Consider the following 111,680-nt stretch of genomic DNA (forward strand, 5'->3'; position numbering starts at 1 on the left):
TTTCATCGTTTTTTTTAAAACCAAGAATATGTTGTGTCAAAAATTTCAACATTGAGATCTACAGTATAATATATTAGGATATAAGTCTATTTTTCGCTATATACTTCTCAAAGTACTTGTGCATGCACATAGCATTTACTTCAAGTTATGTCTTTATGGAGTAAACAATTATTCATACATGTTTATTGTTGTATTGTATTAGTGCTTTACAGTGACCAGCACTGAAGGTCTGACAGCAACATGTGCTGCAGCCTTAGGATTACCTAACCTAATTTCAAGGACTTAGACTTAGTGACTTATAGCTGAAAAGGTGTAACAGAAAAGGGGCCAAAGTAAGGAAAAAAACACCTCCTTTAAAAGCACATTTTTGACCCATTGACAGCCACATTCTCAGGGACCACTGACCGAATTGCCAAATTTTGTCATACTAACCATCCTATGCACAGAACTATTGAGTAATCATATATCTATATAAACTAAGAAGCTCAACTATGTTATTTTATTAACTGCAGAAATGTTATCAAACAGCAAAGGCTAAACTTTGGTAAAAACCAGCCCAAACAAGCAGCATAATCCCAATTAACTCTTCACAAAGATGTCTTACACTCCAAAGAACTATTCTATACAGTTTACTTACAATGTGATCCATTTCTCAGCCGGTTTCTTCTGTGATTTGTTCCATTTTGCTGGGGCACATGTGTATATGTAGTTGTGTCCACCACGCCACGTCTGGGATAAAGCAGCCAATTGTCAACTCTACCTGTCACTATCGCAATTTCTTTATTATGAAATAATACTTAGAAAAGTCTATGCATAATATGCTTTGATCTTTGGAGGATAATGAGGTCTTTAAAATCCACTAAGTGACCTGCTATATAGCAGGTTCTTAAAATGGTTAGACCTCAAACATCACTTTCAATCATTGATTTGCAATACTCCCCCAAGCATATTCAGGCTGATAGCCTACAGTGGGTGACCAGTCACCCAGACCAACATGTGGTTAACCACTCTATTCATTTTATAGGTATACCTACAAGAATTTGATTATGGGAGGTACAATCTAACATTGTACATATGTTTGTTACAGTGAATGGAGAAGTCCAGAAATATTCTGTTTAGTGCCCATCTGTTTCTAGATTGTTTTAAGGTTGCTTTCGTCTTCTATTAAACTATAGATGGCCTTTTACTAAAACCTAAATGAGGTGAGCTTCCTTGTAGAAATATTATTTTGCATTACATGTAATGTGGGTGTGGTCCATATTAGAAACTGTGCCTATTCTTTGTGCTACTGTTGCACCACTGAAGGCACAATTTGTGACAACTCGTTCCCATCGTATAAATTCGCTTCTTCAACACATGTGTTCTTTACACTGCTGTGACACCATAGGCACTGGCTACCGCTGACCTGGCTTGACATTATTGATCACTGCCGTTTCCCAGCCTAGTCTAACTTGTGAAAGGAAGTGGTGGAGCTTCAATTTTTTCAACACTGAATTTGATGAAAGCACGTTTAGTCTTCCATGATTATTTTAGCATTGTGTGACGATTTCAGTATGACATATAACCAAATCTCACAATGACTCCATCTATATGCCTATATAAAACACATACATTTTCTAAGTTGGTTAGAGACTTAGTACAAGGATCTTCATGGTTTTTAAAAACTGGGCAATACCTACACTTTTCAATTAAAAGAATGATTTAACTCATTCATTATAAGAAAAGGTAACGCTTTGTGCTATTACATAATGAACATGCACTATAGTCGCAAAAGGACTGGTTTTCTCAGAAATAGGGCCTGCATGAGCATGTCTGCTTCAGTACTAGTGCATCGTACAATGAAATGCATGAGCAAGTTATAGGAAGGTGAAATTTCAATTGACAGTGCATTATTATGTTATTCCACCATATGACGGCAGTGGTCGTTAATAGATTAAGTATTTACTACTCTACTTAAAATCAGACAAGTTTACTGATTTTAGTATAGTTACAGTATGCCTAGAAGATTTTTTGTTGTCAGATTTAACAGTGAAGTGGTGTTTGTACGTACAAACATGTCTGCATGATGCTTTATCTTCTATTAGCCTTACACAACCACAAAACCATAAAAGTGTTTCCAAGTATTATATCATAATAATTATAGTCATAGCTTTTAGAACTAACATATGTTATGCATCAATTAATGCTTAATCACCTATGACATTTTTGGCTGTTGGTATATATGTTTCGTGGCTTAAGAATAGTTATCAAGTTCACATACATAGAAACTTGCATTAAAATTGAGCTGAATACAATGGCTTTCTTACTAATGCAAAACATATGTATTAAAGTATATCTAATCCAAAGCAGCCAAGCTGTAAAAAAAGAGTGCGGTCCTGAGAAAGGCTATGGTGAAAAAAGATGTGAAATCCAAGGTGGCGGCTAAGAAATGGCTGTGATGGTAGGTTAATGGTAAAAATTTAAATAACGACAATTCAGGTGAATTTTGTGCCAAGACCAAGCGGCACCAAATTCACCTGAATTGTTGGTATTAAAATTTTTATCACTAACCTACCATCACAGCCATTTCTTGGCCACCACCTTGGATTTCACATCTTTTTTCACCATAGCCTTTCTCAGGGCCGCACTCTTTTTTTACAGCTTCGTTGTTTTGGATTAGATTTTATTTGTATACCCAAATGCTGGCCTATGGCCGGCTTTAGGGCTTTTTAATCTATCATTTTTTTTCTTTACTACAGGAAGAAGAAAAGATGAAGCAGGATGATTTCTTTGTAGCTGACCTCTCTGCAAGGTGATCCTTCTAGCTGATCTCTCTACCGAATGACTTGTTTGTAGCTGAACTCTCTACAGGATGATTTGTTTGTAGCTGAACTCTCTACAAGGTAACTTCTTCTAGCTGATCTTTCTACAGGGTGATTTGTTTGTAGCTGAATTCTTTACAGGACGATTTGTTTGCAGCTGAACTGCTGAAATCTCTACAATGTACGTAACTTCTTCTAGCTGAACTCTCTACGGGTGGTTTGTTTCTAGCTGATCTCTCTACAGGGTGACTTGTTTCTAGCTGAACTCTCTACAGGGTGATTTGTTTCTAGCTAAACTCTCTACAAGGTAACTTCTTCTAGCTGATCTTTCTACAGGGTAATTTGTTTGTAGCTGAATTCTCTACAGGGCGATTTGTTTGCAGCTGAACTCTCTACATGGTAGTTTCTTTGTAGCTGAACTCTCTACAATGTAACTTCTTCTAGTTGAACTCTCTACAGGATGACTTGTTTCTAGCTGATCTCTGTACAGGGTGACTTGTTCCTAGCTGAACTCTCTACAGGTGATTTGTTTGCAGCTGAACTCTCTTACATGGTGGTTTCTTTGTAGCTGAACTCTCTACAAGGTGACTTCTTCTAGCTGATCTATCTACAGGATGACTTGTTTCTAACTGAACTCTCTACAGTGTGATCTGTTCATAGCGGAACTTTCTACTGGGTGATTTGTTTGCAGCTGAACTCTTTGCATGATTGTTTCTTTGTAACTGAACTCTCTACAAGGTAACTTCTTCTAGCTGATCTATCTACAGGATGACTTGTTTCTAACTGAACTCTCTACAGTGTGATCTGTTCATAGCGGAACTTTCTACTGGGTGATTTGTTTGCAGCTAAACTCTTTGCATGATTGTTTCTTTGTAACTGAACTCTCTACAAGGTGACTTCTTCTAGCTGATCTCTCTACAGGATGACTTGTTTCTAACTGAACTCTCTACAGTGTGATCTGTTCATAGCGGAACTTTCTACTGGGTGATTTGTTTGCAGCTAAACTCTTTGCATGATTGTTTCTTTGTAACTGAACTCTCTACAAGGTAACTTCTTCTAGCTGATCTGACTACAGGGTGACTTGTTTGTAGCTGAATTCCCTACAGAATAACTTGCAATGTAATATAACTGAGTAAATTATAAATGCAGCTGAATGCTTTATTAGGGTGACTGTTCTATTAGAGTATCTCGATCTCGCATTTGCTACGCGTAGTTGCCTTTCGAATCATAACTCAGTGATTTGTAACCCGATTCTTCTGTACTACTGCAAGGACTTTCTATGATGATTATTCCAGCTACATACTGATTTTCAGCTCGTTGCTCTAAGCGGTTTGCCTGGTAGACACGAAAACTAATAGTTTTTTTATTCATAAAAATCGATCGCGTAATTTTGACACAGGTTGGCTTATGTGTCATATCTCCATGGTCTTTATCCCAATTCCTTTCAAACCACAAAAAGGCACTCCTACGATGGTTGCTCCATCTACATATCAATTTTCAACTGATTCCTCCAAGGGGTTTACCCTGTAGGCGTGACAGACCTTCGACCTTATTTTACGCAAATAATCGGTCATAACTACGTGAATGTTCATCAGATTCCTACCAATGTTGGTACGGAGATCCGCCTTAATGAGCTCTTTACGTGTGCCAAATTTCAGCCCAATCTGAGCACGAATTCGTGTTTTATGGCGACTTTTGCGAAGTGTGCGAAATGAAGAAGATGAAGAAGAAAAAAACGAAGAAATTAAAACGAAATTTTGTTCACTCGTATCTCGGAAATGGCTCGAACGATTTTCTTCAAATTTGGTATGTAGACTCCCCTAACTGGGCGACACGTCTCTAGCAAATTTGTTTCTAATCGGATAAGGGATCACAGAGCTACATAGGTGTGAAAATTGCGTTTTCTTTCTTCCTGTTAATGTACTCAAGGTGTGGCGCGCCGACTTCTTGGGCCGCACGACACACTACCGTGTGTCTTGATACATATGTACTTATGATCCCTAATATACAGTACTATACTGTACTGCATGATATGGATACTAGTGTGGCTTGCATATTGTGCACAATGAGCACTAGTCTTATTCATTACTCACTTTTTCTTCTACTGTTAGTTGTATTTCTGTATGTATTTTGGATCATTTCCACAATATTAATCACTAGAAAATGGCATCTGGAGTTTCTAATGTAGAAAAGGATGCTAGTTAACAATGAGCTGGAAGATCTGATCAACATTACAGTGTTAGAAATTTCTTATAGTACATCATGAAGAGTGGTTTAGGTATGTCATTTTGCTACCAGGCTGTAACTGACTGTGCTCCTTCACAGTAATCTAGTATCACTGCTGTATTGAAATCTAGACACTACCGCACTCATTGATTTTTTGCTACAAACTTTCATACTCTTAACAGCCCCATATCAAAGCTATGTTTCCCCAAATCATCTTTCGTAAGAAATACAACACTATGTATATTTAACACGTTTTTTTCCTTGCAAAATCACCGATGTTCTTGTTAAGTAACTTTCAGCTAAAGCTGGGAGATAGTTTAGATAAAGAGAATGTTGAGATAGCTAAATGACTTATTGTAATTGAGATAACAATTTTACTTATCGAGATAACAGTATATCCCCATAATCTATTGTATATCAACAACAGTGATGGAAAGCTTGTGGAAAAGTGTCTAATTAGTGAGGCAGTGAGAAAATTACTAAGTTAATTGAGCAATACATGACATCAAGTCAACAAATACGTATGTAAATTTCATACTAAGCAGTGCCATGATATTACTCCATTGTCAAGATAATAATAATATATTATTATATCGATTATCGAGATAAAATGGTTGTCACTTATTGAGATATAGGTTTTACTGTTATTGCACAGCCCTACTTTCAGCTGAAGAGGGAGATAGCTAAATTAATTGCTACATATGTACTATACAGCCAATACAATTCAGAAAATGATATTTTTAAAAGCCTACGTATATAACAATAAAGGTAGTGACATTCACACAAACACTGTCAATAAAATGATAATGAATGTGCTAATCGGTGAATTCTCTTATGACTGCAAGAATTCCACCTTAGCCATATCACTTGAACGTCACATGTAGAATTATTTGTTCAAATAGCACAATTTAAATTCTAACTTTTCAGAAGGTTGGAAACCTTGCTGATATCCCTACACACCTTAGCCAATGTTTTGATTAGCAGTAGCTAGTGTGTAAGATCATCATCAGATGGATACAGGATCATGTACCTGTACAATATGATATCCCACTTCACTATTTAGCTCAAAAGCAGATCATGTGGTTGTGAAGTAGTATACCTCACATTGTTATATTGTTTAGCAAAAGTAAGATATTTATTTTCTAAAAGTTTTAATTAACAAATGTATTAAATTTAGCATGTACATAGTTTATTGTGTGTAGCTTCATATGTATGTACGTACGTAGGTAGATGGCCAGTAAAACTGTTGGAAGTCATGTGTACATTCAAGTGCTAAAGCTACATAAATTGTCAGAGAACTTTCTGAAATGTAACCCTGAAAACCATAATATATCACCAGTGCAAAGAAGTGCAGGAATGTGAATGCTATTTTTAAAGCCAGTTCTAATTTACAAAGCACACTGAGAAAGGAAACACTGGCCACATATACATGGTTTCTAAAGCAACAAAATGTTGTAAACCTTTCAACAGACTAGAAGTGTTCAACCACATCTCATGCAGATGACACTACCTGATGACAACATTTGTCATGGACAACTTGTCTATATGGAAGTACGTAGCTGGAAACCCATCAATGATGTAAACACCATTAGTAGTTCCAACACACAGCCCCTAGTTAAATTGCTAAAATTATGGAGTAGCATGACTACATCATTTATGATGGAACAATTTTTCAATTATGTTTAATGAAGCCTAAACCCTCTGGATACCTATTAAAATTAATCATTATTTCCCCTAAGCATTGTAATGGGATGGAAAGTACAGAATTGTCATATAATGCATGAACACGTTAAATTGACAAGCAGCCAAAACAAGAGCTCCAAATACAGTAAAGTCCATTTACAATGTGTAGTACCATGTAACCATGCATCATATGCCATGCAGCCATGTTGTGTTTGCCATGCAGTCATGTCACATCTGACAATATGTCATGCATGTGTCATAAACTACTCGTGGCAGCACTGCAATACTGGTCGCGTGTGTTCCTAAGATCAGAGCCATGTAAGCCATCCACGAGTAATTCAGCACAAAATTTAAATGGGTGAACTACTCTGTCAAAAACGGAGTAGCTGGAGTGGCCACCATCCAAAATTTTGAAGGAGGAATTTTCACTTCTTCAGGATCTTTTGTGCAGTTATAATATTCAAATAATGCCATTTTGATTGAGCTGCAAATTTTGAGGAGGAAAATATTCATGGAAAACTGCCAATTTGCTAAAATTGCAAAAAATCTCCCTCAGAAAAAAAAAACTTGCTATACAATATTTTATTTGAGCACTCTTTAATCCAGTACAGCCCTCATGGCTACAGCACCTCATGGCAGTCAGGGCTATTATTGAGAAGACTTCTGACATCGTGTCAGGTTGTGGCAAGTGTATAGCTATTTTATGCCTAGATAATTTTATTGGCCAAGACATTGCTGCTACCAGTCCTATTGTAAACTAGTGCCAGTTTTAAGCTGACTTGCATTGTGAAAATTTAGCACTAATGGTTTAACCATACATACATAAGTAGTTAACACTATTCTTCACTAGAGAAGTGCATCACAGAAACAATCACAATGTGTCGTGCATGGGGGAATGGCCCACACATAGCCACCCACGCTTGGCTTTAGTATGCTACATACATTGTATGTACTTTTTAAGTATTTAAGAGCAAAGCATCAATGGTATTTGTTTGCTGTTGTGTAGATGCACACATTTAGGTAACATTCCGAACATACTTCATAAATACATAATTGCATTTGACCATTAACATGATAATACATATCCCACAATTCTTCTATACTGCGTATCAAACAGTTCTATATCATGCTACCCACTATCTATAGACCCTAATTATTGTATTCAAATACATACATATATGGGAATCTTTAAATTGCTCATGTTTGCATCCTTTGTGAGTTCTCACTAAGGAATTATTGGTGGAAATTGTTACGCTGTACTTCCTTTGAAAACTACTGTTGCTAGGATAATTGATGATTATTTAATTACCCATTATGTAATTGTAATCCTGTGCCAAAAACAGCCCAGCTGTAAAAAAAGGCTAGGCCAAGAATGCACAAGTACATGTTCATGGAGTAACTACAACCAAAAGACATGATATCAAAATCTGGCCAAGAAAGCATTTACAGTATAGGTACTTTTATGCATTCATTTTCTGTATGCTTCACATTATCACATCCAGCTAGCTGTACATGTGTGCTTGCAATATAAACAATACTACTGAGATGATAAAAGATATTACACTGCATTGTTGCCAAAATTAATTTAACTAAAAATTTACAATTGGTTTCTACTTGGCCATCTTTTTATTTTAATACTGATACAGTGCAAAAAGATGGCCAAGTAGAAACCAATTGTAAATTTTTAGTTAAATTAATTTTGGTAACAATGCAGTGTAATATATTTTATCTGGAGTTGAACCAACTAGCTGACCAGCTCGAACTACATTACTCTCATGCAATCTTTGGACGATCACATCTACATGTAGCTACGTACATTTTACAGATGTTATTGAAAATACATGATACGAGTAGTTTCTCAGCCTAACTATAGCACAGAACTACACGTATAGTACCTCCAATTACCTTACAGTACAGCAAAGCATTCGTATCGTTTTGTACAGAAATGATTGTGGGTTCTACATACAGTATCACGTGTGCTGACAGTTCGCATTTATCACGTGTAAGGCAGGTGCCTTCTTTGATTCTAAACCAGCACATTTATATCACAATTCAATCTTTATAAAATAATCATTAGCGTTCCTTGGCTTGTTTCTCTTGGCTTCTTTTACTGGGCGAAGGGCTGGCAGTGACAAACCAGATGACTCATTCCGCGGCAAGAAGCTGTACACTCACACATTACATCAGGGGCGGATCCAGAGTTTCGAAAGAGGGGGGGCACCTTTCTGAAAAACAGTTGAAGACCAAAAAAAACTTGCTGAAAACCAGTTGAAGACCAAAAAAAAAAAAAAAGGTCACAACAACAATAGCTAGTTATCCTTACCAACTATATCACGTCTGTTATGTAAAATAAAATCCTATTTGTAGCTTCATAGGTAAGCTACACTGCCTCATGAACATTGTGACTGCTTTATTAGAGTAATTGACTGCTCTATTAGAGTATCTCGATCTTGAATGCAATTTCTTGAAGGGGGGGGGGGGGGGGCATTTGCCCCAAATGCCCCATCCTGGATCCGCCACTGTACATGGTAGCCATCTGGATGAGATGTTGAGTAGAAATCACTCCTCTTCAACTACCCACTTGTCCTGTCGAGATACTGAGCAAACTGTCAGTCTCACCCACATCGCGCCATTCTCGAATGGGTTTCGTTACTTTCACATCGTTTGATTCCCTACGTAAAATTACGTAACAACACTGCGCTATAGGCGCTTTTATAAAATAATAATTATTAAGCACACTGACACGCTTTATCAAACCTCGATTCTGGGGAGAGGTGACAGCAGCCAGTGGCCTGTGATGACGTGCTACTAAGGATAACAGAAGTGAGTTATGTATGCATGAGTATGTATCACATCACCACCAAGATCACCACTGTTTGCCTGGTTGTAATGTTTTATGCTACAATGCTATGAACAGAATTCTTAACATAGACATGGTGATAATTCCTTTAGTCCAGATATATTTCAACTTGCCTTGGTCAATTATAGTAGAGGGGCAAAGGCTTAGATTGTCCCATGCAGTTGCAGTGGTGTTGATGGTTTTGCAGTGTTGGTAGTTGAACTAGACCTACAGAATCGTCCCCCCCTTCCCCTTAGAATTGCCTGTGAGCATAACTACGTAGCTAATGGATAATACTATAATACAATTTCTGAAACAATATTAACTGTAAATTTACAACAGGAAAATTTTTACAAAAGTAAAATTTGACAAATTGGTTAATTTGTCCAATAAGCACCTCAAAAGTCAGTGTTTAGACCTGTTATTTTTTGCTTTTCGTCAAAGCGTTGTGAATTCTTCAAATTTTTCTTTCGTCAGTACTTCCTGTTGTATCTGTAAAACTTTGTTAAATATCTGCATACCTAATCATCTGTGCAGCACTGTCTGCCTTTCATTTGTGACAGTTAGCTATAGTGTGTGGGTCATGCCATTCTACAGGTGTATGTTATATATTACTCCACCATTACTGAAGCTCAAAGCAGCCACTGAAATCAATTTATTGTCATGCACAGTGCTGTATAGGTTGAGTAGCTGTATTGCTTGATTAAACACCTTAAATTAATTTTTAATATTTCATTGAATTAGTTAATACAGAAATATTGGCATTAAATTACGTTTGCAATCTTTGCTGATAGTACAGTCTCATGCAAGGTTTTGTACCCTGCCCCATGTTGTGCGTGCAGATAACCTTTGTTATTTTATACAATTAGGCACGAGCAGCTGTTACTTCATAACATAAACACAATGGGTTGCTTATGTTGGGACTGGTGGGATACAGGGAATTTGGGGATTCACCCATTCACCATAGGGACCTGCAATATATTAATACAGACTGTCCCAATATTAAGTAAACTCAAGAGGGTTATCATTTCTGCCATTTGTTATCCAGCTTGTGCAAGTTCAACTCTTGCTCGTGATTAGATATAATTGAACACTCCAGTCTAACAGTTAAATTTCAAGTACATTTACTGCAAAATGGTGTTACACTGCACACAATCAGTAGAGTCTGAGTTAAAAGACAAACCAAGTGAATCGCCTCAGTTGGTAGGCATCAAATCATCCTCCATAATCAGTAGCAAACAAATTAAGGTACAGCAACATGCATGTGTGTGCCTTCAAAATACCAGCTATACTGTTACAGTATGTACTAAATTGGAATTGTTTACAAGAACTTTGTCCTGTACACTGTCATCGTAAGGCATACCCACAGAATGTGGACCATGTCAGCGTGTCCAAGTGTGAAGTAATTTATTTAGTTGGTCTGCACTATATTGAACAGCGACAATTCAGCACGTGCACTATTCTCTTTCCCTACATCAGGACCCTTTCCCCCTTCACTAAAGGCTTGAAACATGCTATTACTATGTAAAGTTGCTCCTGTACAACTGTAACTACTGTATTTATTAGACTGAAATGTTGTTTAAAAATCCATTGCTTTCGTATCATGTACAGCACAGCGTGTTTTGCACTGCTAGGGACATTAAGTACGTATAGGCTTCAGATGAAGTGATCCAATTCATGTATGGTAACCCAGGGGTTTAAATCAAAGGTAAAGTGCAGTTGTGATTCTGTGTACAGTGAATATGTATGGGGTTTGTTGGAGAGTCAACTACGGAAAGGTTATGAATAATACTTAATGGTGAAATCATACTTAGAACAAGTAATGTCCCCTCTGTTGGAGAAGCGACAAGTTCCTGGTGATAACAATCTGACTGAGTGTACAAATGATAATTATGAAGTTGTAGATAATGACACTCTTGAACTGTCTAAACTTACATGACCATTATTGTTAGTGTCTCTATTGATTATGCATTCCCCCTCCCCCCACTGGATGCATCAATAATTACAGACTGTCCAGTATAATAAATAAATAAAGACATAATGGTTTGGTTCCAAATTCAGAAAAGAAGACCAAATGGTGTGTTTCCTAGTACATATAAAACAGTGAAATTGTCAGACCACATAGGACATTTGAAATAAAAGCTTCAGGGTGTTTTAGCAGGTCAAGCATTACTACGAATAAGCCACATTCCATTCATATATTATTAGGGCTACCATCTGAATGTAATAGAGGTAACATACATGTTCTGTTACAGAAAGAAGTTACGGTAATATTGAATCTACTATAAAGATGTGATAACAAAGGGTTAGTTATTTGTAAATAAAAAGATGTGATATTTAAACAACGATAATATGATCAGTTACAGCATGTACATAAAACTTGGAACAAAAAGTTATTGAGTGATGTACCACAGTGTAGCATCACACTATTGCAAATGCTGCAGCTCTTCAGCAAAAAAGTCACCCTTGATGATAGAGTTCTATGTACAATATGAGGAGATACTGGCCAATTTCACCTGCTGTGCGAGTAGTCATGACTGATCCACAATTAGATGATGACATCATTGCTACCTGCATTAACAAAAACAAACAAAACAATTATTATTATTATTATTATTTAATAACTATTGTATTTCATTTTACAGAGTATGTCTAAAAAAAACTTTGCAAAATGACATTTGTATTAGGAGAACGGCAGAATTCTACATGGAAAGTCACTACTGTCATTAAAATGAAGAAGTGAACACATACATAGCTACAGAAAGAAACTCAGTCATTACTGATGACATTATTGATGTGCGTAACATGCGTATGTGGGTAAAACCCAGTGGGTTTTTCCCTGAATCATCTTGGTGCTGGATGGTTCAAAATTTTTATGTTTTGATTTCTTGTTGCTAGCCCTCACTCTCCATTGTTGTATTTAGTCTTTCATTATATTCTATTCACTTATGAATGTAAGTTTTCAGGTAGTCGTGCTCCTGGACTTACATATGGTTATTGTCTTGTATCTATGGTTACTAAGTATGTTGTTGGTTATTTGGTAACAATGATAGATAGCTTACTACAGTTGCTAGTGGTGCAAAACCCAGATGTTATAGATTACAATGGGCAAACAGGGTGTGGGTTATTTGGAGTATGGTGGAGGGGGTTAGACTGTGACTTCAGAATAACCTGTTTAATTGTAGTGCTAGGCTTATAAAACAAAACACTAGGGGTATCACGTATCACTTACTAAGTCAATCTCAATCTGTGATTGTGGTCAAACTCACAGTCAACAGTCAAGACTACAAAATATCACTACAGTGGGAGATGGGAAGAAGTGTTAAAACTCAGAGTTACCTATAAATAAATATTAAAACTTACGAAATAGAAAAACTTAAAATGTTTCAAAGCTCTGTAACAATTTCACTGTGATTTCAATGATGTATCTTTCACAGTTGTAGATCAGGGGGGTAAGACAAGATCACGGGCACTACAAAGCACTAACAAAAATATTTTATTAAACCATAGTCATACTACCTGTTGAAAGTAATAGATCATACAACAACGATTGTATTGTAATCATTGATGCCTACTGTTACTGTTGACATGAAAGTCATGAGACAAAGTGGCAGTAAAGAGGGATTTCTAGGGGTCTGGGCATACTCCCCAAGAATTTTGAAACATAAGTGTGTCATGATTGAACCTGGAAATGATTTTAGAGAATGAGTGAGATCTGGAAATAATTAGCAAGCTGAAGGGACAAAATAACTATGTATATAATTATGTGCATGAAAGCATTGATTTGATGAATGTGTTGATTTTCAGTTTATATAGTAAACTGTAAGAAAGAAATTAAAACTAGTAAGGTAATTTTTAATCAGAGTGGTAGACCATGAAATAGAAAATTTTTGAAAATGGCTATCTCAAGATGTATCTTTAGACTTTTAGTCAAATCCCTGTGGTAAATTGTAAGAGTTAAGAGGTACAATACGTAAGTATACTTTCCTGTAGTAAACCTGGCTATTTTGTCTAAATTTTAGAACTAGCCCAATCACCATTTGCAACTAGCCAACAGTCATTTACAACTAGCTTTTTGGCCACAACTAGCCCCCCTTTTTAGCCCTTGCCATAACAGCAGCATCTTTCCAATCATGAATCACACCATTGTAAGCAACAAACTAAATAGAGCAAAATATGTATCAAGCCCCTTCCTCTACTTTTTGTACAGGGTCTATTCAGTTCACATGAAATACTTTAAGTACTTGTGCAACATTATTACACATTCACGTGGTCTTGTCCTACTGCCCTGGTTATATAGATAGGATGTATTAAGAAATTTTAAAGCACAGGACTGGTGTGTTTGGTAAATGGATATAATAAACCTAAATAGTTTCAACACTTAAAGTAACAATGAAGGTGTACGGATTTATATCTAGCTGGCTCACATGGCCCAGACAGCAGCTTTCTTGGTTTACTATAGCTAGTTATACTAACTTTTAAAAATGCTAAATGGCCACATTGGATGTGGCCAGGGATGAAAACCTAACAATTAAGCCTAAAACAGCAGACAAAATTTCAGGAAGATGCATTCAAGTCAGGTCAAAAGCTGTAAGCCAAAGGCTAAGGTAAATTTTGTCTTTGACGCAGATCATCCAATAGTGAGTGCTTGTGTGACACCCCAGTGAAACAAATGTACACTAGGTCCCTATTAAAAGATGGTCACCAGTAGGTTGAAATATCCCTGAAGTAAATTATCACCATGCTTGTGCTAAGAATTCTGTTCATAGCATTTTTAAAACAGTACACTCAAGGATAATGGAAGGTAACAGAGGTGATGTGATACATAATGCATACATACCTCTGTTATCCTGGCAGACCAATTAGTTGTACATCATCTTCAGTCATCACAAGACTGGCTGCTGTCACCTATTGAGTTTGACATGTCTCAGTGCTTTATCAATGTGCCTATAATGTAGTGTTGTTACATAATGGTATGTAGAGGTGCATCAAACAATGTGAAAGTAACAAAAACTGTTTCAGAAATTGTAAGATTATGTGAGTTTCAGACCCTTGGGAAAGAGGCTACAGTATTATCCATTAGCTACAGTTATGCTATTCCTCTAGTAAAGAATACTTCAACTACGAACACTGCTGCAAAACCATCAACACCACTGCAACTGCATGGGACAATCTGAGCCTCTGCCCTTACTTTGACCAAGGCAGGTTGAAGTATATCTGGAGTGAAGGAAATTGTTACCATGTCTGTGTTAAGAGTTCTGTTCATAGCATTAATAGCGGCATTGCAGCATAAAACATTACAACCAGGCATATTAAAGTGATCTTGGTGGTGATGTGATACATACTGCTGCATACATTATTTATAATTACCTCTGTTATTCTGGCAGACCCCTTAGTCACAGAACACTAGCTGGCTGCTGTTACCTCTCCCCATTAGATTCTATATATCTGGTTTGATAAAGCGTGTCCTCGCGTGTCTCAGTCAGTGCTTAATAATTATTTTATTAAAGCGCCTCTAACGCAATGTTGTTACGTAATTTTATGTGGGGCATCAAACGATGTGAAAGTAACGAAACCCATTTTGGAATACTGATTGATCTCGTGACTGTCCACCAGTATATTTACGTGATGATCCGTTCACCTCATACAAACCAGTATAGTAGTATACTGTATTTTTGTAGCTGTGTAGCTTTTCATTGTAGCTATGTGAATCCACTGTATAGTAATTATATCCTAGCTAAAGGGGGCCATGCTGCATGGGTGCCCTGTGAAATTTGGGGGGAAAGTTGCAAGTAGCCAGCTAGTTTTACTTTAAAATTTGCATCAATTTTAAATTTTAAGGCATTTTCAAGCCTTTAAATTGCAAAAGTTCTGCAGCTCCTGGGGGTTGCACCCCCAGACCCCCCTTGAACTTCTAATTGCTAGCTATAACTAAATGAACCATACAGCAAGTTTCATGCTGTGTCCCCTGTATGTCAGGTCTACAATTAGAAAGTCTGAATAACAACAGATAGGCTTGAACATATTTATATAACTAACTAGCAGTGAAATATCATTAAAATTGCATATCTGAGTGTCTAATTTTCAAAAATTTCCTGTGGGGCATGCCCCCAGACCCCCTAGAATGCTCATGCTTCACACTTCGCAGAGTATGCTTCGCACACTGTGCAACAGCTCCTCTCTCATTGGCATGTATATAGTAGCAATTTCAACATTATAGTCAATGACCTGACCAACTCAATTTTCCCTCCTCCGGCCCTGTAACAGCTTCAGTATGAGATTAGCTAGTTAAATCAGTAGCAAAAGCTTCAAGTTCAGTGTTTAGAAGCACTACTAAAAGTGACTTGCTAAGAGAAAACTCATTCAAAACCGTTCAAATTTCCCTCAAGGACTCACGTGATATTTTGCGCGATGTTCATGTGAAAATAAGAACCGGGGATAGTGTGAGGGATAGTGACAAAGTTGAGGCTACCATCTTAATGTTTCTTCCTGAAGCAGTGGATTGGTGATATAACTATAGTCTGTGTGCGTAACAAGTGGAGGCGAATCGGCTGCGAGTTGCTGTTGAATGGCGAGACTAGCTGAATGTATGCCTCGGAATGGACTCGACATGAAGGCGCTGAATTCATCACATTATTATTCTCCCAGTGAATTTCCGAGTAAGTTTGTGTATAAGTCATTGTAAACGGATATATAACTACCGTCATAATTTTAGACAGGAATCCCCCATGGGCCACGCCATAGTAGCTTCCTGGGATTACATGTATATGCTTTTGTAGGCCAGATCCTTGTAGCTGGCTTGTTCTAGCAGCTGTGTGGGTCAGACTGCGAACAAGTTGAGCTGAACCCTAGTGAGAAAACAGCTAAAAATGAAAGATTTTTTCTCAACATTTCAACCAACCAGATGGTTGGTGATGACAACAAAGTTGTCAAGAGCAGACAAATGCTTCCATCAACAGTTCAGGAATGGCAATAAGACTATATACTTTTATGGCTTCCCCTAATGTATGATGAAATCTTTGGCTATAAATAATGTGTCAGGCATTTGAATGATTAGCAAGTAAGTCAATACTACAAAACTAATAAGTTAATATTTTTGAGGGCTCAACTCAATGCGTACATACAGTATACCATAATTACTATGCATCAATCGATTGATGTGATGATAATATGTGCAGATCTGAGACAACCATGGACCCTACTATATAGTAACTGGGCAGATATATATATATAGAGTTATGTATACTCTGATATAATTGTTGAGTGTTGCAGTTTACCAATGGTCAAAGCTAAATTAACCATTTTAGATAGCTGTTGTGATGTTGAAGGTGTTAGGCAAACTCCAGTTAGGGGCAGGCAATAAGATTATTTTTCAAAACAGGAGAGGAACATGCTTAGGCCTGCAAGGTACAGGCTTAGTCAGTAGATGCACCATATTATATATAATGCACATATCAACATATTTCCCTACTAACCCCCCCCTTCGGGCATATATAGGGCTATAGTGGGCACAACCGAATGTTAAATGCCCCATGGTAGGACAAACCTATTGTGTTAAATCCCCACCATTGGCTCCAGTTGTGGGGGATTTGACAGCGTAGAAAAAATACTTGGGTGCTTAATGAATGATTGTCAAATGCCCCATAGTGAAGCAGCAGTTTCATGTCAATTCGCCTTGTAAAGCACCACTTACATCCAAGGGGAGTGGAAGGGTAACACATTGGTAGGTGCATAATGGGTTTGCATCATAAACCTTGTGTTGAAATTTAGTCTGTCTTGCTTTTTTCAGCTAATGTGCTTATCCGCAAATAATCAGGACTGGAAAAACTACAAATTGTCTTCTACTTTTATCAATCAACTATCCAATCACTGCTAAAATTTCCTTTGCTGTTGTAACTTGTTTACCATTATGCTATAACCATGAGTCCCTCCTAGTTTATATGTCTCCTAGCAACAAATATTGTTATGTCAACAATGTAGGTGAGAACCACAAAAGAAGTCAAGTAATATATTCCAAAATTGGTCATCAATTGCTGCAGTATGCTGAATACATCTTGGGAATGACTATGTTGGATGCTCACTTTAACAATAATCATAGCGTTTGTTAACATGTTAGTCTGACTATGATTACACGTTTTTAGTTAGCTGTGCCTTACCATACTGTATCCCTTTCTGTATATGCAGGGTGGATACTGATGTTGTGACTGTTTACGGGTGAGTTTATGGTCAATGGACAAATCACGCAAATGGTGAAGAAAAAATAATATGTGGTACCAAGACCCCACTACTATATTATGAACTCTTGATGGTACTTCATAGCCAAACACTAGTGTATCTGGCTTCTTGTGCTATTGTAGTTATTTTTTTTATTTTTTTTATGGGATTATCATAATGTAAATGTTTACTATTACAATATATCATGCTATCATTAAAGAGTTTCTATAATTGTGGGTGGTTGCATGAGGGTCTACGAAGTGCTGTGACTGAAAGGTGATACGCTGGTGCTGCATGGCTTTTTAAGTCAACACTGAAGTTTCACAGGCACTGAAGGGCTGGGGCGGAATTAGAGACGTGCACGGGTAATGTAGCAGTAAATTACTTCAACTGTATCACTACAGCGGGTATGAAACAGCTGGCTATAGCTAGCTATGTACAGCCCTGCATGGGCCGGAGTCAGGTCACGCCGACGAGTCAGTGGAGGCATACCGTGGCGAAATTAAAACAAATCAGTGACCAATTAAACCAAGAGTTGACAGCACAGTGTCTATCAAATCGGCCAGCTCGCTATGGCTAATGACCTTACCCACTTCCACACTGTTTGGGTTTGGGAAATGAGGCGGGCACCCACACCTCGATGTCATGGCGGCAAGTTTGAATCTTCAAAGAGCACAAAGCGATCTCATAAACTAACAAACAACTTTTAGCGAAAAACTAAATGTACAGATACATTGTGTAGCCCCTAATAGCCACAGCCTTTTTACAATACGACTTCATGGTTGAAAGAAAATCGCTTCAATGGGATGCGATGACGAAGAAAATGAAAAAAAGAACGATGCACATTTGAATAAATAATTAATAATTTAATTAACGCATGGTAAATGGGTGGGCAATGGAAGAAACTATTCCAACAATTTGCCTGACTTTTCATGTGGTAGTTACTCATTATACAAAGGTTACATGCCCCTGGTTTCGAGGTGGAATCTTTTAGTAAGCCTGAGATTTCGCCATGCGGATTTTAAAAGATTGCGTAATAAATCCCTCATGTAAATGACTCACAGTAGTGGTCGCATGTTTATTAATTTATTAAAATTTTGTGGGTGCGCACTTTTGTGCTTCTTGGCCTCACGACTCGCTACCGTGAGTCTTGATGATCACTACCGTGAGTCTTGATAGTGGTCGCGTGTTTATTAATTTATTAAAATTTTGTGGGCTTTTGTGGGTGCGCGCTTTTGTGCTTCTTGGCCTCGCGACTCACTACCGTGAGTCTTGATTTTAAAAGATTGCGTAATAGATCCCTCATGTAAATGACTCACAGTAGCGGTTGCGTGTTTATTAATTTATTAAAATTTTGTGGGCGCGCGCTTTTGTGCTTCTTGGCCTCGCGACTCACTACCGTGAGTCTTGACTTGATCACAGTAGAGGTCGCGTGTTTATTAATTAATTTTGTGGGCGCGCGCTTTGTGCTTCTTGGCCTCGCGACTCACTACCATAAGTCTTGATTAAGTCCTTGGATAGCAACTAACTTTTATTGGTGAAGCATGTTCCTCTTGAAAGTCTTTATTGTTGTCGTTTTCAGCTACATGGCTCAGTCTAGAACAGCTGATCATAATCAAGCAGTCATGGTGGTCTGGTAGTTAATAAAACACAGAGAATTGCTTTAATACTGAATGATACATTAAACATTACAGTTATTACAGAAAATCCATTAAATAGAATGATACTAAAATTAACATTTCAACAGCTAGTTTTCTAGTGAATGCAAGGATTTCACCTTAGCCATGTCACTAAAACATCAGCTGCAGAATTATTTGTTCATACAGAACAATTCAGATCTAGACTCTCATGAAATTAGCCAACCATCTTCAATACTGATCTACCTACAAATAATGGCTAACAGTTTGGATGACACCCACTCCAGACAGCAAAGCAAACATTGTGTAAGATTATCAGCACATGGTTACAGGATGATGTATCATGTACAATACTTCACTATTGAGTGAAATAGAAACTCAAGGTAGAAGTTGGCTTAAAAGTTGTAACTTCAACTCCAGAACTTGTTTAAATGTATACCCTTAGGCTACCTGGAATCAATTTATTTCAGAGTAGCTACCGCAATATTTTTAGTGTTTTACAATGTAATACAGCACAGCTACATATTCTTTTTAAAATTGTCAGTTTTTAAGTATTATAATTATTTTATGTATGATATACACTTGCATGCTTGTATATTCATAATTGTATCCTTGTCTTGTGGTACATTTTATTTATTAAACAAATTATGTATAACTTTAATGATATAGACAATTAATTCTTTGTATCTGTTCAGTTCACTAACAAATGGTATATTTGTATTAGTTAAAGCACTGCTGTGAGTGCTATATGAAAAATTTATCACATAAAAGAGTGGGCTAGAAACAAATATAAAATCCAAGTGCTATATTATGTCCTGAGACCACTATTTTAGTACTATATTTTCCATAATAATTATAGCATGAGCAACTGAAGTAACTGATTTAAAGAACTTCCAAGTTTGAGCTGAAACTCAAGTGAAACATGCACAAAGCTATTTAGGACTCACCAATCAGCCGTCAGTGAAACAATTGACTTCACTCTGGACATACCTCTGAAGTGCTTTTTCCTCTGGCTCGTGTTTTCTTCTCCAGTTAGTCATCCTTGCAATCTTGATTATAGGCTTAGGTGCTGCATAACTAATCGTCTTCTGCCCACGCACACTGCTATAACTACCTCGATATAGCACTGTGGTCACCAGTATACGTAGCACTGCCATCATATATATAGCACTGTGGTTGCAGAAACTGTATGGCAAATTTTAAAGTATCATACAGTACTACCAGCTCATACAGTATGATAGTACTGTATGGTAGGGATCCCCCCATAAGTGATGCAAATTGTCCCCATAGAACTATCATAGAAATATCTTATGTGATGAAAAGCATTTTTACGGAAGAGTCTTAGTGTAAACCTTTGTAATATGTGTCTCATGTATGTGTCATACATGAGATATCCAACCTTACATGTCTTATTTGATGTACATGAAGTATGTCCATGTACATGATGCCTCATCCTTGTATTTGTATCATCTACTTAGCCTTTACACAACCACAAACCATAGAAGAGTTTCTTAATGTATATATTCATACCCTATATGGAACTTCAGTAGCATAGTGTTGTGCGTCATTACATGTTTAATTACCTTTGACTATTGTTGACTGTTTGGAATGTTATGCTTGAAATAGTAGTCTTAGTAATTGCTTATACATTGATTACGCTCATATCATGTACTAAAACCCTTCAGTTAAAAGTCACTGCTATGTTTGTGAATAATGTATAAAAACTACCCTCGGCCCATCTTTGTACTGTTATGAAGGGGAGACAACCAGCATTTGAAGTTAACCAATGCTACAGTAAGACTGCATGGTGTTCATATTTAGCTGCCAAACATTTTGGTAATGTCAGTACTATAGCTGTTGGAACCTTTAACATACGTATCGTATGTAACATACGTAGCGTATGTAACATACGTAGGGAATGTAACATACGCAGGCCTGCCAACCTAGGAAACAGAAAAACCTTGAGACTTGGTCTTGACATCCAGAATGAACTACTGCATCTGCACATTATTATAGGCAGACACAGCAGTCCCCATGTCCATACAATGGGCAGATAGGCCACCTTTACCATGCAACACCTTTACACATGCCCATCTTTATATTAGTGTTGGGCGATACATCGATATTATATCGTATCGTTAGATTTTTTTTGCTGATATCGAAAAGTATCGATATACTGATTTTTCAGAATTTGATATTTTGATACGATACATCACGTGATCTGAATTAATGTATTTCAGCTTATTTAATACTTAATCGTAGCTTTCCAATGCCTTCAGCAATTTTCTAATCACTATTACTCTTGTGTACACGGGTGGGAAATCCCCATTGTGTATAGCCATACTTACCTAGTATCTACTATCAAATTATGTGAGAAAACTAGCAATTTTTTACATGCAAATTAATGTTACAATATCGTATCGAAAAGTATCAATATCGGTTAATTTTAGTCAATATCGTATCGTTCTGAAAATCCTGGTATCACCCATCACTACTTTATATGGGCATCAATATAGCATTTAAAACATGTTTTGCATCACTAATCTATGCATGGAATATCTAGACCTGCAGTAAATGTGTGCATGAGTCTTATTTCACCAGCTAGCTAAATGTACTTACTCGGAAATCACTGTGTTGAAAGTGAAACAGTTACTCTTTTATTCAGTGCTGTGAAGTTGTAACACGTGACTGGACTATGGAACATTCTTGATATAAGCCACTAGGTGCTTATAATATCACGTGATGACTTAGCGGAGATGTGTAAATTTCATCCTAGAGGCTGAAAGCAAATAAAATACTCCAGACAAAAAGTACATACCATTTGTATAGGCTACAAACCCAGCTGGGAAAGCAGGTGCTTTGTGTGACGTGCCTACCAAGTGCTTCAGGGTTGGTATTCTGATCAGAGTTCTGATCGCTTAAAGTCAACTCCAGATCTTGCTCCAAATACTCTCCAATGCATTGGTATTAAATAGAAGGGTGAAGACGAATCCTTGCCACAATGCCCGCCTTTATAATCACGTGATCTTGCCTCTATTAGTTGTACCAGAATTACGTACCCGGGGAAATCCCCTGAGTACTGGAAAAGGCTAGGAAAGGGCATTCTGAGAGTCAGTTTGACTCTGGCCTGAGCTTGAAAGTGAAAAAAATCGTGAGTTTACGGTGATGATCCGTGAGAATCGGTACGCCTAACTAAAAATCCGTGAGTTTAGAGCTACTGTTTGTGAGACCTTGAGCTTGGTAGTGAAATCGTGAGTCTCACGGTAAATCCGTGAGGGTTGGTAGGCCTGCATACGTAATGCATGTAACATACGTAGCGTATGTAACACAGGTAGGGTATGTAACACGTGTAGCGTATGTAACATGTGTTTCGTACAGTCGATTGCAGAATTGTTGAAATTTCTCTTCCCGTGCCGTAAACATTCCGTGGGCTAGAAACTATTTGTAGTGACGCCGGATCAGCCGGATTGAGGAAAAAGATTAGTGTGGTTCAATTGCTGTTGAATCCGTGGCAAGGACAATAAAATTTACTGACAAGGAGGCTTACGGAAACACTCACGGTACGGCATACTTTTTTCAAGAATTCTGCAATCGACTGTATGTAACATGAATAGCGTAGGGCATACCTACTTTCCGGGACGGGATGGGACGGAACAATTCCGGAAAATGCTACATTACTACTTTACGGGACGGGATGTAAAATATAACGCTCTATTGGACTATCCTTTGAACTGACAGATTGAGCGACCTTCGTGTACCAATAGTTGGGCCACCACTACACCACATCTACCGGGAATGTAGCCTCGGTAGCTCCTTCGCTAAAATATAACTCAGCACGAGGCCACGTGAAATAAAGAAGCACGTACTGTGCACCTGCTCACACCTGCAGGTGCTAGCTAAGAGAGCACATGGCACACAGCTGAAATGAATGATTATGATTTAATACAGATGAAAGGTCATCAGTTAAACCTGATCGAATAACTTTATGGAACCTGCCATCCATTTCCTTTAAACCTAACCTGCAAACATAAATACTACTGTTGTCACAGACTGACTATAATTATAGGTTTCATTGTATTTAGAAATACTGTTTGTTGTAGACGCATGCGTGTTCATTCATGTATTGAGTACGTTGGCTTTAATAAGAATTCGAGTTAGTGTATCGGTCAATAGTCCCTCCGGATCCCCGCCATATTGGACATTCAACTGCTCCTTTGACTCGTCGTTCACGACATTTTGGTGCTGTGACCAGGATCCGCTCCCTTACGCTACTTTGTAACCAGAAATTCAGACGTCGTGGTACCGTGGCATTCATATACGGTACCCCGTAAGGCAAGCGGACCCTTTTAAGAGAACCATTGTTGTTGCGTTTCTTTCGTAGTGAACGTACCAACAGGATGGAGGGATTGACCAAGCTGCAAGGCTCGCGCAAAGCCTTTCGATCCCATCTAACGCGCATCTACGGGAAGGTAGACGCATTGGACTTGACACAACCACTCACCGAAGCCATCGCCACTGATGTTACAACGTATATTGAACAAATGAACAGGAAAGCAGAAACTTTACGACAGTTAGATGCAAAGATTTCGTCCGCGATTGAAGACGTCAGCGAATTGGAACAGGATACGTTCGAAGCTGAAGGGATACAGGATACAATAATCGAGAAGACAGTTCGATTGAAGCGATACCTGGAGCAGCAACCTAGTACTACAGTAGACACTGGAACAGTTCATAGCGTATCCCACACTTCATCGGCCAGTCGCCTTCCAAAGTTAGTTTTACCTACATTTGCTGGCGAACCGCTTAAGTGGCAGAGCTTCTGGGACTCCTTTGAGGCAGCAGTCCATCTCAACAACAGCCTCACTGGTGTGGAGAAATTCAATTATCTTCGGGCCCAATTAGAGGGTGAAGCAGCCAGGACAGTGAGTGGATTCACTCTGACCAACACCAACTATGAACAATCTGTTACGTTGCTCAAGGCAAGATTTGGTCAACCACAACGAATTGTGAATGCACATATGCAAGCCCTACTTGATGTACAATCCCCCTCCAACACGGCTGCTAGTCTTCGACAGCTACATGACACGATTGAAATCCACATCAGGGGTTTAGAGTCGTTGGGAAAGGAAAGAGCATCATTTGGAGATCTTCTAGTCCCAATTGTGTTTGGAAAGTTACCTCCACCCATCAAACGAAATCTGACTCGGGAACACCCTTCACAGGAATGGAATATTGATAAACTCCGCCAAGCCATCGAGAAGGAGATCATTATCCTTGAGTCTGGACTTGACGTTCAAGGGGAAAGGAGTCAATCTACCTTAACAGGATCATTTCACACTAGTACACACAAGAAACAGCCAAACTCACTTCCAGATGACAGAAGAGCAGTAAGTACTAAGCCATCATGTGTGTACTGTAAGGGCCCACATTCACCTTTACACTGTAATACAGTAACTGATGTACATGCAAGAGTAGACACTGTGAGGGAGGAGAAACTATGTTTTAATTGTTTGGGACACCATAAGGCTGCACAATGTAATTCTAAGAATCAATGTAAAGTTTGTCATAAGAAACACCATACCAGCCTATGTGGAATGGATGGTGGCCCCAGATCAGTACCCGCAAACCAACATCACCAGACTGTTGCATCCCAGCCTTTGCAAGGCACACTACGTACGACCGCTCAAACCTTTGTGCCCAACCAACCATCTGATTCAACTAATTCCAATCCCACCCAACAGATTAGTACCAACTTAGCTACAACCACACACTCCTTACTTAGTAGTAATCAGAGCTCAGTGTGTCTATTGAAAACAGCCATAGCATTGGTGAAGGGTGGTACCAACAAAGCTTCCGCTAATATTTTGTTTGATGAAGGGGCACAAAGATCATTCATAACACAAGCTTTAGCTGACCAACTACGAACAATCCCCTGTTACAAGGAGGATCTGTGCATCTCGTCATTCGGTGGAGAGACCACCGCCAATACTGCAGTTGACGTCGTCAAAATTCAGCTTGAAACCAACTTAGGCGACATAAACATTTTGGCACTAGTTGTCCCAAAGATTGCTACACCCCTACAGTACTTTGCTAGCACAAATCTACATGAGCTTACCTATCTACACGGACTACGACTAGCTCATCCAGTTGGCAATGAAGAAAGGTTTGATATCTCCCTACTGATAGGTGCTGACTATTACTGGGATATAGTGGAGGATCGCATCATAAGAGGCAGGGGACCCACAGCCATGCAGTCAAAACTAGGGTATTTACTCTCCGGACCATTACCACTACCTGTACAGTCCAATGTCACTGGTGTTCTCCATGCTTGTACCACCCAAGTGCTAGACTTGTCTGACATAGATGAATCAGTCCCAGTTCCCCGTCCCAATTCTTCCCTGCAATTTGCAAGCCAACCTTCAGCAGTATTCATGAAAGCCTATCAACGTGATTGCATTTCACGGGACAAGGATGGTTCGTATATTGTTGGTTTTCCCTGGAAACTAGACCATCCCATTCTCCCAACTAATCTAACCATCTGTGAACGTCAAGCAAGAACATTGGCAAGGAAGTTAGGACGTCAACCAGAGCTGCTCAAACTGTATAGCAATATTATTGCTGAACAGGAAGAACGGAACTTTATTGAACAAATTTCCCCATCAGTCATCCAGAACACCAGAGGAGTACACTACCTACCACACCACCCAGTGCAGAAGAATTCTCCAACAACCCCTGTGAGAATCGTCTACAATTGCAGTTTTCGACCATCACAATACCATGCAAGCCTCAATGACTGCTTAATGGCTGGTAGCCCACCTTCAATTGACCTGAGTAGCATATTGCTACGTTTCCGTTTACACCACTATGCCCTATCAACGGACATCGAGAAGGCTTTTCTTCATGTAAGACTTAAAGAAAATGACAGAGACTTTACTCGATTTCTTTGGTTATCTGACCCAAGTAACCCAGACAGCCCTCTCATCACATACCGATTCAAGGTGGTACTTTTCGGCTCAACCAGCTCCCCATTCATGTTGAATGCAACCTTAGATCACCATCTCAATTCTCATACTTCAGAAGTATCAACCAATATGAAAGAAAATCTTTATGTTGACAATATTATTTCTGGTTGCCAATCAGAGGAAGCCATTATCCAGTATTATACAACAGCGAGAACCATCATGAGTGAAGCTAACTTTAATCTACGCTCATGGGCATCAAACAGTCGACAGTTACAGATAACAGCCCAGGCAGATCATACACTTGACTTGAACACCACAGTTAATCTTCTAGGATTGCAGTGGAACACTTGCACAGATGTACTTAGCTTTCCACAGCGGGAGATTAAACCCAATGATACAACTCCTGTCACAAAACGAAGTGTATTACAAGGAGCATCACGTCAATATGATCCCCTTGGATGGCTAGTTCCCGTTACCATCCGTGCAAAGTTGTTTATACAAGAACTATGGAGGAAACAAGTTGCTTGGGATGACCCTCTAGAACAAGAACTTCAGAACGATTGGTGTCAGATAGCAGCAGATGTAGACAATGCAGCCTGCATAGTATTGAACCGCAAGTACTTTTCCTTGTCATCAAGTCAGTCTATTTACTTGCACGTGTTTGCTGATGCAAGCACAAAAGCATATGGAGCGGTGGCATATCTTCAGAACACAGAGAATGTTGCTTTTGTGATGGCAAGGTCACGTGTTGCACCACTTAAGGACCACACCCTACCCAAACTGGAGCTAATGGCAGCAGTCACAGCAGCACAGCTTGGAACGTTCATTCTATCTGCACTGCAACGACACTTATCAGAGATAACCGTTCGACTTTGGAGTGATAGCCAAATTGTCCTCCATTGGATATTCAGCACCAAAACACTCAAGCAGTTTGTAGCCAACCGAGTCAGGGAAATCTGTGACATGTTTCCTACCTCAGTGTGGAGGTATTGTCCCACAAATGATAATGCTGCAGACCTTTTAACCAGAGGAATTACTGCAACCCAACTGACGTCCTCACAGCTTTGGCTCAAGGGCCCAACCTGGTTACCATCTGAATGTGATTGGCCCTCATGGTCACCCACTTCTGTCCATCATATCCACACCACTGAAGAAGTTGAACCAACTACCTCTAACACAGAACAAACAACTATTCCCCAACCGGGATTACACCAGATTATAGACATAACCAGGTACAGCAAGTTAGCACATCTCTACAGAACTACAGCTTATGTCTTACGGTTCATCAACAACACCCGGAAGGCATCTCAGAAAGAGAATGGAGTCATCACAGTTACTGAACTCAACACTGCACAGAAGCTGTGGATTAAGTCTGCACAAGAACAGGTATTTGCAAATGAACTTGTGGATCTCAAGTCGAAATCAACAAAGCGACTACCCTTAGTCCGACAACTTCGTCTCCAACTGAACAAAGATGGCCTAATTTTCTGTGGCGGGAGGATACATAATGCTCCTCTATCCCATTTGACGAAGTTTCCACTTCTGCTACCGAAGAAACATTATTTCACACAACTCATTATTCGTGATATCCATGAAAAGCATTGTCATGCTGGAACAAATAGCACAGTGACATACCTGCGTGAAATGTACTGGATTCCAGCAGCCAGACAGTGTGTGAGATATATACTGAAGCAGTGCGTTGTGTGTAACAGGGTTTCCGGAACCCATTACAGAGCACCTGACCCACCACCACTTCCAAAGCACCGAGTCCAGATGATGAACCCCTTCAGTGTAACGGGTGTGGATTTTACTGGTGCACTGTACATTCGAACAACAAATGGAGAAGACAAGGTTTATATATGCTTGTTCACATGCGCCAACACTCGGGCTGTACATCTGGAGGTGGTGAGTGATCTGTCAGAAGAGACGTTCTTACAAGCATTTCGTCGATTCGCTAGTAGAAAGTCATTGCCTCAACTCATGGTGTCTGATAACGCCTCAACATTTATGGCAGCTGCTGAAGAACTGAAGCACTTGTTCAAGTCAGATAAGGTACATGAAGGTTTAGCAAGGCAGGGGGTAGAGTGGAAATTCATTCCTTGTCGAGCTCCATGGTATGGTGGGTATTGGGAGCGTCTCATTGGATTAACTAAGAGCTCACTGAAGAAGACGCTTGGCCGTGCACATGTTACTCTAACCAGCTTACAGACATTGGTAGTAGAAATAGAGGCACACCTGAACAACCGTCCATTAACGTACGTCAGCTCGGAACTGAATGACTTGGAACCCTTGACACCCTCACATCTTCTTTACGGGAGGTTGATAATCACCACGCCTCATCCAACAGTAGAACGAGAGGAAATTGACGACGAAGACTATACCATCAATCCTTCCTCACATTCCAGTCTTAGTAAGAAGGCCAAGACTCAAGCGCTCATCATTGAACATTTCTGGAATCGTTGGAAAAGAGAATATCTCACATCACTACGAGAAACTCACACTGCCAATGGAGCGAATAAGGAGATTGTGAAGGTTGGTGATGTAGTAATTGTACATGACGATTGCCCGAGAGCCAAGTGGCGATTAGCTGTAGTCAAGGAATTACAGAGAGGACATGACGGATTTGTGAGATCAGTTAGCATTCAAACAACCACTGGCGTAACCACTAGACCAATCACGAAGCTTTATCCACTGGAGGTTAACGCAGAAACTACAGTAGAGAATAATACTGATGATGACCATCCGTCTAATGATGATAATAACCCCCATGATTCATCCTCGTCTCCTACTGAAGAACCCCAGACGCCTGTACGACCTCAGAGAAGGGCTGCAGCTAGAGCTAAGGACAAGATGACTGAATGGAGCAAAATATTGCGGCGCCGGGAGGATGTCACAGACTGACTATAATTATAGGTTTCATTGTATTTAGAAATACTGTTTGTTGTAGACGCATGCGTGTTCATTCATGTATTGAGTACGTTGGCTTTAATAAGAATTCGAGTTAGTGTATCGGTCAATAGTCCCTCCGGATCCCCGCCATATTGGACATTCAACTGCTCCTTTGACTCGTCGTTCACGACAACTGTATAGGCAACAATGTTATATCCAAAGTGAATGCTTATTCTGGCTGCGGTGTAGGCTTTGCTTTTCATTGTTAAGATCTGCAGTGATGTGTTTGGGGGGTCATCGCTCTTCAGTTGGTCGTCCATCAACCACTAATATTGATCTGGCCTACTCCGAGGGTCACTTGGAGTCTGGCAGCCTTGTTTGATTGCTGGTATTTCCAGCTGTCCAGCACTTTAACACCTAGTGCTGGGGGTGGTGGCAAGGGCAGTCCATCTAGCCTGGGAAAAATATATATATAAATTAAAAAAAAACTTCTCATAGAAATCTGTGTATCATTATCTCATCAGATTTAGACTGGAGACCCCACCACCAACACATAATATCAAAGGCTTATCGGATTTTATGATTATTACGATGTTCTGTTTCAACTAACATAAACCAAGAAACATCTATATATCACTAGTCAGATCCCAATTAATGTTTTGTTCAACACTATATGGAAACCATATTTATTAAAAGATATCAAACAACTAGAACAGCTTCAGGGTTGCACAACAAAGTACGTATTGGATGACTATACCAGCAACTATAAATCTCGATCAAAATTTTGCCTTTAATGTATGTTTTGGACATCTCTGACATAAAGTTTAAAAAACCTTAAAACCCCTACAAATGCATTTAATATCACTGACTATAATATTATTAAATTCACTTCAGGAAACACACGATCAGGATCTAGCTATAAACTGCAACACATAAGAAATACTAATGTTTCCAGCAGCAACTTCTATTTCAACAGACTCCCTCGTATATGGAATGTTTTACCAATAATAAATTACAATCTTAGCCTACCTACTATATCAAGTACAAACTTACAAACTTTCTATGGAATCATTTTGAACTAAATTTTGATCCTGACAATGCATGCACTTTTTCTTGTTTGTCCCTGTTGTAATTGTAATAAGTCCCCCAAACCTCCCAAATTTGATCATCTGTAACCATTGCGCTTTAAATGAGTTTATATAATATGATATAAGAAACTATAACTAATCTTAATAACTACTTACTCCTGGCCACTGGCACTGGATGCCAGTGGACCTTCAGCATACACTAGATTTTAAGGATTACTAATGTTTATACTGTATGTATCTTGTTTTATGTATGCTGTAAAGCAAATAATAAATAAAATCCCTATGCCTTATTGCTGGCACAAGGTACACGACATATGCATACGGTACAGCAGCAACAATTCTTCAACTGAAGGAGTTTGGAGTGACCTTAGCAGGTACACCACCATTCATATGTGAGAGACACATAAGGAAGTATGTGTTGTGTAAATCTGATCCGGTGTTATTCATTTATAGCTATACTGAGCTTCACCAGCTCAGTATGACTGATAGTGCATGCACATATGTATGTAGCTAAAGAATTAAGGTGTCCCTCACAAAAATTGTATAGCTACTCTGGACACCTCACATCTATTACACAGGACTTGGTAAAGGATTCCACAATCTTGATTGCTGGTGATAAAACATTGGGATTGGGATGATAATTTAAAAGCTATCGTATAGCTAAAAATACAATTAGCTCCTCTATCACTCTGTATCGGTATTTGGTTACCAATTCAACCCTCTGAGATTGAATTTGATGCAATCTTACACAAGTTTATGGCCTGGTATGAGTACACATTAAAGATCCATACATTATACTAATGTACTTTGATTGAATGACTATTGACTGTCTTATTATGTTATTGTTATGTATAGTGTATTTTATTATAGGTAGCTACAGCCTAGTGGATTATATATACTACTATGTCATTTGAATTGTCTCCATGCAGGTAAATTACAACAGAAGTTTCCTTGGCTGTCGAGTGGCAAACTCCTCAACTACTTCATCAGCCTCAAGTGGAATTTGATGATGATACTGCATCATTGCTAGCCCATTTAGTCTTTCTTGTGTCATAGTACTCCTTAAAGAAGTTTTGATTAATCGGAGCATACTGATGGATCTTTCACATTCACAACTAGTGACTGGAACAGTGGCAGCAAATGTCAACAACGTATAAATGTTAGGATACAAATCCTTGTCATGCTGTTTTAATGCCTTCTCAGGGGTGTTTAAGGCTTCTGCATCAGCTTTACATGTTTCTGATGACCAGTAGTTTCTCCATAACTCTAATTCCGTGGAAAAGCCCCTAGATAGAGGTAAATCATCCTCATAAAACTTTATTAAATCATCGAAATCTATATTCTTGGTCTTTGTAAGGTTTTTAATTAGTTCTGATGGTAAAAGTTGAGCAAACTGTAAGAGAAATTGAGATGAACACTCTGTAAACCGAACATTTAGTTCACTGATCAGGTGATCTAGCATACGAATTGTTGTGCGCTTATAATACTCACTGGGACTATCGGATGGAAGGTTTTGCCTGTTTTGCTGTCTGTTAGTAACTCTTGGTACCGATTCTTCAATTCCAACACTCTGACATAATACTGTAACTTCATTGTATATTTGCAAATGAAATCTCTCCACATCACACCTCTGCTTAACCAAAGTAGATTTCACATTCTGAATATCTCTGTGAGCCCAAATTGCATTGACATAGCAACCTTGAAGTTTCAAGGACAGCCCTTTGATGTATGACAGCACATTCTGTGTAGCCACCAAAGCTATGACAAATAAAAATCTGAACACTGTAAAAAACAGTGACTGGGCATCTGATCTGGTTTCAGCATTCCATTCTACTGGAGAACTGTTGGCTATTTCCTCCAAGCAGCATACTATTGGCATAAATAAATCCATAAAACTTTCAAAAGCCTCATGTCGCTCAATCCAGTGAGTACGACACATCTCCTTTATCTTCCTACGCTTTTCATTGGCAAACAGATTGTCAATCCACTTCTCCAAAGCCAACTGCCTTTTTGGAGAATTGCTAAAAAATCGTGATACTTTATCAGCTGACTGCATCATATTGCTGATTTCTCTGATAGTGCAAGATTTGACCACACAGAGATTTAGTCTGTGTGAAGCACAGTGAGTGTACAATGCTTTAGGGTGTTTTGCGGTTATACAAGCAGCTGCACCTTTAGATTTCCCAGCCATAGCTCCAGCTCCATCGTATGCTTGACCACGAAGAAATGGCAATTGCAATTGCCATTTTTCTAGTTGTGAAAGTATGTCATTGGCAATTGCTTGTCCAGTAACCCCTGAGACACATTTATGAAATCCCATAAACACTTCTGTTGGAGATCCTTCATCAACATAGCGGATGCTAATTGATAGCTGCTCATCATTGGCCACATCTGTAGCTTCATCTGCTAGGACAGAAAAATAACATGCGTGACGAATCTTCTCTAAAATTTTGTTACGAATTAGGTCACCACAAATTGAAACGAGATCATTTTGAATAGTTTTACTGGTGTATATAGCATTGCCAGCAGCAGATTCAAGATGATTTGAATGAACTTTATCACCAGCCTGTACACGAAACTTGAGCAAACCAAGAAAATTACCATGATTGTTGTTTGGATTTTCTTCAACAGAAGGTCTATCATCGCGGTGACCATGAAAAGCAAGGCCTTGCCTTCCACAAAAAATTACTGTCTCTGCTATTGATCGGAGCTTCAGTCTGTTCTCAGCTGCTGTCTTGCTGTTTGCGGTGTTTAGTTGGAAATCTATTCTTGCATCAATGTTTTCCATACTTCTAACAAACATATTTGCATCTTGTACTGCATTTTGATGAGTTTTGTTTCCTTTAGAATTTCCAAGGCCATGAAAATGCTTTCCCAATAGCTCCGTGGCTTTTTAAAATTAGTGAAGGGCCTGGTTACAAAAACACCAAGTTCCTTCACAGTTGGCTCGGTCTTACCAAATAGAACACAATACTTACAGTATCCTCCACTTTGTGACTCAGAATATACCAAGCCAGGATTTTTCTCTAGCCATCTGTGTTGGAAATGTCGATGAATCTTGTTAATCACATGAGTGGGAAATTTGTGGTTGATAGAAGGAACATAATGCCAGAAAATATTTTTGTTGATCTGCGAGATTGATTCGAGATTATAATTGTGCAATCTTTCCAAAATTCCCACTACTTATTGCATCCTGAATAGCTAATTGAGCCTGGTCATTAGTTAGCAATCTCTGACTGAGTGGACCATAATAGATGACTGGTGGTGTCAACTGCAACGTCATCATTGCTACTAGTGTTATGCCCCTCTATGTCATTTTCCGACTCTGTCTGAATTGCTCTCCTCACTCAGTACAATGGCCTGATCATCTTGCTGTGAAGATTCCTCTTCAGAATCCAACACAATCACATCATCAGCAGAAATTGTTCTGTTATCAGTCTCGAGCTCGTCATCAACACTACCAGTGCTGTGACAATACAAAGTACATAACTATACTGTAAGTTTTAAATTACCTAGCTAGCTACATTGCACTACTAGTTACAATTAGCTATATAGTCTGGTAGTTGAGGATTTTGACCGGGGAAAAAATGGTATAAAAGCAAACTTGGTATCATTTGAAATGTATTGGTTTGTAGTACGACATATTCAAAATCCCAAAAAAATCCCTCTCGGGGAAAATTTTTTATGATGATTCAACTTTTGGTATGTTATCATAGCAAAATTGAGCTGGCCAGTTAACTAATATACAGCAGCCCTAATGCATTTTGACTAAGGTTTTCTTTCCTGAAGCTATTAAAATTTTAATATCACCTGATTTATAGTTGGTTTTGATATACCAGTAATAGTAGTGTACATAAAATTCTGTTTAACAGTTGAAAATTTGTTCATCAGTATCATCATTTTCTTCAACCTCTTCTGAATTCTCACAATTTTCTCCTCGATAGTCCCCACAAGCTGTTACACACTTCAAACCATTTTTTCGACAAGAACATGTGTTGGTTCCACAAGGGTTTTTGGATGACAACTTACATTTGCACCGTACAAACTTCAGTAAACTGTCTGGTGCAGCATCTAAATTTGTCATAATTGGTCTTAGCACATCACGGTCAAGCCTCCAACCCCACTGTTGGGGATCTAAATCATCATGTTCATTTAAAAGTCTCTTCCATAGCATTATCTGTAAATAAACTCTTAAACTATGATAAAAGGCAGCCCTTTCTGTAGGTGGAAGTTTTTGTGGGTCTAGAGATGTACTATTTGATGCCACCATATCCATATATTTGTAGTATCGTAAGTTCCTCAAGGACTCTTCTTTTTTACCACATAAATAAAATAACGAATACATGACTGCCAGCTTTACCAACCTCTTCTGCTGTTATTCGAGACTCTGAAATATTGATGATATATGTTGTAACCCTTCAAATTCTTTGTTAAACTTTTTGAGTAAGAACGTTTTGCCTTGTCCAAATGTGGCAGATGTGGTATCACAACCACTCCATGCGTGAATGAAGAGTATATGTGATGCAAGCAATTCACCATCATTATCGATAATGTCTTGTATTTTCTACACCATCTTCTTTGCTTCTGATTTAAAATACACAGCACTCATGTTCATTTTCCAGTGATGAATTAAAAGGACTAATATATCAGTGTCATCTGACACTACAGTGACTTCCTTCCCTTGTAAAGCAAAGTCAAGTGCACATTTAACTATCATGGTGTCAGCATCACCAGTACTATTGTGAACAATGTGAGAACCTTGTCGTAAGTAGTAGCTCAGCAGCTGAATAAACTGATTTTTGTTTTTTATTATTTGAAAGAAATACTTGCTGGTTATTGTGAGCCATCATTAACTCATTTAGATGAATATCTGCACAAGTTTTTCTAATTCTTCTTTGGTGTTCTTGATCTTTAATTGATGGGCTGTATCCATAGCCATCAAACACAATGCAACTTGGGCCATACCTTTCTTGGACATACCATACATACTGTTCTATAACTCCCCTGTATGTAGCCTTCTTTACCCACTAATTCTGTGAAGAAGAGCTTCACCATCAATCACTTGTAAAGTTTGGTTACTACAGCCAGTAGACTGCACATTGAGGGTAAGAAACTGTGCTAATTGTGATTTTACAGGTTTTCACATGTAACAGTCTTTGAACAAAGATGTAGGTATAGCTGTAAGTTCGTAATCGAAGAATGGCTTAATATCCTCTTCTCTATGCAAAAGAGTACTGAGTTGTGTAAACAAAATGCATGGATTGAAATGTATCTTTTGCTTGTCAATTTGAATAGCAGGATATAGATCGTTTAAACTCTGTATGTGATCGTTCCTCTTGATTGATGCATCTGGGATTCTGAGACCATCCAACTTCTCTTGAATTTTTGCTTCAATCTCCTCTACTTTGTGACAATTTATATGATCATCATCAGCAGCTATTAATCCTGACGACAAGGATCGTAGTCTTTCTTCAGTGAGGTCAAATGGCTCATGCTGATCAAACCATTGCTGAATGCTATTCAGGTCATGAAAATCACGACTACTTCTGGAAGTTCCCAAGTCAATGTGTTAGTCACTTGTGTGATGATTCAAACCAGTGAGAGTGGTCATGGAACTATGAATTGCAGCACACTTGTGCATACTGTAAACCCATTGAAGACGAACGGTTTCTGTCAGTCCCCTGCCACTTGTTAGTCCTCCCCGACTTGCAACTCAATAACTGGCTTAAAAGTGAGTGATACTAAACTTTTTTGTCAGAACCTTTGTAATAGACTATTGGTATACCCCAGCTCATGTACTTTAATTTTTTGTCTTCTGACAACCCTTGATGGTGAGGGAAACAATTGATCTTGATTTGGAGTAGAAACAGCAATGATACCCATGCCATGAAAAGTTCCCTGTCTGTCTAATGTTGCTAGATTGTGATCCACATTGTCTGCAACCCACTGGGTAAAGGCACCAGGTAAATACTCAGCTAGCAAATTGTCTGAATTTTCACCCTGGATTACTGACTGTTTATACCTTGCTACTTCATCATAGGTGATAGAAAATCCTAATCTTGACAATTGTGTTATAAGCCACTTAGACCCAAAAACATGATCAATTTCAACACCTAATCCAAATAGAATAGGCATAATTACTGACCGTGGTCGTGCTTCCTGCACAATACACTGACCAATACTAGCCTGCTTCAATTCTGATGAAATGATGGTTCTCAAGAAAGTTTGTAAGAGTTGTGGAACCTGAGTTCTGCTGCAATTGATATTGTTGATTTCATCACTACTCGGATATGATGCAATATCATATTCAGCTTCTCTAATCTGTGCTTGTATAAGTTGTGCTGCTGTTTTAACTATACGTTCAGATTCATCCTCTAAAGTATCTTTCCTCTCCAAGTACCATTTTTCATTGACAATAAACTTGGCCATGTTTCTAAAACAAACAACATTGTGACGTCCTTCAGCCTCAGCAAAAAATATACAGTAAAATCCTTATAATAATCCATAAGCTTCAGTTTCAATCTCTTGATTGTGTAGACTTCTGAACTTGATGCTAATTCTTCCAATTTCTCATGCAGCTCAGAAAGAGTGTACAATTCTGTGCCACCTTCTAGTTGTAACCATTGACACAATTGTTCAAATGATTGTAGCATTTCTTGGTCTTGTGGTCTACCTTGATCTCTTTTAGAATTAGATTTACCCATCTGTTTACTTAACATAAATCTTGAATAACAGTTGTTGTGATATACAGCCTCTGCAGCAACTAAATCAAAACATCCATGAAGGCGCTCTTGAACTTCCAATCCCCATGAGTCACCTCGTCTTTGGCAACATTCAAGGAGTCTATTTTTAATAGGGAGTGTAGTAATCTTGTGTACTTTTGACCTTGTAGGTGGCGAGTATCAAAATTAGCTTTACTTCCACAAAGCACACATTCCTTTTTCCAGTTAAACGGTAGCAAACCAGACCTCAATTTTTTAGCACTGGGAGCATTTTCATGTTCAACACTGCTGTAAATTCTTGTAAAATCTCTATGACAACTTTTATGTACCAAAACACTTCTGCTTTGAGCTGAATTTATATATATAATTAAGTATTCTTTAAGCTCATATTCCCCATGCTCTTCACTATACTTTATCAGAGTAATGTACCTTTTCTTGCTACAGTTACTGGTTTTCACCTTCAAAACCTAATTAACAGATGACACAACAGTCTTCCTGGAACTTATTTGTGGTGCAGTTTTCTACCATTTTTAACCTAAAATAGTGATATATGTCTATAAGCTAGATAGTAAAATTATATTGCTTCACAAAACAAACTCACCATATCTATGTAGCCACTTTCAAGGAGCTTCGAACTGCACTAACAATATCTAGCAAACATTTCCAAACAAAGCCCACCAAAACGAATGGTAACCATGCCAACACAATACAAACCTATTGAAATACTATTTGTTGACAAATGTCCAGCTGTTCAAATGTCAGCTGTTTCCCATCTGTATCAAAATCTTGCTTCTCAAGTACATTAAGAGCTTAATTAGCCTAAAATTGGATTTAAGTAATGGTTAGACTTCAGACCACAGGGGTCTAAGTAATTTAGTAACCCGATGGCCCTGTGTTGTGGCGCCTGAGCGAAGCGAAGGCGCTACTACAGGGCCTGAGGGTTACTAAATTACTTAGACCCCTGTGGTCTGAAGTCTAAGTTATTTAGACCCTTTATGTAGTTGTTGTACCTTAACATTGTTGACAGCTGCTTGTAACAGAGAAATGTAGTGTTCATTAGTAGAAACAAGCCATTACTCCACCCCGTTTAAAATTAATTTTCAGGTGGCGTTGCCAACGCTACTAGAGCAGGTGCGCGTAATAAACATGAAAAGGGTCTAAGTAAACATGAAAGGGTCTAAGTAAACATGAAAGGGTCTAAGTAAACATGAAAAGGGTCTAAGTAACTTAGACACCTCCAAAATCCACTAAATTCACCACAAAAAGGGTCTAAATACAGTTAGTTATAGCAAAATTTTAAAAGGCTGTAAAAATTTTTCCCCGAAGTGGATTTTTTGGGACTTTGGATATGTTGTTCTCCATTAAATTTTATACACAGGAGCAAAAAGGTGCTTTTATACCATTTTTTTGGGTTGTGTGCCTTTTTGAGCTTCAACTACTAGACTAATATGATACGTGATGATACGTTAAAATTAGTTTTGCGGATCATCTAGCAATTCATAGATGCCTTAAAAATATAATTAGCGGCGAAGCAACACAGTTGCTCAGCTGGCGTGCAGCTGCGTGTCGGCCTCATTGCGCTGTAACTAACCTTGTACACGTCAGGGGCGGATCCAGAGTTTCGAAAGAGGGGGGGCACCTTTCTGAAAAACAGTTGAAGACCAAACAAACTTGCTGAAAACCAGTTGAAGACCAAAAAAAAAAAAAAAAAAGGTCACAACAATAATAGCTAGTTATCCTTACCAACTATATCACGTCTGTTATGTAAAATAAAATCCTATTTGTAGCTTCATAGGTAAGCTACACTGCCTCATGAACATTGTGACTGCTTTATTAGAGTAATTGACTGCTCTATTAGAGTATCTCGATCTTGAAGGGGGGGCATTTGCCCCAAATGCCCCATCCTGGATCCGCCACTGCACGTGGACGTTGTATTTTAAAACAACGTTGCAAATTGGCTTTCTTTGTCACTGGCAATGTCTCAGAAATCCGTCCACAAATGTTGCTAGCCTCGTCACTACTCCTGTAACGCTTTGCAGCCATATCGCACGTGAGTAATAGCCAACGCTTAATTAATTATCATTGTGCGCTTATTATTAAGCGCCTATAAAAATATATATCCTGAAGGGAGGGTCTCCAGACCCCAAAGACCCCCCTGGATCCGCCCCTGCCTGTGGTCTAGGTGTCAATGCATTATAATTCTTTGGAATAATCTGCAGAAATTCTGCACTACTACAAATCAAACAAATCAAAGAACACCTTCAGAAATGACTAGCAGCACTCCACTGGAACACAAATAACACAAGATAGCTAACAGGATGATAACACACACGCACACACACACACACACACACACACACACACACACACACACACACACACACAAAGCCAGACCGCTTTTTTGGACGGGAAAAAATTTCCATCCAACCGCTACGCGAGACTAACACAGTAAGGTATTAAGCAAATACTAAACAGAAAATACCGTGCATTAAATAGAGTAAATGCCTACCAGAAGATTACCAATTGGCATGGATTAATTTCACATTTCACTATACTTACTTTATTTCCTTTCTAGCTGGGCTTCCACCCGCCCCGTCTTCACCGACGCTATCATCTAGTTTTCGCTTCTATAAATAAATTAAGAATGAAAAGCGGCCACAGCGTGTACTTCACATACAACATACCACTGACCCACTCATAGTATTGTATTGATGACCCTGACTACAACAAGCCGCAACTATACCGAGTACAAGACATTATGCACCTATCAATGTTTTGCCCCACTACTATGAACACGGGCAGAAGTGGGGGCTAGGCGGGGATTAGTCGGGGAATCAACCTCAAACCGTGCCCCAGGTGGTGGGGTATTTGATGCTACGAGGGCACGTAGCGGGTGTTTCAGGGTCTTTTACTGGAGGGATTCGACATCAAAAGTAGCCCCAGGTAGTGGGGATAAGAATTTTTAAATGTTCAAATCCCCACCTATCCCCCACCTATCCCCCACCTCTGCCCATGTTCATAGTAGTGGGGCAAAACATTGATATGCGCATTAATCAAATTAAAACCACATATATTTTTGATTGCCTATCGCACCCGTTACGTAAAAGAATCGAATATCGCTATGCAACGAGAAGCACATCGCGAAATTAAGATTTTTATCACGTGCACTCCAGAGTGGCTGTGGTAAAAGCCCCGCTATCACCTAACACAGTGACCCCAATATTTCACACTACTTCCAGGGAAAGGTGTAACCATATGCATTATCCTAAAATTTCAAAACATTTACTTGCCATGTATGGGTGTTTGATCTTTTCACTGAAGCCTTGTAAGTGTTGGTATTACGAGACATATGGGCATTATGAGTCACTATGTTCATAAGGTCATCACTTCATGTTGAATTTGAGTAAATGTTGCAGAAATGTTTGTAGCAACTCTAAAGATTGTCAAAACACCTTGTCATAACTGTGACATATGTTACACTTGAACTGTTACAATTCAGTGTCATAACTGTGACACATGCTACAACTGTTACAAATGTCACGATTGTTACACATGTCATGACTGTTACAAATGTCATAAATGTTACGCATGTCACAACTGATACACATGTCTCAACTGTGACACATGTCACAACTGATATAAATGTCACAAATGATACACATGTCACTCAAGCAATCACTATTTCCATCACTACGAATCCAAATCTATGCATAATTGTGGCCATTGTGACCACATGTCACAGTTGAGACATGTGTAACATGCTATGTATGTACCATGTGTAGGATATGTAACATGTGTAGCGTATGTAGCGTAAGGAACATGGGTAGCGTATGTAACATGTGCAGGGTATGATACCTACGCTACGTATGTACCATGTGTAGCGTATGTAACACGTTTAGCATATGTAACATCTGTAGTGTATGTAACATGAGTCGCATATGTAACTTAGGTAGGGTATGTAACATGTGTAGGGTATGTTACATACGCTACGTAAGTAACATGTGTAGCGTAAGTAACATACGTAGCTTATGTAACATGTTTAGCGCATGTAACATGTGTAGCGTATGTAGCGTAAGGAACATGTGTAGCATGTGTAACATGTGTAGCGCATGTAACATTTGTAGCGTATGTAAGATGTGTAACGTATATAAAATGTGTAGGGTATGTAGCATTTGTAGCGTATGTACATATGTAGTATATGTAACATAGGTAGAGTACGTAACATGTGTAGGGTATGATACCTATGCTACATATATGTAACATGTGTAGAGTATGTAAAATGTAGCGTATTTAACATACATAGCGTTAGTAACGTATGTAATGTAACATACGTAGCATATGTAACATACATGGCGTATGTAATATGTGTAACGTTTGTAACATGTGTAGCGTATGTAACATAGGTAGAGTATGTAACATGTGTAGAGTATGTTACATACGCTACATGTTTAGCATATGTAGTTAGTAGCATATGTACATACGTGGCGTATGTAACATACGTGGTGTATCTAACATACGTACGGCGTATCTAAAATACGTGGCTTATCTAACATACGTGGCGTATGTAACATGCGTAGCGTTTGTAACATACGTAGGGTATGTTACATACGCTACGTATGTAACATGTTTAGCGTATGTAACATGTGTAGTGTATGTAACATGTGTAGCTTATGTAACATGTGTAGCGTATGTAACATGTGTAGCTCATGTAACACGTGTAGCATACGTAACATGTGTAGCGTATGTAACATGTGTAGCTTATGTAACATAGCATATGTAACATGTGTAGCTCATGTAACATGTGTAGCTTATGTAACATGTGTAGCATATGTAACATGTGTAGCGTATGTAACATGTGTAGGGACGCTACGTATGTAATATGTGTAGCGTATGTAACATCCGTAGCATTTGTAACATACGTAGTATATGTACCATACGTAGGGTATGTAACATGTGTAGCGTATGTATCTTACATAGCGTTAGTAGCGTATGTACCACACGTAGCGTATGTAACATGTGTAGTGTATGTAACATGTTACATGTGTAGGGTATGTAACATGTGTAGTGTATGTACCATGTGTAGCGTATGTAACACACATAGTTGTGACTAAGGATGACTCGAATCTTGAGGGATTTGAGGGAATTGAGGGCGGCGATGGAGGAAATCAACTTTATGTTTTTGAAATAATGCATCCAATGTGCGATGACATGATTGGATTGATTAATAAGTTGAAAGTCCTTCCAGACACAGCTGCAATGAACAAGGTATTAGACAATTTAAGCATCTTAAAGGTAGTAGTAAACAGAGATACAAAGAAAATATTACTTTACCCTTTGTAGTGTGTACAACCGAGACATAGAATATTCCGAATTCATGAAGCATAATTCATGTGAACATCAATGATATTATATTTTGGACTATTACAATTACAACACACTCATTATTTTGACCCTAATATGGCCCACAGATGACTCACTATTAGTGTACACCGAAACCATATTTACCGACACAGGTAGTCTATGGTCGTTAATTAACTTAGATTTAACTCCATAGATGTTGGGCAATGGATCCATTCTCAGTGTCGTGAATATTAGAGTAACGTGAAACGTCACGTGCTGATTTTTTGATTTTGAAAGTTTTGAGATGGAGTCTAAGGAGTCACCAATGGTATGCTTACCTTATGGATTGTTAATGTAATAGTTTACTATAAAAAATACATTGAGTTTGCTATGCATACTTGTAACAAATGTTTCCTGACAAGTTGGCAAAAATGGCAAAGTGTAAAAATGGCGCCTAGGAGTCTTTTTTACATTTGTTACGTGTAGGTACTTAGATTTGGTTTTTTAAGATGACTGCCTAAATTTTGTATTTCAGTTGAAAGAAATCTTCACCAAAGTAGATGCGGTAAGTGTCAAATGTTTGTGTGTGTAGTTAAGTGTACTATATGCTGCAACTAGTTGGAAGAGAAGATGATGATAAAGTTCGATGAAGTAATTTCCTTGATATACTGTGTAGTTAAGTGTACTGTATGTTGCAACTAGTTAGAGAAGATGATGAAGTTCAATCAAGTAAATTACTGGCATGTGTTCAGTTACTATGAATTTATGATTAAAGGCTTTTAAAGCCTGGCAAAAATTCAAATATGCTCTGTTTGCTTTAAACTGATCACATTATGCAAACTACAGCTTCACTACTTATATACTAGCATTTGTAATAAGTGATTGTGGGTTTCATTTTATTTTCTTCTACCCATCTAAATTTGATAATTAGTATTTTAGTAACTGAACACATACGCTACGCATGTTATATACGCTACCCATGTTACATACGCTACACATGTTACATATGCTACACATGTTACAACATACACTACACATGTTACATTGTTACATATACTACGTATGTTACACGTTACATACCCTACCTATGTTACATATACTACACATGTTACATACGCTACGAATGTTACATACGCTACTAATGCTATGAATGTTACATACGCTACACATGTTACATAAGCTATGCGTGTTACATACGCTACGCATGTTACAGACACTACCCACGTTACATATGCTACACATGTTACATAAGCTATGCATGTTACATACGCTACGCATGTTACAGACACTACCCATGTTACATACGCTACACATATTACATACGCCACGTATCAAGTGCCATACACTTTGCCATTGCAATTATGCTCAGGCTTTCTTTGGCATTCTAGCTGGTTGTTTAGTGAAGCAGCAAGACCAAGACCAAATTGGTCTGGTTTTATGCAACATGTTTTCTTTGAAAGTGATTGTCCAGCTACAAAAGCTGAAGTGTTATTCTTGCCAATTATAGATCTAAATCCATCAGATGAAACTTGCATATATTCGACCTTAGTTTATGTTCAAAGCCAAGCTGAACAATTAAGTATTCCGATTGCTTGCATAACATTTGATCAACCACTGTGGCTCAAAGCAGTAGAAATTATTACTGAGAGATCATTAAACATATAGTATGTATAGATTAGGTGGGTTTCACACCATGATGAGTATTTTGGGAAGTATTGGTTCCATGATGAAAGGGTCAGGATTGGAGGAAGCATTAGAACAAGTCTATGGTACAAATGCAATTGCACATATGATGTCAGGAAAGGCAGTTTCAAGGGCATTACGTGGGCACTTTTTAGTAGAATCTGCATTGGTAAACAAGTTAATTATGGCCATCATACCTAATAGGAGAGTGGAATCAGAACTAAAGGAGGAAACAATAGATACATCAGATGATACTAATGTATGTACAGACAGTGAAGTTTCTTGTAATAATATGAATGAAAGTGAAACCTTACCTTTTACACCAGGAAGGGAACAATACTACTGATCTAGATGTAGTCATGAGTACTGACAGGTATAATAATATCCAACTCAGTGTTGCTGAAGTAGAGAAGATTAACAGTTTGTTCGAAGGAGTAAGCAACAGAACAGTACCTATTTCTTTTGTTTACACTTCTAAGGAGTATAATGAAGCTAAAGAAGTTATTGCACAGGTACAAAGAATTGCTTGCTGAGAAATCTCCAACCGCACGGCTGTGGTTACAATATCTTGAGTATATAGAGACTCTGAAGATATTCATAAGAGCAGAGAGAATAAGAGATTGGAATTTACATCTGATAGCAATCGGAAAGATGTTTAATCTGTTTGCTGCCACAGGACATATCAACTATGCCAAAAGTTCCCAGCTCTATCTGCAGCTAATGATGCAGTTGCCATCTGAACATCCTTGGCTGTACCAATGCTTTATTGAAAAAGGTTACCACACCATCCGCAGAATAGAAGTAGTAGATTTTGGGCAGGTTTATGGACTGATCTGACAATAGAACAAGTCATGATGAAATCCATTAAGAGTCGGGGTGACACATGTTACATATGCTACACATGTTACATACGCTACGCATGTTACATACGCTACGCATGTAACATATGCTACACATGTTACATAAGCTAAGCATGTTACATATGCTACCCATGTTACATACCCTACGTATGTTACATATGTTACATACCCTACGTATGTTACATATGTTACACTGTGGAAATAGGCTTTTGAGGATACACTCTAGTGCATCTAGATCTGTTCGACTCACTTCATTTATCAAAGAAAATTTCATTTCCACCGCTTCCCTAAGATCTCAAAGCCTCTAATTTAGCTGCGTCCTCAGATTCCTGGCTTAGTATAGTCTCTAATTGCAACACAAAATCAATGCGAGGTTGCACACAAGCGAAATCTTTGAAATCCAGAAAATTCTCGAGAACTTTAAACCGATTACCTTCTGCTGGTGCCACAGATATGGTTGTTCCAACAGTGACTGGATCCGGTGCTAAAAAATTGCCTGCTGCTTGTTAGTTTTTTGGTTTATAAATGAAAGTACAGTAATCACTATGTTGGTAAATGACTCTAGGTTCCTCGTCTTTGCAACTGCAGATAAAGTCTACTGTCCTTTGCTAGAGAATGTGGTGAAATCCTGTTAAATTTTGCTCTCCACCGAAAGAGCCAATGATATCAACTCAGTTCCCTTGGCAGAAAGTAGGAACAGACTTATTTACCTGGAATTTTAGCCAAGAAACTCATAGTATTCCAAACGTTGCCAAATTGTCATCAGAAACCTCCGAAGACATAATGAAATCTATTTTTGCCAGACACAGCATTCCACAAGAAGTGTAATACAACAGTGAACCTCAACAAAATTTTTTCACAAACTTACAGTTTCAAACATACTACTAGTCCTATAGATACCCATGCAGCCAGCAATGGTGAAGCAGAACTAGCTGCCCAAATTTTAAAGAAGTGTGATGATCCTTACCTAGCAGTGTTAATGTACAGATCAATGCCTCTATTGAATGGATTTAGACCAGCAGAACTTTTAGTGGGCCATAAACTGCAATCTATACATTGTCATGGCAGTGTTCCCAAAAAATCTCAAACTCTCTGTTCCTGCAGCAAAAAGCCAACTATGATTTCTGCCATCATTCAAGAAGTTCAGTTAAGCTACTTCTGGGGTATGACATAGAAGATGGTTACATTTCAGCAGAGGGCTAAGTATAATGCAACAAGTAGCTCCTAGATCACACCAAGTGAACACCCCATGGCCTACTACAGCAGAATACATTTGTTGCTGACTCCTGACAATACTGAGAATAAACATGCAATATCAAACTGGTTCAGAAGTAACAGTTTATAGGAGTGGAAGAGTTTCCAAGAAGCCATTGTGTTACAGACACTGAAAAAGGAAGGTGTAGTAGTGGTTGCCTAGTAGGCACATGTCAGACTTAAAATATTTTTATTGTGTCATGTGATTGTAGTTATTGTATTCAGTAATTGCTAATAATACATACAACATATGCAAGGTTAAATACTAATACTTGATGAGTATTCCTTAAGGATTTGGTACTTGCAATTGGATAGTAAAATTGGTATTCGAGTACTCATAAAGATTACGTGACCTAGTGTATTTGTCATCAGGGAGTGACACAAAGAAGGCTGTAGAGTTTGATTGGCATAATTTTTGTCAGGAACACTAACATCAGTACTTTAATATACAGTGTGTGTATCATTGTTGTTACTTGAAACGCTGTAAACTGTTAAAGGTTGGTCAAATTGGTATGACTACATGCAACTAGTATTCATGAGTACTCAATCGTTAACTCTAGAGAGTACTCGAATACTAAAAAACCATGATTGTTTCAGCCCTAGTCCTGAGACCTTTTTGTGCACTTTTGGATATAAGCATGAAACTTGCCACACATAGTTTGTATGTATCATAAAGATTATTTTTTGATAGGGAGCCACTTCAGATTTGACCTTTGGTGACCTCTACACTCAATTTATAATGGCTATAAGATTGTCATGATGTTTTCAAGTCACCTATGCATGATTCAGAATCCACAAACTTGGTGCCAAATTAATGCACTTGAAAGTACACTAATATTCAATAGTTTGCACTATTCCAAAGTTTTTGAAGCAAAGGGTAGCTTTAATTTCACTCCTCCTCCCCTCCACCACCACCATGCACATCATGTTGTATAGTACTTGAATTGTACAGATGCTTAATTAAATTTTTAATGTTTTAGTTGCAAAAGGAAACATTTAAATTTGTACATCAAGTTTGTAGCTAAAAACTGAAACACCACTTATTTAACAGAGGAGTAATTTTAAATTTATTACTTAAAAAGTATCAAACTTCAACTTTTAAGGGGAGTATTACATGGCAGGACACTTGATGAAAGGTTGAAGTAGCAGTGTATATAGGTCAAGAAGAATTAAGAGGTTCAACTTCACCTCACACTCCTATAGCTATTTTCCTTGTTTAGAAGAATTTTAATAAAATCATTTAATATGGGTTTTGTATGTTCTATTAGATGAATTGACTGCTCTATTAGAGCATTTCAGTTTCTATCTAAATCTCACTCCTAAGACACAATTTTTATTCTCTCAGCAATTCTTAGAAGAAAACTTTTCTCTTTTTTAACTTTCATTCCTATCTGCTTAAAATGCAATTGCATATGTATCTGGGAGGGGAGCTACTTCAGCATCCCCTCACAGAACATTCATTAGTTACTGGTGCACTTTTGTTGTGTCGCTGTTACTTTGCTGTTTGCAGATGCTATAGTTATAACAAACTAGCATTAATACCTGCCCTACTTGCAGGATTGTCTCCTATAACATTCATAGAGTGAGTATAGTGGTCTCTGTACATGTTCATTTATCAGTTAATTGCTAGGCTTTCATTACGATCACCTCCTTGGGATAAATGTATGGGGATAAAGCTAATGATCAGGTGATCTTTTTGGGTGCTGCATAGTGCTCATTAAGTCAGTTTTGTGGACATAATAGCCTCATGCCTATAATTTCAGTGACTGGAACCTCAGCTCAGCATCTTACTTGCAACTATAGTATCAAAAGCCCCTTGTGAATTCTATAGAGTTTTAGGTACATGTTTTGACTTCCTGTATTCAAAGGCCTACTTGGCACAGGTCCCTAGTGAGATACAACATCTGGGACCCTAAAAACACTTACACAACTGTGAAAGGTCTAAATTAAATGCAATCTGTTAACCATAAATTTAAGCAATAACTTTTGGACAACTGAGAGAATGATGTTCACGCACATGCTGTAATTATTGCTGCATGCTGAAGTCATCTATTATTGTAGCATGAAATGTAGCTACAATGTGCTACAGCATCTCACAGTACTAGCTGCAGTAGATACAGAACAGGCCAATACAATTGCTGCCATGATGACAAACAAGAATCATGTTATCTACTATAATCGATGCTTCACAATGCAGTCATTGGTGACTTGGTGTTACCAAATATGGTTCTTTTGTTTCTAGTATAATTAGCCTCTAGCCATTTTAACAACTTTTGATGACTTGTAGGCTCACGCCAATTATGCTGGTATAATTTTGAGCATACATAATAGGCTAGCAGAAAGCATCACACATTATGACTTTCAAGAATTTAAATGCACAATGCATGTGAGTGCCAAAATAATGCAAAACTCTACACATTTCAGCATGTATATAGTGTTATGATGATTATTTACACTTTGCAGGAATAAGATTGAGATACTCTAATAGAGCAGTCACTTACTATGATTCAGTTGTCAAGAAATTCTAATCATCACTTACCTCTAATTTTAATTACTCATTATCATGGATTAGAACCAAAAGTACAGGGGTCATGCAGAAGTACAATGATTATCTGTAATAGCTAGAGAGCTACTGTATGTTAGTGTTGTTAACTAGCTATAACTAAGACTTTTAAGAGAAAATATTATTAAAAGATTTTCATATTTTAAACTAAAACAATAAGCACAACTAAATCTATATATAACTAAAAGGAATTAAGAAAGATTACTATAACTAAAACAATTATTGATCATAACTAAAACTCCTTACTAAAAACAACACTACTGTATGTACAATTCTAACCGATCCACTATAACACCTTCATTGTCAAAATCTTCATTGGTACACATCGTCACTTCCACATCATCTATAGTAGCCATATCCAACTCCCTATAGAACCATGGTAGGTTGGGGTTATCACAACAAGTGTTACCAGTAGGACAGTCTACACCATCCCACAAAGGATCAGATAGATAATAGGCATCAAGATCAGGGACCTCATTAGCAGTACCAGCCTCACAATAATAGTTTAAGCCAACAAAAGAACTTGGCCCAATTCCAGGGTTGGCAGTACATGGACAATTTCATTGGATTAGTGTCACTGCATCCAATGACATTATGGTCATGTGATAGTCCATCAATCTCATTGTTTGTAGTTTAATCTATTTGACCTGTCTGATAGCCTCTAGCCATTCCACAAACTTTCTGGTAACTCATTTCTTTAGAGGAGAATAGTACAGGATAACATCCAACATTGTTACATGTCATGTACAGAAACTGATGTCATCTTGTGATCTCTTGTTCCATCCAGTTGGACATTCATCTCCTCTGGTAATGTTAACACTAGCAATTCTAGTCCATCCACCAATATTACCACACACTACTTGTTGCTCCATATCACAGTATACAGTAACTATCCACGATGTAAAGGATTAATAAACCAATAATATCCTGACCTGTTGTGAGTTTGTGGGTTGAGGTCATAGATCTCCTTACAAGACTCTCCAGCATAGAAAGGATGACTATTTTGATAAGCATTACACTGTTCAGGAACTTGCTAGCACAGCACACTATTAACTACAAAATTCCTAACTTTTATTCCAATTGACTCCCTATAAGCTGTGGAATACCCTTCCCCCTATCAGCATTGATTTACACCTTAACTAACACAGTCAAGCCCGTGATTTGCAAACACCTCTAAAATCATTTCACTGAACATTTTAACCTCATGTACTTATCACGATTTCCTTTGTCCTTGCTATCATTGCTGTAACATTGCTCCAGCCCCTAAATTTTAATATAATTTTTTTCCTTAGTTGGCTGCTAGCACAGGTTACAAGCAGGCCTTCAGTACAATATGTAGTAATCTATTATACTAACTTTTGAATGTATTCTATTTGTGTTGTACTGTAAAGTTTCTATTACCATAAGGTGGCAGCTAAATACCTGATATCCCAAGCTAATCTTAAGAAGCCCAGTGTTGGTTTTGTTCCAATCCCAGCTAATGTTTGGGATTGTTAACTAGAACAGTATGAATTGTTGCTGCCGTGCACCTATCATTGTCATGTCCCCAGCTCCTGGGAGCAATACAGAGGATCTAGTGATGGTTATCAAAACTCCACCATATGTCCCCACCTCCTAAAGAGAAGTTTCTTACGTACCAATAAAACTAATTTTTTGCTAGGCTGAAAACACATGATTTATCGGCACTAGCAAACCTTCAGTTAGAGAACTGTATAGTGTCAGGTTAAAAAAGCACCAAAACAGTAACATTTTACAACATGACGAAAACTGTTATAGCTCAAAAAATATAAAATGTTAAATAGAAATTTGTTCCAGATTGCCAAAAAAGAATACCAGAATGAATTGATGGCAGACTGCAGTGATAAAATAGAAAGGGAATGCTGTCTTGTACAAGAGAACACAAAAGAACAAAAATCACTAAATTTAACAGTAATTTAGTTGTATAATAATTGGGTATGTACCACATGGTGGTAGTTCACTGATCTATCCCTAACTATCATACCTATTTAAGGTCAAAAGTAAACCGACTTTCTGTACATATTTCAACCTTGCATTGTGTGGACAGTAACAGTGGCATGTTTTACCATTGAAATCACTGTAACTTTAAGCTACGTATGGACTTACTGCAAAAACTTAATTCTTTAGGGCACGAGCTTCAATTTGACACCAAGTTTTTGGATTATGCAAATAGAGACAAAACTATCAGTTTTTGAACAGTAAATTGCCTGCAAAGGTCACCTAAGGTCAAATCTGAGGTGGCTCTCTATTGAAAAAATAATAGTTACACACAAATATTTTGGACTGAGTTTCATGCTTTTATCCAAAAGTGCACAAAAGGCCTTTAGGACCCCTGACTAATACAGTGGTCACATTTACATGTGTGACACTTGATCTCTGGTAGCAGCTATGAGGTCTCCCCATGCAGTGCTGTAGTCCTGTTAACTTTACAGATACTAAAGTAAATGTTTAGTGGCAAAGGAAACTTTTAAACACATAATCAAGTTGTGAGCATAATAGTCCCATACTTTCAGTGGCTGGTGATTGCAACAAAGACCCTTGTGAGCTCTACAGCGTTTTAGGTACATGTTTCTGACATCCTGTATATTCACAGGCCTATATATAGCCTTGTCACAGGCTCCTATAGCATCTCAGTATGAAGTGGACCTTGAACACTTACACAACTGTGAAAGATCTATATTATATATTGTAATCAATACTTTACAATGCAGTCATTGTTATTTAATGTGGTTCTTTTGTTTCTAGTATAATTAGCCTCTTAGCCACTTCAACAATCTTTTGTTGATTTTGTAGGTGCTTGTGCCAATTATGCTGGCATAATATAGAGTATGCATATCAGGCAGCAAAAAGCATCAAACAGACTTTCAAGAATTTAAATGCATCAATCCAAGTGCCAAAATACTGCAAAGTATTAACACACTGCACATTTCTACTAAGAAACATGTAATGCTATTATATTTAATGCTTCTTGGCTGATTATATTCACACTTCGCAGTAATAAGATTTAGATACTCTTATAGAGCAGTCTCTTACTCTAATACAGAAGTCAAGAAATGTTAAATTCATAAAACAAGCTCTCAAGCATAATTTGAAAAACGAAGCAAAATGTTGAGTGCAGTGGAACCTCTCTTAACAAACTCCCCTAATTAAGGACACAATAGAAAAAACCTCCATAATAAGGACAAAAATTTTGGTCCCAACAGGTCTGGTTAATACATTTTTTACCTCTGAAAGAGGAAAACCTCTACATTACAGCAAAAAGTGGCCAAAATTCTGGGTCCCAAAATGTCCGTAATAGAGAGGTTCCACTGTATAATAGGCTTGGGCACTGCTCAAAAGAATAATAATTCAAAATATATAATTGGCTGTCTAGTTACTTCACAGTGACACAACTAAACCTTTATAACTCATGAGTTAGAACCAAGAGTGCAGGGGTCATGCAGAAGTACATTGATTATCAGTATTCTAGAGAGTTATTGTATGTACAATTCTAACTGGTCCACTAAGACACCTTCATTGTCAAAATCTTCATCAGCACAAATCCTCACTTCCACATCATCCATAGTAGCCATATCCAACTCCCTATAGAACCATGGTAGGTTGGGGTTATCACAACAAGTGTTACCAGTAGGACAGTCTACACCATCCCACAAAGGATCAGATAGATAATAGGCATCAAGATCAGGGACCTCATTAGCAGTACCAGCCTCACAATAATAGTTTGAGCCTAAAGAATTTGACCTTCTTCCAGGGTTGGAAGCACATGGACAATTAGAGCGAAAATAGTTTGCTGGATTTGCATCACCATAACCTGCGACATATGACCATATGTGCTGACGAGGGCTTCCATGAGTTATGGATAATCCATCAATCTCGTTGTTTGTAGTTAAAAATGCATCTATCTGGCCTTTCTGGTAACCTCTAGTCATTCCACAAACTTTCTTGTAACTTATTTCTTTAGAGGAGAATAGTATGGGATAACATCCAGCATTGTCACTTGGTGATCTACAGAAACTGATGCCATCTTGTGATCTCTTGTTCCATCCAGTTGGACATTCATCTCCTCTGGTAATGTTAACACTAGCAATTCTAGTCCATCCACCAATATTACCACACACTACTCGTTGCTCCATATCACAGTATACATCACGTAAAGGATTAATAAGCCAATAATATCCTGACCTGTTGTGAGTTGGTGGATTGAGGTCATATATCTCCTTACAAGAAGCACCAGAAAGTAAAAGATCACTAAACTGATAAGTATCACATTGTTCAGTAGCTGTTGCTAACTTGTTAGTGCAATACAATAATATCACTAGTGTTAACATCCTACTCAATTACAGGAAGAGTCTTTGTTAATATACCTACACATACAGTTACACTTTGTTATGGCTATACTATATCATGTCTTGTATATGAACTTGTCCCAGTCATATGTAACCAGGAGGGGATTTGTATACACTATTTGTCCCTGATCATGATAACACATATTAAGTTATAACACGCTTACGAGGGATATGACTAAAATATACGCACGACTCACGAGAGCACACAGCGCTCGAGTGAGAACTGTTGATTTCAGTTCCATCTGCGATACAAGTTCCGTGTTATGTGTAAAGTGAAGCTCAAACCTTTCTTAGCTTTATCACAGTATTGTCTCAGTGACTTCTTATGAATGGTTGCATGTGGCCAATCCATAAAGTTGCTGGTAGCTGTTTACTTTTTAAAAACCGCCACGGCACGGACGGACTATGTTCAAACAGAACTGAAATTGATTTGATTTATGATTTAAACTCCAAACAGTCAGCAATAGCTGTTCTTCCCTGCCAGAGGTATACATACATACATGTTTACAATCCGCAATACACAAACAATTAAACATAGGCTACACTTACAATAGAGAACAACTACAACACAAACAAAAAACATTTACAATTTCCGTTTGAAATCAACAGTAGCTATATTTAGTCATATCCCGAGTAATCGTGTTATAACTGTTATATTCTACACCCCAGTAAATGAAGCGATTATGGATAGCAATTTATAGTGAAACACCTGTTGGAGATCCAAATCAGTAGAAATTCTTAATGGTTCAACTCTTAGCGGTGCCACGCCCACCTAGTTGCGAGTTATCCACGAAGGAGACAAAAGTACATCGAAAATCTTTCCAGTAGCTGAGGAGAATAATTGATTGAAGTTACACCATACGTATATGGTAAGCGTAGCCACAAAGCGCAGCGCGGCGCTTTTGATCTACGCTACAGGTGTGGTATATATGGCCATATCCTCAATGTCTACTGATGGTTATGTAGAAGAACTTCCTTATGGCTAATTATGATTTTTTGTCAGTTTGTAATTACATTCATAGCTATATATATTATTATTATGTGACAGTACAGCAATACATACAAATATGGTTGAATAATGTTCATGTAGTTGATGTGATGTGTATCATCTTCCAGACGGTCTATCATCTTCCTGTGTGGTAACAAGAACGTAAAATTTATGCAAATATATACAAATAACAAAGGAGGTTGGAAATGTACATGTGAGCTTGTCTTGAAAAGCCTACTGAACATCTTTGGGTGCTGAAATACCTCCCAATTGACGAAATACAACACATACATGGCAAAGCCCATTAAGCCCCACTAAATACATGTAGGATAGCTTTTTAAAAACTTCGGCTACCTATAAATCATGTGAGATCTCACACCAGGCCACAGATATTGTAATTGTCTTGTTGATGAGCAAGAAAGACAAACAAAAGAGTCCCACTCATGCATAAACAGTTATCTATATCATAGTGTATCTTTTCAATCCCAGCACCTCAATACCACAGTGATTCTTCCAATAACTGATTAAACAGAATACAGTATGATATAGGATCATGAACTTTTCCAGCCAAACATCTAAAACCAGCCTCACAATACCTTAATGGTGCCTTGGCAGTGTTGGTTAGCTGAAATGCTTCCACAAAGTTGCTACAAAAACTTTGACTGCCTGATGCCTTCAGACAAGCATAACTCGATAACGGGCTTGATTTTTTCACTGTTCAATGTCGCTTCAGCCTGATAGGTGCCTTTTGGCATACTGCAGCATGCTGCATGGACTTACCTGTGTCCTCCTTTGTGTTTTGCTGACAGCACAAGGTGTTGATTTGTGGTAGTATCACATGATGGTTTCCCTAAATTTGATGGGAATCATCCCAAGTTTTCCATTGAGACTGGATTGAATGCAGAGGTCTTTCTCCTAGTAACGCTGCGTAATGGGCTGAACATAACTGAAAACAAGGCTTAATGGCCACTTCGCTATTTCAGTAATTGATAGTTGGGGTGCATGTTCAGACGAAAACAACAAGTCTGGTGCCATTCTAATGTGGTATATGCGGATAAAACCAGTCATAATAATGTTACAAAAAAAAGTAAACAAACAAGTATAAGGAAAAATTGATTGATTGGGGATCATAGAAATAAAAAAGTAGGGAAACTTTAGATGTACGCGACCTTAGGATTTAAGTAGGAATTTAATGTCCACTAGTATATCTTCAGACGACCTCCCTTGTTTCACTACTTTTTATTTCTATGATCCTTAATATTTCCTTATATTTGTGTAATTAGTTATAGTATGTATGTCTTGTCAGGTTGTTGGTACAAGTTTCCAGCAGACTTTTGGTGGTTGTTCCTGCCATTTTAAAATAAATAAAATGTAGTGGCACGTGCCCTAGTTGGGGATCTAAAAAGATGAAGCCAAGAAAAGAAAGCCTTCAAATAAACAACAGCAACAATTGGCTGTCATGGAGAAGGTTAGATCCACCCCACAAACGCCTTCGCTGTAAAAAAAGTCGTGTCCAAGAAACTACAAGTACCTGTAACCCAATGTAAAAACAGCTCAGTTGTAGAGAAAGACTTCAAGAAAGTAAAAATAACTGGTAACTTAAAGAGCTGATATATGGAGTGGCCAAGAATCAATTTTAATCCAACTACCTATATACTAAAGTTTTTAAATCCATGCAAGAACACCTTGGCTGTAAAACAAGTGCACCCATGAAAGTAACTGGCAATTGAAATAACTGATATCTGAAGCAGCCAAGAGTGAATGTTGATATATAACTAATTGGAATTAACAACATTGAACCTTTATATTTCAGTTGCGTTCTACATTCACTCTGCTGCATCCTAAATTGATTTCTTTTAACTCTAATTGGCTGGTAATTTGGCCGCCTTTTTTAATATGAAAGATAGAGGTTCAATGTTAAACTTTTTGTTAATTCCAATTAGTTGTATATCAACATTCATTCTTGGCCGCTTCAGATATCAGTTACCTCAATTACCAATTACTTTCATGGGTGCACTTGTTTTACAACCAAGGTGTTCTTTCATGGATTAAAAAACTTTAGTATCATACAGTACGATAGTTACTGTATAGTAGGGACGATGAAGGTGTGGGCGTGGTCCACGAAGAAAAATCTACCAAAAACCATCTTCAGAAATCCTTCATGGCCACTTCACAGTATTGGTCAGGTATAAACAAGCCCAAATGTGTCCTCAGAATGATCCGAAACGTTTCCGACGAGGTGCTACGAATTTTTTTTTTTTTAATTTACTTTAGCGAATTTTCTACTGCCTCACTGCCTGCCTACCTGCCTGCCTGATGCGTTCAGTAAAGCGTAGAGGAAAACTGGCTACGGCTACAGCCTGGCTTCTTTGGCAGAAATGCTTTGAATTTTATGGCGAAAAAACCTTTCACAATATCAAATACCTACGATGTATGCGCTACTGTCTTATCTTTGATCCTTCTTTATCGTGGCCATCGCTCATGGGTACAGCTTCCATCAAAGCACACACACCACAGCGCCCCAACATATTGGAATAAACGTGTAGCATAATTGTAATGAGTATGTGATTTTAATGTTGGGGATACACCTCGGGATATCCTGCTGCCTGTTCAACATCATTGAGAAACTACACGCATAAGGATTAGAGTGTTTGCTTTGGCTCGAAGGTGGTTTCTTTTCCGAGTTTAAAAACCGGGTGTATATAGCACCTCTCTACAGACTTTATGGGTAGCTTTCCCAGAGCACTTTTCAGGCATACAACTGAAAAACACTGTAGTAGGCCTCATAGGCTCGCGTATTTTGTCGTCTAGAAAGTGGGCGTGACCTGTACACACGCGAACTAAAAGTAAGAGCAGCCTTGAGGCTTTGTTGAGAGAATTAGTGGAAAATAATACTGTAGACACACTATAAAACAGTTGAAAAGATACTTCTGTGGGTAATGGGTTGTTTAAAGCGGTTTGTTAAAAATACACATCCTAGGAATGTTTAGCTGCGTATTCCGGGATTTGCAGGTTATTCATGAATTACTAAATACAGTTACTCAATAAAGTTTACAAAAAAAGTACACAAACAAGTGCAAGAAAAAATCAGGAATTTTCCATATGAGTAGGGACTGCAGTAATGAGTAGGGACTGCAGCAATAAAAAGCACTGAAACAAGCCGCTGAGACAAAACACAACTGAATGATTGCATTTTAATCCCTACTTTAGCCTGCTATGATGTATGGCTAAAGTAGGGATTAAAATGCAATCATTCAGTTGTGTTTTGTCTCAGCGGCTTGTTTCAGTGCTTTTTATTGCTGCAGTCCCTACTCATTACTACAGTCCCTACTCATTACTGCAGTCCCTACTCATATGGAAAATTCCTGATTTTTTCTTACACTTGTATAAGTAGTTGGATTAAGATTGATTCTTGGCTGCTCCAGATATCAGCTCTTTAAGTTATCAGTTATTTTCACTTTCATGAAGTCTTTCTCTACAGCTGAGCTGTTTTTACATTGGGTTACAGGTACTTGTAGTTTCTTGAATGCACCTTTTTTTATAGCAAAGGTGTTTTTGGGGTGGATATCACTTGTGATAGTCCCACTGGGGGAACAACAAATTGTTAAAACGGTAATTTTCAGATGACTGATATTTGGAAATTAGCAATTAAAATGCATAATATTATCTTGGAGAGTCAAACATGCACCCGTCATCTTATTTGACAGTGTTATAAAAAGGCATACACATTACTGACTGTTCACACGGTAAATTCGGAAGTATGAATTTACAGTGTAGAATAGACAGACTGTTCTATTAGAGTATAGATCTATCTTTACTGTGGCATTCATTTACTATTTACAAAATTTTACAATATCTCATATCTGTGGTAAATGCTTCAGACACCTTATAATCATGCTCATAATTAAGCTCACACAATTAGCAAATGCCTAATTAGTTCACGTGTTGTGCTTATAGTATTAATGTTTTCCTAGTACCCAGATTTTTCGGTGTGGTGTATTGTACGTATTAACGACACCGTCGGTATCTGGTCATAGCAGTTCACGTACTAGCAGTTGGATGTAGTCATAGTAAGTCACTTGGGACCAGGCAAAAATGCTTGCTTGTTGTTTGACTGGTCTCTTGTGTTGTCAGATATCTAAGCAAGTTGTGTACTTTCTAATCCTGATTTTCCTGTTGTATAACTAAGAAATATATTTACCATGTCATACATTCTGTTTGGTGGCCACTTGTTGTTTGACAGGTCTCCTCATGTTCATGTTACGTACTTAGGCACCAAACATTTACGTTACCTCTGGTACACCAGATTCACTTAGCCTTGAATATAATATTTTGTATGTTTAATTTTTAATTCAGCGCCTGCTTGTTCTTTTACAGGGCTCACTTAATCTTGTGTCATCATGCAGACATCTAAGAAATCATCACTTTTGGTGTTAAACTATTTGATGTGATGTTTATTAACTTTGTGTTATGTATTGTAATAACATTGTTATATGTTTACCCTAAGGCAAGAAATTTTCATGGATTTCGTAGCCATCTTATCCACAACTAGAATCGCCTCATTTGTTTTGTTTGTAGCTGTCACGGCAGTTTCACGTTTCCACAAAGCACTAATTAAGGTGGAGCTTGTGTAGTGGCTTTCATTATGTACGTACTGTACGGCAACAAACTTTTTGTCTGGAATGTGGTTCGTGGTTTGTGACTTTGTGTACATGAGTTTTGGTCATTCCACCCAACTTGCAAAAGATTTCTTGCATGGTGCATGGCACTAAACGAGTATTGACTAACGATTTATATACCTTCTGTACGTTCTTCATGCTTTCACACCTTGTTTATAAGACATCTGCTGATTATAAATGCTCACATGAGGCATGGCACTACATAGACTCTAAAAGATTTCTGCTTAAAATGCCTTCCCTGGGAACTTACAGCTCTGCACGCTTTCACAACTTGTTTGTCAGACATTAGGCCTTGTGTCCACATCGTGTCTTTAAAAGTTATTGTAGGGATTAGAGGTTTGAACGGAGAAAATACGCGTAGAAGTAGATAATGTCAGTGCTAGATGGCCGGTGCAAACATGGGTAAGTTGACTGGTGCAAACACAGGTACGTTGACTGGTATAACGTGACAATAAGTGTAACACAATGTAGAGAAATAAAGTGAATATGTCTAAATACGGTAATATTTTTATTGTAGCGAGGTCGCAAGAAAACTACGACAACGACTAAAGATTTTTTTTATGATGTAACACAATACAAATCCATTGAGAGATGTTGCACAATCCAGCGCTAATATTGCAAAACCATCTCTACACGTAAATAGCTCACAGTAGTGGCCGCGCGCCTCACTATTGCCTCACTACTGTAAGTCTTGATATGCTAGCAGTGGCCTTTAGCTATAGCATGTACAAGTTGAGCTGGATCCTGAAAAACAGCTAAAAATGAAAATATGATTTTTTTTTCTCTCAAGAGAATTAACGCTTCAGCCAACCAGGAGATTAGTGGTGACAGTAAAAGTGTTAACAACAGGCTTGGCTCCATCACTAGTTCAGGAAAGGGTTGTAGTGGATGCTACACTTTTATGGCTTCCGCATAGGAAACGTATACGGTGAAAATTTTGACTAACCTTAACTACTGCATCAGGAATTTGAACGAAAAGATTTTGAAATGTGTTTAGCAGGTCAAGCAGCACTACAAATGGGCCAAATTTCAAGAACATGTTTAATTGCATCTTTGAGTTATTAAATGTTTTTGAGGATCCAGCTCAACATGTACATAATATAGCAAGACTCAATAAACCAAATACGTGTTCCAGTCCACCAGTCCAGTGAATAGTAATACCTGGTCAATGGACAAGGACTATAAATTGAGGAGTAAAAAGTCTATGTAAGAACCTAGTGTAGGGGATTTTGCAAAATGGGATTGCAAAAATCAATAAATCAAATACCTTTGTAGTTGTAGATTATACTACAATGACTATTGAAATGATACCCACTTCAACTATGTAACACTATCCGAGTCACAAATTCTGGACCATCATAACATGAAGGTGCTGATATTTACAGGAGACATTGCCAAATGCACAGACATTATGAGCGTATTAAATACAATAAAATATCACAATGTATTAGAAATTTGACTCGTAACCAGCTTATTGCGAACATCAATGTTAGTTTTACAATAGATAACTGCTTAGTATTTGTACCTGTTTAACAAATCTCTACACCCGCTTTGTGTATTTAAATATTGCTCTAGAATCTTTATCCACTCACAGTGATAAGATCTCGAGTAGAAGGGTAGGTAAATTTGATTGGACAACTACTGAAAATTATGGCTAGAAATTGTTGCCACTAATATAGTCCACACATATCCTGCTGAATAGGTGCTTTAATACCTTTAATGCTGCTGCTTCCCTCCTCAATTCCTGAATGACAGTAGCTAATGCTTCAGGATTTACTCCAGCTTCGCACAGCTGCACACAAATCCTCAGCGAGTTGTCATCTAGCCCAGTCTTCAGAAGCCGAGATATTTCTCTTACAGCTACGTATACACAAGAGTGTCATCTTCAAGCAACAATACAAGCAAATTAGTACTTTTCATTGCTTCTCTAGTCTCTGACAACTGTCCGTCTTGGGCGGCTTTTTTGGCAGCAGGTTTTCCTGACATTTTCTAAATAATGCACATCAAATTATTCTGTTTAAAGCACATGTACAAGCGGGAATTTTAAATTAATGGACACTGGCAGTGATAGACACCTTATTATTACACGATACCTGCGGGTGAGTATATATGGATATTTTTGACGTGCACGTTTGCTCTAGGTATCTGACAACATAGCGATGATGATGCGAGTTTGTGTTCTACCACGGGGGAGAACAGATGGTGCTGTAACACGCGACACAACAGCAAGTGGCTGGTTCCTGGATCGCCACATGCAGGTAACATGGAGCAAACTATAGTAGGATACTATTACGTATGATGTTTAGGAGTTGCTAATGATGATATATGACGAATTGTCTAGAAAGAGTAAAGTAAAACCATCAGCTTCTGATAAAGTATCTTCACCGCTGTTTAAAAGAGGTACCTTATAGATACTTACGAAGGTCTGAGAGTAGCCATTTTACTTTAAAATGATGTAGTGTAATTGCAAGCTGTTGTGTGTGCTCGTGTCTCATAGCATGTGAAGGCCCAATTTATTATCAATGTTGCATCCCGTACGCGTATTTTGTCCCATACGCGTATGGGCATTTTCCCTGTCCCATACGCGTATGGGCATCCCGTACGCGTACAGTCAATTGCAGAATTCTTGAAAAAAGTATGCCGTACCGTGAGTGCTTCCGTAAGGCTCCCTGTGAGTAAATTTTATTGTCCTTGCCACGGATTCAACAGCAACTGAACCACACTAATCTTTTCCTCAATCCGGGTGATCCGGCGTCACTACAAATAGTTTTCCAGCCCACGGAATGTTTACGGCACGGGAAGAGGAATTTCAACAATTCTGCAATCGACTGTATAGGGCCCCGTATGCGTACGGAACGATATAATTTAATTCTGAGGCGCTTAGCGTTGCTTGCATAGATTCAACTGGGTTTACAAATACGTAGCTTTTGCAGTTCAGTTTCATTAAATATACCTTTGTTTTGGCTGTACTACCTACTGGCATATACTATGTAGAAATTACATAGCTAGCACACTGCTGTCGCGCTTATTTGTAGCTAGCTAGCTAGCTATTTGTTTGCCTCATAGTACTTCGCGCACGTTTCTTCTCCATGCTATAAGCTGCTATGTGCTGCATGTATCATATATCTGGCCTTCACCATTCAAATCATGTGGAGCATGCATATGTTGATTAAATCGGATGAACTTCTTGAGTAGTCTAGCAACCTTTTGGGCTAGCTAGTCACGAGTCCCTTGAACAAATCAGGCATCATTCTGCCTGTCCAGTAAAATATTAACTTATTTATTTATTTGCAATGTACAAACTCAATTTGAGTATTAATTCTATAATCTATAATTACTAATTGTTCTTAATGGAGTAGCGATGGGCATGTCAGTCTGCCTGTCCAGTATAATAGATAAATAGCAAATTATTTATATAGCACACCATAAATATCTAGCTATTCTATTATGTGACTGGACATATACCAGTGGTCAAATGCATGCTGGGTAGAAATTAATGTGAATTATTGTGTAAGCAGAACTATGGTAAGTTAGTATAAATAGCTACATGCACTTCGTGCATATATAGCACAACATGCAGTACCGGGTAAATCATTAAAATCGATTGAAAGCTGCAATTCCATGAATCAATATAATTATTATTAGCTATAACAAGCCAGGTCATAAATTAATGCATATAAATTAGACATGGACTAAGACTACATACTTATAACATAATAGTGCTGTCAGACCTTCAGTGCAGCTGGTCACTGTAAAGCTTTACAAACAAAAGCAAACAGCACAGCTAACATAATACCCATGCACTAACACAGAGTTCAGTCCAAGAGATTCGTTTCAACTAGTTAACGCAAGCGTAAGTGAGACTGAAGTTTACACATCCACTTAACGGTATATAAAACTACTAAAAATCGACTGATTTTCTGACATAGGATCACATAATCATAATATCCACTCTGCACTAAGCAGTAGCAGTGCTAGCTCTACACCATGCATGTTCGCTGGGGGCCAAACACAATTTTATAAATTATAATATGCCATACATTAATATTTAACCATGATTACATAAAGTCAATTACATAGGTTGCACCAGTAGAACAGCATGGTCCAATAAAGTTAACTATAGGTATATCCTCTGGATTCAACTTAATGCTAATGTGCCTGTTGACACAATTCAGGTGGTACCACGATTCACATGTTCCACAGCCAATCTACGTATATATTCAGCTGATAGTCAATGAAACAAAGAGCAAACAACACTTACCCAATCCTGTGCTTTAGTAGCAGTGAATGAGCAGGTCCTGCAATGCTCTTCTATGGGTTCTGCAAACAAATAGATTGCTAACAACACTCATAAGTACCTTACAACTGCTTGTTTACCTGAATTGTTAAGTATTTCTTTTGCCATCTCTATTCTTAAATCGTGAACTGTTCCAGCATGGATGTTCATTGGTAAATGTCTTAAATATTGTTCAGCAAACTATTTTAGAAATTCTTTATGTTGTGTTGCAGAATATACTTAAGGCCATACCTTCATAACATAAACTCCACAAGACGAATTGTCTTCCTGTATACTGTGTGGAGGCGTAACGACTTCCCATACATACTTCTTTGGCCAATATCCACCACAATATTGATAGGTGCTGTAAGAGCTGCAAGAGAATTATATGCAAATAGCCAGGGATTATATGCAAATAGCCAGGGAGTTCAAAGAATGTGTTCCTGTTGATATGCAAATTAATGTGTATACATACTTAACTAACTATGTGTGCAAAATATTAACTGTACTAACTTCCAGTTTTTTCTTATCCTTTGTATTAGTCTATGATCTCTTTCTTCATACTTCTTTGGGTCAATGTAGAGAACCTTTCCATTCTTTGGTTCGACAATCTAAAGAAATAGTAGCTATAAAGATATAAATGTACAAATATGTCTGACCACCAATATCCAGTGCATCTTTTGGTAGCAGTAAGGTCCAATGAGGGCATTGTAATGAGACAAATCAACCTGCAGAAATATATGTATACAGGTGTCTGTAAGTCCTCGTAAAGTACCAACTCATACATTGCTTAAAACTTTCTTCTTAAGGATATACGTCCCATTACAAATGTCATTCACTGCAGACACGTCCATGATAAATATTTCTTCTTCCTTTGTTTGGAAGTGAGCATGCACATAATGCATACATTCATATGCACTAGACTTTTCTATGTATTATCTCTAACCTTTTTGTTGGCACGGATCATGTATAGTAGATAAGATGCTATCACCTATATACAACATATATACATATATGCTTGCTTGCATAAAGTTTACAAGCACGTATTTCATCAGTAACCCATCCATTGGTGTCAATCAGTGACAGAATCCCCTCGTCGTAAACTTTGTAACTACCAAACTTCGCTTCAAAAAGCATCTGGGTTTTGTTTCTGATTCTCATTAATCGGCCTGCATGATAGCAATATTATGCAGACAGATGATATACCGGGCACAAAACCTTCGGTTTGATAATCATTTTCATCAACTTCTTCATCTGATGAATTAGGACAATACTGATGAACTACCCCTCCTGCAAAATAAAGATGAAAATGAATGAATGAAAAGTGTAGATAGAGAAAAGTAGTTACAGCCTACAAAATATCCTTACGGGATTTGTGCAAGTGGAAATAGTCAATAAGTACATTAGCCATTGTAGGCTCTTCTTGATTCAATAAGTCGGCTGTTTGTTTGTTTGTCTCTACATCATCCTTCAAATCATACATTTTGTTGGTAAACTTTTGCACAATTGTGATTGGAACTGGTTCCTTGTGAGCATAGCAAAGATCCTTCAAACATTTCTGGTCTTCATAGTTATCCACAACATAGCTGTGCAGAAATGCAGCTGGTAAGTTGGTTTTGAGACTGTTAGATATGTATTCATGGGCAGGCCCACATGGCTTAAACAAAAACGATGGATGGTTCTGTATAATAGTTTTCATCTTCTTGCTAAGTTTCACGATTTTGTCAAACTGAAAGCTGTTCCCTGGTGGAATATCTTCATTGCTGAAAATTTCATGACCCCCTAAAATGTATAATCCATGCAGATTAACACACACCTACATGATTGAATTTATTTCTTACTTTCAAGCTTAGGGCTGGTTTCTTCTACTGACATACTACTGGCTTCTTCTTCTTCTACTCCCTGGACCCCAGAACTACCTGTTGTACCAATTCATCTTATACCAATGATCTACCCGTGCATGTACATTTACTTAGACATATCCATGACAAATATGCTATGCATGGGGAGCATTAAAGATATTTTGTGTGCATGTCCATGCAGATGTTTCAATGCATCTCACTTCAACATAGTACATGCAGTGTACCCTCTACCATTTGGAACCAAGAGTTTGACCAATATGTGACCTGGGCTGACAAAATCAGTCTCTTATAGCCTGTCAAAATTTGACCTACTTTTAAATGCTTGAAGCTACATTACTTTGTCCATGATTATAGCTAGCATCCACATAAACGTTTAACCACTTATGTAAAAATTGCTTACAATTTTAATGAAGTTTACAGAATTATTCTAGGTCAAATACAGTGATGGAGATAGACAAGATTCAGTAAACATGTGTATTTTCGGGATATACACTGATTTTGTCAGACTGGGTCACATATTAATTTTTATGTGGACCAGAACTCATGGGGCTAATATTTTTTGTCCTTATTACAAAGTTATTTTTAGAGACAGGTTCTATTGTAACTATATGTAGCTGTAATATCATGTCTGGCATGATAGTTATTGTATGCATATGTGCTCACATCCATCCCGAGCATTGCTGTATGATGGCTCTAGGTCAACCTGTTCCCTCTTCACTGGAAAGCTATCACTGCCAATTTGTTTTGTCTTCACTGAGGTGCTTCCTGTACGATTCTCATTAGCTTGTTCACCGGTCTCAGTGTTCAATGGGCAACTATCATCAATGCTAGAATCATCTGCTGTCAAAGTGGAATATAATTATATTATACTACACAAAAATAACTACTATTCATACCGATGACTGAATTCTTGCATCTTGTCCCTTTGTGGCAATATGTTGTGCATTTTACTTTGCTTTTGAAACATACACATTTGCCATTTACACAACCAGATTTGCAATTGCAGTGTGAAACATCAGTTTTCCTTCGATTGAATTTTTTTGCAGCCGATCGCAGTGCTATTGTGGGATCATCTTCCCACCCAGTGGTTTGTACTGTTGCATGAAAGCACTTCTGAAGCTGGTCAGTTCGACATCTTCCTTTCAAAAGTCCATACTCGGTTCTTATTTTGTAAGACCCATGTTGTTTTGCAACCACAACTCCTGGTATTCTTCTCAAATCACCTACACCTCTGTCATGTCGTGGAATCCTTACAGTCACACCATCCCCAATTTTAAATTTTACAGCCTTGATTCTTTTGCTGTTATCATAAAGTTTCTTCATTTTAGCAGCTGAATTTGCAATGTTTTTCTTTGCAAACTGTCTAACTTCATGGTGCCTGTCTTCATTTTCTGCATTAATAACAAACAAAGCAGCTGCAATGGCAATTTTAAATCATTCCCCTTATACCTGCTGGAATGATAGGTGTCTGCTGTCTGAACTCTGTGTCACCAACACAGGTTCTGGCCTTGGCCACTTCAGGTTGCGTAGCCTTGGTCACCGGATCAGAGTAAGAATCTGTGTTACCTAGCTCTGTCAAATCATCAGTTTCTGTGGGAGGATCCATAATAATGGTCTCTTCTTCTGCCAAACACATTCCTTTCACGGGTTCAGAAGATGGATCTAGACCAAACACCACTTGGTATGGTGATGTTTTAATGGTCGCATGTGGTTGCTTGTTGATTGTAACTGGAAAAACAAAATTATATACAATAATTGGCATCAATAGCACCTGTTTTAAATAAAACTTACATTGAACTCTGGGAAGAAACTGAACCCATTCTGTTGTCTTCATGTCAGCCATGAGTGAAGTGAGCATGTGTTTCACCACTCCGTTAGCTTTTTCAACACACCCATTTGATTGGGGGTGCCTTGGTCTACCTCGAATTAAAATTGTCTCTTGACTCCACTCATGAACAATCGTCTCAAAAAGCTATAAAGGAATGCATAAAATACAGCATACACCTAGACAGTTGTCTTTCCAACCTCATTGTTGAATTCTCGACCATGATCAGATTGGAGTATCTTAGGTACCCCAAGGTATGCGAAAACATATCGTTGCAAGCACAAAACAGTTTCTGCAGCACACTTCCTAGATTGTGCCCATAGAATGGAAAACTTGCTAAAGTGATCTTTGTAATGACCAATCCATCTGTTGTTGCTGTCTGGAATGCTTGACATGTCAATCAAATCAATCTACAATATGAAGTATATATATATATAATACACTTATTATGTTATTCCTGCATAAATGGAATATAAAAGCAATATTATTTACCTGTCCACGAACATGGAATCTCTTTGAAATGATGGGTTTCAAAGGAGCTTTTGTTAATTGAGGCTTCTTACAAGAGCAAGTGAGGCACAGTCTGCAATATTCCTCTACACAAGTTCGTGTTATCCCTTCGTAGTTTGACGAAATCTTCAGGCGAAAGAATGAAAATTATTGTGTGGCAGTGCTTATACCGCTTACACATACAGTGAAAATGTGCATTTTTAATAATGCAATAATGACAATAGCAGCTAGGGAGTGTACATAGTTAATGCATTAATGCTAGCTGATTTATTAATAACACTCATATAATTATATTATACTATTATGCATACCACTGTAAAAAGATTTAGCCACTCACACATTGAAAGGGTCTGATATATTTTGCGTTAAAAACTTATTTCTCCAATTGCAACAGGGTATAATATTGAGACAGACTGTCAAGTACCCATGCATACTCCATAGTTAATGCCACCGACATGCGCGGTGTTGAAGGAGCGCGCGGCCGCGTTAAACTCACTATGCTCTTGCTCTTTGTAGGAACGATCACAGCATTATTTAATCCAATCTGCGGAAAATCTTTCAGTTCAAACTGCTTCTCCTTGACGTACTGCCTAAATCTTGGTTTAATTTCGTAATCGTCCTTGGAATCACCACCATCTTCCGAGCCATCTTCAGCTCCGTGACCAGAGTGGTCTAATGTACGAACGAAAGAGGAACATTGAACTACAGCCTATACTACACAGCCGCTTAGCTACCTTCAAGCAAGGTGGCCTTGATTAAATCGAATTTCTCACGGTTAAACAAAGAATTAGAACGTTTCGCGGCCTGGCTAGCTAGGAACTCGTTAAATTCTCTCCGAACCCTTTCCACGGAAATTTTATCATCCATCACGGCATTCAAGCGGGACTCGATACTCTCAGGTGATACTCTCAGGTCATAAACTATACTGCTAGCAAACACTATAGGATTGCATGCATCAGCACTTGTGGCGGCAAATAAGCTCAGTAAAGCGAGCAGCAAAGAGATCAAAAGAGAGGTGTTAAAATTATAGAGAGAGCATGTATCAGGCACTGATACAGAAATATATATTATCAAGAGTTCATAATATTATGAAGGGAGGTGGCTGGTCCAAGTTCAAGCTGAGAGAATAGAAGTGTAGAATCTACATAAAATATATAATCAACCCAGACTGCTTTTAATTCTGTATATAATATAACCTGTAACTTTAGTTTTGTAATTTAATTTTTTTCCTTGCCATGCCCACTGCTGTCCACTGTTGGTCAGACATGTGGTCGCATGTTGTCCGAGGACACATTCTCTTGTACACAATATAATATAATTTGTTTGTAATCAGTCATTCGTGTTTTCTCAACAATTATTAATGATGGTTTCTTCTTCTATACATAATATATACATGGACAAAATGAAAGTGAGTTTTAGTAGGACTCGAGCATGATCAATGTATCAGATAATGAGGGTGGTGATAGCTACTGACCATATCCATGGCTGGTGTACGACTTACAGTCTAGATAAACACATGATGAGTCACAGTGTACTCTTAGTACACTGTAGGCTAGCATACTGCACAGCATGCCCTGCTAGGAATAAAAGGGCATTCTTCCCAATTTTTGAATATCTACCTTCCTGAGATTAAAACTATAGAAGAAAATCTTTTAAGTCTAGGATTTGTTGAACTATTCTTACTACCGACTGCCTATGCTATATAGACTCACTTCTCCTCTACATGCTGTCAATGGTATGAAACTAGTATGTAAATGCATAGCCACAGTATTTTATTATTTTTTGGCAGGAAGTAAAGGCATGCCTATGCAATTCACAGGCCAAGCAAGGTGGGTGCCTAGCCACCCCATCCACTCCCTGGATCAGCCCCGGCCCTATGCATGTGTGGCAAAGGCCACATGGGTGAGTGGTTGCTAGGAGCATGTTCAATTGTTGACTGGATAGCCACTTCACTTCCTGCTTGGATGGCTCCTTGAGGTATTGTTGCTCAGCAGTTGCTATCGGTGATGCTACATATTACTTAATTGCCCCATGTAATGAAGTAATTTTCTCTTGTTATAATGTTGTTTATGACCCACACTGTTAAAAAGGATGTTCCCAGTACACCTTTCGGGGTGTCCCCCACATGTTCCAGAATAGCTAGCTATATACATTAGCTATACACTCCTGCATTTGTTGCACCTTTGCAATTTTAACTCTTCTAAGTGCTGATAGTTCAAATCAGGATTCAGGATACCAGCTGCTTTATCTATAAGTTAGTTTTGCATTAAGAATAAATATTATATTAAACTTGATATCATGCTATAGCTAGCTTTACTGTTTTATTCACATACAATAGACTGTGTACTACACCTTCATGCAAGTTCCAGTAAAACTATAAAAGTCATTTTTCTCTCCACGCCATGTCAACCCATTGAAGCTGTCGATAGCGAATTAAGCGCCTCTAAAATCATTTATCGTCTAGCCAATTCATTCAGTTACAGCTAGATAACAGTGATTTTGTAGTGCAACAAAGCTATTTGGACAAGATCTAGGCGTGCATAGTAAGATGGAACCTATTTCAAAACATTGTCCCATACGCGTATGGGCATCCCATACGCGTACAGGCACCCCGTACGAGTATACGCGTATGGGATATCCCATACGCGTATGGGCAAAATACGCATGAGGGACACAACATCAACTTTACCAGTTAGGCACTGGAGGGCAAACACAAGTGGGACTTCAGGTGCCCACACCTCCACCTGTGATACATGGTACTGCCTCCTCTGGGTTACTAGTCCTGCCCTAGTCTCACGTGGCCAGACCCTGCTTTCCGTGTGATTGATAATTAACAGATTTGCAAACACTCTCAAAATGTGTGGAAGTCATATTTCAAGGATAAAATTTTTCACTGTTACCCCCAAAACCACAAAATCAGTGAAAAAAAATTTCCCTTCAAAATATTTAGGCTATACAGTAGCAAAGTTGTTCTGACACCCTGAACTTGTTAGGGTGATAATGAAACACCTGGTTAACTTTTATCACACCACATCAAGTTGCAAGCTGGTGGCTTACTGTCAACAGAGAAAGGAATTTGCCAACAACCCACAACATGACTGGCATGATAAAAGTTTAACTAGGTGTTTCGTTACCACCCTGAAAAAAGCAAGCACTGTGCATAGAGACTAGTTCTGCCCCAGGAGGATTTGCCTACTCCTTGCACCTGAGTAGCGCACAGGTGTCCTAATGCTGCTTCACTGGGTAGGCACCATGCCATTGCAGCCAAAAGCTTTGCTTTGTTGTGTGTGTCGAGGCAGCATAGCCAAGTGGTTAGAACATTGGCCTGGTAATTGAAAAGTTCCCAGTTTGATGCTTGGTAATGCCAAATTGGTGTTGTTGTTGTTGTTTCCTTGAGCAAGAAACTTTACTCACATTGCTCCAGTCTACCCAGCTGTTTAAATGGGGACCTGGTGGCCTGGTGTCAACTGGGGAAGTAGGCCACCCAGCTGTAACATCAATGGGTACTTGGTATTAACTGGGGAAGCAAATGCCAACTGTCCATATCTTACACAGCAGGTGAAGGTTTAGGAGGGACTTCGGGTATGCACAACCTCCTGCGGGTTACTAATCCTGCTCCTGGAGGATTTGACTGGACTGACTTCCTAGCACTTGAGTAGCGCACAGGTGTCCCAATGCTGGTTCACTGGGTAGGCGTGATCGTGCTAGCACACCTGCTGAAGGCTTTGCTTTACGTGAGTGCGTGTGTGTGGTTTAGTGCGTGCGTGTGTATGGGACAAAGAATATCTAATGTATGCAGTTTTGCCGGCACTGAATCTGGATGTGATTCTAGCAGATACAATTTACAGTGGTCCACTTATCCGGATTCTCGGTTAACCGAACTACGGAAATAACTGCTCTATTAGAGTAGTGAGTGTTTTATTAGGGTAGTTCAATAATTCTGATATTTTTACCAATGTTCTTTATGCTATTTTAAGGTTATCTATACACAGTTTCAAAGATATGGACTTTCCTTCAGACTTATGGACCACCCATGGTCCCAAGGGGTTCGGATAACTGAGGTTCCACTGTACCATATAGTGGGATATTTTCAGTGTAAAAATTTTTTGCAGATCGCACAATTTCGAGGGTGGGACTAGGATCTTTTATATATTTATCATACTGAATTAGAGCCATTGATCAACTGCAAATATTTTTTTCGTGGATAGTAGCCCCTCCGGGAAAAAAACCCACTATATGGTATTGCATTCTAATTCCCTTGTTAGGTATGCATCAACTGTTTTGATTGTTAGAGTGCTTTGTGTTTCTAACTACTTGTTAGTAACTGAGTACGCTAACTGAGTACACTATGTAGAGCTGAGCGATAGTGGCAATCAATCGGTTATCGTGATAGCTATTAACAATTGTATTTTGATAGTATACTATCATGCCCATATCTGTGCTTGGTCCAAAATATGGATAACAAAAGAAAACATGATAGTGTAAAAATTCAGAAAACTGTAAAAGACTGGTAGCTTGAATGTGGACAACAAAGATAACAACTGCTATACTGACACATAACAATTTTTAGTGGAGTGTTAGAAAAGCAGATGTGTAGTGTGTATGTAATTGGAGTATTCATGTGTTGTATAAGTGAAGTTGAATAACTGCTAGTAACTATCGTGATATATCAGATCGTGATAGTGATAGTTGTACTATTGTTCAACTCTAACACTATGTACACTTTAATTATGTTCTGTTTTGCTTTACAGGCAGTGGGTTTAGAGCTGCTGTTTATTTCGACCGCCATGGTTACTTTCAGCATCTGGTTATTCCACCTGAAACTAAAGTAAGTTATAGTGGAACAGTTTAGGAGGAACCAATAGATATTATGACAGAAGCATATGGTGCACTATAAGACCATGAAATTTATACCTGCCAAATTTGTGACCCAGTCTGGGAAAACTGGTCTTATCGCCCATGTCAGCAGATTCGATTTTTCACCCAGAACACAAAGCTACATGAATAAACTATCTAATTCCACAATCAAAATCAGTTAGACTTGAGTGGTCTGGTTTTGCTGGCTGCTTTTACCAAGCCCAGTGGCGATCCATACATGCAGTGTGGGGTCTTAATGGAGCTCTGGTCAGCCTGGGGATGGCTGTATGTGGCTGTACAGCTCTGTGGTGTTGAATAAGAACCTTTGCTGTGAATTTCCTTTCATTTGAGCCAATTTTGATACCTCATTGGCCCAAAACTTGGCCTAATTCATCCCTACACCTTCCTTTTCAATTTTTGAACACCATCTTGCCCGCCTCCCACCCCTTTTGGAGTTTCAACCATTGGCGAGCTACAATACACTAAATACTTAAAACCGGCGTTTCTTGATACTTTTAAATAGGTGATAAGACCGGTTTTCCCAGACTGGGTCACATTTACTGCAATTCAAGCTATGGCACTTACCAGTGTATGTACACTGTATCGTTGTGTTGTTGAAGTGTACAACTGTACCAATTTATGAAACTTTGTTATGCTACATACATGCTAAGTGCTTCTTGTAGCATGGCATGTAATGATAACCAACCATGGCTTTGGTAAGTCCCTGCTGTTCATACACAATTGGCAGACTACGTGCAGTGGGTGAAGCTATGGTTTTATGGTAGGAAGTTTATGTGGCTTTTTAGAATCACAAGGTGAAAACTGGAGGCCTATAAGCTGATATTATAACTCTGATGCTAATGACATTGCTGGCTGGTGGCTCTGAGTTACTTATAGTAACTTACCTAAAACTTGTAGTGTTTGTTATAAGTTAGTTATATTGGCTCAGTACCATACCATATAGGTTTTGCAGTAAATTTGTGGTGACTGCTTCATGAAATTGTTCATGGGATTTTGTGACAAAAATCTTTTTTTACACGTTTCTGCTAAAGTGTTGTCCCTTGAAAATTTCCAGCTATGCTGTGTAGTTTGCCAAACATTTACCCAATACAACAATGAAAAGAAATCCAAGTGAATTCATGAAACTACAAATGTAGTACTGGCAAGATATAATCATTCAAAAGTCTGGCCTTGTAGCATCTGTGTAAAATAGTTCCTATGATAATGATGCCACTATTGTAAATCACAGTATGTAACCACATGTGCTATCTATACTGGAACTTCTCCTAAAGCACTCTCAAATTAAGGACACTAGTTCTGTAATAAGGACTCAGTGGAGATGAATGTTCTATTAGAGTATATACAGTATTGGAGTATTTTCGATGGGAAAATATTTGGTGAAATTAAATTTGACGGTTCCTCTTGCTCGCAGGGGCCCACACTGATAACACATGGACTTGCATTCACGATAGTCATGGCAGCTTGAGTGATAGCTTTGAATATTATAACTGCATCCAAGGCTGAGGTTATTATGAGTACAAATGTAGGTAGTGTAGCTATCTGGAATTGGGAGAGTCACTTGGTAGGAGAACACCTTGAAGTGCAGAGAAATGTCTGGCTGTTGGTGGGACCATGGTAGCTAGTATATCTTCCAAGATCTTTGTCAGAATAAGCTGCATAGGTTCACTGGTCTTCCCTTCATGTTTTCAATTTCTTTGGCAGATTTAAAATTGATGATTTCAGTGAAATTTGCAACCACCAAATATATAATTCCCTATCGAATTTTATGCTTATTCGATGTTTTACGTAAATATGAATGTTCTATTAGCTATTAGTGTTTTTCTGAATTACACCTTTTTGTTTATATTTGTACACAAATGTCATCTTGTCTCTTGCCATTCATAGTGTGTTTGTTTCCTTTCTTAGGGTATGATATCAGAAAATATGATAGATCTGGTCTGTGGCTGTATGTGTGTTGCATGTTCGGTACTAGCTGAGTTATAGATGTGTTATGGATTGTATGTGTGTGCCTTCACTGCTTGTCTGTGAATCTTTATCCTCTCCGCAATCCTCCATGGGAGGTATCCACCAACTCAGTCAAGGGATGCTGAATAACCTATTAACAAGCTTTTAGACAGGCAAGATATCCCCAGGAAGGTAGACAAGCCGATTGTGGGGACCTGTCCTGCATCAAAGCATGGATTTGTAGTATTACATGTGTATATACAGACAGAGTTCTGCCCACACTGGTTGGTAGTGGTTCAAGTGACCAGTACCTCTAAAAACCGACCAGTACAATTCTTACATTACCACTGATGCACATGCAATATACTCTAATATAACACAAACATTCTAATACAACACACAGCATATCAGTTCATGTTGACTTTAGGCCACCACTCAGGAATTCCTGGGCAGAACCCTGTGTATGCACAATGTAAGCCTTGTTGGTGTGTTTCCTGGTCCACCACAGTGTGTGTGTGTGTGTAGTGCAGACATGGGGCCAAGTACATGAGTACTTATACTTAAGTACACTTAAGTACAGATTTGAAAGTACTTGTACTTTACTTGAATACTTTCTTAATTTTCCCAATGTACTTGTACTTATACTCAAGTACTTTGCTAAGTACTTGTATGTACTTGAGTACTTAAAGTACTTGTAAGTACTGCAAACATTGTACATAGTTTGTACACATTGGGTGTACAATGAGAATATCAAAATTGTATGAAGGTGCAGTTTACAACTTCTTGCGATTCTTCTACTGCCTTCCCCAACCTTACTGTATCATGTTGCCACGATTAACGATGTCGCCAATGCTGTTGTTCAAGTCAGTGCGTTTTAAGAGTTAAAGAGAGAGAATGGTTGACAAAAACCAACCCCCCTAGGCACACTTACATACTACAATACAATGAATACAGCATATATTTTACTAGTGCTGAGCGATAGTAAAAATTTTACTATCACGATGGTTACTCACTAAATATCGCGATAGTGAATACTATCCCGATAGTTTATGAAATATTTCGCTCTTAACAAAGTCTCAGTTGCATAGCTATGATTTGTAATCATATAGAAAGTTATTTTGCATGCACAGGACATTTGTTAATTAACTACGTGGGAGGCCGATGAATATGTACTTTTGGTAAAGCTTTTACAGGCCACTCCTTTGTAAGAAAGCTGGTAATACCTACTGTAAAACAGTATAGAAGGGTTGTTAATACCATTTTAATGCAGATCTGAGCTTATCATAACTATCACGATAGTGATATCCTACTATCGCAATAACGATAGTGATTTACTATCGCGATATATCACACTATCGATACTATTGCTCAGCCCTATATTTTACTACAGCAAAATGTACTTGTATTTTACTTAAGTACTTCCAGCATGTACTTGTACTTTACTTAAGTACTCTCTTGATTGCTGCTGGAGTACTTGTACTTGTACTTGGAAAATTCAAAAGTACTTGTACTTTACTTAAGTACTTTTAAATGTACTTGGCCCCATGTCTGGTGTAGTGTACATGTTTAGTGAGTGTATGCATAGTGTGCATATTGCAAACTTACCACACACACACACACACACACACACACACACACACACACACACACACACACACACACACACACACACACACACACACACACACACACACACACACACACACACACACACACACACACCTACTGTATGTATGCACTCATATTTACAGTTGTCATTACTGTTCCCACAGGCAAGACAAAACATAACGATACTGGTCATTCCTTCAAACTACACCCTGAGGCAGTGTATACTGTTGTAGATGATTTAGAGCTGCCAAGTAACAAGGGGGTAGCTAAGGTGAGTAACTGTTGCTTGTAAATTCTTAGGGCCATACAGTAATGATGCTAGTGTTAATTTGTTTCTTACAAATATTGAGTTTCATAAATGTTTCAAAACGTTATCTCTCCCCAGCTTGTTACAGGTAAAGGTAAGACGAAGGACATTACATCATACTTCACTCTCCCTCCACCTGCTGTCGATGAAGACAAGGAGAATGTGTTGCCAACTCTTCCTGTTATCAACTGTAAACAGAAGAATCCTCTTCAGACTAGGAGAAAGTGAGCAGCATTGATTGTAAATGTGCTAAGATACATTGCCATGTGGGACCTGTTGTGAAGGACAAGATGCTGCTCCCAGTAGGTGTAGCCCAGCATGTTTTTTTTTGTGTCTGATAGAGGCGACCTGTCGATCTCACTTACAGTGTTCTAATGCTTTACCAGAGATCTCAAGACAATTTATTGCCGTTCCATTTTCTTCTGCTAATGTACAAAAGTGTCCCTGAATCCAGTTTTTGTGTGGATGTTGTTTTATGCATGTACATATGTGTATGCCCTTGTTTATGTGATCCTTGTTTGCATAGTTCAGCTGGCCCAGTCTTACATACCATTATTTGACCTCCTTCCATTATTATCAGCTGCTATCATTGGTGTAAATGTGGGACACAAGACCAGCTAATTTTGTTGTTTTTTCTTCTCCTTTTTCTGAGCTTTGGCACAGCAGCAGCACAGTCCCACCAAGTGCATGACCTTTTGGGTGTTGCTACTATACCAGTTGTCCTCTTTACATTAACATACTTAAATCTTCTGTACACTGGTGTGATAATTAATTTTTGGATCAAAGCTTTTTAAACCAGATACGTGCCTACAGCTGGCTGTGGGTGCACGCCTGGCTTCCTGAAATTGTTTTCCTTTAAATATGTGTGTTGTGTTACCTACTAAGTAAGTAAACTGTTGCTTTTTGCAGTTAGTTTATTTCATGCCAATGTGAAATACGAGTGAAGCGAGTTCTGAGGTTTGACTATAAAATAGTTGAGAAGACACTCCTGTACATAATTAAAGTAGTAAGTTTGTTCGAGTTACTGTATACTTCCTTAGCAGTGCATAGAGACATAATTAGGGAATTTTAAATTATTCATGAGTTACAAAATACATTGAATTGTAGCAAGGGATAGTATTAACCTCATGGGCGGTGACTGGTTTTTAGAAGCAGCACATCAACTTTTTCTTTGGTCCTCAGTGGTAAAATTTGCTGATGGTACAATGCAGTGCTTTAAAGAGTTTTTAAAACACTGTTTTAAAGCATTGTCACATGCAACCTTAGACATGTCCTCAGTGACTGAGTCATCCATTGTAATTACAGTCTTTGTACTATACACATCTCTCTGCTTTACCAGACAAGCTGTAAAGCCACAGCCGCAAGTCACACCATCACATCAACTAAGAATAGACACTCTACTGAGCAGAAATGAAACTCACACTCACATCATTACAACAACTCCCTCGGACAATCTCAAGACTGATATTCTAGCAGACAGTCCTACATCAGTGGCTTCAGAGAGTGACGTCAAGAGCTGTTGTGGACAAGTATCGTACAGTGATGACATTAGTGATGATGTAATTGATTGCTTGTTTGATGATATTGATTATCTTGACAAGTTCTTTGAGCCAGAGCCGTTACCATTAGCAACAGAGAGTCATCACTGCAGTGTTCCTGTTAAAGTGAACTCAGACCAGACGGAGACTGATATTGCACCAATTGTTGTATCACATGATGATGATGATGATGTCATTGATTTGTCATCTATTAGTAGTAGCTCTGGTAAGTGTGATTACACTACCGTAGCTTTCTGAAACTTCGGTACCATACAACAGGAAATTTTGATGAAAGAAGTTGACAAATCAGTTAAATTCATCAAATTTTAATTCATTGAATGTTCCATCTCCTTAAAATTTTTAGTTCAATAATTTCTTGATTAAATTTTTAATTTATCAATACACTGAGAAGTGTGGATTTGTCAATTTTTCCTTTTGTTAAAATTCCTGCCATGCAGTAAATGAACCTTTAACACTGAAAGTGACTGTTCTATTGGAGTATTTTGTTACTGGTGTACGTCCTATTAGAGTAGTTAAACAGACTCCATTTCTCAAAGCATCACTTTGAACTAGTGCACAGGTGTTTAGAGTTCCCACTGTATGAGCAGTAGATCCAGTACAGTGGAGCCTGTATAATATCAACACTTTAAAACCAATTAATAGTGCCCTAGTTATATCAATGTGTCTTGACTTTCCAGGTAGTTTATGTACTAAGGGATACTTTAAGACTTTACCTAAATGTTTATGTAAGTGTCCTCAAGCGTCCACATTAACAGGTCCCAGTGTAAAATAAACTTGTTGTTAATGTGGACACTTGAGGACACATACATAATCCACACACTTAGTTAAGGTCCCAAAGTCAGGACACCTTGATAATCAGGACATCATTCCAAGGTGTCCATTTTACATTGGTTCAATGTATTGGATCTACTGTTCTATTATAACGTATACACACTTCCCTGATAATACGGCCATTTGTACGTTCTCATACAGACAGCACCATATCTGGTGATGATGTAGTAATCAAGGAGAAGAAGGGGAAATCCTATGAACTCAGTAGGAGGACGATATTTAAGGACACCTGGTAAGTGTGTGTAATAGTGTTGCACTTGTACATGGAAAGAATGAAATAAAATATCTCTATTTGTAATCTCTGTACATGTGGTTCTAATAAAACAGTCAAACTAATATATTTATAAACAGTTTAGAGATTTTCTTTAGGCTTAATCTTACAAGGGTAAATTTGAAAACTGTTTTGGGAGCATTCCAGATCCTTTGCTGTATTCTACACTGTGTAGTTGATTCCTGGATTGGTGTTGTCTTCCTGTGCCTATGACAGTGAGCATGAAAATTTTGACTGTTTGTACCCTATGTATGTGGTAGGCAATGCAATGTAGCTGTATGGCATCGTTTGATCTCCTGTATGATGTCACTCTTCCAGTACTGTCAAGGAGCTAACTACCAAACAGATCGGCCGGTGGATGGTGTTCCGTAAGAACTTCATCAGAGACATCATGGCAGGAAAAGTAAGGGAAAATCCCTAGGGTATTGGTTTTGTATATTGTGCTTACGTTTAGTGGCATTGATTATTCTCATTCTAAAATGTTGATTACGTAGCTTTACACATATATAAGGTCTTACAATTTAAAACGGCATGATTTCGTAGTAACCTGAGGCTCAATGTTCACCTGGTACAACTGTGTTGTCTCACAGCCTATCCATTACCATCTGTATTTGTTGTTGCTACAGATTCCATGTGAGAGACACAACAGATACAAAGAAGGGAATAATGCCAGGAGTAAGTGTGGAGTGCACTGGACCCTGCTAATGTGGACACTTGAGGACACCTACATAATCCAGACACTTAGTTATGGTCTCAAAGTATCCCTTAGTACATAAACTGACCTGGAAAATCAGGACACCTTGATAATCAGTACGCTAGTAGTCGGTACCAAGGTGTCCATGTTATCCACTTAGTGTATTGAGTGTTTTTGTATGGTTAGGAATTATCAGGAATGAGTCGTTCATGATAACTGCCTTCAGTCGGGAACAGCTAGACTATATCATTGACCACCTAAAGAAATTGTTTGAGCTTGATGGACTACTGGTAAGCCTCTTGTTTGAATGTAAGGACATTAATCCCTGCTGTACTGACCTGTATTAATAACTCTTTATGTGCCTTAAGGCACTGCTGTTGACACCAATATTAAGTATTAAGGTCTTTACACTATTTAGAGACCCGAGGATGATGTGGGTGAGGCTACCCACAAACTTAAATTACTGAAGCCGCAGATTGAGGTAGTTAATTGTGGGGTAGCCAAGCCCACATCATCTGAGGGGCTCTTAATAGCATATAAGTACTTTAGTAGAAAATTTCCCCCAGGTGAAGAAAGTGCAAACTGGCTGCTAGTTTCAACATTCACCCTTCAAGTTTATTGTGTTAGTGCCATGCTATGACATTAGTGTATCAGTACTACCATACAGCGTGTGGCTTGTCTTAACACAGACAATCTACAACATTGGGTACATCATCATAGTAGGGTTCAGTAGTTTGGGTGACTGGGTTAATATTCTCAAGTTTTTTTTGTTTCTACTTTAATGTCTGAGGTTACTAAATGCTGTTACTAAATAGTTAGTAACCTGTGATCAAGCCCATGGTTGTTTACTACGTTCATCAAACAAAAATCATCAAAGCCAAAATGAAATGCCCTTACTGTTCTGTGCAAGACAGGTGCCCTCAGTTGGGGGTGTTGTCACTATCTCATTCTCATATCACACTCTCAAAAAAGGCTATATGACACTTCATGATGTGTTACTTTTTATAAAATCGTTGTATGGTATTCAAACATAGTTCTGTAGTTTACTATAATCTTATTAGCTAAAAGTGTTGATGTGTTGTTTATTGTCCTCCACAGAACTATGACTATGTTATGAGTGTACTACTAATTGAAGTGTGTATCCACATCATCATGGATCTTCATCAGGTGGACTATCACACTGTAAGCCTTTAATATAACACTTGTACCCCCTCCCTCCACCACCACCATATACTTTGGAAGTCAGGACACTGACCCTAGCTAGAGGCCGTAGAGGGTACAAGTGCATACCTGTAAAATAGAACATCACTATTGAAGACATTCTAATGAGATACATTATATGGTATAGTCATCTTAACCCCAACCCCACCCGTCAATGCATCATTGGCATATACAAGCTGACCTGTCAACTTTAGAAATTTTGGCATGTTAATTATGCAAATGTGATGTGAATATCACAAAATTTAATTTTGTAAATTTACTTTTTCAATAAATCTTTAGTATATTTGCCTCCTCATTCTACAGCCCTTCTGCTGCGCAGTACACATCTTAAAGGTGCAAACTTTTAGCTAGCTAACTCCCAGACACTCCCCATTGGACATGATCAGTAATTCGTTGCAAATGAAATGTTTTCACATTCAAACTATTTAACCCATTTATGGCCAAATTCTCCAGGACCCCTGGCCAAATTGCATCATGCTAACCGTCCAGTACACAGAACTACTTAGTAACTATATATCTAAATACTCGCTATAAACTAAGGAGGCCGACTATGCTGTTTTTGTGTACATAACAGTAACCGCAGTGAAGTTATCGAACAACAAAGTCTAAACTTTGGTAAAAACCAATCCAAACAAACAATGGAATCCCAACTAGCTATTTACTACACTCCAAAGAACTATTCTATACAGTTTATTTACAGTGTGATCCATTCCACAGCTGGTTTCTTTGTGATTTGTCCCATTTCTGCTGTTGTGCATGTGTATTCGCACTCGTGTCCACCATGCGACATTTGGGATAAAGCAGTTGACTGTCAACTTTACCTGTCTCCATCGATGTATAACACTTTCTTTGTTATCAGCTACTAGGTTTTAAGTTGAAGAACGATTTAATTCGCCTATAACTAGGGTAAACTTTACGCTATTGTATAACAAACGTGCACTAGTCCAGGAAGGATCCGGTTATCCCAGAAACGGGACCTCTATGGATATGTCCGTTTCAGTACTAGCGCATCTTGCTATGAAATGCGTTTTACACAAGTTATAGCGAGGCTAAGTTTATTCTATGAGTAAGTTATGATGTCATGGCGGCAGTGACCATTAATGGGTTAACCTTCAAACTATTTTTCTGCCATGCAATTATACAGATAATGGTAGATGTTCACAGGGCATGTAGTCATGAAAGTTCACACCTTGTATAATATAAATATCCTGTTTGTAATACCATGCTGGCACTTCTGGGCGCCTAGACAGATTCTAATATTATTATTGTATACACTACAGGCTGAGAAGACTCTGATGACATTATCATTTTGACAAGTGTATAGCTACTCATCACAATCCGTCATCATCACAATTAACATTTAATTTCCATGTAATTATGAACATTTCACATACAATAAGTTTTTTATTCTGTATACCATACTATCATGTGACTACATACTATCATGTGACTACATACAATAATAACTTTTACACCTCTAAATATTTACTGAAAATGTTTACTGGTATACAATTAATCTATAGTTATGTGAGCTGTGTGTGCCATGTCAGTACAGTCCACCATACTACACTATATGATGAGTATAAACTTCATGTGGTATTAATGGTGTATTGATATTATCAGTCAATGAAAATTTATTACCGTTTACTGTGACAATCTACTTCATGTCTTAAGATACTGCCACGTGCTGGTGAAGGTGGTTATGTAATAATATGGTGACCTGCCACACTGAGTCCTTGGATTCTTCAGTATAATATACTGAATAGAGTTTACTGTTGCTGATGTAGTTCAATAGTTGGATGTCATTATAACCACCCTAACTGATAGGTGGGTAGAATACTACACAATGTATATATGTCACCAGCAGCAGCATGGATATGCAGTCGCAATTGAAATTTTCTCCCAAAGTGTATGTGAATGGGTCACTAAACCAGTTGACATCATTTCTGTATTTCTTGCACTCTATTTATAGATCTGACATCTTCACAATAGGGATGGATACCTTTATTAGTAGACCACTAGAGGCTATGAGCTGTTGAGCATCATCTGCACACAGGTCATGCTATGCCAGACTAAATTTAATGGTAAAAGCTTCACGTAATATTCTGATGATTGATTAGTAATCACATGCAATTTTCACTGTTATTAGTACAAACATTCCCTAATTGCACAAAAATGTGTGTCAGTGATTACCTACTAATTAATCACATACCAGTTGTGATAAAACGTAATGGATACTTCACTTTTCAGACAATAATTGGTAGCTGGGGCGCAAAGTGCCATTTCTTTTGATGCGATATGTGTGGGTTCACCAGTCATAATAATTTTATTTTACAAAAAAAGTTAACAAACAAGTACACAAAAATAATTGGTATTTTCAACTAGAGTAGGGACCATAGCACATAGATAAAAAGTACTGAAACAACCTGGAGTAGTGTACGATATTAAATCAATAAGAAGTGTTATATCCCTACTGTGCTCTTCTTTTTGTGTATTTGTAGCTATTAGGGTGACTTGTTGCACCACTAAGGGTGTCATTTATAGCTGCAGTGAGATCTACTGAAGTGATTTACAAAGCTGAATGCTCTACAGGGTGATTTGTTTGTAGCTGAATTGACTCTACATGGTGACTTGACTGAAAAAGAAGAATTAGAAAAGACTAAGAAGAAAGTATACAATGATAATATGATGAACTTTGAAGGCAAGTACACATCTGTGATGGCTGGGCGGATTAGACTCAAATTTGGAATGGGAGGTACCCTACCCTGAACTCCCTTACTCTTAATGCAATCTGTACAAAAATTGTACTGTAAACGTGCTATGCTCCTTACTGCTCTTCAAATTTGTAAAGCATAACAGAGCTGCAATTCTCTAAAGTGTTGCCATCAAAGTTTGTCTTATTTTCATTTTAGGCAGATTTGACTCAAATTTGAAATAGGAGGTGAAGAAGTTTCCATGCACAGCAAAATTAATTAATTTCCATGTACAGGCATTATCAAGCTACAGATATATGACATAGCGTTTTCTTGGTTCCTTTAAAACACACATTTGTCTGCCACACGTACACAATAGCTGTATTTGGCCATGTGACATTTTATCGTGTGTTCTGATATCAGCAATTTAACATGAATATGAAAGACAAGTCGGATGCTTTAACTAAAATATAGGATTTATATTTTTATGTGTTTTCTTTGTACTCCTCTGTACTGCAAGTGGCTTCTGCAGTTTAATAGCTATGATAGAGTTCCACATGAGATCTCATTAAAATATGTAAATCAGTACCACATTTACTCAGTTAAACACTTCAGTACTAATTACTTTAGTTCAAAGCAATAGAACTATTCAAACTTGACCACTATTCGTACCCGAAAATGATGCAAAATCAAGTGTGGAACTGCTTAAGTATGGCTACTATTTCAGATGCAGCATTTAAACGGTATTTATGGTAGGAATACATATAATTATGTACGTACGTACTTAAACCATGTACATAATTTGTTTATCGTAATATATTATCATTGTATACACCTTATTATATGGTTTATGCAACTATCAATCCAAAGCTGTACTGCAATCTATTTTTTTTTTAATTGTATCACTTTTGAGGTACTGCCAAGTGTTAGTATATGTGGTCAGGTAATCATTGGTGATGAAGTCAGATTTGTACCATACAGCATCCCTATGGTGTTGGCCATAATGTGACACTGAGTAGTGTTTACTGTTACTAATTTGATTCAACAATTTCACCTTACAGTTGTTTACACCAAGCCTCGATCCCTTTAGGAGAACCACTTTCACTGACAGATGAGTATTATAATAGTTAATCTCACCAGCAGGACGAACATTCAGACACAATTGATATCTTCTTTCATATGTGTAAAATGGTTCACTAAACCAGTTAACATTATTCTTGTATTTCTTGCTATACTCAGTCATTTTCACAATAACTGGTACAATTTCATTACCCGATGACAACTTTGATGACTCTGAATATAGTTTATTATTCCACTTGTTGAGACTTTGTGTTACATCATGACTTTGTGTTTCATCATATGAATAATACCCAAACAATGAGTAAATCCATTTTAGAATGGAACTTTCCTGCTGAACTACCTCCTTATGAACTACATGTGACTGTTCTTTAGCAAGTAGTGTTGTGTCCCCTTTTCCAGAGTATATGCCAATCTTTTGATCACCATTTCTTGGTTGATTGTTGTACATAGATAGTACTTGTGTAATGTTATCAAGTTCTGTTTTAATAGTTGTGATGCTATTCTTGTCACACAATTCTGCTGGAGTGTTGCTTGCACACATCAGCCAAGCCACCAACACTATTAAAACCGACACAAAACATAACCAGAGTATTTTCTTGTAATAATCAGCATTAGATGATTGCCTTCTCAGTTTCTCTGCAGCTAACTTGTTTTCATATTCTAGAAACGTTTTGCTCATTTCTTTTCTAATGTTTTCAATTTTATTATCAATGGCATGTTGTAGCTGCAGTTTTATAATTGAAAGATTTAAATTCATTGTGTTCATCGCATTCTCTTTAGGTTCATTTGAGGTAGCCAGGTCTTTTTCCATCTGTGAAAATTTCTCATTTTGTTCTTTGCTAATATCTGATACCCTGGCACCCCAAACTGCTTGAGTGTTATTTACTTCATTCAACAGATACATGGATAATGACAAGTGCTCTTCCATCTTTGATTTGTTGTGTCTGGTCTGATATTTACGAATTATCCTGTCCTGACAGCCTACCACGTGATACTCACACTGAATTAACTCCATTGGACATATTTTCCTGTGTTCTTTTAACTCATTTCTTGGGACACTACCACATCTACACTTGTTGGGACATGGTATCGGGAACTTGGGACACATTTTCTTGTGCTCACTCTCAATAAACAAATATTGTCCTGTCGTATGGCAATATAAACATTCAGCTTCACGACGCAGACATTTCGTACTGACATGAGCTGTGAGACAACGTCGCTCTAAAGTGATCCCACAATTATTAGGACAAGAAACTGTTTCCAATTTGCAACCATCACTGTTACCTAGGTGATTGATGATGTCATTCACTTCACCCTGCCATTCACATCCTTTCCCCTTGTTAGTACAGAACATGTGAAGGCTCCTCACTGCTCGGTCAGCTTGTTTGTTAGCAAAGGCAGAAAACTGTTCACTACGACACATGGGACAAACACGAACAGCCATGGCTTGTTGTGCACCCTTAAGACATGATTTACAAAATGTGTGACCACAACACTTACTAAGATAAGGTTCTCTACTAGCACAGTGACATATCCTACACACTAGACTATCAGCTGGAGTGTCTAAGAACTGATAAATGTATCCACCCACCTGAGATGCCATTCTAGTCATTAGTGGGTGTGGTCTTTGTTTTGTTGCCGAAACTAATCACGATGAGTGGCCTGACAGTTTGAATATCTCTCTTGTCTCTTTTGTATGTCGATACGTAGCGAGGTAGAATCAAGGTAGACTCGCGTACGTCTCCGAGCAGGCGCTTTAGTCTCGCGTGGCCAGACCCACTCTTCGCGCGGCGCTTATCGATTGATAATTATAAGCGCCTAGCTACGAGAGAGTGTGGTCTATGGTCGTATGTAAGGAAATTTTGACGTCAAAAAAATTTGACGAATCGGTTTAATTCGTCAAATTTAAATTCGTCAAATGTTTATAAGCGCCCTTAAAAGTACAGGTTTTGCCTACGATTTCTTCATTTTTGTCAACATTTTATTCGTCAAATCTGCTGAAGTCTGAATTCGTCAAATTGTAATTTCCTTGCGTACGGTACATTATTAGCAAAAAAAAATATTAATCGATAAGCGCCGCGCGAAGAGTGGGTCTGGCCACGCGAGACTACAGGCGCTTATAATTTCCAATCGATAAGCGCTGTGCGGAGAAATACCCATAATAATGGATGAATTTCATAATAACAAAAGTTGTCCCTAGCAACCTGAATTTTGCAATATTTGTAGGGGTAAATGTCTATAGTAACATCTCCAAATTTTAAAAGTATAGCATTAATAGGTCATGAGATATAACATTTTAAAGTTTATCGTTTTCCCATACATTGTCTATGAGAGGGGGCAACAGTTGCCCCTTCTGGGCAATCACATGGATAATGTGTGGGAAAACAACAATTCAATCAATGTCATTTCTCAATTTAGCTAACATTATTTGTAGGTGTGAATCTCACAATTCATCTCTCCAAATTTTAAAATGATGATAGAGTATATAAATCATAAGATATGACACTTTGAAATTTGTGGTTTTCCCATACATTATCCATGTGATTGCCCAGAAGGGGCAACTGTTACCCCCTCCCATAGATAATGTATGGGAAAACTGCTAATTTTAAAATGTCATATATCATGACCTAAATATGCTATGCTTTTAAAAATTGGAGATGTTACTTTTGACATTCACACCTATAAAATAATGTAAAATTCAGGTTGCTAGGGACAACAGTTTAAAATTCCTTATTATGAAATTCATCTATTCACCCAGTTCGCATGTTATTATCCAGATACGTAACTGGAAGTTATTACTGTTATTATCAGATTCTATCTGGTTCACATGGGAAGCGTAATTTATCTGAATTACAAATACTACTGTAAATAGTCGTGCTACATTAAATAGTATGGATTACTGGTATAGAGTAGCTAGTTGCTGGACTAGCAGACGCCCAAAAGTTGCTGGGGAGTGATGATACTGTCTGGTTATAGTAGCTGTTGTGCTTGTGTGGATGTTTTGGGGGGAAGGGTGGGGATTAAACTGAGAGGTGGATTAGTGTGGGCCTACACTTGGGATTGCAAGGATGCCCTGAACAGCTTTGAATTATTATTGAGGTCTTTCAGAGATGAATAGCCCTAGTGATAAATTTAGCCCTCACGCCCTGTGATAGGCCAGACCACTTTTCCACTTTGTATAACTTTATTGTACTACCCACTGGCATGCTAGGGATAGAGTGACCCTGCAACTGCAGCCAAGCTGAAGGTCAAAAATACACTGTCACAGATCAATTATTGGTAACCACAGGTCACAATAAAACGTCATTCGCTCAAGACTTCAACTGCACTCACAGTTTCACACTGTGCCGAAAACCCCCATACTAAAACTGTAAATAGGCTAATTTTCCCTACCAGGGTTGGGTAAAGTGAAGATTTGTAAAACCTGTGTATTATATGGGTATGACAGGATCTACATATATACACTAATTGTGAAGGTGTCTTGATTTTTAGGGTCACTGTATGATACTTTTAGACCATTAAGACAGTCCAGTGTTGTAGGCCGGGTGTCCTATTCCAAGTGGGGTCAATTAACACTACAAAATTCTCCCTATTATTTACCTCAGGAGTCACCAACTAAAAATCCTGGATCAATACCTGTAAATTACCTAGGCAATTATTTCTCTGACTTCATATGATAAAAAATCCTTACTAGTTATATAATTGTGAGAATCAATTGATGTGTGTGAAATGGTAGTCCGGGACCACTCTAGTGAGTATGGAGAGTGTTTTTCTCAAGCATGTTATGTGAACACTTGGTATCAAAGTTATTGTGTTGGCTGTATTATTGGACCAACTATTGGCGTGGCCAGCACAATAGCTGATACCCAGTGTTCACAGTTATATATATGTTTAGACCTCTCTCTAAAGACAAAGAATATTAGACTCTTTGGTATAGTCAGTTGGTGTCATAGGCAAACACTGTACATTGGTGAATCTGCAAAATGTGCCATTAAAGTCTTTAAATGTTATCTTACCTGTAACTTGCAGTGTTGAAGCTGATCATGACAAAATTCAATTAAGGGTTTCGATTTTTGTCCTTAACAGTGGTCAAAACTGTTGACCTAGAGTTTGATCAAGGTCCCAGATCAACCGCCTGTGTGCCACCACCTTGTATACTGATGGTCAGGTACCACGATACAAAAATGAACCAAAAGGCAATGAATTAAAGCACCAGCTGACAAACTTATCAAAGTTACAATACAACATAGCTAGCTCATTTCATAGATTTGGAAGGAACAAATTGACTGATACTTTGCTATGCTAATACTTACATACATTTTATTTGATGAACTTTGATCTTTCCCAGGGCAGGTACAGCCACTCAATAAATCTATAATACTTGAATCTATCCTACCTCCTGGCAGATAATCAGCAAGTCTCAAAAAAAATTAATTGTCTACCCATCTGTTGGCAGTAGGACTAGTCCACTTGACTTGATGCAATGTATTTAATATGTGATGCTTGAGACTATTTATTGTATAAAACATTGATGAAGAGGTTCCATAAGGTTTGATAGATATTTGAGTTTTACTGTCAGTGTTTGTACCATAAACTTTTGTGACGGAAAAGAGCACCATTGTATAGAACTGAGCATTCCAAAATACCAACATGCATTAGTTACCAACATACTGCTAACAGTCTTGTTTATTAAACAACCACATCCATGGTGGATATATTCCTACAGAGAGGTAGAAGAATCAATTTCTATAGAATGTACATTGTGACGCTAAGGACCTTATGCAATTACATCACCAGTTATGTGGGCTCGTCCTACACTGCCTAATTATTGACTGGTTGTGCCTGCCCTGGAAATGATTAAATAATGCTACTAGTAATTCACCCACCAATACTTAGTAATGTTATTTGCATGTAGTATAGTACTGCACTTTGGTGCTATTTGAGGGTGCAATACTAATCATTGGAATAAATAAAATAAATTGACCACTTGAAATTAGGAAACCTGCATAAAAAACTCACTTAGCAGCCACCTCTTTAATATAGTGGCCATTTTTTTTTTAGAAGGTCCTAAATAGACCTCATTAATAAGACCACCTCATTATATATTGAGGCCAAACTTTTGGTGGCTTATTTATGAAACTACACTGTATTCCCTGGTAACACCAAGTCCCAATTAGTATATTGCTGTTTCCCCTTTTTAACAGCACACAATTCCCAACAGCACCTGAGCATCTATGTTCCACTCTGAAAGCATGTACCTCTGATGTACATAGAGTTGTAAGCACACTTTTGTACTTGCAAGCTACCTAACAGCTTTGTACTGTTAAACAGTTGAATATGTATCCAAATTAAGCCTGTAATTGATTTTTTAATGGTAACACAACTGTAGCGTGTGTGTATATGTGTGTGAAATAGAGCTAATCAAAAGGCTACACATGATAGCTAGCCGCAGTACTGTTATAGTTTCCTTTTAACAATAAACTTAATCTGATACACTGTATAATAGGAAATTGATGATAAATGTGTGAAATAACTGGTGATCTTAAGAGCATTTCCAAGTATATAGTTGAGAGTGGCAATTAATTTCCAAGATGGGTGTGGTACATGATCTGTTATTATAGTAACTGTAGTCTGGACATGTGGACCATTAATGGTGGTAAAACTTCATGTACAATGCATATTTTGCACTTAGCTATAGCGTGCAGTGAATATTGTAGAAGTTATGTGCAATTATGTACACTGTACTCTGATGATAATTATGCCCACATACATTTTATTGTTACACATAGATGTCTTTTAAAAGTCAAGACAAGTGCCACATTTCACCATCAAGGCTTAAATCAACGAACACTTGTTAAGGTGAGTATAGAGCCATGCATTTGTACACTGGCAATGGTGGTATATTATGTATAAGGAGATTCAGACAAACGTGTGACACAATAATTGTTGGCTGGACAGTCACTGAAGAAATTTGTGAACATTAAGTAAATATAATTTGCACTTTATTGAAACTCTCAATAGCAAATACTAAGACTGCTTATTGCTTTCATGATGTCTACATTAATTTTACTGATTTGATATTATTGTGAATAATACATTCTAAACAATGGCTATTCTTGTGACAAATAAGTTATTATCAATGTTTCGTACATTCATATCGCAATGTGCACAGTTATTGATTCTTGAAATGTGACTATACATAGGTATATACCCAGTTTGAGGGTACTGTACTTGCTTATGTTTTCATAATGTGTAAACTGTAGTAGCGCAGGAAATCCTGAGTATGTGGTGTAATCAATATGGCTGTACTTTGATTTTTGAACATTGGTTAGAGCAAGAATCCACATCAGAGAGGCTTTTGGTTAGAGTTTTGTGTTCGAATAATCATGTATGCACTATGTATGTGTTCAAATAATCATACATGCATTACATATTACAATACCCACTTACTTATACAATGAACAATTTGCTTTATATGTGGCCTCCTCCTTTAATAAGAGTCAAGGAGCTATAGCCTCATATACGTAGAGTGAAATATATTGTGTTGATACATACATTCTGTACCTGTTGTTTGTTATAAAGTGATTTTATGTTTTATAGGAAAGGCTGCTATAAAAGAAAATATGTTGGAGTGAATAAGTGAGTCCCATGCATGTATTTCAATTCACACTACTATGGTATGGAGGGAAACTTTGGTAGAGGTATGATTTGTAAAGGGGCATTGGCATTGCTAACAGTTTGCCAAATTTTTATTCTGCCAACTGTGATATTTTGCTTCATTCGCCAAATTTCCCCTGGTGTGCCATGTCTGGCGTATGCTATATTCAAGACTACATATGCAGCAATTACAGTAGCTACCCATTCTCTAATATTGAATATGGTAGTACTCGTGCTTTGTCTGGACTCCAAGGTTCAAGGATACCATGTGTGTACTACTTAGCTCAGCGATCAATGGCACTGGCTTGATAGCCTAGTGGTCCTTGGCCCTGGTGATGCAGAGTGGACTGCTTGGTTAGATGAGCAGTAGGGTATACACACTTAAAATTAACCTTGGTTACATGCTAGTAAGCAAGCCACAAAAAGCAGCTGTTTTCATTGTGAGCAAAATAAATTGGATGGGGAAAATGAAAATGTTATGGTCATTTGCTGATTTTATCTAATTTTTGCTGGCGCAAAAGTTTCCCTCCATACAGTAGTTTCACATTTTGAGGAGGGTCATGCTTATGTATGTTAAGTTGGTTACATGGTAAAAACTGCAGCAGAAATTAATTTTAATTCCTAATCACTTAATTTATGGGTACTATACCATGACATTGCAGATACTATATGAAAGGAAATTTTGACGTAAGAAAAAATTTGTCGAATTCAGACTTTAGTAGATTTGACAAATAAAATGTTGATGAAAATCAAGAAATTGAAGGCAAAACCTGTACTTTTAAAGGCGCTTATAAACAATTGACGAATTTAAATTTGACGAATTAAACTGATTCATCAAATTCATCAAATTTTTTTGACATCAAAATTTCCTTGCATAAGGTAGGCTTTTCCTTCTCCACATGCCCTCCAGGTAAGTAATACATATTGCTTCTCTGAAGACTTCCCTGCAAGTGCACGGACATGCAGTTATAATATACACTAGTTTTTTATATTCAATAGCTCTCCTAGTTTCTTCAGTATGATTATGTGCTTGTTTATCTTATGTGCAATTGGATGACTTTCATGTGCTAGCTGCTCTCCTACTTTAATCAGTAGTCTTGCATGGCTCGACCACTCTTTTTTCTGTGTCATTGGATAGGGAGAAAATAGGGTTCAAATCCCATGCACATTTATCTTGACTCTACCTCGATAATTGGGTGGTGTTAACCAAACAAACGTGATGCATTTTCAAATAGTAGCTATTTGCATCCATAAATTACAAACATGTATTTACAAACCATTGATGTCTAAAGCTGCCTTGGAGTCTACCATAGATCAAATCAACTATTAGTCATTCAGGACCTTGTGACATGTCAAGATGAGCATGGTGTTCCAGACCTTTTTTCTCCCTACCCAATGACAAAGAGAAAACAGCTGTCTGGCCACACAAGACTATTCAATCAGCCCTGTACCTATACACCTATTAATGTATTGCCTCACCATCCCCCTGAGGATATATGGGGCTATTATTGGGGATTTGACTCACGTTAAAGTCATAGTTTGGCAAACCTAACATGTCAAATCCCCGCCATAAGCCCCAGTTACAACACAGGGATTTGATGTCATACATATTGTAGCAGCAAAAAACATTTGAGTGCTTAAATGGTTTAATAAACAGTTGTATAATTCCTCATGGTGGGGTAACAATTATGTGTCAGTATCCCTGTAAAGCCCCACCTATGAGAGTAGGTGGGGCGATATATTGACTGGTGCATTATACATTATACAGAATTTTGCATTACGTCATGTTGTGGTGGTACAATTGTTAGGTAGATTGGAGCAGAATTCGGCTTTATCAACAGTCACGCCTGTACACAAGTAAGTCCTGTCTTGTTTTAAGATATCTGGTGACCTTTAATTTCGTTCAGCTGGGCACTATTTTTCTTAGACTGCATGACCTTTTTAAATAATTTAAAACAGTCAAATATCTGCCAGTCATCTCCCTTATACTAATGTTTCTATAGCACATATCTGTGTACATCCTTTTACAAAAATGTGAGTGGCCATAATTACATGGCTAGATATGTATCTAGGCAACAGTTGCCAGACATTATCATGAAGGGACTGCAACTTCTAGCTGTATAGATTTTTAATGTGTGTATAAAGCCATTTAGTAAGGTATAGTTACATGGAAAATTTGGCAAGCAATTAATATTGACAGTTTCTCTTATATCATCAAATTTAAAATCTGCCAAATAGCTGGTGTATTAAACCCAATTTCAGGAGTGACGTTAGCATACATTTCTGTCAGTGGCAGAATGCATTGTTCTTGGAAGTACTTGAAGAAAAATAGAGAATATTATGGGTTGCCATCTAAATTTTGGATTACTGAACAATTTACCGCTAGCAAATTGAATCAAACCTAAGGAAAATTAAGTTTGACACCAGCTATGTGGAGAAATTCAAGGGCCAGGGGAAACCTGTATCTATTCTGACAAAGATGGAGTTAATATTGCAAGATATGCTACTGAGGATGGTCCCATACTGCAGCCAGTAGTGTAATATGTTAGGATTTTTGTGCCAACAGTATTTTCAAGGTGCTTCACAAATTCTTCTACTGATGCATCCCATAATATATCTACTGTATCTTTGTAGTCATGGTAACAGTGTGATTGTAGTCATGGTAACGGTTGGATGTAGATATCACTTGAGTTGCCATGAATATCACTTGAGCTGCCATGACTATCACTTGAGCTTTCGCACCACAGAAATTCCTATGGTATACAGTAGCTAGTGTATGCAGTTAGTGCAAACACCTGCGAACAAGAGGTTCCATGAATTCAAAATTCATAGGCATATTGGTCAATTTTCCAAAATACATAACCCGTCAAATTTCTGCCATTACAGTATAATACAGTATAGTAATTAATCAATGTACTCTGTATGAATATACTTTCACATCTGCTATAATATGTGTACTTATGCTCTTGCTCCATGTGTAGGTATGTGCCTGTGATGAAGCTTAACTTATTTCATAGTGAAAGAAGTATCTCTTGCATGGAAGAGACAATGCATCCAACATTATAATAGTTTGTATGGCAATGTACTTACTGTTAAGTGTGGTTTTCACATAATGATGGCACTCTCATTGTTTAAAAAGTCTGGATATAGGAAGTGTTGTGGTAAATGATACCGAGAGCTAATACAAGTAGGGGAGTAGAGTTCTGTACTTATATAGTACGGACCTTACAGACGATCAGCATGCGTAATTCTGAAACAACATTATATAGCCTGTTTAGATGTGGAACTGCTGGGTTATATACATCCACAATAGAGCAATCCACACAATCTTATAAAGAGACCTGTCACTATCAATATCTGTTTTGGCTTCTTTTAAACATGCCTAGATTGTATGTTGCTAGGGATCAAGGGGTCTGGGATTTTACATTCCACACAGTTTTAGCTACATGTTTCTGACTTCCTCCTCTATTTACTGACTTAGCCTTCTCACAGATCCATACAGAAAGAAATTTCAAGAAGACAGAGCAAGTGGTCTTGAAATTTCAACATATATATATTATGAATTATTGCTCATACTAGGCATATGTAGTCGTATGTATTGTTAGGTTATATTACAGTTCTGTATTGTAGTTCCAAGATCTGTTCAGTATACAGTGGAACCTTTCTTATCTGGGCTAGCTATCATCTAGATCTGTATCTCAGAAATGTCTGCAACCAAGAATAAAATGCTATTATGCTAAAGTGACTATTTTAAATGCAAGTAATGTTAAGTTACTTAAGTACTATGCAGTTTAGTGGGTAGAGGGGAAGTCACTACATAGCATTCGTGGTCACTCTGGTCCCTAGGCTGCACTAGTGGTAGTTATTATTAGTAGAATAAACAAGCCACCAAACAAGTAAACAGCAACTCTCTCCTTGTACGTTAATCTAACCCAAACTTCATCATAGTCAATACACTACAAGCCACATTTAAGCTGGGCTGTCCAGACAAAGGAGGTTCCCAGGTAATAGAAAGTAGGATCCACGTACTGTACACCATATTACACTTACATATATAGTTATGTAGGACATACAGTCACTTATACTATTCCAACTCAATGAAATATATGCTTGCTGGTGAGCAGCTTCGATCCCCATATACAATTATATGAAGCTCACAATCAAAACAAGAGAGTTAATCCCATACCGTATATACTATACACATAGCTAAGTACAGGCATATATAATGTGAGACTCTGAGGTTATAGTATGTGCTATGACTAAAATATTGAAGGTGAGAAACTGGCATGCACTATAGCTACATACAATCATAATCGCTGCAAAGCAATATTAGAGTTTATGATATCATGCTTGTAATAACAATAATAAAATCTAATTGTGCATTCACCTGTACATGTATGACATTATATTATTGCAGCCTTTCACAATAAATAATACACTGACTGAGAAATGTACATTTCAGGACCACTTGTCTTGGCTTAATATAAGGTTGTATGGACAGTTCTATTGAGAATATATTGTGGACTGGATGTGCAAAAGGCGGATGGGAGTCTTATATATATCCTTCCAAGTTTCACTAAATCGATGTATCACCTTCATACACCAAGCAATAGTGATAGTTTTCCCAAATTAGCTGTGTGTACTGCATGTTTCCCTATATACATATACAAATTTTGAGGATACATTTGTGGGACCTGCCTTAGGAAATAACAAGTAGACAATGAAAGCACCCCTGGGTTCTGTAAATGTGTACAGTGGAGACACTAGCTATACATATACAATTATTTTGTTTGCCCTCTAACTTCTATAACATTATAACAATACAAGTAGAGAAAAGTACAAGAGGTTGATGATAATAAATTGTACTAAAGCAATGAATTTTGTGATCATCTGTAAAAATTACAAAATATCAGTATCATACGTTGGGTACATTCTGCAAGTAAGAGATACTATGGTCGTATTCTCTCTTTGACATGAAAGGTGACACAATCTCAAACACTGCATCTTTATCACAAAACCTCAACTATACATGCATATGGAATAAGAACATAGGTACACACACCAGACATGGAAGCATCTTTATGCAGAGTATATTGACTGTGTAGACATGTCATATATATAATGAAAATGGCAATACATAGATCAAATTAATATTCAGAGTGGTCCACAACCAATACCGTAATTTTTCTAATTTTCCAACCCCTCATTATGCCTGGTCTGTAATTCCTTAGCACTATTGCTTAGCAACCACAGCCCACTCCACAATTGTGGTTGCTCACACTTTTGCAACAGAGAAGTATATAGACATGCTTAGGAAATTCACCAATATCTTGTTTCCCAATTGCAATATCTAACTAGTTTGAGAGTAGGCACCAGCCTATTATGCTTTTAGTTTTGCCTATTATGCTATGCTCAAAATTTTTGCCTATTATGCTCATAATTATGCTCAATATTTTTGCCACAGTTCCAATGTTTTGTTACTTTCTATGGATAGTAATAAACTTTGGCTTATGAACAACTGGTTAAATGTAAAAAGTACTTGTTGTGCATTAAGAATTTGGCTACATTGTAAACTATAATAACGGTCATGTCAGATAATTACTTAATGCCATATAAGTGGCATTGACTGTTTTATTATTGTAAGTCAACCTTATTCTGTGGCATGCATTTTTGCTTACAGTATGACAATTATTCTGCCTATTATGCTAGCATTATGCTTGATGCTTTCAGGCACCTATTATGCTCAAAATTATGCCAGCATAATAGGCCGGTGCCTATTTGAGAGGGATTATTAGCAGATAAAATGTCAGATTTTACAATTGACAGTTTCAGACCTTTACAAATGTTATGCAGTCTAACAAAAATGGATGAGAAAATTAAAGGTCACCAGATATCTTTAAGCTAAATAAGGCAGTGCTTACTGGTGTATACATGTGACTTTGACTGATTCAGCGATCCCAAATTCTGCACCAACTTACCTAACAATTGTACTATAACATGATGTAAAGTTAATTCTGTAAGCACATGTAAAGGTACAGGACTGCAGATAAAAATTCAATATTCCCAATTCAATTGCATATCAACAAAGACGTACAAGCACATAATTATATTGAAGTAGATAGGAAAGCTACTACGTATAAAAATTACTGTATATTACAGCTGCATGTCCATGCACTTGCTGGAATACCCTGAGACAAACTATGTAATTATTTTGCCTATCTAGGGGGCATGCGAAAAGACAAAACCTTCATCACAAGCAAATTTGCCACATGTAATATTAAGGCATCACCAAATGCTGGAAATCAAGAAAGGAAATAGAAAATACTGCATGCAGTGTTGCAGGACGTTTTGCTCTTGTGGTGAACAGTAGTATATGACTTATAGTTATATCTACCACAGGAGCTGATCAACTTAGGACTAGCCCTCTCCAGAAGATTTAATTGTGAAAACACAGTATAAGATTGCAGTGGAAGTCATGTTTAGTTTAAATCTTATAAATTACTCCACAATAAATTAAATTCTAATAAGTAGTACCAAAATTAGTGCCCATATAGCCTGCAAATTCATAAATCATTGATGCATTGATTTTGTTATATGCATAGTACACATTAATTCATATAAACAATTATTGTAGCTATACAGCATGTGATCACCCATAAATCAGACTGCATCTGAGCAAGCTATAGACGTTGCTTCAGGCTAAACTGTATGTATGGTCCATAGTTTACCACTTACGTCCATACATTTTATACAATGGGTTTGTCATCATTATGTAACAGTTATACGTAACAGTAAATACATTGCTGTACACATTATACAATGTTGGAGTCTGTTATATACAAGTGATATGTCTTTCGCCATGAAATACGCTACAACCTCAATAGTTTTTTGCAGCTAATCACAAGCACATACCTACATGGAACAAGAACATACAGCAGACGTGTAAGTATTTTCATACAGAGTGCATTAATTAGTTACTACACTGTATCATACTGAAATAGCATGAAAAATTGACAATATATAGGGAAAATTGACCAATATGCCTACGTTGATAAATATTAAATTCCTGGACACTCCTGTTCACTGGTAACTGCATACACACCACATTCAACCTTTTAACTAGCTACTGTATACCATAGGTTCTTTATAGAATTTCCTTGATGTAAATGCTAAAGTCTTAGTTATGGCAGCTCAATTGAGACCTTCATATTATAGCTGCATTCAACCATTACCATGACTACAAACACACACCATTACTATGACTACAAACACATACCATTACCATGACTACAAACACACACCATTACCATGACTACAAACACACACTGTTACCATGACTACAAACACAAAGTAGATATATGTGATGCATCAGTATAAGAAATTGTGTGAAACACCTTGCAAATGCTGCTGGCACAAAAAAAATCCTAACATTTTTTACTAAACAATGTCTGTGGGACTATCCTCAGCAACATATCTTTCAATATTAACTCCATCTTTGTCAAAATAAACTACTACAGACCTTCCCTTGGTTTCCCCACATTTCTGATATCAAACTTAATTCTCCTCAGGTTTGCCAGGTGGCAACCAATATTCTTTATTTTTCTTCAAGTACTTCCAAGAACAATGTATTCCGCCACTGACTGAAATGCATGCTACAAAGTAAGCGTCACCCCTAAAATTGGGTTTACAAGCTACACCAGCTATCTGGCAAATTGATAGAAATAATTCCTTGCCAAATTCTCTGTATATGCAGATTAATTGCTAAACGGTTTATGCACACATTAATAAATTCTGTACAACCAGGATCTTTTGAAGTTGCAGTCTCTTCATGATAATGTCTGGTACCTGTTCCTACTGTTGCCTAGATACATGCAAATATTGCCACTCACATTTTTGTGAAGGGATGTAAAAATATATTTACTTGTTTCCCTTTTACATATGTATGCAATCTGATAGGTAGCAGATAGATTGTGATGATTACAAAAGGTCATGCAGTCTAAGAAAAATAGTGCCAGGCTGAACAAAATGAAGATCACCAGATATCTTAAAAACTGATTAAGACAGGACTTACTTGTATACACATATAACTTGGTAATGCCAAATTCTGCTCCAATCCACCTAACAGTACCATACTGTAACATTAAATTATCCCATGCCCAATGCACAAGCCACTATGATTTATTGTCCCACTTACTTCTCCTTGGGAATAGGTGGGGATTTACATAGGAACTGGCACAAAGTCGTTGCCCCAACATGAGGGATTTTATGACTGTTTATTAAACACCAATATATATATATATATTTTGTGTCAAATCCTTGTGTTGCAACTGGGTGGGCTAGGTTTACCCTATTCAGTGTTAGGTGTAATGCATTGCATTAATGCAGTAACAAAGTAATACAGTGTGCTACATTTTTAAAGAGATATTTTAGGCTAACAAAATGATACGAATACTATGCTGTACTGTAAGGTATTTGGAGGTACTATACGTGTAGTTCTGTGCTTTAGTTAGGCTGAGAAACTGGGTAACTACTCGTGTCATGCATTTTCAATAACATGTAAAATGTACGTAGCTACAAGTACATGTGATTGTCCAAAGATTGCATGAGAGTAATGTAGTTCGAGCTGGTCAGCTAGTTGGTTCAACTCCAGATTATTGGTCCAGCTCAGGCCTGACCAACCGGACCGTCTCCTCCGGCCTTGGTATTGTACTCTTCGGATATTTATTTTATTATTTACACTGAGCAGTCAGCCCTGCTGGTACGTAGCTATGTTCTGGAAAAAAAAAGCTACAATATAAACCATACAAGTGTGATAAATAAATCTGAGTCAGAGGTTTCAACAATATTGTACATGGCAAGGTGTTCCATTCTTTAATAGTTCTGGACTCGAAAAGTAACTGTTCTGATATGATCTTGTGGATGAAGATGGTGTGATGAAATGTAATGAGTGGTATGATCTGGTTGCTCTCATTGATGGTAATGGAATGGAGATAGCAAGCTGGTGATACAGTGCCTTGTGTAGGACTTGTAATCTAGATATCCGTTATGACAGGTCTCAAGAGAGAATACAGTAAGTAAATTAGTTAATAACCTACATTAAGTAGATTATATAAAATAGCTATAGACACTATGGTTTAACAAAATTAGGAGGTTTGAGGTGCTTATTACATTTATTTACTTAGGACACAGAAATGAAAAAAGTGCATGTATTGGTAGGCATGAAATGGCCTAGACAGCCAACTTCAATATTTTGTGCGTACTGTCTAGTACATTTTGTTTGTCAGTTGTACAAAATAAAAACCAACCAGTTTCGTACAAAAAGTCTGAATGGGAGTCATGTGAAAACTGGCCAATGAGTATCTTAATGGCTGTTTTCAGGTGATATCACCAAATTGTAACTGACAACTGTCTTGTAATCTGCTGTACAATAGAACATTTACAGTACAGTATGAATAGAACACAATTATAAAAGATAGCTAATACGCCTATACATATGTTTCAATGTATCAATCAGATTCTTAGGAATTGACCAGCAACCATCCCTTCATTTTTGGTGCTTACAAACATTTTTTTTTGCAATTTTAAATTGCAATATTGTTTTGATGTTGGTCTGCTTTGTTTTGTGTGTTGTAGTAACTTCCAGATTTTCTGAAGGCTTTGTCTACATGACACAAGATTGAATAGGTGTGGCCTAGCACATAGGTGGTGGAGACAGGGGGGCCGTGCCCCCCCCCCCCCACTTTTATGGAACACTGTTTGCAAGAAAAGATCGAGATACTCTAATAGAACAGTCACAGTATTCAAAGAAGCAGTGTAACAAGCTACTTAGCTACGTATGTGTAGCTATAAATAAGGAGATATTATTGGTGGAGAGCAGCTATTGTGAGCAGGCTGTGACCTTTTTTTTTTTTTGTCTTCAACTTACAGCTGGCCTGGCCCCCTCACTCTTTAGCCTGCTCCACCGCCCCTGGCCTAGCAGTCAGGTTGAATGACACAGTATGAGTGGCACACAAATCACCATCTTCATATCACTGGAGCAATAAGTGACATCAGAAATCATCGTCAAACCTACAACATCAATCTGTTCATCTTTGTCTACTGGTCAATATCAGAATTAACCTGCAGATCTGTAGCAAACACTAGCAATAACTTATGTTTGTAGAAGTCAACTATTGGAGCAGCCAGTATTATTAAAGGGGGAATGGGGGAAAAATACTAATTAGTCTAACAGTGCATGGCCAGTTTTATAATAGAATTAAACAAACCAATGACAGTCATAGTATACAAGTATAAAGGATAGATGATACAAGGTTTATTATATGCTGACTATTCTGCTATCATTCAGAACATTATCCATTGTACTAACCAAGTGAGGGCTCCGTTGAATGCTTAGAGATTAGAGTACTTTGAAAATCTCTGACAATTTTAGAGCACCAGATATTCAGTTTTGTAAGGTCTCACTGAAGCCTAGCTATCTCCAAACTTGAACATTTCATAGCTAAAATAAGCTATAGTATTCACATTTTTTGAATGGAAAATATGTTGATGTGATCCTCTGTCACATGTAACCACAGAACATGTAATGTCTTGTGTTACCGTATGTGTTTGTGGGGAGTACGTTTGCAGACTTGTCCTTTTTCACAACTTAGTCTTTTGACAAAATTGATAATAGATAAATAATGCTGTTAAATAAATTAACACCTGATGTAGGCATGACATTGAGTGAAATATTTGGCTATAAGCTGCATGCTTTTAATCACACGGCTTAGCTCATCACATCATCTCACTCATCAGTACAACCACAATACAATGTAATAAGGTCACCTGACACATCTTCATGTGATCTTCTACAATCATCTCTTGGGAGACTACCAACCTCACATGTACACTTGTTGGGGCATGGTGTGGGGAACTTGGGACACTGTTACTTGTGTACACCTTCTATTATTAATATGCTCCTATTTCATGGTAGAATTTACATTTAACCTTGTGAGTAGTACTGAGATGGGTAATGAGATATTGTCACTTTAAAACAACTCCACAATCATTAAGATAAGTTATGTTGTTAAGCTTGCAACCATAATTGTTTTCAAGGTGACTGCTGATATCATTCACTTCACCCTGCCACTCACATCCTTTCCTTGTTAGTACAAAACACACAAAGGCTCCTCACTGCTTGGTTAGCTTGTTTGTTAACAAAGGAAGTTGTGGTCATACATTTTGTAAATCATGTCATAAGGGTGCACAACTAGCAATGGTTGTTCGTGTTTGTCCCATGTGCTGTAGCTAGTGAACAATTTTCTACAATAAGGTTCTGTACTATAGCACAGTGACTGAAGTTTGGTTCTCTTAAGGTAATTTTTTTACTATAGTTATTAGGCTGTTCTTGTATAATGTAACTTCCAGCCACCGATACAGGATACCAGGAGTGAAGTTTTAAATAATAGATATTTTTTACATAGCCACACAATTTCACAAAATCAAAAATTCTTATAGAGTAATAGGTGAGGGTGAACTAGGGTAGGTATGTGGAGCAAGGGGTCTGGAGTTGCGGCTAAAGGTGCTATCATTGTGGTGGATTTTTAAGTGCTACATGTGGTGACTGCTCTATTAGAGTATTTTACTGACTGCTCTGTTAGTCGATATAAGAGCATCTCGATCTTGTATGATGTTTTGAGAGGAGGGGCATGTTGTACATGGTGTATTTATAAAATAAGACAATTATCACACAGGTTGTTTGACTTTTATATTGATTCAAATTATATACTTTAGAAGCACTTTATAATTAAAGAAGCACGATGTTCGACTGTTGAAGTATTTAGCCTCATTACTTGTGGCTTGGCTCCCTATATAGTTGCAAGATTAATTTCTACTTCTGCCAGCCTGAAGAAATTGGTTACTACACATCATATATCCTATGCTTTGAGATAACACAACCAAGAATAATGCCAAGTTACAGGTTGTTTATCGATTAGGTGTGGATTTCTTGTGATACCCGGAAGTCTTGTGAACTTGTTTAAAGTCTGGGGGTCAATATTCATCTTATGTGAAGGGCCCTACACGGACACATATATATATAGAACATAGATGCACTAAACAATATTTTGCATTGATCTGAGGTGTTCATTCAATTGCAACATACATCACATTACTTTTTTTAGAGGAGCTTGTAATTATTATGGAATTGAAGTGTCACATGTATGCTACCATACGATGTGAAGACTTCCTAGGTGCTGTATAAGCAGCTCAAAAACATCTCATTTCGGAGGGCAAACATTGTTTCCAAGGTGATTGATGATGTCATTCACTTCAGCCTGCAGTTGCTACTCATGATCATGATCACATCCCTCTGCTTGTTAGCACAGAACACACAAAAGCTCCTTAGTGCACAGTCAGCTATGTTAGCTAAGACAGAAAACTGTTCACTTTGACATAATATGGGACTAACACAGTGCATATTTGTCAGTGTGTACATAATGTGTAAGAAAATCCCACACCCCCTGTAAAAATTTTATCTTTTCATCCAAGATCACTAAACATACTAATTATTCTAGTACTATACACAAAGTCATAGTTTAGTGTGCATGCAGTTTGCAGTCTACTTGTAAAAATATCATATCATTCTTGAGATATTGCCGAGTAGCAGTAATGATCCGAATACTTTTGTCGGTTATAAAATTGGGGTCATACCACATGTAATATTCACTTCTCTCCCTTTTGGTAACCTTTTTAGAAACGTCCATGTCATAAGCAGTAGACCTTGAATGATGTTCATCGTCACTGATCTGGTTTAACAACTTCACTTCACATTGTCCCTTCAGTGGCCATTTCAATTGATTATCATAAGGACCTTTCATGAGATACAGCTGCACTGAAAGTCCACCAGCAGCATTAACATTCAAACACATTTTGTAGCCTTTATTGTGTGTGTAGAATGGAGTACTAAGCCAGTCACTGTTATCCTTGTACTTCTTACTGTACTCTGAAATCTTCACAATTACTGGAACAACTTGATCCCCAAATGATAGTTTTGATGCTTTACTGAATAATGTTTGCAACCAGTACATGTGGTCTTCAGAAGCAGCCAAGAAGCCTCTTAGATCTGTTGTAGTAGTGGCTAAGTCATTTTCTAATTGCAATAGCTTTTGATCATAAAATTTAGCCAAAACTGCAAGTACAATTGCAATTATAACCATACAGAATATTCCCCATCCATAACTAACAAGTGCTGAAGACTTTTTTATTTGCAACAAACTTTCTTCATGTTTGCGTTCATTGGTAGCAAGTTCTTGCATTAACTGCTGCTTTGCAGCTGCTAGCTCCTGACTACTATTTAATTCCACAATAGCTACATTGCTTTGCATGTCAGTAAGTTTATGCATAGCAAAGGCCAAGTGCTCTTCTATTTTCTCTTTGTTGTGTTTTGTTTGGTCCTTACGAACAATCCTCTCCTCGCAACCCACCACGTGATACTCACACTGAATTAACTCCAGAGGGCACATCTTCATGTGTTCTTCTACATCACCTCTTAGGACACTACCAACCTCACACTTGTTGGGACATGGTATGGGAACCTTTGGACACTGTTCCTTGTGTTCATCCTCAATAAACTGGTATTCTTCTGTAATGTGGCAGTACTGACAGGCAATCTTACGGCACACACACTCCTCCTCGACATGACTAGTAAGATACTGCTGTTGCATGGTAATTCCACATTCATTAGGGCAAGCAACTTCTTCCAATGGACACACCTCCCTGTGTTTGTCAATATCCTCACGAGGTATCTCATGGATTTCACATTTGTTGGGGCAGGGTACAGAGAACCTTGGACACTGTTCCTTGTGTTCACCCTCAATAAACTGATGTTCTCCTGCAATGTGGCAGTACTGACAGTCAACCTTACGACATGCACACTCATTCTCAATATGACTGGTCAGATATTGTCTCTGCAAAAATGTTCCGCAATCATTAGAACAGGCAACTTTTTCAAATATGCAACCATTGCTGCTCTGAAGGTGATTGATGATGTTGTTCACTTCACCCTGCCACTCACATCCCTTTTCTTTGTTAGTACAGAACACATGAAGACTCCTCACTGCTCGATCAACTTGTTTGTTGGGCATTGTAGCAAATTTTTCACTACAACTGTGACATACTGGACAGGCATGAGAAATGCTGGTAGCTGTGGCCCTATTTTTACCCTCAAGGCAAGACTTACAAAAAGTGTGACCACAACACCCGCTAAGATAAGGTTCTCTACTGGGAAAGTGACATATTTTACACACCAACATGTCTGAAGGAGTATTCACGAACTGATAGTCATATCCTCCACCCTCATCGCTGGGCGTGGCATCCTCAGTAGCACCAGTAGGGACTTTTGCCATTGTCTAAGCACTCTAAGGGAGGCAGTGACTGTGACACCTGATAAAAGGCAAAGGAATCACGGTCGCCTCGCACTTGGGTGGGGGTATTTCCCTGTCGCCCCCACACAAAGGGAGACTAGAGTCACGTGCGCAACAAAGACATGCCTGCAAAGGGGCGTGCGTCATTCATATTGGACTTGTCAGTCATAATTATGTCAGAGTCATATCGCAGGCCCGTAACCAGGTGGGGTTCGAGTGGTTCGGACCATAGATAATATATACCTTAAGGGTAAGGTATATATTCGGACGAACCCCCCTCCAGGATTACCAATTGTAAAAAAAAAATTAAGCTGGCGTATAAGACATGCATGGGCGCCCGAAAGGTAGAAAGGGGCTATATGTAGGGCACTGAAGGCTGAGGTGTTAACTGAAGTGGAGCTAAGCCCCACCTCTACACAGCTAAGATCTGGAAAATTCGTTAAAAGATCGATATACTCTAATAGAACAGTCACTAAAATACTCTAATCATTCATGGTTAAAGCTTTCAAACAATTAAGATCTAGCTGAACCTCTTCTATAATGTCAGGCTTATCTGAACACTGTGCTATACCTATTTTTCAGATATGTAGTCATGGCTAAAATCATCAGATTAGCTACTATTATTAGTAAAGTGTAGACAACCCAAATTATTAATTTGTGGCTCCTTAATGAATTGTACTGATGTAGCTGAAGAGGTCTGCGTTTTATGCCAGGAACCATGCAATAGCTTATGTGCATGTAATGCTCTTGATGTTCAGTTAAATATTTAGTTATTGGGATAGTGCTGGCCAGCTAACTATATATAGCAAGGAAATTCACAATAAAAAATATCTGTATGAGTATAAATTATTTGCAAAGTCCTAGCTCTTTCACTGATGTGCAGGGGTGTACACGGGCAGGCATGCATGGGCTGGGGTTCTGGAAACTCCCCTCTGAAAATTCAAGCTAAAATAGCTGTAATAATAAAGGACTAACCATACAATAAGAAATCATAAATCAATGTAATTTTGAAATATTTTAATGTTTAAAATGTGTCAGTATAGTGGGGGCTATGCCCCAAGACCCCTGCACTTATGAATCACCATCAAATGTGGGAATCACCACCAAATGTAGTAGTGAACCACCTTGGAAAATGCCTTGTGTATTATTTTAGCTATGTACTTGACCACTTAGTCTGCATGTGCACTGTGCACCTCTGTCCTAAGAAACCACAACATTGTACAGTACAGCCAACAAGTCACATGTGACTTAGATAGCTCATGTCACTTAAGTGTGACACAAAGGAATAATAGCTATTGATTGAGTACTGAGCAAAACACTGATGAGTAGATAGTGAATGGATAACTTCATGTGTTGATTATTTCAATGTATAGAAGAAATGTATCTAGTTAAAGTTATTAAAATTAATCCAAGTATGTGCAGTTGCTGCACATACTGAAGTTGAGATTAACTTCAAATTATACAGTATGTCAGATTTGAAGAGATTAGTCAGAATTATACACTTGCAACTGTTTTACCATGACATCAAGCATCAGAATTAAATTTTTTACACTCAGATGTTTTTTTTTTGTTTTGACTACATGCATGTCACAGAGTCACAGTACCTTTGTTTTAGCCGAAGATTTTTTTCCTTTGTATGGCAATCCCAGGAGAATATGGAAACTTAGCCTTGTGTATAGTCCCAAGGATCACATAAATATTTCTATCTCTAAAATTTTTCTGTTGCTTTCCATTGAAAAGTCCAGGAAAATGTTTGTAACTCATGCAACTTTACAAATTTTTTTTTAGTACATTGATCACATTTTGACCTTCCTTATATTATCAGCAAAAGTCACCTTTGCAACAGTAGCTGCATGCATTCAGCGTCTGGGTCTTTAATCAAAGCATGAAACAAATGAGACATACATTTACAGACTTGTAGTTGAGCTAGTGGACATTATATTCCTACTTCAGCCTGTCAATAGTAACTTATAGCATTAAGATGATGGTAAAATGGCTACTAAACAACTTACAGTATATAATACTGAACAGTGTGTTCAACTTTGCATGTAGTTATACTCAGTGCCATGCAATGTCAGGGACTCAGGATCATACAGTGGCATTGAGAGTCTGAGACCAAGTGTGAACTGTTTAGCTATAGCCATGCATGTATAAGGCCACAAAAAAGTTTATTATGTGTTTCTGGTTCCATTTTTTGCTGAACGAATTGTGCAATCACCACAATAATTTATAACATTTGTTGAAAGGTTTTGATGTCTTGTAAACACTCCTTTCTTTCTTATAAAGATGCACTAACTATCAACTTTGTTTTTCCATATAATTCCATGTACTGCTATGTCAAATGTAGCGTACCACATCAAAAATTTGTTGCAAAAAAGCCTGTCATGATCATCTGGTCAATTATGAGGAATTGGTATAGGACCAGAAAATATAATAAACTTTGCACGGCCTTTGTATATAGCCATATACTAATGCTAGTTATGTTGCTATTACTTATTAGTGCATGGACTCTTTATCCAAGAAGATTGGATAGCTAAACACTTACAATTCAATGGATATACTGTGCTTCACTTGCTTGCAGTGAGAATCACATAATATAAGGTGTATAAAAGTTAACAATTACAGAATTCATAAATTTTGCCTAACATTTTCTCTGTGAACTCTTCTTGGTGAGCTGACACAATCAATTTGCTGTTGTATGAGTGTTTGACCATACATTTAGTAGGGTTTCTAGGGCGATGGCTTCTGGAGGCAAAGCAATTACTATAACATCAGTGCCAGAAATCTCACCAGGTGAGTTACAAATAGTAGACTTTCTGTATCAGTATAGACTACTGATACAATTGAACCTCTCTTAACAAACAAACTATAGACAATAATTAATCAGTCAAGTCTATAAGTGACTCTCAACACACACTAGGTCAACTGCTGAGTCCTTTAAAAGAAGAACAAAAACGATGACCTAGAAAAGCAATAGCTGAGTGGAGAGTATATAAAGAAAAAATTAACATGCACCTCATCCAGTGAAGTGTCCTACAGTAAGGTTGCCCAGAATGTTCAGACAACAAAGTAGCAATATACATTGGACCCACATGAAAAGACCAAAGGAGTAAAAGTTCTGGTACAAGGGAGCTAGACGATAGAACAGAGGACATTAACAGTTCTATGTTAAAATGATTCACCAGACAATGTTTGCAGGAGGTTCAACCCCAACATTGCCCAAGGGTGGATTTAGGGGAGGGGAGGTGCTTGGGGTGCTGAAGCACCACCCTCCAAAATTTTACTATGTGCAAGCTAGAGGAAGCTTCTATAAATTGCAGTACAGATGCAATTGCATCTTATCCATATATATGCATGGGCAATAAAAAGATGGAAAGAGAAGGGAGAATGGTTAATCTTTCCTTAGAAGTACTAAGAGGGATTCAAATTATACTTTTGGTGTGAGACTTAACCCAAAAGCTGCTAAAAATTGAAATACTCTAATAGAACAGTCAATTAGTCTATAGAACATCCATCATGAAATTATCAAGAAGTTACCAGTGTGTCTTCTTGCATTGACCTGTGCACTGCTATTTTACCATTGTTCCAAACATCCTGCCACATACTAATCACTTTCTGGGAACAGCTTCTGTCAAATAGTTTAATATCACAGTGTGTATTTTCAGTTGTTGCTACAAACTAGCTAGATGCTTGGGTAAGTAAAAAAAAGTGAATTTCTTAGAATGTACAAAGTTAACAAGGCTGTAGCATCTGAGAACTATAGTAGCTACATGTTTGTGTTTGCTTTATCAGTACCAAAGTTCCATGTTGCATTTATCTGAACTCCCTATTAATTTTTAGCATCAATTGAAGCTAATGCCATACAGAGTTTGCACTCCCAAACCCCTTAAAGTTCAACTTTATAAGCTCAAATATTACTGCAGCATTTACACTGTCAGTGTGCCCGGGTTATAAGGGGGTTGATTAGTTGTGGTCAAAAACTAGTTGTACATGTAAGTGACTTTGGACTCTGGCTGTAAAATATGGTGATGGGGCCATATTACAAAAAAATCAGATTGAAATAGCAACAGAACAGCTGTCTGTGGCCATAATAGAAAGTTGAAGTTATTATTGTGTGCTTTCATATATACATGTGACTAAATGACCTTAACATCCAATCCTGTGTATTGTCTTCAACAATCCACTATTATGTATTGCTTTATAATCCAATAACATTTAAAAGTGTAGCTCTGTTTTTTGCTTACAATTGAACTCATCCATGTTGTACCAACAATCTTTCAGCACAATAGAGTATTTGGTTAAACATATAGCTTCCAGATTCAATCTTGTGATAGCTATATTCCAAAAATGTCCAGAGGGAGCATCACCCAAGACCACCTATATAGCTGTAAAGTTCTATACATGTGTGCAGCATGTACTCTACACACTGGTGAGTTTATACTTGTCTCCCTCCACCCCCCCCCCCCCCTTCTGAAATCCTAGATCCGCCCCTGTCGTTGGTGGCATATTTCAGTATACACATCTCTTATTTCATAGTAAACCTGCGCAGGGACATACAAAGGCATGCTCAACTGAGAATTGCTTGCCACACACACACACAGCTTGAAGGAAGTAATGATGCTCGCCAGCCATACCAGAGACAAAGAGCATCCCAAAAGGCCCCTTTGTGTAAACTAAAGTCATGTTCAGATAAAGGGAGTGTAGTTGGCCAAATGAAAGAGTCCTTTTCAGCAGCTAACATTATGGAATGATGCAAGGATGATGATAGCCAAGGTAAAGAGTATCACAATACTCTAAAACAGGATTGATAAGCCACAAAAAGTTGTTTATCTAGCGGCTGGTTGGGTTGGTGGCCAACTGTAACCGTAGCTTGCGGAGCCGGGGCCTGGAATGGGTTGAGGTCGGGGTTCCCACTGGTGACAGCTCTATGTCGATCTGGCGTCCGCGCTAAGCTAGACATCAACATGGGCAGCGCTGATGATTCTCGGCTGTCCAGGTTGTATAATGAGAGGCGAACCGGCCAAGGCCAGAGATGGAGCAGGCAAAAGCACTCCGTGCCTAGCAGTAGCGGGATCGCGCTAGTGAATAGGCTGTCATCAGTGGCCCGCCCAATAGAGTCGAACCAGGTCCTTTTTTTTTTTTCACCTGCAAAGTGTTATTCAAGCTGTACGCGCCCGTTTCGTTGCTGAACTAAAAGCTGCAATGTTTCATGTACGCCATGTTTTCTTTTGTGGCAGGCTACCTTTTGGAACACACATTTTTAGCTGCACACAAACAGCCGGCCAAAGGTGGGCGTGCGCGTGGCCTCTAAAGTTTCTGAAGTGTAAAAAACCTGTTTCAATGCCAAGTTTCTTTTATTATGATTACAGTACCTGGTAAAGGCAGAGCCTGTATACCAGAAGACCTTATAAAGGCCTAAGATGTTTATATTAACTGCACTAAATATGTTTGAAAAGTAGCAAGAAAAAAAAATTATATTGCTAAATGCCTCAGCCGGCTTACTCTATAACTAGAATATTCATACTGAACTGATTGTGTCAAAACATGTCAGTTCAGATGCTCACATTGCACATTCTTACACTATATTTCCATCAGTGAAGCATCATACAGTATGGTAGTACTGTATATTAGGGATCATGGAGATTTGGGTTTTCCCAGCCAAAAATTCACCCAAAAACCAGCTTCACAACTCCATCCTGGCACCTTGGCAGTATTGGTTAGGTATAACCAAGCCCAAAAGTGCCTTCAGTACAATCTTAAAAGCTTCCAATAAATTGTTACAAAATTTAAAAAAAAAAATCATTCAATGGAATTTTCTACTGCCTGCCTGCCTGCCTGATGCCTTCAGATAAGCGTAACTCGATAACGGCTAAGGCTATGGGCTTGATTTTTTCACTGTTCGACGTTGCTTCATCCTGAGACGTGCCTTTTGGCATACCGCAGCACATACTATGCATGCATCATGGACTTACCTTTGTGTCACATTTCTTTTTGCTTACAGCCCAAGGTGTCGATTCACGGTAGTACAATGCGTAGCTTCCCTACAGTACGTTTGTACATTGGAATCATTCGTATTTTCCGTGGTGACTGGACTGATTGCATAGATGATTCTAACACTGTGTAACGGGCTGAACATAGCTGAAAGTGAAGCGTAATGGCCACTGCACTTTCGAGGCAGTAATTGATAGTTGAGGGCGTGCGAATTGCCGGTATTTTTGTCTTGATTTTTGTGGTGACTGGAATTGTTGCAGAGGCACTTCTTCTACTGTT

General features: G+C 38.0%; 9 protein-coding genes and 3 long non-coding RNA genes across 15 annotated transcripts; 4 read left to right on the forward strand and 8 right to left on the reverse strand.

Moving 5' to 3' along the window:
* The first annotated feature begins 9,370 nt into the window (after positions 1 to 9,370).
* LOC136269155 (uncharacterized) lies at positions 9,371 to 12,149 on the forward strand. Its single transcript, XR_010707234.1, has 3 exons — positions 9,371 to 9,533; positions 11,805 to 11,854; positions 11,910 to 12,149. It is a non-coding gene; the product is annotated as an uncharacterized lncRNA (long non-coding RNA).
* Positions 12,150 to 23,797: 11,648 nt separating this feature from the next.
* On the forward strand, positions 23,798 to 29,263 carry LOC136268760 (uncharacterized). The gene has a single exon (XM_066064221.1). The coding sequence runs from the start codon at positions 23,798 to 23,800 to the stop codon at positions 29,261 to 29,263; it is 5,466 nt and encodes a 1,821-aa protein (XP_065920293.1).
* A 2,010-nt stretch (positions 29,264 to 31,273) lies between these two features.
* On the reverse strand, positions 31,274 to 33,127 carry LOC136268762 (52 kDa repressor of the inhibitor of the protein kinase-like). Its single transcript, XM_066064223.1, has one exon. The coding sequence runs from the start codon at positions 33,125 to 33,127 to the stop codon at positions 31,274 to 31,276; it is 1,854 nt and encodes a 617-aa protein (XP_065920295.1).
* Positions 33,128 to 52,105: 18,978 nt separating this feature from the next.
* On the reverse strand, positions 52,106 to 54,010 carry LOC136236901 (uncharacterized). Its single transcript, XM_066027132.1, has 2 exons — positions 53,835 to 54,010; positions 52,106 to 53,143 (listed from the first exon to the last, which is right to left on the reverse strand). Exon 2 carries the CDS (start codon positions 53,105 to 53,107, stop codon positions 52,253 to 52,255), a length of 855 nt encoding a protein of 284 aa, XP_065883204.1. The 5' UTR covers positions 53,108 to 53,143; positions 53,835 to 54,010; the 3' UTR covers positions 52,106 to 52,252.
* Positions 54,011 to 54,140: 130 nt separating this feature from the next.
* LOC136236902 (mitotic-spindle organizing protein 1-like) lies at positions 54,141 to 60,821 on the reverse strand. Its single transcript, XM_066027133.1, has 3 exons — positions 60,706 to 60,821; positions 60,507 to 60,652; positions 54,141 to 54,257 (listed from the first exon to the last, which is right to left on the reverse strand). The coding sequence occupies exons 1-3, from the start codon at positions 60,776 to 60,778 to the stop codon at positions 54,231 to 54,233; spliced, it is 246 nt and encodes an 81-aa protein (XP_065883205.1). The 5' UTR covers positions 60,779 to 60,821; the 3' UTR covers positions 54,141 to 54,230.
* Positions 60,795 to 82,223, forward strand: LOC136236900 (uncharacterized). Of its 3 annotated transcripts, none has more exons than XM_066027130.1 (13): positions 60,795 to 60,891; positions 60,934 to 61,050; positions 61,099 to 61,192; positions 72,017 to 72,092; positions 75,858 to 75,966; positions 76,081 to 76,226; positions 77,342 to 77,766; positions 78,534 to 78,624; positions 78,982 to 79,066; positions 79,290 to 79,338; positions 79,544 to 79,647; positions 80,456 to 80,539; positions 81,859 to 82,223. In XM_066027130.1, the coding sequence occupies exons 1-13, from the start codon at positions 60,844 to 60,846 to the stop codon at positions 81,889 to 81,891; spliced, it is 1,461 nt and encodes a 486-aa protein (XP_065883202.1). In that variant the 5' UTR covers positions 60,795 to 60,843; the 3' UTR covers positions 81,892 to 82,223. The 3 variants fall into 3 exon arrangements, 2 of the variants coding, with proteins under 2 accessions (XP_065883202.1, XP_065883203.1); XM_066027131.1 differs by having other exon boundaries at positions 60,950 to 61,050; XR_010692225.1 differs by lacking the exons at positions 79,290 to 79,338; positions 81,859 to 82,223.
* Positions 62,804 to 63,670, reverse strand: LOC136236328 (uncharacterized). Its single transcript, XM_066026477.1, has 5 exons — positions 63,582 to 63,670; positions 63,321 to 63,441; positions 63,170 to 63,269; positions 63,054 to 63,112; positions 62,804 to 63,000 (listed from the first exon to the last, which is right to left on the reverse strand). The coding sequence occupies exons 2-5, from the start codon at positions 63,324 to 63,326 to the stop codon at positions 62,851 to 62,853; spliced, it is 315 nt and encodes a 104-aa protein (XP_065882549.1). The 5' UTR covers positions 63,327 to 63,441; positions 63,582 to 63,670; the 3' UTR covers positions 62,804 to 62,850.
* LOC136268461 (uncharacterized) lies at positions 63,737 to 64,063 on the reverse strand. The gene is made up of 3 exons (XR_010707014.1): positions 64,015 to 64,063; positions 63,854 to 63,940; positions 63,737 to 63,796 (listed from the first exon to the last, which is right to left on the reverse strand). It is a non-coding gene; the product is annotated as an uncharacterized lncRNA (long non-coding RNA).
* Positions 64,899 to 67,397, reverse strand: LOC136268675 (uncharacterized). Its single transcript, XM_066064077.1, has 7 exons — positions 67,248 to 67,397; positions 66,956 to 67,165; positions 66,722 to 66,902; positions 66,380 to 66,658; positions 65,827 to 66,321; positions 65,594 to 65,770; positions 64,899 to 64,987 (listed from the first exon to the last, which is right to left on the reverse strand). The coding sequence occupies exons 2-7, from the start codon at positions 67,148 to 67,150 to the stop codon at positions 64,899 to 64,901; spliced, it is 1,416 nt and encodes a 471-aa protein (XP_065920149.1). The 5' UTR covers positions 67,151 to 67,165; positions 67,248 to 67,397.
* A 1,907-nt stretch (positions 82,224 to 84,130) lies between the features above and the next one.
* On the reverse strand, positions 84,131 to 85,954 carry LOC136268769 (TNF receptor-associated factor 5-like). The gene has a single exon (XM_066064231.1). It carries the CDS (start codon positions 85,952 to 85,954, stop codon positions 84,131 to 84,133), a length of 1,824 nt encoding a protein of 607 aa, XP_065920303.1.
* Positions 85,955 to 90,138: 4,184 nt separating this feature from the next.
* On the forward strand, positions 90,139 to 94,128 carry LOC136236966 (uncharacterized). Of its 2 annotated transcripts, none has more exons than XR_010692268.1 (4): positions 90,139 to 90,210; positions 90,952 to 90,990; positions 92,817 to 92,865; positions 93,990 to 94,128. It is a non-coding gene; the product is annotated as an uncharacterized lncRNA (long non-coding RNA). The 2 variants fall into 2 exon arrangements; XR_010692269.1 differs by lacking the exon at positions 90,139 to 90,210 and adding an exon at positions 90,607 to 90,712.
* Positions 94,129 to 103,583: 9,455 nt separating this feature from the next.
* Positions 103,584 to 105,392, reverse strand: LOC136268770 (TNF receptor-associated factor 4-like). The gene has a single exon (XM_066064232.1). It carries the CDS (start codon positions 105,390 to 105,392, stop codon positions 103,584 to 103,586), a length of 1,809 nt encoding a protein of 602 aa, XP_065920304.1.
* Positions 105,393 to 111,680: the final 6,288 nt, after the last annotated feature.

Source organism: Dysidea avara, chromosome 10 (assembly GCF_963678975.1).
Source record: "Dysidea avara chromosome 10, odDysAvar1.4, whole genome shotgun sequence".
NCBI classification, from domain to species: domain Eukaryota; kingdom Metazoa; phylum Porifera; class Demospongiae; order Dictyoceratida; family Dysideidae; genus Dysidea; species Dysidea avara.

What these genes read in the sequence shown, in the direction of transcription:
- LOC136268675 (XM_066064077.1), bottom strand. Translation starts at nt 67,150, where the DNA reads ATGTCAAGCATTCCAGACAGCAACAACAGATGGATTGGTCATTACAAA. An exon ending in GTCGAGAATTCAACAATGAG is followed by an intron (nt 66,903 to 66,955) that starts GTTGGAAAGACA and finishes ATTCCTTTATAG; the next exon opens with CTTTTTGAGACGATTGTTCA. An exon ending in CAGCAATGCTCGGGATGGAT is followed by an intron (nt 64,988 to 65,593) that starts GTGAGCACATAT and finishes TTGGTACAACAG; the next exon opens with GTAGTTCTGGGGTCCAGGGA.
- LOC136268769 (XM_066064231.1), bottom strand. Translation starts at nt 85,954, where the DNA reads ATGGCATCTCAGGTGGGTGGATACATTTATCAGTTCTTAGACACTCCA.
- LOC136236900 (XM_066027130.1), top strand. Translation starts at nt 60,844, where the DNA reads ATGGACACTGGCAGTGATAGACACCTTATTATTACACGATACCTGCGG. An exon ending in ACGATATTTAAGGACACCTG is followed by an intron (nt 78,625 to 78,981) that starts GTAAGTGTGTGT and finishes TCACTCTTCCAG; the next exon opens with TACTGTCAAGGAGCTAACTA. An exon ending in AGAAGGGAATAATGCCAGGA is followed by an intron (nt 79,339 to 79,543) that starts GTAAGTGTGGAG and finishes TTGTATGGTTAG; the next exon opens with GAATTATCAGGAATGAGTCG.
- LOC136236902 (XM_066027133.1), bottom strand. Translation starts at nt 60,778, where the DNA reads ATGTCAGGAAAACCTGCTGCCAAAAAAGCCGCCCAAGACGGACAGTTG. An exon ending in GACTAGAGAAGCAATGAAAA is followed by an intron (nt 60,653 to 60,705) that starts GTACTAATTTGC and finishes GTGTATACGTAG; the next exon opens with CTGTAAGAGAAATATCTCGG. An exon ending in GGGAAGCAGCAGCATTAAAG is followed by an intron (nt 54,258 to 60,506) that starts GTATTAAAGCAC and finishes GTTACCACACAG; the next exon opens with GAAGATGATAGACCGTCTGG.
- LOC136236901 (XM_066027132.1), bottom strand. Translation starts at nt 53,107, where the DNA reads ATGTTAACACTAGTGATATTATTGTATTGCACTAACAAGTTAGCAACA.
- LOC136268760 (XM_066064221.1), top strand. Translation starts at nt 23,798, where the DNA reads ATGGAGGGATTGACCAAGCTGCAAGGCTCGCGCAAAGCCTTTCGATCC.
- LOC136268762 (XM_066064223.1), bottom strand. Translation starts at nt 33,127, where the DNA reads ATGGAAAACATTGATGCAAGAATAGATTTCCAACTAAACACCGCAAAC.
- LOC136236328 (XM_066026477.1), bottom strand. An exon ending in AGAAATACTTAACAATTCAG is followed by an intron (nt 63,113 to 63,169) that starts GTAAACAAGCAG and finishes ATTTGTTTGCAG; the next exon opens with AACCCATAGAAGAGCATTGC. An exon ending in CTACTAAAGCACAGGATTGG is followed by an intron (nt 63,001 to 63,053) that starts GTAAGTGTTGTT and finishes ATATATACGTAG; the next exon opens with ATTGGCTGTGGAACATGTGA.
- LOC136268770 (XM_066064232.1), bottom strand. Translation starts at nt 105,392, where the DNA reads ATGGCAAAAGTCCCTACTGGTGCTACTGAGGATGCCACGCCCAGCGAT.